Source organism: Canis lupus, chromosome 19 (assembly GCF_048164855.1).
Source record: "Canis lupus baileyi chromosome 19, mCanLup2.hap1, whole genome shotgun sequence".
NCBI lineage: Eukaryota > Metazoa > Chordata > Mammalia > Carnivora > Canidae > Canis > Canis lupus.
The window spans coordinates 1094500-1238678 of record NC_132856.1 but is presented as its reverse complement, the minus strand read 5'-3'; the positions used below and the strand labels follow the sequence as shown (position 1 = coordinate 1238678).

The following is a 144179-nucleotide window of genomic DNA, read 5'->3' as shown; positions in this document are numbered from 1 at the left end:
AATCTGAGCAATCAGATGGGCAGAGAAAAAAGGCTTTGACTGGCTCTTCATCTTTTAAAGATAAAGGAGAGTTTTTCTATGTACAAAGTCAGTTGTCAAGATAGCCTTAGGGAATGAGTCTGCAGCATCAAATCCCGATGCACAGCCGGTATGCCCGCACCCCAGGTCTCCCTGATCCCAAATCCCTGGGCCTGTCCCCCAACAGACCCTGCCAAGCTGAGGTCATTTGCAATTGCTCTCTCAGGAGCTCCGGGGAAGGGGGAAAGAGCTAGATAGGATGGGAGGGGACGCAAGGAGGCCAAGAAAATGAAGGTTTTTCCTCTTTAAGTTCAGGGTTCGAACAGGTCCATCCATCCCAGGCCCCTGTGAAGAAGAGGTAAAATTTACATTACTTCAGTTACAGGAAAAAAACAAAAGTTTGCAGCTTAATGTCCTAGAAAGCCCCACAATAGAATAAGAACTGAGCCCACCCCAAGGGCTGGAAGCGCCTATTAGAATGAGAACAGAGGTCAATGTCCTTGAAGGCCCCATATCAAAATGTAAACACAACTTGAGGAATTACTCCAGCCCTTCTGGAGGTCCCTGAGACAAGTCCTAAAAACTAAGCAAAAACCCACCACGAGGTCCAAGTCCCTGCTCCTCTGTGTCGGGTGAACTTGGACGCAAACTCGAGTTTGGAAATCAACCCTTGTGTGTTTGCATCAGTGTCAGCTCCATAGTGGTTTCTCGGATTCACAATCTTGGGCACAACACCCCCATGTCCCCTCCCACCTGGGCTGAACCCCTATCCCCTCCCACCCAGGCTGACACTCAGTCACCTCCCCGCCCACAACAGCTGGGCACAGGCCCTCACACAGGTGTCACGGGCATGGTGGGCACTCCCGCCATGCCCAGCCTCCCAGAGGAAGGAAGGAGGTTTCAGCAGGACACACTCCCATGGTGGCCCCAGGGCTCCCTGCCCAGCACGGCAGCTCGTGAGAAGTCGGGGTCTGTTTCCCTGACGCCTGCTCCTCCTCCCCAGTTTTCCCACAGGAAATGAAGGAGGAGGCCCTGGTCTCCTCCAGGGACATCACGCAGGTAGACTTGGACTTCAACAGGACGTTCGGCAGCCACACCATATTTTGGGATGGCTAGGGGGTCAGGTGAGGCTGCTGGGCCAGGGGGATTCGGGGCCCTGAGGGAGGCCCGGGTCCTTCCGGGTAGGGAAAATGGGGCTTCTGAGGCCGGGGGAGCAATAGAAGCCAAAAACACACTGCTCCATGGTAGGATGTTGGGGATGACTCCCGTGCCCACACTCCCGATGCCTCGGGGATGAGGAAGCCAGTAGGATGGGGACTTCAGGTGTTGCCATGGGAGCTGAACACCAAAGGGGAGAGGGATGGCCTCCTGAGAAGCAGGGGATGGGGTGTGGGACGTGGGGGGAGGAACCGAACCTGGAGGCCAGGCTGCATGGCCGCTGCTGGAGCAGGACAAACATCAATCCCATGAGGGTCAGACGGGCCAGAGTGACACCCACTCTCGATGCTTTATATTATTCTAAATTCTATGCATTTAATTTGAGACAATTTGCAATTTGAAAACATACATAGTATAATGATCCCCAGATAATGCTGCTGGTCCAGCCAGGGCAGGGGCAGGTGTCACTGCAAACCCCAGACTAGTCGCCTTTAACTGTAGACGTCTCCTTGTGCATCTTAGAGGAAGGAGATGCCCTGTGTCCGTAGGCCCCCCACGACATCCCCCTCATTCCCCACTCCCACACCATCCCCCTACATCATCGTCTCCATTGGCATCCCACCTATACCATCCCCCTCAAACCCACACAGCCCCACACAATCCCCACTCACACTATACCCCAACACCATCACCCCTACACCATCCCCCACACTCCACCACCATCATAACCTTGCTTCCACACCATCCACCACCACACCATCAGCCCTCAGCAAGGACCCGGTGCAGGTGCCCCCTGTGGGACATGCTCAGCCTCCCCAGGTTTCTCTGGATACCCTGCTCCCATCAGAAGCCTGGGTGTCCCATAGAATACCCAGGGGTTACAGGGAGGAGGGAAGACAGGGAACCCCCAACAGGGTGAGTACAGGTGAGTGGTGCAGAAGACCCACTGTGCCCTGCCTCCGCCCACTGTCCCTCATTTAGCATACACACCCCGCAGGACACCAGCCCCTAACCCATGGGGATCTGGGCTGGCCTGGCCCTTGGCTCTGTGAGGGTTGGGGTGATTTGAGCCTCCGCCCCAGGCCCAACACAAAGACTAATGGGACCCAGCCCACATGGCCCTGGCCAGCCCTGGATTCTGGCCCTGGGCTGAGCGAGCCCTCTCACAGCTGAATGTTGACTCCTGGACCCTGGGGTAGGATGGTGGGCCCCACCCACACCGACACCAGGAGGCAGACTCCTCCAGGTGCTGGGGCACCAGGGAGCCTGAGGCCGGGTTCCAGCTGCCCTGTTGGGACCCAGCGCAGAAGCCCATGAGTTGCAGGTCCATGTCAGCTCTGCTGTCCTCAGAACCATCTCTCAGACTGAAACCTCAGGACACACGCCCCCACCCAGAGTCCACACATGCTCCCAGGTGGGGGACTCCAGCACCCACCCCCCAACCCACGTCATTCTTGCCCTCCCCTAAAGGACAGAAAGGTCTCCCTCCCCAGGGGAAGGCTCTGAGCTCTGAGCCCGTTTGCTGTAGAAAGTCAATAAAGTGTTGTGGTGTGAAAATGCACAGCCAGCCCATTTCTGTGTCTCCCAGAACACTGTTCATGGGGCATGGAGAGACCCCCAGAGAGGAGGACGGGGTACCACCTAGGCCCCACCAGCCCCTGCAGGGGCGCCGCCAGCAACACCCAGCTGACATCCCAACGTGCCTTCCACTGGACCAGATGCCGGGGTCAAGACGCAACAGACTTTACTGGGACTCAGGCTACGCCCCGCGGGCCAGGAGGGCCTGGGACAGAGTGACAGCCAGGAAGCCTCAGGTCATCAGGGTCTGTGCAAAGCGACCCGGAGGTCTGTGCTCCCTCTGTACAGGAGGCTGTGGCTGGCTGGGTGTGGGGCACTTCCTCCCCTCACTGCATTCGCTTGACTGTGTGCCTGGGGCAGAGAGGGCCTGCAGGGCGGTCAGCATGGCCCTAGAAGGGATGTCAGGACAGTAGGCCCTTGTGTTGTGCCCAACATTGTGAATCTGAGAAACCACTGAGGAGCCAACACCATTGCAAACTCCCAAGGATTTCTTTACAAGCTGGAGCTTGTGTCCAAGTGCACCCGACACAGCAGAGCAGGGACTTGGACCCCGAGACTAAAAGGCGTAGCAGCTTTATAAGGGCCCATGGGATATGCAGAAAGTTGCACAGTCATGTCAGTTCACACGCATGTGGCCGATTGAATTACACCTTACCCTATAGTATCCACTTGAGCTGGCCTATTACTTTGGTCAGAATCGGCGCACAGATTTGGCGGGCACAAAGCGGGGTTACATTGTTATGAGCTGATTTCTGATTAGGGTGTGTTGAGCAGCGTGACTAGGGTGGGGCAGCGCCTTAAGCAACAATCAGGTCATGTCAGGGTCATAGGGGAAGTGCGGGTGTAGCACAAAATGGAATCAGTCCTGCTCTGTGTGCCCAGGGGTAGGAGATTTTTGTTAAATTTCCTGGGTCCCACACTTGCAGCTCATGTGCCTGGGCCACCCGCACCAGGTGGACTCAGCCTGCACACCTTGTGGTGCTGGATAACTCACACCAGCATATGGAGGGCATCCTCCTCACCCTAGTGAGTAGGGGCTGGGTGAGCATGGGTCTCGGCCTGAAGGCCAGGCAGCACAGCAGACTGAAGAACCCCAGCCCCATCCCCACCCCGACTCCCACACACAGGCAGCCCCAGGGTTCCCGCCATGGGCAACCGGCTCCTCAGGAGCTCCCCCCAGAGCGTCCCGAAGGTCTGGCTCCCTGCTGGCGAGGCATCGGGGAGAATAGAAGCACCCGGCACCTGGTGGGACCCACTGCAGGTCATGAGAATGTGGTTGAGCCGGAATTTCCAGCTCAGCTGACCCTCCAGCTGAAAGTCATTGCACCAGCGAGCACAGGGTCAGCCAGGAGACCCCAGCTAGCTGCCCAGATCCAGCACCAGAAATGATGTTGTGCCAACCATTTCGGCATTTGGGTGACCCAGCCAGAGGATCCGATAGCTGCACGTGATAGCTGCATGTGATAGACACACACACACACGCCAAAACCAACAAAAGTCAGAATCCCCCCAATGTTGTCAAAAAGTAGCCGGATGATTCCATACACGATGCTATGGTCCCCAAAAGGATACATGAAAGATGGTATAGGGGATCCCTGGGTGGCGCAGCGGTTTGGCGCCTGCCTTTGGCTCACGGCGCGATCCTGGAGACCGGGGATCGAATCCCACATCGGGCTCCCGGTGCATGGAGCCAGCTTCTCTCTCTGCCTGTGTCTCTGCCTCTCTCTCTCTCTCTCTGTGACTATCGTAAATAAATAAATAAATAAAATTTAAAACAAAAAAGAAAGATGGTATAAACCACGACTGCAGAGGTGTCAGAGGGACGGAGATGTGCCTGGTGGGTTCCAACAAGAGGCCCAGAGGGGAAAGAAGCATCCTACGGAGGGGGGAGGGGGCCCTCCTTGGAAAGGACACCAGGTCCCTGTGAAGGCTACAGAGGGTGAAATCTGTCCTCCTCCCTTTCAGCTTCTGGTTTTCCTCCTAAATGCCATTTTCCTCAATGAAAATAGCAAAAATTTATTTTATGTTTTTAAATTTCTTTTTACAGGTGTCCAATTCATATGAATTCTTTCTTCAGCAAGGGTGTCATTCAGGAAAGAAGGAGAGATAAAGATTTCCCAGACAGACAAAGTATAAAGGAGTTCATGACCACTAAACCAGTCCAGTAAGGAATTTTAAGAGGGATTCTTCTAGTGGGGGAAAAAAGAGACCAAAAGCAACAAAGACTAGAAAGGACCAGAGAACGTCACCAGAAACACCAACTCTACCAGTAACACAAAGGCAATAAGTTCATATTTTTCAATAATCACTCTGAATGCTGATAGAAAAATTGCTCCAATCAAAAGATATAGGGTATCAGAGTAGCTTAAAAAACAGGATCCGGGATGCCTGGGTGGCTCAGGGGTTGAGCCTCTGCCTTTGACTCAGGCTGTGATCCTGGAGTCTGGGATCCAGTCCCATATTGGGCTCCTGGTGGGGAGCATGCTTTTCTCTCTGCCTAATTTTCTGCCTCTCTCTCTCTCTCACTCCCTCATAAATAAAATCGTTATTAAAAAAACAAGATCCATCTGTATGCTGCCTACAAGATGCTCACGTTAGACCTATAGACACCGGGAGATTGAAAGTCAGGGGATGGAAAACCATCTATCACGGTAATGGATACCATACGAAAGCTGGAGGACCCATACTTATATCAGTCTAACTAGATTTGAAACCAAACCCTGGGGGACACCTGGTGGGTCAGTGGTTGAGCATCTGCCTTCGGCGCAGGGTGTGATCCTAGGATCCCAGGACCGAGTCCCACATCGGCCTCCCTGTGTGGAGCCTGCCTCTCTTTCTGCCTATGTTTCTGCCTCTGCTGCTCTGTGTGTCTCTCATGAATAAATAAATAAAATATTTACATTTCAAAAAAGAAAGAACAAATACTGTAAGAAGAGATGAAGAAGGGCATTATTTCATAATTAAAAAGACTATCAAGATGAAACAACTAAATATTTATGCTGCCAACATGGGGGTACCTAAATATAGAAACCAATTAACAACAAACTTACAGGAACTCACTGATAATAATACAATGACAGAGGATTTTCACACCCACTTATGGCAATGGACCGATCATCTATACAGAAAATCAACAAGGGAACAATAGCCTTGACACACTGGAACACAGGGACTCAACAGATATAGTCTGAACATTTCAACCTAAAGCAGAGTACACATTCCTTTCAAGTGCACATGGGACATTCTCCAGAACAGGTCATATCATGGGCCACAAATCAGCCCTAAACAGGTACAACAGGTACAAGAAGGTTGATATAACACCCTGTACGTTGTCAGACCACGACGCTATGAAATTCGAAGTCGACAGTAAGAAAAAATTTGGACAGACCAAAAATACGTTGAGTTTATGATCATCCTACTAGAGAATGGAGCAACCAGGAAATTAAAGAGGAAATTTAAAACAAACGAAAATGAAAACATGTTTCTCCAAACCTCTTGGATGCAGCAAAGGCAGTCCTAAGAGGGAAGTACATATCAATACAGGCCTACCTCAAGAAACAAGAAGTCTCCAATACACAGCCTAACCCTACACCTTAAGGACCTGGAAAAGAAATAGAACACAAAGCCTAAAGCTTATAGAAGAGGGGAAAAATAGAGATGAGAGCAGAAATAAACAATACAGAATCAACGAAGCAGTAGAATGGAATAACGAAACAAAGAGATGGTTCTTCAAAATAATTAATAAATTGAATCAAGCCCTAGCCAGCCTTATCAACAAGAAAAGAGAAAAGACCTAAATAAATAAAATCACAAATGAGAGAAGAGAGATCACAATCAACACCAGAAAAATAAGACAACTATAAGAGAACACTATGAAAGATTATACGCTAACAAACTGGGAGACCTGGAAGAAATGGACAAATCCCTAGAAATGTCAAACGAGGAAACCTAAATAGGAGGAAATAGAAAATGTGAACAGACATATAAAAGCAAAGGAATTGAATCAGCAAGGCACCTGGGTGCCTCAGTGGTTGAGCATCTGCTTTGGCTCAGGTCATGATCCCAGGGTCCTGGGGGATCATGTCCCACATCAGGCTCCCTGCATGGAGCCTCATTTTCCCTCTGCCTATACCTCTGCCTCTCTGTGTCTCTCATGAATACATAGATAAAATCTTTAAAAAAGAACAAAGATAAAAAAGAGAATGGTCCCAAATAAAATCACAAAGGAAAAGAGAAATAACAACCAACACTAGAGAAATACAAACGATTATAAGAGAACATTATGAAAAATTATATGCCAGCAACAAAGAACCTGGAAGAAATAGATCAATTACTGGAAATATATAACATAGCAAAAATGAAGAAGGAAGAAATAAGAAACTTGAACAGACAGGTAACCAGCAAAGAATTTGAATCAGCATTCAAGGATCTCCCGACCGTAGATGCTTAGATCAATAGAACAGAATGGAAAGCCGAAACAAGATACAAACCTGTAACTCTATGATCCATTAATCGACAACAAGGCAGGAAGGAATATCCAAAGTCACAAAGACAGTCTCTTCAACAAACCCTAACCCTGACCGCAGGATAAGAACAAATGGTGTTGGGAAAACCAGGCAGCCACATGCAGAAGAATGAAACTGGACCACTTTCTTATACGATATATATAAATAATAAATTCAAAATGGATGAAAGACCTAACTGTGAGACCTGAAACCATACAAAGAAGAAAAGATATGCAGCAACATCTATGACATTGGCCATTGGATCCTCTTTCTAGATATGCCTCTGAGGTGAGGGAAACAAAAGCAAAAATACTATTGGGACTTCATCAAATTGAAAAGTTTCTGCAAAGTGAAGGAAACAACCAAAGCTAAAAGGCAACATACAGGAGGAGGGGCAAGATGGCGGAAGAGTAGGGTCCCCAAGTCACCTGTACCCACCAAATTACCTAACTAACCTTCAAATCATCCTGAAAATCTACGAATTCAGCCTGAGATTTAAAAAGACACCAGATCGAATGCTACAGTATGAAAAGTTTGCGCATCTATCAAGGTAGGAAGACGGGGGAAAAGAAATAAAGAAACAAAGGGCATCCAAGGGGAGGAGTCCTGCAAAGATCCAGGCTATGGCCACAGCGAGTGCCCCCCAGTCAGGAGAGCTCTGTCCCAGAGAAGCAGGAGCTGAACCAACCTTCCAGGGTGGAATTGGGCCCGCAGGGAGTCAGCGCAGGACCTTGGAGGGCGGGGATGCCCTCGGGCTCCCTGGGACACTAACAGACACCTGCATTCCCAAGAGAGTCCACTGAGCTCACTAAGGGGTACACGGCACATGCATTGACCCTGGAGCAGCTCCAAGGGGCTCGGGCGGTGGCTCTGTGCCGAAGGGGCTGCACGAACCTGGGAGGGGCTTGGCTGTGGCGCCTAGGGCAGAGGAAAAGGCTCCGGGCAGAGGGGGCTGTGAGGCTCCAGGAGCAGCTCAGTGGGACTGGGGAGGCGGTTTGGTGGAGAGGCGGCTGCACGGCCGGGAGCTCGAATCCAACAGTGCAGGCCCCGGAGGACAAGACTCTGGTACACAGCCCAGGATCTGGCCTCGCCCGAGACAGGCAGAGGCCGGGGGGGCCCAGGACCACAAGGACCCTCCTGCCCAGAGCTGAGCAGATCAGAGGCCCTGCCCCGGAGCCTCCTGAACTGTCAGACGGACTGCTCCGGAGTAACTGGGGGGGCTGAATCCAGGTTTCCAGAGCTGGCCTCTGCCCCTGGGATTGTTCCTCCTGGGGTCTCACGGGGTTAACAACCCCCACTGAGCCCTGCAACAGGCAGGGGGCAGATCAGCTCCCCAAAGGGCTAACACCTGAAAATCAGAATAACAAGCCCATCCCCCAGAAGACCAGCTAGACGGACAAGTTCCAGGGGAATTCAAGGGACTTAAAGTATACAGAATAAGAAGATACTCCCCAATGTTTTTTTTTCATTTCTGATTGCTTCCCCCAACCTTTTCCCCCTTTCTTTCTTTTTCTTTCTCTTTTTATTCTCTTTTTCCTTCTTTCTTCCTTTATTCTTTTTTCTTTCTCTTTTCTTTCCTTCTTTCTCTCCTCTATTTTTCTCCTTTTCCCAATACAACTTGTTTTTGATCACTGTGCACTGAGCAAAATGACTAGAAGGAAAACCTCACCTCAAAAGAAAGAATCAGAAACAGTCCTCTCTCCCACAGAGTTACAAAATCTGGATTACAATTCAATGTCAGAAAGCCAATTCAGAAGCACTATTATACAGCTACTGGTGGCTCTAGAAAAAAGCATAAAGGACTCAATAGACTCATGACTGCAGAATTTAGATCCAATCAGGCAGAAAGTAAAAATAAATTGAATGAGATGCAATCCAAACTAAAAGTCCTAACGACAAGGGTTAACGAGGTGGAAGAACGAGTGAGTGACATAGAAGACAAGTTGATGGCAAAGAGGGAAACTGAGGAAAAAAGAGACAGACAATTAAAAGACCAGAAAGACAGATTAAGGGAAATAAACGACAGCCTGAGGAAGAAAACCCTACGTTTAATTGGGGTTCCAGAGGGCGTCGAAATGGACAGAGGTCCAGAATATGTATTTGAACAAATCCTACCTGAAAACTTTCCTAATCTGGGAAGGGAAACAGGCATTAAGATCCAGGAAATAGAGAGATCCCCTCTAAAATAAATAAAAACCGTCCAACACCTCCACATTTAATAGTGAAGTTTGCAAATTTCAAAGATAAAGAAAAGATCCTTAAAGCAGCAAGAGACAAGAAATCCCTGACCTTTATGGGGAGGAGCATTAGGGTAACAGAAGACCTCTCCACAGCGACCTGGCAGGCAAGAAAGGGCTGGCAGGATATATTCAGGATCCTAAATGAGAAGAACATGCAACCAAGAATACTTTATCCAACAAGGATCTCATTCAAAATGGAAGGAGAGATAAAGAGCTTCCAAGACAGGCAGGAACTGAAAGAATAAGTGACCTCCAAACGAGCTCTGTAAGAAATTTTAAGGGGGACTCTTAAAATTCCCCTTTAAGAAGAAGCTCAGTGGAACAATCCACAAAAACAAGGGCTGAATAGATATCATGATGACACTAAACTCATATCTGTTGATAGTAACTCTGAATGTGAACGGGCTTAATGACCCCATCAAAAGGCACAGGGTTTCAGACTGGATAAAAAAGCAGAACCCATCAATTTGCTGTCTAAAAGAGACTCATTTTAGACAGAAGGACACCTACAGCCTGAAAATAAATGTTTGGAGAACCATTTACCATTCAAATGGTCCTGAAAAGAAAGCAGGGGTAGCCATCCTTATATCAGATAAACTAAAATTTACCCCGAAGACTGTAGTGAGAGATGAAGAGGGACAGTAAATCATACTTAAAGGATCTATCCAACAAGAGGACTTAACAATCCTCAATATATTGCCCCATATGTGAGAGCTGCCAAATATTTAAACCAATTAATAACCAAAGTGAAGAAATACTTAGATAATAATACACTTATACTTGGTGACTTCAATCTAGTTCTTTCTACCCTCGATAGGTCTTCTAAGCACAACATATCCAATGAAACGAGAGCTTTAAATGATACACTGGACCAGATGGATTTCACAGAAATCTACAGAACTTTACATCCAAACTCAACTGAATACACATTCTTCTCAAGTGCACATGGAACTTTCTCCAGAATCGACCACATACTGGGGCACAAATCGGGTCTGAACCGATACCAAAAGATTGGGATTGTCCCCTGCATATACTCAGACCATAATGCCTTGAAAGTAGAACTAAGGTATCCCTGAGTGGTGCAGCAGTTTGGCACCTGCCTTTGGCCCAGGGTGTGAATATGGAGAACCGGGATTGAATCCCACGTCGGGCTTCCGGTGCTAGAAGCCTGCTTCTCCCTCTGCCCGTGTCTCTGCCTCTCTTTCTCTCTCACTGTGTGACTATCATAAATTAAAATTAATAATAAAATAATGAAAAAAGAAATTAGAACTAAATCACAACAAGAAGTTTGGAAGGAGCTCAAACACGTGGAGGTGAAGGATCATCCTGCTAAAAGACGAAACGGTCAACCAGGAAATTAAGGAAGGATTAAAAAGATTCATGGAAACTAATGAGAATGAACATACAACCGTTCAAAATCTTTGGGATGCAGTAAAAGCAGTCCTAAGGGGGAAATACATCACAATACGAACAGGTGCAGCCAATGTGGAAAACACTGTGGAGGATCCTTGAGAAGTTAAAAAAAGGGGATCCCTGGGTGGTGCAGTGGTTTGGCACCTGCCTTTAGCCCATGTCGCGATCCTGGAGACCCGGGATGGAATCCCATGTCGGACTCACAGTGCATGGAGCCTGCTTCTCCCTCTGCCTGTGTCTCTGCCTCTCTCTCTGTGACTATCATAAAAAAAATTTATAAAAGATGTTAAAAATAGAGCTACCCTACGATTCCAAAATTGCAGAGCTAGGTATTTACCCCGAGGATACAAAAGTCGCTTAGTAGTTTCAAAGAGGGACACGCAGCCCAGTGTTTGTAGCAGCATTATCAACAAGAGCCAAACTGTGGATACAGCCCAGATGCCCATCGACTGATAAATGGGCAGAGACGATGTGGTAAATATACCCACTGCGACATCACTGGGTCATCAGAAGGGATGAAATGAAGCCATTTACAATGACGTGGGAGAAGTGGAAAGGACTTATGCTAAATGAACTCAGTCAGTCAGAGAAAGACAGATACCAAATACCATACAATTGCATTCAAATGTGAATTTTAAGAAACCAAACAAACTGGCAAAGGGGCAGAGGGGGGGATGACAGAAGCAAACAAAAAAAAAACACACTCTTTTTTTTTTTAATTTTTATTTATTTATGATAGTCACAGAGAGAGAGAGAGAGAGGCAGAGACACAGGCAGAGGGAGAAGCTGGCTCCATGCACCGGGAGCCCGATGTGGGATTCGATCCCGGGTCTCCAGGATCGCGCCCTGGGCCAAAGGCAGGCGCCAAACCGCTGCGCCACCCAGGGATCCCAAAAAACACACTCTTAACCACAGAGAATAAACTAATAAATACCAGAGATGTGGGGGGGATGGGGAATCAGGGGATGGGGATAGTGGAGGGCACCTGTGACCAGTACCAGGTATTCTATCCAAGGGTTGAATCACTATGTGGTAAGCCTGAAACTATATTATACTGTGTTAGAAACAGTAATTCAAGTTAAACTTTAAAATAATAATTGGTAGTATTGATGAAATATGTGTGCACTAGAGATAAAATCAGAAAGGCAACTGAAAATCCAAATAAAGAGTCTTTAGAGCCTCAAATACCCTCCTTAGCTCAGCTCGGGAGAATCCTGCCATGTCTATTCTGACTCCAACAGAAGCCTGTATTTTGATTCTCTGGGGAGGCCACTGACTTGGTGGAGTCAGGCTATCTTTGAACCCAAAACCTAAATAGAGTGCATAAATCTAAACTGCACAAGAGGGATCCCTGGGTGGTGCAGCAGTTTGGCGCCAGCCTTTGGCCCAGGGCGCGATCCTGGAGACAGGGGATCGAATCCCACATCGGGTTCCCAGTGCATGGAGCCAGCTTCTCCCTCTGCCTATGTCTCTGCCTCTCTCTCTTTCTCTCTCTGTGACTATCATAAATAAATTTAAAAAATTAAAAAAAATTTAAAAAAATAAACTGCACAAGATACTAGGAGTCCCCGTGGAGGCACATGTCAAGATCCAAACTCTAACCATACACAGACATAACCCTAACCCTACACTTAATCATAATGTTAACCTAACCCTTAAACAAGACCCATCACTAATCGAAAACCAAACACAAACCCCAAGACCAAAACACATTCACTGAACCTTCCTGCCAACCCTCACGCTAACTCTTAATCCTATTATGAACTCTTCACCCTGACCTCTAACTTAAATCTAACCCGAACACTAACCTCTAACCCTAACCTTAAAATAAGGTATTCAAATCCTATTCCTAACCTTAACCTGTACCCTAACCTTAACCCTCTAATACTAATCCTATCTCATACCCCAAACTGTACCCTAACCCGTACCCTAAAACCAACCCCTAACCCACTCCCTAACCCTTTTCCAAAACCGTACCATGACCCTGACCTGACCCTAACCCTAACCCCTAACCAAACACTAACCCTAACCCTAGCCCTAACCCCTATCCTAAACGTAACCCTCGCCCTAACCCTAAACCTAGCACTAACTTTAACTCTAACTCTTAACTCTAACCCCTAACTCTAACCCCTAACCCTAACTCACACCCTAACCCCTAACCCTAACTGCAAACCTAAGCCCAACACTAACTCTAACCATAACCCTAACCCAACTCCAAAACTCGTGCCTTAATCCCTAAAGCCTAAACCCTAAACTAACTCTAAATCCTATCCCTACCCCTAACCCACATCCTAACTCCTAGCCACTGACCCTTACCCTTATCCCTCACCCTCACCTCTAATCCATAACCATAAGCATAATCACTAACACCTAACATCTAACCTAAGCCTAACCACCAACTGCCTCCCCTCCCCTGACCCTACCATTCATTCTACTCATTCACTTACCCTGTGGTTCAGAGGAGTCCGTTCTGATATGGACGTGGCCCCCAACGGCGCCTCCAGAGTCCTCCAGGGGGTCCTGAGGAAGCCAGGCTCCTGTGAGTGCGGACATGGCCCCAAGTGTTCCTGTGTTATAGTCAGTGGGTCCAGAAGACGCCAGGTCTCCTGTCACTGTGGACTATGCTTCACATCCTCTGGAAGCCTCACAGCAAGTCCTCAGGAGGCCGGGGGCTCCTGTCAGCCTAGACATGGCCTCACATCCCCCAGAAAACTCACTGTGGGTCCTGATGAAGCTGTGGGCTCCTGTCAGCATAGACCCAGCCCCATATTTCCCGAAGCCAAAGTGCAGGTCCTGAGGAGGACAGGGGTCCTGTCAGTGTTGACGTGGCCCCACATTTTCCTCAAGCCTCACCATAAGACCTGAGGAGGCTGGGGGCTCCTGTCAGCATTGACAGGGCTCCAAATCTTCCCAAAACTTCACAGTGTGTCCTGAGAAGGCCGGAGATTCCTGTCAGTGTGCATGCGGCACTCACATCTTTCTTAAGCCTCACCAGAGGCCCGGACAAGGCTGGGGTCTTCTGTCCGCATGGACGCATACCCATATTTCCCAAAGACTAGACCAGGGGTCCTGAGGAAGTCAGCATCCTGTTGTGTGGACATGACCACACGTACTACCAAAATGTCACTGAGGGTACTGAGGAGGCCGTGGCTCCTGTCACTCTGAATGCGGCCCCCAGCTTCCAGAAGCCTCAACTTATATCCTGAGGGGTCTGGGAGTTTCTGCCAGAGTGGACACGGTGCCACATCTTCCTGAAGCCTCCCCGCGGGTCCTGAGGTAGCTCAGGGTTTCCTATCAGGGTGTATGTGGGCCAACATCTTCCTGAAGCCTCACCGAGGGTCCTGAGAGGACCGGGGCTCCTGTCAGCGTGAACACGGCCCAATATCCCCCTTTAGACTCCCTGCGCGTCCTGAGGAGGCTGTGGCTGATCAGGGTGGACGCGTCCCCATGTCTTCATCAGGCTTCCCCAGCACAGGCTGGCTCCTATTAGTGCAGGCAGATGAGGCCTACTGCACATGCGGGCACCCTGGGTGAGGCCTGGGTTTGGGCGCCCCCTTTGCGATGCTAGGCACTGCAGGAGGCTGTGCAGGAGGCGGCTTGCTGGTGCAGGGGGCCACACCTGCCTCCTTCCAGGCTCCAGCTGTGGCCTGTTAGCATTGGAAACGTCTCACTGAAAAGGAGCCCAACACCCGGCTTCCCCAGAAATACTTAAGGACAAGGAATTGGAGCCCACAGACTGCAAAATGAAATGTGGACCAGACTTTAGCAAGTCTTGCAAAATTCACTCAACTCCCTTCCACTGTGGGTGGGACTGCGGGCTGGTGCAGCCACCCTGGAAACAGTGTGGAGGCTCCTCAGGAAGTTACAAATACAGACGCCCTGCGACCAGCTGGTGCAGGGCCTGGAGCTGACTCCGAAGATACAGATACAGTGAGACTCAGGGCACCTGCACCGCAATGTCCACAACAGCCAGGTCCACAGTAGCCACACTGTGTGAGGTATCTCGGTGCCCTCAGGCAGATGATGAATAAAGAGGATGGGAGATAGATGATGGTCATAGAGAGAGGAATGGTGCTCAGGTATCAAAGAGAAGGAGATCTTGCCATTTGCAATGATGTGGATAGAACTAGAGAAATCATGTTAAGTGAAATAAGTCAGTCGGGAAAGAGAATGACTGTGGGGTGTCATTCATAGGTGGAATTAAAGAAGCAAAGCAGATGAACATCTGTGAAGGGAAGGAAAAACAAATAAGATGAAAACAGATGCAGGAAATACAGACTCTTAATTATAGGAAACAAACTGAGGGTCGCTGGAGGGTAGGGGACGGGTGAGGGGATCACAGGGGACCTGCATGAAGAAGGGCACGTGATGTCACGTGCACTGCTGTTATCTCCAACTGGTGAATCCCTGAATTCTTCCTCTGAAAGTATAATACACTATCCATTAATTAATTGGGTTTAAATTAAATTAAGTTTAAAAAATCAGTTGTATCAGAGCACAATTCCTTCTAGAATCTCTGTTCCGCTCCTTCAGCTTATGCCGGGACCACCTCCCTTGTGTCTGGTTTGTTTAAGTAGGCTCCACGCCTCATCCATGGCCCAGCCCCCGGCTAGAACTCACGACCCCGACCCCGAGATCAGGACGGGAGGTGAGGTCAGGTGTCGAATGCTTAACTGACAGCCAGCCAGGGGCGCGAGAACAACACTGCTATATCCTGTGTCTCTGTGACATCGTTTGAAATAGGAAAGTGCCATGTCCCTCTCTGGCCTGCTCCTCCAATACTGATTTGCTGTCCGGGGTCATTTTGGGGGGCGGATGGATGTTATGGTTTTTTTTTTCCTATTTCTAAGATCTGCGACCATGATTTTGATTGGAATGACATTGAAACTGAGGGTGGCTTCAGGAACTGCGGACATTTTCCAAGATGAAGCTCCCACCCCCGAGCCCAGGAAGGCCTCCCAGAGCCTGGTATGGCTCAGTGCACAAGTCTTGTGTTCCTTTGTTTCTGTCTCATTATTTATTCTCTGTGATGCTCCTGAGAAGGGAGTCACGTCCTTCATTTCCTTCCTGAGTGCTCATTGTCGGGATACAGCAAGGCTATTCTGCTCTGTAGGGTCAGTTTGTGTCCCCTGACTTTACTGAACTCACTCCTTAGTTCTAACAGGCTTGGTGGAGGCTCTCGAGTTTCCTGTTTCTAGTACCACGTCCTCAGCATACAGGGACAGTGTGAGTTCCCCTTCCAGTTGTGGAACCTTTGCTGTTTACAGGTTAATGTCCTAGAAAGCCCGACAATAGAATAAAAATTGAGTCCAGGCAAAGGGCAGGAAGCCCCTATTAGAATGAGAACAGAGCTCAATGCCCTAGAAGGCCCCATATCAAAACGTAAACAGAACTTGAGGAATTGCTCCAGCCCTCCTGGAGATCCGGAGATCAGCACTTAAAACTAAGCTAAAACCCACCTCGGGGTCCAAGTCCCTGCTCCGCTATGTCGGGTGTACTTGGATACAAGCTCGAGCTTGTAAATAAACCCTCGTGTGTTTGCATTGGTGTCGGCTTCTCGGTGGTTTCTCGGATTCGCAATCTTGGGCAAAACAGTCTGAGAAAAAAAAACAAAACCAAAAGAAGCTTGGACGCAGGCAGAGTAAAAGCAGGGTTCTGAGAGAAGCAGTGGAGACTCGGGGTGTTGGCAGGTCTTTTGTGTAGTCCCTTGCAGATGGGGGGTGGGGTGGGGGGGTGGGGGGATGCTCAGCCCCAGAGCCAGAGGACTCAATGTCCCCACCCACATCCCGCCCATCAGGAGAGTCTCAGGGAGCAGCACAGCGCCGCCCACTGGAGGCCAGAGGCGCTGACGCCCACCCTGCCTCTGACCCCACAGTTGCATCTCCCAGGCAGATGTGCACCTAAGAATCAGCGCCATGGCCCATCCCGAGACCCTGCACAGACCACTCACTGCCACCAAGTTGTCGGACCACAGAGGCTGCAGAGCTTGAGCTCTGCCTGGAAAGTAGGGTCTAGCTTCCTTTGTACTTTGTGCTTTATTTTCATTTATTTTCTTTGATTCTTTTTTATTAATTGCCTTATTTTAATTTTTATGTATGTACCTTATATATTTCTTATTTTTACTATTATGGTACTTTAATTGTGTTTCTTATTTTGGAATTTAGAATCTTTAACAAGCAGGCCAAAATAATCTGGTGTTTTTTATTTTGGGAGGGTAGTTGTTATTGTTTTTCTTGGTTTTCCTTTTTCTTCCTTCTTTTATGGAAAAAATAATGATATGGAGAAATTCAACTCCATAAAATAACTGAGGTAGTACTCACAGCCAGGAAGTTCATCAATACACATATATGATATCTAATTACAGTTTAAAACAATGATTATAAAGGTAGCAGCTGGGCTGGAAAAAGAGCACAGAAGAAAACTAGAGAATTCCTACTGTAGAAATAAAAGAACTAAAATCTAGTCAGGCCAATGTTAAAAATGCTATAACTGAGATGCAGTCCCAAGTGGAAGCCTTAAAAACAAGAAAGGTTATGGACCACAGAGGCAGACATAGGGAACTCAGCCACTTATTAAAACAATAACATTTATATCATAGGAGACTCAGATGATGAAGAGAGAGAAAAGGTGGGCCTTGCTCAGCCATTAGAAAATACAAATGGCCACCATTTGCTTCAACGTGGATGGAACAGGAAGGTATCATGCTGAGTGAAGTAAGTCAATCGGAGAAGGACAAACATTGTATGTTCTCATTCACTTGGGGAATATAAATAATAGTGAAAGGGAATATAGGGGAAGGGAGAAGAAATGTGTGGAAAATATCAGAAATGGAGACAGAACATAAAGACTCCTAACTCTGAGAAATGAACTAGGGGTGATGGAAGGGGAGGAGGATGGGGGTGGGGGTGAATGGGTGACGTGTACTGAGGGGGACACTTGACGGGATGAGCACTGGGTGTTATTCTGTATGTGGGCAAATTGAACACCAATAAAAAGTAAATTTATTATTAGAAAGAAAGAAAGAAAAAGTGGCATCTGGGTGGCTCAGTCAGTTAAGCTTCTGCCTTAGGCTCAGATCATGATCCAGGTCCCAAGGCAGGCTCCCTGAAGCAGGGAACCTGCTTCTCCCTCTCCATCTACCCCTCTCACTAATGGTTTTTCTCTCCTCTCTCTCTCAAATAAATAAATAACATCCTGAAAAAGAAACAAACAGAAGGAAGAGAAATCTCCCATGTATTAGAATTTCAAAGAAGTTGTCCAGACATTCCACCCTCAAGTTGATTAGCATAGCCTCCCACTCTTATGTGTGGAATACACATAGTAACTTCCTTCTACAAAATATAATATGAAAATCTTAATATAAAAATAATAATAATAATAATAATAATAAAATCACTTTACTATGGAGAAAGCTGACAAACACTACCTCAGCAAGATGATCAGATCAATACCAAGACTGATAAATCATGTTGATAATATCTATCCTTTATATGATATAATAAAAATGGCAGTATATCTCTGTATATAATCCACAAAAACAGTTCAATGATGAGATAAACAACAGACATGTCCCAACTGAGGTAAATTTTACAAAATACTCTACTTCTCAAAGTGTTCCAGTTCAACGACAACAAGGAAAGGCTGAAAGACTGTCACAATCCAGAGGAGCCTAAGAAAACACGAGTACAAATGGAATGTGATATGAAGGATAGTAACTTAGCAAAATCTAAGGAAATCTGAATAACGTATGGTCTTTGGTTAATGCGACTATTTTAATATTGATTCATTAGCTAATATTTGTACCGGACTAATATAACACCACAATCATATCCCTGCCCCACACCATCCACCACCACACCACCGGCCTCCAGCAAGGACCCAGTGCAGCTGCCCCCCTGTGGGACATGCTCAGCCTCCCCAGGGTTCTCTGGATACCCTGCTCCCATCAGAAGCCCGATTGTCCCATAGAGAACCCAGGGCTTGCAGGGAGGAGGGAAGGCAATGATCCCCGAAATGGTGGGTGCAGGTGAGTGGTGCAGAGGACACATTGGGCCCTGCCTCCGCCCACTGTGCCTCCTGGAGTTCGGCACACCCTGCACAGGACACCAGCCCCTAACCCAAAGGGACCTGGGCTGACCTGGCCCCGCGCTCTGTGGGGGCTGAGGTGATTTGAGCCCCACCCAGGCCCAAAACAAAGACTAATGGGATCCAGGCCCCCATGGTCCTGGCTAGCCCTGGATTCTGGCCCCAGGATGAGTGAGCCCTCTCACAGCTGGACGTGGCCTCTTGGGCCCTGTGTGTGCCACACAGATCCAGGTCACTGACCTAGGGCAGGCTGGGGGATCCCGGGACAACCCAGGGTGGGGAGAGGATGGATAGGCCGGTTGGCCCCACCCGACCCCACACCAGGAGGCAGGCTCCAGGTATTGGGTATTGGGGCCCCAGAGGGCCCAAGGCCGGGGTCCAGCTGCCCTGTGGGTCCCAGTGCAGGAGCCCATGAGCTGCAGGTCCAGGTCATCTCTGCTGTCCTCAAAACAGTCACTCAGGCTGAAAACTCAGGACACACGCCCCCACCCAGAGTCCACACATGCTCCCACAATGTGGACCCTAGCACCCGCCCCCCCCCACACTGTGTGATTCTTGCCCTCCCCTAAAGGACAGAAAGGTCTCCCTCCCCAGGGGAAGGCTCATATTAGGCTCTGAGCCCGTTTGCTGTAAAAAGTCAATAAAGTTTTGTGGTGCGAAAATGCATAGCCAGGCCATTTCTGTGTCTCCTAGAACTCTGCATGGGGCGTGGAGAGATACCCAGAGAGGAGGAGGGGGCACCATCCAGGCCCCAAACAGCCCCTGCAGGGGCGCCACCAGGTACACACAGCTGACGTCCCCACGGGCCTTCCAGGGGTGGCCAGATGCCAGGGTCAGGACCCACAGACTTTCCTGGGACTCAGGCTCTGCCCACTGGGCCAGGAGGGGCTGGGACAGAGTGACAGCCAGGGAGCTTCAGGTCACCAGGATCTGTGCACAGCGACCTGGGAGGTCTGTGCTCCCTCTGTCCTGATGAACGAGGATGGCCGAGTTCCGGAGCACTTATTCCTGTCCCCACATCCCCATGCCTGTGTGCCTGCGGCACAGAGGGCCTGTGGGGCGGTCAGCGTGGCCCTGGAAGGGATGCCAGGACACCAGGCCTTGGTGTTGTGCCCAAGATTATAAATCAGGGAAACCACCAAGGAGCCCACACCGATGGAAACTCCCGAGGGTTTCTTTACAAGCTGGAGCTTGGGTGTAATTGCAACCAACACAGCGGAGCAGGGACATGGATCCCGAGACTAAGAGGCATAGCAGCTTTATAGGGGCCAGTGGCACATGGGATTCACAGATAGTTGCACGATCATGCCGGTCCACAAGCTGGTGGCTGATTAAATTACACCTTACCCTATAGTATCCAATTGAGCTGGCCTATTACTTTGGTCAGAATCGTCGCACAGTTTTGGGGGACACAAAGCAGGGTTACATTGTTATAAGCCGATTTCCGATTAGGGTGTGCCCAGCGGCCTGACTAGGGTGGGGCAGCGCCTTAAGCAATAAGCAGCTCATGTGGGGGTCATAGGGGAGGTGGCAGGTGTAGCACAAAATGGAATCAGTCCTGCCCTGCTTGTCCAGGAGTAGGGGATTTTTGTTAACTTTCCTGGGTCCCACACTTGCAGCTCATGCACCTCGGCTACCCTGACCAGGTGGACTCAGCCTGCACACCTTGTGGTGCTGGATCTCTCACACCAGCGTGTGGAGGGCACCCTCCTTGCCCTAGTGAGTAGGGGCTGGATGAGCATGGAGCTCGCCAGAAGGCCAGGCAGCACAGGGGACCTAGAACCCCAGCCCTCACCCCAACTCGACTCCCACACACAGGCAGCAACAGGGTTCTCCGCCATGGGCAGCTCCTCAGGATCTCCCCCAGGCAGCGCTGAGGTCTGGCTCCCTGATGGAGAGGCATCAGGGAGAAGAGAAGCAGCCTGCGCTCAGCGGGACCCCCTGCTGGACATGGGAATGTGACGGAGTCCGAACTTCAAGCTCAGCTGACCCCCCAGAGGAAAGTCACTGCAGGAGCGAGCCCCGAGTAAGCAAGGAGAACCCAGCTATCTGCCCAGCGCCAGCACCAGAAATGATGTTGTGCCAACCATTTCGGCATTTGGGTGACCCAGCCAGAGGATCAGATAGCTGCATCTGATATCTGCATGTGATAGACACACACACAACCCAAAACCAACAAAAGTCGGAATCCCCCAATGTTGTCAAACAGCAGTCAGATGGTTACATACACGACGCTGTGGTCCCCAATAGGATACATGGAAGACGCTATAAACCATGACTGCAGAGGTACTGGAGGCACGGAGATGTGCCTGCTGGGTTTCAAAAAGGAGCACAGAGAGGTTGGAAGCATCCTACGGAGGGGGTGCCCCTCCTAGGATAGGACACCAGGTCCCTGTGAAGGCTACGGATGGTGAAATCTGTCCTCCTCTCTTTCACCTTCTGGTTTTCCTCCTCTTTTGTTCTTCCTAATTCTAGTTTAGCCTCCACCCTGCATCCAAGACTATGACCAAAGAGGCTTCGTTATGACATCGCGTCCTAAAGGAGGCCGAGCTCTGGCTACCGTGTTCAGAAATGGTCATTGCCTAGGTGTATGCTGATCCCCCGAAGTCGTGGCTTCACGGCTCTTCTCTCCCTGCAGAACGAGGGGAACCACAGGTCTTACAATGAAAGACGCCCACTTACACTGAGGCAGGACTATCCCTTGTGGAGGACGTCATCTGGGCTAAGTAGGACAAGTGGGGCGATCAAGAATAGTTCGCAGGTGAGACATAAGCAAACACTTACCTTTGATGTCATGCTTTATTTGTTCATCCATTTATTATTTGTTAAATATTTTCGTTTCATGTCCTCTCTATACCCAACATGGAGTTCAAACTCACAACCCTGAGATCAAGATCCCCCAACCAGGCCAGCCAGGCACCCCAGTGCCATGTTTCATAACTCTTTGCTTCCTTGCCTATCTCTGCATCGAACTGGAACATTAAGTCCTGGACGGGAAGCTTTAGTTACCTCCGAATCCTAGAATGTTCTCACTGTATCCCAATCCTAGATTGACATTTACCATTGAATAGCACTTTAAATAAATAGTCAGTAAAATAACTACTACAGTAAAGGAAATTATCAACTATTCACGTGTGTGGGCCCTGCTCCCTGGGCTCCCAGGGAAGCTATGGTTTCTTTCACATTGATCAGGTCCAAATGACTCCACCACACCTCAAAGCGTGGGCTCAGTTTCTGCCCTGACACATGCAAGACCCCTGCTTCAATTAACATGTATCAATCAATCAAAGAGAGCCTGACCGGCTCAGTGTGGTTCGTAAGAACATGGGACTCTTGTTCTTGGGGTAGCAAGTTCAAGCCCCATGTTGGCTGTAGAGATTACAGAAAAATAAAATCTTAAAAAAATCAATCAGTTGATCTTGGAGAGACAGAGCCCCGGATCCCACAAGGGCAGAGAGCCAACCTACGAATCTACTCACAATATTATACGCAGCAGTGCACAAAAATTGTACTTTCAGAAGTCTCCTAGAGTGGGGGACACACCAGGCTTAAGGTGTTCAAGTGGAGAAGTGGGGGGCAGTCCCTGGAGCGACAGGGTGGGCTCAGGATCCCAGGGGTCCCAAGGACAGTGGCGCCAACTGTTCCCAGGCACAGGAGCAGGAACCCGGCTGAGAGCAGTGGGGCTCGGGCCAGCTGTCTGCCCTGTGTGGCCATAAGCTGCAAACCCCTGTGCAGTTATGGGGCCCAGTTCCTGGCACAGAGCAGCAAAGGCCAGGAGTGTGCGGACACCCTCCCGGGCAGGAAGAGAACAGGTCTCCACCAGGGCAGCCCCTAAAATTTGGAGTTTTAAACTTCAGTCACTTGTCTGTGGGGAGGCTGAGAAAATTGAGGCCGTTCCACTTTAAGTTCACAGTTACAACAAGTACTGCCATCCCAGGACCCTGTGTATAAGAGCTAAAATTTACATTACTTCAGTTACAGGAAAAAAAGAAAAAAAACTTACAGCTTAAGGTCCCAGAAAGCCCCATATTAGAATGAGAACAAAGCTCAATGCCCTTGAAGGCCTCATATCAAAATGTAAACAGAACTTGAGGAATTGCTCCAGCCCTTCTGGAGGACCCTGAGACCAGCCCTTAAAACTAAGCTAAAACCCACCTCGGGGTCCAAGTCCCTGCTCCGCTGTGTGGGGTATACTTGGACCCAACCTTGAGTTTGTAAATCAACCCTCGTGTGTTTGCATCGGTGTCTGCTTGGACAATCTTGGGCACAACACCCCCAAGTGTTGGGCACTTGCAATCTTGGGCACAACACCCCCAAGTCCCCTCCCCACCTGGGCTGATACCCTGTCCCCTCCCACCCAGGCTGACCCTCAGTCACCTCCCGCCCACAGCGGCTCACCACAGCCCCTCACAGAGGTCCCACAGCCACGGTCGGCACTCTGGCCATCCCCGGCCTCCCAGGAGAAGAAAGGAGATTTCAGCAGGACACACTCCTATGGTGGTCCCAGGGCTCCCTGCCCAGGATGGCAGCTGGTGACTGGCCAGTGTCTGTGTCCCTGACGCCGGCTCCTCCTCCCCGGTTTTCCCGCAGGAAATGAAGGAGGAGGCCTCGACTCCTCCAGGGACATCACGCAGATAGACCTGGACATCAACAAGATGTTTAGCAGCCAAATTAAGTTTTGGGATTGCTAGAGGGTGGGGAGAGGCTGTTGAGTCAGGGGGCTTCTAGGCCCCGGGGGAGTCCCAAGGGCTTCTGGGTAGGGAACACCGGGCTTAAGAGGCCGGGGAAGCAACAGCAGCCAGCAACACACCACTGTATGGTTGGGTGCAGGGGATGACACCCATGCCCCAACCCCCGGGGCTTCGGGGTTGAGGGGGTCACTAGGTCGGTGCCTCTAGGGGTTTCCATGGGAGCTGAACCACACAGGGGCGAGGACGGCCCCTTGAAAAGCAGGGGGCTGCGGTGGGGCCCGTGGAGGGCAGTAACCGGACCTGCGGGCCAGGCGGCATGGCCGTGGCTGGAGCAGGACACACATCATTCCCATGAGGGTCGGACGGGTCAGGGTGACACCCACACTCGGTGTTTTATATATATCTAAATTCTATGCATTTAATTTGAGACAATTTGCAATTTGTAAGCATACATAGTATGATGACCCCCAGATAATGCCCCCGGTCCAGCCAGCGTCCTGCACTGACCACACGGTGCCCCAGGGGCAGGTGTCACAGCAAACCCCAGACTGGGATCGCCTTTATCTGTAGACATATCCATGTGCGTCTGAGAGAAAGTGGATGCCCTGTGTCGGCAGGCCCCCCATGTCATCCCCTCTTTCCCCACCCCCACAGCATCCCCCTTCATCATCATCCCCAATGGCATCCCACCTATATCATCCCCCTCACACTGACACAGCCCCACACAATCCCCACCCACACTATTCCCCCCACCATCCCCCCTGCACCGTCCCCCACACTCCACCACCATCATGCCCCTGCCCCCACAACATCCACCCCCACAGCATCTGTCCCCAGCAAGGACCCTGGGCAGCTGCCCCCTGTGGGACATACTCAGCCTCACCGGGGTTCTCTGGATACCCTGCTCCCATCAGAAGACCGGGTTTCCCATAGAGTACCCAGGGGTTGCAGGAAGGAGGGAAGGCAGGGAGCCCCAGACAGGGTGGGTGCAGGTGAGTGGTGCAGAGGACCCACTGTGCCCTGCCTCCACCCACTGTCCCTCCTGGAGGGCGGCACACCCTGCATAGGACACGCCCCTAACCCAGAGGGACATGGGCTGGCCTGTCCCCAGGCTCTGTGGGGTTGGGGTGATTTGAGCCCCCCCAGGCCCAACACAAAGACTAATGGGATCCAGCCCCCCATGGCCCTGGCTAGCCCTGGATTCTGGCCCCAGGCTGAGCGAGCCCTCCCACAGCTGGATGTGGCCTCTTGGGCCCTGGGTGTGCCCCACAGATCCAGGTCGCTGACCTAGGGCAGCCCTAGGAATCCCGGGACACCCAATGTTGGGAGAGAAGGGGTAGGCCGGTGGGCCACACCCACACCCACACTAGGAGACAGGCTCCACCAGGTTCTGGGGCCCCAGGGCCCCGAGACCGGGGTCCAGCTACACTGCAGGGAACAGTGCAGGAGTCCATGAGCTCAGGTCCAGCTCAGCTCTGCTGCCCTCAGAATCGTCTCTCTTGCTGAAACCTCAAGACACGTCCCCACCCGGAGTCCAAACATGCTCCCAGGTGGGGGACTCCAGCACCCGTCCCCACTCCACATGTGATTCTTGCCCTCCCCTAAAGGACAGAAAGGTCTCCCTCCCCAGGGAAAAGCACATGCCCTCGGCTCTGAGCCCCATTGCTGTAGATCGTCAATAAAGTGTTGTGGTGCGAAAATGCACAGCCAGCCCATTTATGTGTATCCCAGAACTCTGAGCAGAGGGCGTGGAGAGACCCCGAGAGAGGAGGAGGGGCTACATCCATGCCCCAAACAGCCCCTACAGTGGCGCTGCCAGTCACACCCAGCTGACATCCTCACATGCCTTCCAGGGGCTGCCAGACACCAGGGTCAGGCACCATAGACTTTACTGGGACTCAGCCTGTGCCCAGCAGGCCAGGAGGGGCTGGGACAGAGTGACAGCCAGGGAGCCTCAGGGTACCAGTGTCTGTGGAAGAGACCTGGGTGGTCTGTGCTCTCTCTGTCCAGGGGGCCAGGGCTGGCTGGGTTCCGGGGCACTTCCTCCCCTCCCCGTATCCCCGTGCCTGTGTGCCTGGGGCACAGAGGGCCTGCGGGGCGGTAGCGTGGCCCTGGAAGGGATGTCAGGACAACAGGCCCTTGTGTTGTGCCCAAGATTGCTAATCCGAGAAACCACCAAGGAGCCCACACCGATGCAAACTCCCGAGGGTTTCTTTACAAGCTGGAGCTTGGGTCCAAGTGCACCGGACACAGAGGTGTAGGGATTTGGACCCCGAGACTAAGAGATGTAGCAGCTTTATAGGAGCCAGTGGCACATGGGAATGCTGAAAGATGCGTAGTCATGTTTGTCCACACGCAGGTGGCTGGTTGAATTACACTTTACCCTATAGTATCGACTTGAACTGGCCTATTACTTTGGTCAGAATTGGGCGCAGCTTTGTGTGGCACAATGCAGGGTTACAATGTGATGACCCGATTTCAGATTAGGGTGTGCCCAGCGGCTTGAGTCGGGTGGGGCAGCGCCTTAAGCCATAAGCAGGTCACGTGGGGTCATTGGGGAGATGGCTGGTGGAGCACAAAATGGAATCAGTCCTGCTGTGCTTGTCCAGGGGTAAGGGATTTTTGTTAAATTTACTGGGTCCCACACTGCAGCTCACGCACGTGGGCCACCCTCACAAGGTGTACTCGGTGTGCACACCTTGTGGTGCTAGATCTCTCACACCAGCATGTGGAGGGCACCCTCCTCGCCTTAGTGAATAGGGGCTGGGTGAGCATGGGGCTCAGCCTGAAGGCCAGGCAGCACAGGGGACCAAAGAACCCCAGCCCCGTCTCCACCCAGACTCTCAAACACAGGCAGTCCCAGGGCTCCCCACCCATGGGCAGCTGGCTCCTCAGGAGCTCCCACCAGGATGGCCCTGAGGTCTAGCTCCCTGCTGGAGAGGCATCAGGGAGAAGATAAGCAGCCAGCGCATGGCAGGACCCACTTCCGCACATGGGAATATGGCCAAGCCGGACCTTCCAGCTCAGCCTACCCTCCAGCGGAAAATCACTGCACGCGCGAGCCGTTGGTCTGTCATGAGAGCCTAGCTAGCCGCCCAGCGCCAGCACCAGAAATGATGTTGTGCCAACCATTTCGGCATTTGGGTGAGCCAGCCAGAGGATCCAATAGCTGCACGTGATAGCTACATGTGATAGACACACACACACCACACAACCAACAAAAGTTGGAATCCACCCAATGTTGTCTAACAGCAGCCGGATGGTTACATACGCGACGCTGTTGTCCCCAATATGATACATGAAAGACGCAATAAACCATGACTTCAGAGGTGCTGGAGGCACAGAGATGTGCCTGCTGGGTTCCAACAAGGAGCACAGAGGGGCAGGAAGCATCCTACGGAGGGGAGGCCCCTCCTTGGAAAGGACATCATGTCCCTGTGAAGGCTACGGATGGTGAAATCTGTCCTCCGCTCTTTCAGCTTCTGGTTTACCTCCTACATGCCATTTTCCTCAATCATAAGACCAAAAATTTATTTTATGTTTTTAAATTTCTTTTATTGGAGTCCAATTTGTATGAATTCTTGCTTCAGCAAGGGTGTCATTCAGGAGGAGAGGAGAGATAATGATTTTCCCAGACAGGCAAAATATAAAGGAGTTCATGACCATTTAACCAGTCCAGAAAGGAATTTTAAGAGGGACTTTTCTAGTGGGGGAAAAAAAGAGACCAAAAACAACAACTCTAGAAAGGCCCAGAGTACGTCACCAGAAACACCAACTCTTCCGGTAACACAAAATCACAAAGTTCATATCTTTGAATAATCACTCTGAATGCTGATAGACTAAATGCTCCAATCAAAAGATATAGGGTACCAGAGTGGCTTAAAAAACAGGATCTGGGATGCCTGGGTGGCTCAAGGTGTTGAGCATCTGCCTTTGACTCAGGGTGTGATCCTGGAGTCTGGGATCGAGTCCCATATGGGGCTCCTGGTGGGGAGTCTGCTTCTCTTTCTCCCTAATTTTCGGCCTCTCTCTCTCTCTCTCTCTCATAAATAAAATCGTTATTAAAAAAACAAGATCCATCTGTATGCTGCCTACAAGATGCTCACCTTAGACCTAGACACACCAGCAGATTGATAGTCAGGGGAGGGAAAATCATCTACCACGCTAATGGATATCAAACGAAAGCTGGAGGACCCATACTTATATCAGACAAAAGAGATTTGAAACCAAACCCTGGGGGACACCTGGTGGCTCAGTTGTTGAGCATCTGCCTTCGGCTCAGGGTGTGATCCTGGGATCTCAGGATCGAGTCCCACATCGGACTCCCTTAGGGGAGCCTGCCTCTCCCTCTGCCTATGTTTCTGCCTCTGCTTCTCTGTGTATCTCTAATGAAAAAATAAATAAAATATTTAAATCTCAAAAAGGAAGAACAAATACTGTAAGAAGAGATGAAGAACATTATTTCATAATTAAAAAGACAGTCTATCAAGATCAAACAACTAAATATTTATGTTGCCAACATGAGAGTACCTAAATATAGAAACCAATTAACAACAAACATACAGGAAATCACTGGTAATAATACACTGACAGGGGATTTCAACACCCACTTATGGCAATGGACCGATCATCTAGCAGAATCAACAAGTGAACAATAGCCTTGACACACTGGACCACAGGAACTCAACAGATATAGTCAGAATATTCGATCCGAAAGCAGAATACACATTCCTTTCAACTGCACATGGGACATTCTCCAGAACAGATAATATCAAGGCCCACAAAACAGCTCTCAACAGGTACAACAGTTACAAGAAGGTTGATATCACACCCTGTACATTTTTGGACCACAACGCTATGAAACTTGAAGTCGACAGTAAGAAAAAATTTGGACAGACCAAAAATATGTTGAGTTTATGATCATCCTACTAGAGAATGAATGGAGCAACCAGGAAATTAAAGAGGAAATATAAAACAAACGAAAATTAAAACATGTTTCTCCAAACCTCTGGGATGTAGCAAAGGCAGTCCTAAGAGGGAAGTACATAGCAATACAGGCCTACCTCAAGAAACAAGAAGTCTCCAATACACATCGTAACCCTACACCTGAAGGAGCTGAAAAAGAAATAGCAAACATAGCCTAAAGCCTACAGAAGAAGGGAAAAAATAAAAAAGAGAGCAGAAATAAACAATATAGGGACAACAAAACAGTAGAATGGAAAAACAAAACTGAGTGCTAGTTCTTTAAAATAATTAATAAAATGGATCAAGCCCTAGCAAGCCGTATCAACGAGAAAAGAGAAAAGACCTAAATAAATAAAATCACAAATGAGAGAAGAGAGATCACAATCAACACCAGAAAAATAAGACAATTATAAGGTAATACTATGAAAGATTATACGCAAACAAACTGGGAGACCTGAAAGAAATGGACAAATCCCTAGAAATGAGCAAATGAGCAGAAATGAAATAGGAAGAAATAGAAAATGTGAATAGACCCATAACTAGCAAAGGAACTGAATCAGCAAGGTACCTGGGTGCCTCAGTGGTTGAGCATGTGCTTTGGCTCAGGTCATGATTCCGGGGTCCTGGGGGATCAAGTCCCACATCATGCTCCCCACATGGAGCCTCATTTTCCCTCTGCCTATAACTCTGCCTCTCTGTGTCTCGCATGAATACATAAATAAAATCTTTAAAAAAGAGAACAAATACAAAGATGTGAAAGGACCTAAATAAAATCACAAATGAGAAAAGAGAAATAACAACCAACACTAGAGAAATACAAACGATTATAAGAGAACATTATGAAAAATTATATGCCAGGAACCTAGATCCTGGAAGAAATAGATCAATTCCTGGAAATATATAACATAGCAAAAATGAAAAAGGAAGAAATAAGAAACTTGAACAGACAGATAACCAGCAAAGAAATTGAATCTGCAATCAAGAATCTCACAACAGGAGATGCTTAGATCAATAGAACAGAATGGAAAGCCGAAACAAGATACAAACCTGAAACTCTATGATCCATTAATCGACAACAAGGCAGCAAGGAATATCCAATGGCACAAAGACAGTCTCTTCAACAAACCCTAACCCTGACCCCAGGATAAGAACAAATGGTGTTGGGAAAACCAGGCAGCCAAATGCAGAAGAATGAAACTGGACCACTTTCTTACTCCATATATATAAAAAATAAATTCAAAATGGATGAAAGACCTAACTGTGAGACCTGAAACCATACAAAGAAGAAAAGATAGGCAGCAAAGTCTTTGACATGGGCCATTGGATGTTCTTTCTAGATATGCCTCTGAGGTGAGGGAAACAAAAGCAAAAATCCTATTGGGACTTTAAGAAATTGAAAAGCTTCCACAAAGTGAAGGAAACAACCAAAGCTAAAAGGCAACATACAAAATGAAAGGAGATATTGGTAAACAACACATCCACTAAAGAGTTAGTATGCAAAACACATAAAGCAAATATAAATCTCAAGATCCTAAAAACAAATTATGCAACTGGAGATGGGCAGAAAAATGAATGGACTTTCTCTCTGAAAGACTGCCAGATGGCGACCAGACACAAGGAAAGACACTAAGCATCACCCATCATCAAGGAAATGCAAATCAAAACCACAATGATAGTTCACCTGACAGCCGTCATAATGGCTAATATTAACAACACAAGAAAAAACAGGTTTTAGTGAGGCTATGGAGAAGGGGTCGCTCCCTTACACTCCTGGTGGGCATGCGAACAGAAGTAGCCACTGTGGAAAACAGTGTGGAGGGTCCTCTAGTAGTTAAAAATAGGTGATCCCTGGGTGGTGCAGTGGTTTGGTGCCTGTCTTTGGCCCAGGGCATGATCCTGGAGACCGGGGATCGAATCCCACATTGGGCTCCCGGTGCATGGAGCCTGCTTCTCCCTCTGCCTGTGTCTCTGCCTCTCTCTCTGTGACTATCATAAAAAAATTTTTTTAAAAAGTTAAAAATAGAGCTAACCTACGATTCCAAATTTGCAGAGCTAGGTATTTACCCTGAGGACACAAAAGTACTTTAGTAGATTCGAGGGGGACACGCAGCCCAGTGTTTCTAGCAGCGTTATCAACAACAGCCAAACTGTGGATACAGCCCTACGTCCATCGGCAGATGAACGGGCAGAGACAGTGTGGTAAATATACACACTGCGACATCACTCGGTCATCAGAAGGGATGAAATGAAGCCATTTACAATGATGTGGAAGGAGTGGAAAGGATTTATGCTAAATGAACTCAGAGAAAGACAGATACCAAATACAATACAATTGCATTCACAGGTGAATTTTAAGAAACCAAACAAACTGGCAAAGGGGCTCAGGGGGGATGAGAGAAGCAAGCCAAGATACCCACACTTAACCACAGAGAATAAACTAATAAATACCAGAGAAAGGTGGGGGGATGGGGAATCAGGGGATGGGGACAGTGGAGGGCTCCTGTGACCAGTAGCAGGCGTTGTATCCAAGTGTTGAATCACTAAGTGGTAAACCTGAAACTATATCACACCGTGTTCACAAACAGAAATTCAATAAAACTTAAAAATAATAATTGGTAGTATTGATGAAACATGTGCGCACTAGAGAAAAAATCAGAAAGGCAACTGAAAATCCAAATAAAGAGTATTTAGAGCCACAAATCCCCTCCTTAGCTCAGCTTGGAAGAAGTCTGTAATGTCTATTCTGACCCCATCAGAAGCCTGGATTTTGAGTCTCTGGGGAGGCCACTAATTTGGTGGAGTCAGGCTATCTTTGAACCCAAAACCTAAATAGAGTGCATAAAACTCATCGGCCCAAGATACTAGGAGTCCCAGTGCAGGCACATGCCAGGACCCAAACTCTAACCATACACAGACATAACCCTAACCCTACACTTAATCCTAATGTTAAACTAACCTTTAAACAAGACCCATCACTAATCGACAACCAAACACAAACCCCAAGACCAAAACACATTCAGTGAACCTTCCTGCCAACCCTCACCCTAACTCCTAAACCTATTCGAAACCCTTATCCCTGACCCCTGTCTTAAATCTAACCCTAACCTCTAACCCTAACCTTAACTTAATGTACTCAAATCCTATTCCTAACCTTAACCTGTACCCTAACCCTAACCCTCTAATACTAATCCTATCTCATACCCCAAATGGTACTCTAACTTGTACCCTAAAACTAACTCCTAAACCACTCCCTATACCTATCTCTTACCCTTTTAAAAAACCGTAACGTGACCCTGACCTAACCCTAATCCCTAACTAAACACTAACCCTAACCCTAGCCCTAACCCCTATCCTAAATCTAATCCTCGCCCTAACCCTAAACGTAGCCATAACTTTTACCCGAACTCCTAACACTTACCCCTAACCCTAACTCACACCCTAACCCCTAACCCTAAATGCAAACCTAAGCCCAACCCTAACTGTAACCATAACCCTAACCCCACCTCCAAACCTCCTGTCCTAATCCCTGAAGCCTAAACCCTAAGCCTAACTCTAAATCCTGTCACTAACCCTAACCCCGTTCCCTAATCCCTAACCCCCATCTTAACTCCTAACCACTGACTCTTAACCTTATCCCTCACCCTAACCTGTATTCCGTAACTATAAGCTTAATCACAAACACCTAACATCTAACCTAAGCCTAACCACCAACTGCCTCCTCTCCCGACCCTACCATTCATTCTACCCATTCACTTACCCTGTGGTTCTGAGTAGTCCCTTCTGATGTGGACGTGACCCCCAACAGCGCCTCCAGAGTCCTCCAGGGGGTCCTGAGGAAGCAGGGCTCCTGTGAGTATGGACGTGGCCCCAATTGTTCCTGAGTCATAGTCAGAGGGTCCTGAGGACGCTGGATCTCCTGTCACTGTGGACTATGCCTCACATCATCTGGAAGCCTCACAGCAGGTCCTCAGGTGGCCCGGGGCTCCTGTCAGCCTGGACATGGCCACACGTCCCCCAGAAAACTCACCACACGTCCTGAGGAGCTGTGGGCTCCTGTCAGCATAGACGCAGCCCCATATTTCCCGAAGCCAAAGTGCATGTCCTGAGGAGGACGGGGGTCCTGTCAGTGTTGAGGTGGCCCAACATTTTCCTCAAGCCTCACCAGAAGACCTGAGGAGGCTGGGGGCTCCTGTCAGCATAGATGTGGCCCCAAATCTTCTCAAACCTTCACAGTGGGTCCTGAGGAGGCTGGAGACTCTTGTCAGTGTGGATGCGGCACCCACATTTTTCTTAGGCCTCACCACAGGCCCTGACAAGCCTGGGGTCTTCTGTCCGCATGGATGCATCCCATATTTCCCCAAGTCAACACCAGGGGTCCTAAGGATTCAGCATCCTGTTGTGTCGATGTGACACAACGTCCTCCCGAAGCATCACCGAGGGTTCTGAGGAGGCGGGGGCTTCTGCCACCATTAATGCGGCCCGCAGCTTCCAGAAGCCTCAACTTATGTCCTGAGGTGGCCCAGGGGCTCCTGTCAGCGTGGATGCGGGCCCACATCTTCCTGAAGCTGCGGCTCATCAGCGTGGACGCTTCCCCACGTCCTCCTCAGGCCTCCCCAGCACAGGCTGGCTCCTGTTAGTGCAGGCAGAGGAGGCCTACTGCACATTCATGCCCGCTGGGTGGGGCCTGGGCTCGGGCGCCCCCTGCAGGACGCTCAGGCGCTGCAGGAGGCTGTGCAGAAGGCAGCGGGCGCTCCAGGGGCCGCACCTGCCTCCTTTCAGGCTCCTGCTGTGGCCTGTTAGCTTTGGAAACGTCTCACTGAAACGGAGCCCAACACCTGGCTTCCCCAGAAATACTTAAGGACAAGGAATTGGAACCCACAGGACGCAAAATGAAATGTGGACCAGAGTTTTACCACGTCCCGCAAAACCCACTCAACCCTCTTCCACTGTGGGCGGGATTGCGGGCTGGTGCAGCCACCCTGGAAACAGTGTGGAGGCTCTGCAGGGCGACTCTATTTGTAACATCCTGTGAACAGCAGGTGAACGGCCTGATTTCACTCCGAAGATACAGATGCAGTGAGACTTGGGACACCTGCACCCCAATGTATACAGCAGCCGAGTCCACAGTAGCCACACTGTGGGAGGAGCCTCGGTGCTCTGTGGCAGATGATGGATAAAAAGGATGGGAGATAGATGATGGTCATAGAGAGAGGAATGGAACTCAGCTATCAAAGAGAAGGAAATATTGCCATTTGCAATGACGTGGATAGAACTAGAGGGATCATGTTAAATGAAATAAGTCAGTCAGGAAAGAGAATGACCGTGTGGTGTCATTCATAGGTGGAATTAAAAAGCAAAGCATATAACAACTGAAGGGAAGGAAAAACAAGTAAGATGAAAACAGTTGCAGGAAATACAGACTCTTTTTTTTAATTTTTATTTATTTATGATAGTCACAGAGAGAAAGAGAGAGGCAGAGACATAGGCAGAGGGAGAAGCAGGCTCCATGCACCAGGAGCCCGATGTGGGATTCGATCCCGGGTTTCCAGGATCACGCCCTGGGCCAAAGGCAGGCGCCAAACCGCAGCGCCACCCAGGGATCCCCGAAATACAGACTCTTAATGATAGGAAACAAACTGATGGTCGTTGGAGGCAGGGAGGTTAACAGGGGACCTGCATGAAGGAGGTCACGTGATGTCACGAGCATTGCTGTTATCTCCAACTGGTGAATCCCTGATTCTTCCTCTGAAAGTATAATACACTATCCATTAATTAATTGGGTTTAAATTAAATTAAGTTAAAAAAATCCATTGTATCAGAGCACATTTCCTTCTGGACTGTTTTGCTCCTTCAGCTTATGCCCGAACCACCCCCCATGGGACTGGTTTGCCTAAGTAGGCTCCACGCACCGTCCATGGCCCAGCCCAGGGCTAGAACTCAAGACCCCTGAGATCAGTACCGAAGGTGAGGTCAGGAGTCAGATGCTTAACCAACGGAGCCAGCTGGGGGCCCGAGAACCACACTGCTTTATCCTTTGTGTCTGTGACATCGTTTGAAATAGGAAAGTGCTGCGTCCCACTCTCTCCTGCTCCTCCAGTACTGATTTGCTGTCCGGGGTCATTTGTGGGGGCAGATTGATGTTATGGTTTTTTTTTTTGTTTGTTTGTTTGTTTGTTTTGCTATTTCTAAGATATGCCACCATGATTTTGATAGGAATGACTTTGAAACTGAGGGTGGCTTCAGAAACTGTGGACATTTTCACAAGATGAGGCTCCCACCCCTCGAACCCAGGACGGCCTCCCAAAACAGAGCCATGTATGGCTCAGTGAACAAGTCTTGTGCTCCTTTGGTTCAGTCTCATTATTTATTCTCCTTGATGCTCCTGAGAAGGGAGTCACGTCCTTCCTTTCCTTCCTGAGTGCTCATTGTCGGGACAGAGCAAGGCTACTCTGCTCTGTAGGGTCAGTTTGTGTCCCGTTACTTTACTGAACTCACTCCTTAGTTCTAACAGGTTTTGGTGGAGGCTCCCAGGTTTCCTGTTTCCAGTATCGCGTCTTCAGCATATAGGGACAGTGTGACGTCCCCCTTCCAGGTGTGGAACCTTTGCTGTTTACAGCTTAATGTCCTAGAAAGCCCGACAATAGAATCAAAACTGAGCCCAGGCCAAGGGCAGGAAGCCCCTATTAGAATGAGAACAGAGCTCAATGCCCTTGAAGGCCCCATATAAAAATGTACACAGAACTTGAGGAATTGCTATAGCCCTTCTGGAGGTCCCCGAGACAAGCCCTTAAACCTAAGCAAAAACTCACCTCGGGGTCGAAGTCCCTGCTCCTCACTGTCAGGTATACTTGGACACAAGCTCGAGCTTGTAAATAAACCCTCGTGTGTTTGCTTCGGTGTGGGCTTCTCCATGGTTTTTCGGATTCACAATCTTGGGCACAACAGTCTGAGATAAAAAAACAAAACCAAAAGCATTTCGGACGCGGGCAAAGTGAAAGCAGGGTTCTGAGAGATGCGCTTGGGGCTCTTCTGTGGAGGGCTTGCAGACTGGGGGGTGGGATGCTTAGCCCCAGAACCAGAGGACCCAGTGTCCCCTCCCAAATCACTCCAAACAGCTCCAATCTCAGGGAGCACCACTGCGCCACCTGCTGGAGGCCAGAGGCGCTGAAGACCACCCCAACCCTGACCCCGCAGGTGCATCTCCCAGGCAGATGTGCACCTGACAATCAGCACCATGGGCCATCCCCAGACCCCACACAGACCATTCGCTGCCACCAAGTTGTCAGACCCAAAAGGCTGCAGAGCTTCAGCGCTGCCTGGAAAGAAGGGTCTAGCTTCCTTTGTATTTTGTGCTTTATTTTCATTTATTTTTTTTTATTCTATTTTATTAATTGCCTTATTTTATTTTTTATGTATGTACCTTATATATTTCTTATTTTTACTTTCATGGAACATTAATTGTGTTTGTTATTTTGGGATTTAGAATCTTTTTACAAGGAGGCCAAAATAATCTAGTGGTTTTTTGGGGGGAGGGCAGTTGTTATTGTTTTTCCTGGTTTTTCTTTTTTTCCTTTCTTTTCTGGAAAATATAATGAGATCGAGAAATTCACCTCCATAAAATAACATGAGGTAGTATTCACAGCCATGAAGTCCATCAAAACAAATATATGATGTCTAAATACAGTTTAAAACAATGATTATAAAGATAGCAGCTGGGCTGGAAAAAGAGCACAGAAGAAAACTAGAGAATCCCTTACTGTAGAAATAAAGGAACTAAAATTTAGTCAGGCGAATGTTAAAAATAGTATAACTGAGATGCAGTCCCAAGTGGAAGCCTTAAAAACAAAGAAAGTTATGGACCACAGAGGCAGATTTAGGGAACTCAGCCACTTATTAAAACAATAACATTCATATCATAGGAGACTCAGAAGATGAAGAGAGAGAAAAGGTGGGCCTTACTCATCCAATAGAAACCACAAATACCCACCATTGCTTCAATGTGGATGTAACTGGAAGGTATTATGCTGAGTGAAGTAAGTCAATCAGAGAAGGACAAACATTGTATGTTCTCATTCACTTGGAGAATATAAATAATAGTGAAAGGGAATATAGGGGAAGGGAGAAGAAATGTGTGGGAAATATCAGAAAGGGAGACAGAACATAAAGACTCCTAACTCTAGGAAGCTAACTAGGGGTGATGGAAGGGGAGGAGATCAGGATCTGTATGAATGGGTGACGGGCACTGAGGGGGGCACTTGACGGGATGAGCACTGAGTGTTATTCTGTATGTTGTCAAATTGAACACCAATAAAAAGTGAATATATTATTTAAAAAAAAAAGAAAGAGGGAAAGAAAGAAATAGTGGCACCTTGGTGGCTCAGTCAGTTAAGCTTCTGCCTTAAGTCAGATCATGATCCAGGTCCCAAGGAAGGCTCCCTGTTTAGCAGGGAACCTGCTTCTCCCTCTCCCTCTGCCCCTCTCACTCATGGTTTTTCTCTCCTCTCTCTCTCAAATAAATAAAAAACATCTTTGAAAAAGAAACTAAAAAAAACAAAGTCACAAGAAGAGAAATCTCCCATGTAGAAGAATTTCAAACAATTTGTGCAGACATTCCACCCTCAAGTTGATGAGCATAGCTTCCCACTCTTACGTGTGGAATACACATAGTAACTTCCTTCTACAAAATATATTATGAAAAACTTAAAATAATAATGATAATAATAAGAAGAAGAAGAAGGAGGAGGAGGAGGAGGAGGAGGAGGAGGAGGAGGAGGAGGAGGAGAATCACTTAACTACGGAGAAAGATGACAAACACTACCTCAGCAAGATAATCAGATCGATACCAAGACTGATAAATCATGTTGAAAGTATCTATCCTTTATATGATATAATGAAAATGGCAGTATATCTCTGTATATAATCCACAAAAAACAGTTCAATCATGAGATAAACGAAAGACATGTCTCAACTGAGGGAAATTTTCAAAATACTCTCCTTCTCAAAGTATTCCAGTGCAACAACAAGGAAAGGCTGAAAGACTGTCACAATCCAGAGGAGCCTAAGAAAACAGGAGGACAAATGGAATGTGATATGAGGGATGGTAACTTAGCAAAAACTAAGGAAATCTGAATAAAGTATGGTCCTTGGTTAATGCAACTATTTTAATATTGATTCATTAGCTAATATTTGTACCATACTGATATAAGATATCAATAATTGGAGAAATTGAGTGCAAGTGCATGCGAATGCTCTGTACTATCTTCTCAATTTCCCTATAAATCTTTCTTTTTTTTCCTAATAAATAAGATTTATTTTGAAAATTGACTTAAATGAATCAGGCTCCAAGTGTGAAGACATTTTAAGAATAGTTAAATTAACTTTTGCCTTATTCTTAAAGACTTCCTTCGATGGGAACAAAGTAATAATTTTAGATCAGAAGGAAAGAAAAACACTTATGAACACGTATAATGTCTCCTCAACCTGAAAAGCAGGAAAGGATAATAAATAGCAAAAATCAGATAAAAAATACTTCTATTATAATAGACACCATATTGCAAGGGCATTTAAAATTAGCAATGCATAACATTTATTTCCTTGACATTTGTCTTCCAAAGAGTTCAAAGTGTTTCAGTGTCAGTTGAAACAGGGGAAGAATCTCAGGGAAGAATCCTTCACAGAATAATAGGACCACTGGTAATAATATATCTCAGTTCTTTCCAAATCCATAAAGATGCAATTCCTGAGGAGTGACTGAGCTGTGAAGAAAAAGATGAGAAACCCTCATCCCTCTGAATTACTTGTGTCAGAATATTTTAACCATAGTACTACGGATAGTAGTAAATTATCCTTATTAACAGGAAATACGTCTCAGTTTGGAATCTGAGCAATCAGAAGGGCAGAGAAAAAACACTTTGAATCGCTCTTCATCTTATAAAGAGAAAGGACAGCTTTTTTATGTACGAAGTCAGTTGTCAAGATAGCCTTAGGGAATAAGAGTCTGCAGCATGGAATCCCGCTGCACAGCTGGGACGCCCACGCCCCAGGTCTTCCTGATCCCAAATCCCTGGGCCTGTCCCCCACACACGCTGCCAGGCTGAGGTCATTTGCAATTGCTCTCTTAGGAGCTCCGGGGAAGGGGGAAGGAGCTAGATAGGATGGGAAGGGATGCAAGGAGGCCAAGAAAATGAAGGCCTTTCCACTTTAAGTTCAGCGTTCGAACACGTCCAGCCATCCCAGGCCCCCGTGAAGAAGAGATGAAATTTACATTACTTCAGTTACAGGAAAAAAACAAAAGTTTACAGCTTAATGCCCTGGAAAGCCCCACAATAGAATAAGAACAGAGCCCACGCCAAGGGCTGGAAGCACCTATTAGAATGAGAACAGAGCTCAATGCCCTTGAAGGCCCCATATCAAAATGTAAACACAACTTGAGGAATTGCTCCAGCCCTTTTGGAGGTCCCCAAGACAAGCCCTTAAAAGCAAAACACCACCTTGGGGTCCAAGTCCCTGCTCTGCTGTGTCGGGTGTACTTGGATGCAAGCTCGAGTTTGGAAATCAACCCTTGTCTGTTTGCATCAGTGTCAGCTCCATAGTGGTTTCTCGGATTCACAATCTTGGGCACAACACCCTCATGTCCCCTCCCACCTGGGCTGAACCACTATCCCCTCCCATCCAGGCTGACACTCAGTCACCTCCCCGCCCACAACAGCTGGGCACAGGCCCTCACACAGGTGTCACGGGCACGGTGGACACTTTCATCATGCCTGGCCTCCCAGAGGAAGGAAGGAGGTTTCGGCAGGACACACTCCCATGGTGGCCCCAGGGCTCCCTGCCCAGCACAGCAGCTCGTGACAGGTGGGGTCTGTGTCCCTGACGCCTGCTCCTCCTCCCCGGGTTTCCCACAGGAAATGAAGGAGGAGGCCCTGGTCTCCTCCAGGGACATCTTGGAGGTAGACTTGGATGTCACCAGGATGTTCGGCAGCCACACCATATTTTGGGATGGCTAGGGGGTCGGGTGAGGCTGCTGGGCCAGGGGTCTTCGGGACACCAAGGGAGGCCCGGGGCCTTCTGGGTAGGGAAAACGGGGCTACTGAGGCCGGGGGAGCAATAGCAGCCAACAACACACTGCTCCACGGTAGGATGCTGGGGCTGACACCCGTGCCCACACTCCCGGTGCCTCGGGGATGAGGAGGCCACTAGGATGGGGCCTCCAGGGGTAGCCATGGGAGCTGAAGACCAAAGAGGAGAGGGACGGCTCCCTGAGAAGCAGGGGATGGGGTGGGGGATGTGGGGGGCAGGAACCGGACCAGGGGGCCAGGCTGCATAGCCGCAGCTGGAGCATGAGCACATCGATCCCATGAGGGTCGGACGGGTCAGAGTGACGCCCACTCTCGGTGCTTTATATTATTCTAAATTTTATGCATTTAATTTGAGACAATTTGCAATTTGAAAGCATATATAGTAAAATGACCCCCAGATAATGTCCCCGGTCCAGCCAGGGCCCTGCAATGACCACACGGAGCCCCAGGGGCAGGTGTCACTGCAAACCCCAGACTAGTCGCCTTTAACTGTAGATGTCTCCTTAGCATCATAGAGGAAGGAGATTTCCTGTGTCCGCAGGCCCCCCACGACATCCCCCACATTCCCCACTCTCACACCATCCTCCTACATCATCATCCCCAATGGTATCCCACCTACACATCCCCCTCACACCCACACAGCCCCACACAATCCGCACTCACACTATACCCCAACACCATCACCCCTACACAATCCCCCACACTCCACCACCATCATACCCCTGCCCCCACACCATCCACCACCACACCATTGGCCCTCAGCAATGACCCGATGCAGGTGCCCCCTGTGGGACATGCTCAGCCTCCCCGGGGTTCTCTGGATACCCTAATCCCATCAGAAGCCCGGGTGTCCCATAGAGTACTCAGGGGTTGCAGGGAGGAGGGAAGACAGGAAGCCTCCGACAGGGTAGGTGCAGTTGAGTGATGCAGAGGACCCACTGTGCCCTGATTCTGCCCACTGTCCCTCATTTAGGGTGGCAAACACTGCACAGGACACCATTCCTTAACCCATGGGGATCTGGGCTGGCCTGGCCCTGGGCTCTGTGAGGGCTGGGGGTGATTTGAGCCCCCACCACAGGCCCAACACAAAGACTAATGGGATCCAGCACACACAGCCCTGGCTAGCCCTGGATTCTGGCCCCAGGCTGAGCCAGCCCTCTCACAGCTGGATGGTGGGCCCCACCTGAACCCACACCAGGAGGCTGGCTCCTACAGGTGCTGGGGACCCAGGGAGCCTGAGGCCGGGGTCCAGCTGCCCTGCGGAGACCCAGCGCAGAAGCCCATGAGCTGCAGGTCTAGGTCAGGTCAGCTCTGCTGTCCTCAGAACCGTCTCTCAGACTGAAACCTCAGGACACACGCCCCCACCCAGAGTCCACACATGCTTCCAGGTGGGGGACTCCGGCATCCGTCCCCAACCCATGTCATTCTTGCCCTTCCCTAAGGGACAGAAAGTTCTCCATCCCCAGGGGAAGGCGTGCACCCTCGGCTCTGAGCCCGTTTACTGTAGAAAGTCAATAAAGTGTTGTGGTGTGAAAATGCACAGCCAGCCCGCTTCTGTGTCTCCCAGAACACTGTTTATGGGGCATGGAGAGACCCCCAGAGAGGAGGAGGGGGTACCACCTAGGCCCCATAAGCCCCTGCAGGGGCGCCGCCAGGAACACCCGGCTGACGTCCCCACGTGCCTTCCACAGGTGGCCAGATGCCGGGGTCAGGACCCAACAGACTTTACTGGGACTCAGGCTATGCCCCGCGGGCCAGGAGGGCCTGGGACAGAGTGACACCAGGAAGCCTCAGGTCACCAGGGTCTATGCAAAGCGACCCAGAGGTCTGTGCTCCCTCTTTCCAGGAGGCCGTGGCTGGCTGGGTACGGGGCACTTCCTCCCTTCCCCGCATCCCTGTGCCTGTGTGGCTGGGGCAGAGAGGGCCTGCCGGGCGGTCAGCATGGTCCTAGAAGGGATGTTAGGACAGTAGGCCTTTGAGTTGTGCCCAAGATTGTGAATCCAAGAAACCACTGAGGAGCCAACACCAATGCAAACTCCCAAGGGTTCCTTACAATCTGGAGCTTGTGTCCTAGTGCACCCGACACAGCGGAGCAGGGATTTGGACCCTGAGACTAAGAGGTGTAGCAGCTTTATAGGGGCCAGTGGCCCATGGGATACACAGAAAGTTGCACAGTCATGTCAGTCCACATGCAGGTGGACGATTGAATTACACCTTACCCTATAGGATCCACTTGACCTGGCCTATTTCTTTGGTCAGAATCGGCGTGCAGTTTTGGCGGGCACAAAGCAGGGTTACATTGTTATGAGCAGATTTACGATTACGGTGTGCCCAGCGGCTTGACTGGGTTGGGGCAACGCCTTAAGACATAAGCAGGTCATGTGGGGGTCATAGGGGAGGTGGCGGGTGTAGCACAAAATGGAATCAGTCCTGCTCTGCTTGTCCAGGGGTAGGCGATTTTTGATAAATTTCCTGGGCCCCACACTTGCAGATCATGCACCTGGGCCATCCTCACCAGGTGGACTCACTGTGCACACCTTGTGGTGCTGGATCTCTCACACCAGTGTGTAGAGGGCACCCTCCTCACCCTAGTGAGTAGGGGCTGGGTGAGCATGGGGCTTGGCCTGAAGGCCAGGCAGCAGAGGACCGAGGAACACCAGCCCCATCACCACCTCTACTCCCACACACAGGCTGCCCCATGGCTCCCCGTAATGGGCACCCGGCACCTCTGGAGATCCACCTAGGGTGGCCCCGAGGTCCGGCTCCCTGCTGGAGAGGCATTGGGGAGAAGAGAAGCAGGCGGCGCTCGGGGAGACCCACTGCCGGACATTGGATTGTGGCCGAGCCAGACCTTCCACCTCAGCTGACCCTCTGGCTGAAATTCACCTCAGGAGCGAGCGCTGGGTCAGCCAGGAGAGCCCAGCTAGCCACCCAGCATCAGCACCAGAAATGAAGTTGTACCAACCATTTCGGCATTTGGGTGACCCAGCCGGAAGATCTGATAGCTGCATGTGACAGCTTCATGTGATAGACACACACACACCCCACAACCAACAAAAGTCAGAATCCCCCCAATGTTGTCAAACAGCAGCTGGATGGTTACATACACGACGCCGTGGTCCCCAATAGGATACCTGGAAGATGCTATAAACCATGACTGCAGAGGTGCTGGAGGCACGGAGATGTGCCTGCTGTGTTCCAAAAAGGAGCGCAGAGGGGCAGAAAGCATCCTACGGGGGGGGGGGGCCTCCTAGGAAAGGACAACAGGACCCTGTGAAGCCCACGGATGGTGAAATCATTCCTCTTCTCTTTCAGCTTCTGCTTTTCCTACTAAATGCCATTTACCACAATCATAATAGCAAAAATTTATTTTATGTTTTCATATTTCTTTTTATTGGAGTCGAATTTGTATGAATTCTTGCTTCAGCAAGGGTGTCATTCAGGATAGAAAGAGAGAGAAAGATTTTCCCAGACAGGCAAAGTATAAAGGAGTTCATGACCACTAAACCAGTCCAGTAAGGAATTTTCAGAGGGACCATTCTAGTGAGGGAAAAAAGAGACCAAAAGCAACAAAGACTAGAAAGGACCAGAGAACGTCACCAGAAACACCAACTCTTCTGGTAACACAAAGGCACAAAGTTCATATTTTGAATAAGCACTCTGAATGCTGATACTAAATGCTCCAATCAAAAGATATAGGGTATCAGAGTGCCTTAAAAAACAGGATCCGGGATGCCTGGGTGGCTCAGGGTTTGAGCCTCTGCCTTTGAATCAGGATGTTATCCTAGAGTCTGGGATCGAGTCCCATATTGGGCTCCTGGTGGGAAGTCTGCTTCTCTCTGGGCCTAATTTTCTGCCTCTCTCTCTCTCTCTCTCTCTCTCTCTCTCTCTCTCTCATGCTCTCAAAAATAAAATCGTTATTAAAAAAACAAGGTCCATAGGTATGCTGCCTACTAGATGCTCACCTTAGACCTATAGACACCAGCAGATTGAAAGTCAGGGATGGAAAATCATCTATCACGCTAATGGTTATGAAAAGAAAGCTGGAGGACCAATGCTTATATTAGAAAAACTAGATTTGAAACCAAACCCTGGGGGACACCTGGTGGCTCAGTGGTTGAGCATCTGCCTTTGGCTCAGGGTGTGTTCCTGGGATCCCAGGATCGAGTCCCACATCGGCATCCCTTTGGGGAGCCTTTCTCTCCCTCTGCCTATGTTTCTGCCTCTGCTTCTCTGTGTATCTCTCATGAATAAATAAATTAAATATTCAATCTCAAAAGAGAAAGAACAAATACTATAAGAAGTGATGAAGAAGGGCATTATTTCATAGTTAAAAAGACTCTCTATCAGGATCAAACAACTAAATATTTATGCTGCCAACATGGGAGTACCTAAATATGGAAAACAATTACCAACAAATGTACAGGAACTCACTGATAATAATACAATGACGGGATTTTAACACCCAACCACTTATGGCAATGGACCGATTGTCTATGCAGGAAATCAACAGGGGAACAATAGCCTTGACACACTGGACCACAGGGACCCAACAGATATAGTCTGAACATTTCTTCCTAAAGCAGAATACACATTACTTTCTTTTTTTTTAAAGATTTTATTTATTTATTCATGATAGTCACACAGAGAGAGAGAGAGGTAGAGACATAGGCAGAGGGAGAAGCAGGCTCCAAGCAGGAAGCCTGACGTGGGATTTGATCCCGGGTCTCCAGGATTGCGCCCTGGGCCAAAGGCAGGTGCCAAACTGCTGCACCACCCAGTGATCCCAGAATACACATTCCTTTCAAGTGCACATGGGACATTCTCCAGAACAGATCATATCATAGGCCACAAATCAGCCCTCAACAGGTACAACAGGTTCAAGGAGTTTGATATCACACCCTGTATATTTTTTTTAATTTTTAATTATTTATGATAGTCACACAGGGAGAGAGAGAGGCAGAGACATAGGCAGAGGGAGAAGCAGGCTCCATACACCAGGAGCCTGACGTGGGATTTGATCCTGGGTCTCCAGGATCGCGCCCTGGGCCAAAGGCAGGTGCCAAACCGCTGCGCCACCCAGGGATCCCCACCCTGTATATTTTTAACCACGATGCTATGAAACTTGAAGTCGGCAGTAAGAAAAAATTTGGACAGACCAAAAATACGTGGAGATTATGAACATCCTACTAGAGAATGAATGGAGCAACCAGGAAATTAAAGAGGAAATTTAAAACAAATGAAAATGAAAACATGTTTCTCCAAACCTCTGGGATGTAGCAAAGGCAGTCCAAAGAGGGAAGTACATAGCAATACAGGCTTACCTCAGGAAACAAGAAGTCTTGGATCCCTGGATGGTGCAGCGGTTTGGCGCCTGCCTTTGGCCCAGGGCGCGATCCTGGAGACCCGGGAACGAATCCCACATCGGGCTCTTGGTGCATGTAGCCTCCTTCTCCCTCTGCCTATGTCTCTGCCTCTCTCTCTCTCTGAGACTATCATAAATAAATAAAAATTAAATAAAATGTTTAAAAAAAGGAAACAAGAAGTCTCTAATACACAACCTAACCCTACACCTAAAGGAGCTGGAAAAGGCATAGCAAACAAAGCCTAAAGCCTACAGAATAAGGGAAAAAATTAAGATGAGAGCAGAAATAAACAATACAGAAATAAAAAAACAGTAGAATGGAATAACGAAACTAAGAACCGGTTCTTCAAAATAATTAATAAAATGGATCAAGCCCTATCCAGGCTTATGAATGAGAAAAGACCTAAATAAATAAAATCACAAATGAGAGAAGAGTGATCACAATCAACACCAGAAAAATAAAACAATTATAAGGGAATACTATGAAAGAATATAGGTTAACAAACTGGGAGACCTGGAAGAAATGGACAAATCCCTAGAAATGTGCAAATGAGCAAAACTGAAATAGGAGAAATAGAAAATGTGAACATACCCATAACTAGCAAAGGAATTGAATCAGCAAGGCACCTGGGTGCCTCAGTTGTTGAGCATGTGCTTTGGCTCAGGTCATGATCCTGGGGTCCTGGGGAATCAAGTCCCACATCAGGCTCCCCGCATGGAGCCTCATGTTCCCTGTGCCTATACCTCTGCATCTCTGTGTCTTGCATGAATACATAAATAAAATCTTTAAAAAAGAAAAAAGATAAAAAGATTAGAAAGGACACAAATAAAATCAGAAATGAGAAAAGAGAAATAAAAACCAACACTAGAGAAATACAAAAGATTATAAGAGAATATGATGAAAAATTATATGCCAGCAACCTAGAACCTGGAAGAAATAGATCAATTCCTGGAAATATATAACATAGCAAAAATTAAAAATGAAGAAATAAGAAATTTGAACAGACAGTTGACCATCAAAGAAATTGAATCAGCAATCAGGGTTCTACCAATAGGAGATGCTTAGATCAATAGAACAGAATGGAAAGCCAAAACAAGATACAAACATGTATCTATGACCCATAATGGACAACAAGGCAGGAAGGAATATCCAATGGCAGAAAGACAGTCTCTTCAACAAACCCTAACTCTGACTGCAGGATAAGAACAAATGGTGTTGGGAAAACCAGGCAGCCACATGCAGAAGAATGAAACTGGACCACTTTCTTACACCATATATATAAAAAATAAATTCAAAATGGATGAAAGACCTAAATGTGAGACCAAAAAACATATAAAGAAGAAAAGATAGGCAGCAATGACTTTGACATTGGCCATTGGATCTTCTTTCTAGATATGCCTCTGAGGTGAGGGAAACAAAAGCAAATATCCTATTGTGACTTCATCAAATTGAAAAGCTTCTGCAAAGTGAAGGAAAGAACCAAAGCTAAAAGGCAACATACAGGAGCAGAGGCAAGATGGCGGAAGAGTAGGGTCCCCAAGTCACCTGTCCCCTCCAAATTACCTAGATAACCTTCAAATCATTCTGAAAATCTTCGAATTCTGCCTGAGATTTAAAGACAGACCAGCTGGAATGCTACAGTGAGAAAAGTTCGCGCTTCTATCAAGGTAGGATGACGGGGGAAAAAGAAATAAAGAAACAAAAGGCATCCAAATGGAGGGGCACCACGAGGAGCCGGGCTAAGGCCAGGCGGTGTGCCCCCTGGTCAGGAGAGCTTTGTCCCAGAGAAGCAGGATCAGCACCAATCTTCCTGGGCAGAATGGCGCCCACAGGGATTCAGAGCAGGACCCCAGGAGGGCGGGGATACCCTCGTGCTCCCTGGGACACTAAGAGACACCTGCACTCCCAGGAGAGTGCACCAAGCTCCCTAAGTGCTGCAGGGCACGTGCACTGACTTGGGAGCAGCTCAGAGGGGTTCAGGCAGGGCTCTGCGTGGAGCGGGTTGCATGCCCCTGGAGCAGCTTGGTGGCAGTGCCTCAAGCAGAGGAAGTGGCTCCGTGCAGAGGAGGCTGTGCGGCTCTGGAAGCAACTCGGAGGTGCTCAGGCGGTGGCTCCCTGAGGGGGCTGCCCGACCAGGAACAGCTCAGAGGGGCTGGGCGGCAGCTGTGGGGAGAGACGGCTGTGCAGACAGGAGCGTGAATCCAACAGCGCAGGCCCCAGAGCACAAGGCGCCAGGACACAGCCCAGGATTTGGCCTCCCCTGGGACAGGCAGAGGCCCGGATGGCCCAGGACAACAAGGATTCTCCTGCCCAGAGCTGAGCAGATCAGCGGTCCCGGCCCAGACTCCAGGCCCTGCAGATGGACTGCTCTGGAGTTACTGTGGGTGCTGAATACAGGTATCCAGAGCTGGCCGCTGCCACTGGGGTTGTTCCTCCTGAGGCCTCACGGGGTAAACTACGCCCACTGAGCCCTGCACCAGGCAGTGGACAGAGCAGCTCCCCCAAGTGCTAACATCTGAAAATCAGCACAACAGGCCCTGCCCCAGAAGTCCAGCTAGACGGACAAGTTCCAGGGGAAGTCAAGGGACTTAAAGTATACAGAATCAGAAGATACTCCCCCATGTTTTTTTTTTATTTCTGATTGCTTCGCCCTCCCTTTTCCCCCTTCTTTCCTTTTCTTTCTCTTTTTATTCTCTTTTTTCTTCTATCTTCCTTTATTCTTTTTTCTTTTTCTCTTTTCTTTCCTTCTTTCTCTCCTCTATTTTTCTCCTTTTCCCAATAAAATTTGTTTTTGGCCACTGCACTGAGCAAAATGACTAGAAGGAGAAGCTCACCTCAAAAGAAAGAATCAGAAACAGTCCTCTCTCCCACAGAGTTACAAAATCTGGATTAGAATTCAATGTCAGAAAGCCAATTCAGAAGCACTATTATACAGCTACTGGTGGCTCTAGAAAAAAGCATAAAGGATCAAGAGACTTCATGACTGCAGAATTTAAATCCAATCAGGCAGAAAGTAAAAATCAATTGAATGAGATGCAATCCAAACTAGAAGTCCTAACGATGAGGGTTAACAAGGTAGAAGGACGAGGGAATGACATAGAAGACAAGTTGATGGCAAAGAGGGAAACTGAGGAAAAAAGAGACGGACAATTAAAAGACCAGAAAGACAGATTAAGGGAAATAAACGACAGTCTGACGAAGAAAACCTACGTGTAATTGGGGTTCCCGAGGGCACCAAAATGGACAGAGGGCCAGGATAAGTATTTAAACAAATCCTAGCTGAAAAATTTCCTAATCTGGGAAGGGAAACAGGCATTCAGATCCAGGAAATAGAGAGATTCCCCCCTAAAATCAATAAAAACCGTCCAACACCTTGACATTTAATAGTGAAGCTTCCAAATTCCAAAGATAAAGAGAAGATCCTTAAAGCAGCAAGAGACAAGAAATCCCTGACCTTTATGGGGAGGAGCATTAGGGTAACAGCAGATGTCTCCACAGCGACCTGGCAGCCCAGAAAGGGCTGGCAGGATATATTCAGGGTCCTCAATGAGAAGAACATGCAACCAACAATACTTTATCCAGCAAGCTCTCATTGAAAATGGAAGGAGAGATAAAGAGTATCCAAGACAGGCAGGAACTGAAAGAATATGTGACCTCCAAACCAGCTCTGCAAGAAATTTTAAGGGGGACTCTTAAAATTGCCCTTTAAGAAGAAGTTCAGTGGAACAATCCACAAAAACAAGGACTGAATAGATATCATGATGACACTAAACTCATATCTATCGATATTAACTCTGAACATGAACAGGCTTAATGACCACGTCAAAAGGCCCAGGGTTTCAGACTGGATAAAAAAGCAGGACCCATCTATTTGCTGTCTACGAGAGACTCATTTTAGACAGAAGGACACCTACAATCTGAAAATTAAATGTTGGAGAACCATTTACCATTCAAATGGTCCTCAAAAGAAAGCAGGGGTAGCCATCCTTATATCAGATAAACTAAAATTTACCCCGAGGACTGTAGTGAGAGATGAAGAGGAACACTAAATGATACTTAAGGGATCTATCCAACAAGAGGACTTAACAATCCTCAATATATGCCCCGAATATGGGAGCTGGCAAATATTTAAACCAATTAATAACCAAAGTAAAGAAATACTTAGATAATAATTATCTTATACTTGGTGACTTCAATCTAGCTCTTTCTACCCTCGATAGGTCTTCTAAGCACATCTCCAAAGAAACGAGAGCTTTAAATGATACACTGGACCAGATGGATTTCACAGAAATCTACAGAACTTTACATCCAAACTCAACTGAATGCACATTCTTCTCAAGTGCACATGGAGCTTTCTCCAGAATAGACCACATACTGGGTCACAAATAGGGTCTGAACCGATACCAAACGATTGGGATCGTCCCCTGCATATTCTCAGACCATAATGCCTTGGAATTAGAACTAAATCATAACAAGAAGTTTGGAAGGAGCTCAAACACGTGGAGGTGAAGGATCATCCTGCTAAAAGATGAAAGGGCCAACCAGGAAATTAAGGAAGTATTAAAAGATTCATGGAAACTAATGAGAATGAACATACAACCATTAAAATATTTGGCTTGCAGCAAAAGCAGTCCTAAGGGGGAAATACATCACAATATAAGCATCTATTCCAAAACGCGAAACTACTCAAATACAAAAGCTAACCTTACACATAAAGAGGCTAGAGCAAAAAAAAAGTAGATAGATCCTACACCCAACAGAAGAATAGAGTTAATTAACATTCGAGCAGAACTCAAGGAAATCGAGAGCAGAAGAAATGTGGAACAGATCAACGGAAGGAGGAGTTGGTTCGTTGAATGAATTAATAAGATAGATAGACCATTAGCCAACCTTATTAAAAAGAAGAGAGAGAATATTCAAATTAATAAAATCATGAATGAGAAAGGAGAGGTCACTACCAACACCAAGGAAATAAAAAGGATTTTAAAAACATATTATGACCAGCCATACACCAATAAATTAGGCAATCTAGAAGAAATGGACGCATTCCTGGAAAGACAGAAACTGCCAGAACTGGAACAGGAAGAAATACAAAACCTGAACAGGCCAAAAACCAGGGAGGAAATTGAAGCAGTCTTCCAAAACCTCCCAGGACACAAACGTCCAGGGCCAGATGGCTTCCCAGGGGAATTCTATCAAACGTTTAAAGAAGAAACCATACCTATCCTACTAAAGATGTTTGGAAAGTTAGAAAGAGATAGAGTACTTCCAAATTCATTCCATGAGGCCAGCATCACCTTAATTCCAAAACCAGACAAAGACCCCACCAAAAAGGAGAATTACAGACCAATAGCCATGATGAACATGGATGCAAAAATTCTCAACAAGATACTAGCCAATAGGATCCAAAAGTACATTAAGAAAATTATTCACCATGACCAAGTAGGATTTATCCTCGGAACACAGGCTGGTTCAACACTCGTCAAACAATCAATGTGATTCATCATATCAGCAAGAGAAAAACCAAGAACCATATGATCCTCTCATTAGATGCAGAGAAAGCAATTGACAAAATAGAGCATCCATTCCTGATCAAAACACTTCAGAGCATAGGGAGAGAAGGAACATTTCTCGTCATCTTAAAAGCAATCTAGGAAAAGCCCACAGCAAATATCATTCTCAGTGGGGCCGCACTGGAGGCCTTTCCCCAAAGATCAGGAACAAGACAGGGATGTCCGCTCTCCCACTGCTATTCAACATAGTACTGGAAGTCCCAGCCTCAGCAGACAGCAAAAAGACATTAAAGGCATTCAAATTGGCAAAGAAGTAGTCAAACACTCCCTCTTTTCAGATGACATAATACTTTACCTAGAAAACCCAAAGCCTCCACCCCAAGATTGCTAGAACACATACAGCAATTTGGTAGTGTTGCAGGATACAAAATCAATGCCCAGAAATCAATGGCATTTCTATACATTGACAATGAGACTGAAGAAAGAGAAATTAAGGAGTCAATTTCATTTACAATTGCACCAAAAAGCTTAAGATACCTAGGAATAAACCTAACCAAGGAGGTAAAGGATATATCCTAAAAACAATAGAACACTTCTGAAAGAAATTGAGGAAGACACAAAGAGATGGAAAAATATTCCATGCTCATGGATTGGCAGAATTATCATTGTGAAAATGTCAATGGTACCCAGGCAATGAACACGTTTAATGCAAGCCCTATCAAAATACCATGGACTTTCTTCAGAGAGTTAGAGCAAATTATTTAAGATTTGTGTGGAATCAGAAAAGACCCCGAATAGCCAGGGGAATTTAAAAAAGACAACCTTATATGGGGACATCACAATGCCAGATTTCAGGGTGTACTACAAAGCTGTGGTCATCAAGACAGTGTGGTACTGGCACAAAAACAGACACATAGATCAATGGAACAGAATAGAGAACCCAGAAGTGGACCTTGAACTTTATGGTCAACTAATATTCGATAAAGGAGGAAAGACTATCCATTGGAAGAAAGACAGTCTCTTCAATAAATGGGGCTGGGAAAATGGACATCCACATGCAGAAGAATGAAACTAGACCACTCTCTTTCACCATACACAAAGATAAACTCAAAATGGATGAAAGATCTAAATGTGAGACAAGAGTCCATCAAAATCCTAGAGGAGAACACAGGCAACACCCTTTTTGAACTTGGCCACAGTAACTTCTTGCAAGATACATACACGAAGGCAAAAGAAACAAAAGCAAAAATGAACTGTTGTGATTTCATCAAGATAAGAGGCTTTTGCACAGCAAAGGATACAGTCAACAAAACTAAAAGACAACCTACAGAATGGGAGAAGATATTTGCAAATGATGTATCAGATAAAGGGGTAGTTTCAAAGACCTATAAAGAACTTCTTAAAATCAACACTAAAGAGACAAAGAATCCAATCATGAAATGGGCAAAAGACATGAAGAGAAATCTCACAGAGGGAGACACTGACATGGCCAACATGCACATGAGAAAATGCTCTGCATCACTTGCCTCAGGGAAATAGAAATCAAAACTACAATGAGATACCACCTCACACCAGTGAGAATGGGGAAAATTAACAAGGCCGGAAACCACAAATGTTGGAGAGGATGTGGAGAAAAGGGAACCCTCTTACACTGTTGGTGGGAATGTGAACTGGTGCAGCCACTCCGGAAAACTGTGTGGAGGTTCCTCAAAGAGTTAAAAATACACCTGCCCTATGACCCAGCAATTGCACTCTTCCCTATTTACCCAAAATATTCAGATGCAATGAAACGCCAGGACACCTGCACCCCGATGTTTTTACCAGGAATGTCCACAATAGCGACACTGTGGACGGAGCCATGGTGTCCATTGAAAGATGAATGAATAAAGAAGATGTGGTTTATGTATACAATGGAATATTCCTCAGCCATTAGAAACGACAAATACCCACCATTTGCTTCAATGTGGATGGAACTGGAGGGTATTATGCTGAGTGAAGTAAGTCAATTGGAGAAGGACAAATGTATGTTGTCATTCAATGCGTTAATATAAATAATAGTGAAAAGGAATATAAGGGAATGGAGAAGAAATGTGTGGGAAATATGAGAAATGGAGACAGAACATAAAGACTCCTAACTCTGAGAAAGTAACTAGGGATGCTGGGAGGGGAGGAGGGCAGGGGGTGCGGGTGAATTGGTGACGGGCACTGAGGGGGGCACTTGCCAGGATGAGCATGGGTGTTATTCTGTTTGTTGGTAAACTGAACACCAATAAAAAATAAATTTACTAAAAAAAAAGTTCAAACAACTAAACATTTATGCTGCCAACATAGGAGTACCTAAATATAGAAATCAATTAACAACAAACATACAGGAAATCACTGATAATAATACAATGACAGGGGATTTTAACACCCACTTATGGCAATGGACTGATCGTCTATGCAGAAAATCATCAGGGGAACAATAGCCTTGACACACTGGACGAAAGGGACTCAACAGATATAGTCTGAACATTTCTTCCTAAAGCAGAATACACATTCCTTTCAAGTGCACATGGGACATTCTCCAGAAAAGATCATATCATGGGCCACAAATCAGCCCTCAACAGGTACAACAGGTACAAGAAGGTTGATATCACCCCTTGTACATTTTCGGACCACAACGCTATGAAACTCGAAGTCGACAGTAAGAAAAAAAATTGGACAAACCAATAATACATGGAGATTATGAACATCCTACTAGAGAATGAATGGAGCAACCAGGAAATTAAAGAGGAAATTTAAAACAAATGAAAATGAAAACATGTTTCTCCAAACCTCTGGGATGTAGCAAAGGCAGTCCTAAGAGGGAAATACATAGCAATACAGCCCTAAAGAAACAAGAAGTCTCCAATACACAACCTAACCCTACACCTAAAGGAGCTGGTAAAGGAATAGGAAACAAAGCCTAAATCCTACAGAAGAAGGGAAAAAATAAAGATGAGAGAAGAAATAAACAATGCAGAAAAAACAAAACAGTAGAATGGAATAATGAAACTAAGAGCTGGTTCTTCAAAAATTAATTAATAAAATGGATCAAGCCCTAGCCAGCCTTATCAACGAGAAAAGAGAAAACCTAAATAAATAAAATCACAAATGAGAGAAGAGAGATCACAATCAACACCAGAAAAATAAGATGATTATAAGGGAATACTATGAAATATTATACACTAACAAACTGGGAGTCCTGGAAGAAATGGACAAATCCCTAGAAATGTGCAAACGAGCAAAACTGAAATAGGAAGAAATAGAAAATATGAACAGACCCATAACTAACAAAGAAATTGAATCAGTAAGGCACCTGGGTGCCTCAGTGGTTGAGCATCTGCTTTGGCTCAGGTCATGTTCCCGGGGTCCTGGGGGATCACGTCCGACATCAGGCTCCCTGCATGAAGCCTCATTTTCCCTCTGCCTATAACTCTGCCTCTCTGTGTCTCTCATGAATACATAAATAAAGGTGAAGCCACTGTGGAAAACAGTCTGGAGGGTCCTCAAGAAATTAAAAATAGGGGATCCCTGGGTGGCACAGTGGTTTGGTGCCTGCCTTTGGCCCAGGGCGTGATCCCTGAGACCCGGGATCGAATCCCACTTCGGGCTCCCAGTGCATGTAGCCTGCTTCTTTCTCTCCCTGTGTCTCTGCCTCTGTCTCTGTGACTATCATAAAAAAAAATTTAAAAAAGACTTTAAAAATAGAGCTACCCTACGATTCCAAAATTGCACAGCTAGGTATTTACCCCGAGGATACAAAAGTAGTTTAGTAGATTTTAAGAGGAACATGCAGCCCAGTGTTGGTAGCAGCATTATCAACAACAGCGAAACTGTGTATAGAGCCGAGATGTCCATCGACAGATGAATGGGCAGAGACGACGTGTTAGATATACACACTGCAACATCACTGGGTCATCAGAAGGGATGAAATGAAGCCATTTACAATGACGTGGGAGAAGTGGAAGGGACTTATGCTAAATGAACTCAGTCAGAGAATACAGATTCCAAATACCATACAATTGCATTCACATGTAAATTTTAAGAAACCAAACAAACTGGCAAATGGGCAAAGGGTGGGATGAGAGATGCAAACCAAGAAACACACTCTTAACCACAGAGAATAAACTAATAAATACCAGAGGAAGGTGGGGGGTGGGAAATTAGGGGATGGGGATAGTGGAGGGCACCTGTGACCAGTACCAGGCGTTGTATTCAAGGGATGAATCACTATGTGGTAAACCTGAAACTATATCATACTGTGTTTACAAAGAGGAATTCAAGTAAAACTTTAAAATAATAATTGGTAGTATAGAGAAAACAAGTGCACACAAGAGATAAAATCAGAAAGGCAACTGAAAATCCAAACAAAGAGTTTTTAGAGCCACAAATCCCCTCCTTCGCTCAGCTCACGAGAATCCTGCCATGCCTATTCTCACCCCAGAGAAGACTGGATTTTGATTCTCTGGGGAGGCCACTAACTTGGTGGAATCAGGCTATCTTTGAAACCAAAACCTAAATAGAGTGCATAAAACTAAACTGCCCAAGATGCTAGGAGTCCCAGTGCAGGCACATGCCAAGACACAAACTCTAACCATACACAGACATAACCCTTACCCTACACTTAAGCCTAATGTTAACCTAACACTTAAACAAGAACTATCACTAATCAAAAACCAAACACAAACCCCAAGACCAAACCGCATTCACTGAACCTACCTGCCAAGCCACACCCTAACTCCTAAACCTATTCTGAGGTTTCCTTAACCCTGACCCTTACCTTAAATCTAATCGTAACCCTAACCTCTAACCCTAACCTTAACTTAATGTACTCAAATCCGATTCCTAACCTTAATTTGTACCCTAACCCTAACCCTCTAATACTAACCCTATCTCATACCCCAAACTGTACACTACCAATACCCTAAAACTAATCCCTAACCCACTGCCTAACCCTATCTCTTACCCTTTTCCAAAACCATACCCTGACCCTACCCTGACCCTATCCCTAACACCTAACCAAACACTAACCCTAACACTAGCACTAAACCCTATCCTAAGCCTAACCCTCGCCCTAACCCTAAACCTAGGCCTAACTTTAACTCTAACCCTTAACGCTAACCCCTAACCCTAACTCACACCCTAACCCCTAACCCTAACTGCAAACCTAATCACAACCCTAACACTAACCATAACCCTAACCCCAACTCCTAACATCCTGCCCTAATCCCTAAGCCTAAACCCTAACCCTAACTCTAAATCCTGTCCCTAACACTAACCCTAACCCCTTTCCCTAATCCCTAACCCCCAGCCTAACTCCTAACCACTGACCCTTACCCTTATCCCTCACGCTATCCTCTAATCTGTAACCATAAGCATAATCACTAAACCCTAAAATCTAACCTAACTTAACCACCAACTGCCTCCCCTCCCCTGACCCTACCATTCATTCTACCCATTCACTTACCCTGTGGTTCTGAGTAGTCCCTTCTGATGTGGACGTGGCCCCCAACGGCACCTCCAGAGTCCTCCAGGGGGTCCTGAGGAAGCCAGGATCCTGTGAGTGTGGATGTGGCCCCACGTGTTCTTGGGTCATAGTCAGCAGGTCCTGAGGACACGGGTCTCCTGTCACTGTGGACTATGCCTCACATCCTCTGGAAGCCTCACAGCAGGTCCTCAGGAGGCCAAGGGCTCCTGTCAGCCTGGACATGGCCCCATGGCCCCCAGAAAACTCACTGCGGGTCCTGAGGGGGCTGTGGGCTCCTGTCAGCATAGACGCAGCCCCATATGTCCTGAAGCCAAAGTGCTGATCCTAAAGAGGCTGGAGACTCCTGTCAGTTTGGATTCGGCACCCACATTTTTCTTACGCCTCACCACAGGCCCTGACAAGGCTGGGGTCTTCTGTCTGCATGGAAGCATCCCCATATTTCCTGAAGTCTACACCGGGGGTCCTGAGGACGTCAGCGTCCTGTTGTTTGGGCGTGGCCCCCAGTCCTCCCATAGCCTCACTGTGGATTCTGAGGAAGCCAGGGCTCCTGACACCATGGATGCGCCCCCCACCTTCCAGAAGACTCAAATTATGTCCTGAGTGGCCCGGGAGCTCCTGCCAGAGTGGACGCAGCACCACAGCTTCCTGAAGCCTCCCTGCAGGTCCTGAAGCGGCCCAGGTGTTCCTGTCAGGGTGGATGCGGGCCCACATCTATCCTGGGAATCTGAGCAATCAGATGGGCAGAGAAAAAAACACTTTGACTCGCTCTTCATCTTATAAAGAGAAAGGACAGCTTTTCTATGTACAAAGTCAGTTGTCAAGATAGCCTTAGGGAATAAGAGTTGCAGCATCAAATCCCGCTGCACAGCTGGGACGCCTGAGCCCCAGGTCTTCCTGATCCCAAATCCCTGGGCCTGTCCCCCAACACAAGCTGCCAGGCTGAGATCATTAACAATTGCTCTCTTAGGAGCTCTGGGGAAGGGGGAAGGAGCTAGATAGGATGGGAAGGGACACAAGGAGGCCGAGAAAATGAAGGCCTTTCCACTGTAAGTTCAGCATTCCACAAGTCCAGCCATCCCAGGCCCCTGTGAAGAAGAGCTGAAATTTACATTACTTCAGTTACAGGAGAATAACAAAAGTTTACAGCTTAATACCCTGGAAAGCCCCACAATAGAATAAAAACTGAGCCCAGGCCAAGTGCAGGAAGCCCCTATTAGAATGAGAATAGATCTCAATGCCTTTGAAGGCCCCATATCAAAATGTAAACAGAACTTGAGGGGGATCCCTGGGTGGCACAACGGTTTGGCGCCTGCCTTTGGCCCAGGGCGCGATCCTGGAGACCCAGGATCGAATCCCACATAGGTATCCAGGTGCATGGAGCCTGCTTCTCCCTCTGCCTGTGTCTCTGCCTCTCTCTCTCTCTCTGTGACTATCATAAAAAAAATAAAATCTTTAAAAAAAAAAAGTACTTAAAAAAAAAAAGAACTTGAGGAATTGCTCCAGCCCTTCGGGAGTACCCCGAGACCAACTCTTAAAACTAAGCTAAAACCCACCTCAGGGTCCAAGTCCCTGCTCTGCTCTGTCGGGTATACTTGGACACAAGCTCAAGCTTGTAAATAAACTCTCATGTGTTTGCCTTGGTGTCAGCTTCTCGGTGGTTTCTCGGATTAGCAATCTTGGGCATAACAGTCTGAGATAAAAAAACAAAACCAAAAGAAGCTCGGACACAGGTAGAGTGAACTCAGGGTTCTGAGAGAAGCCGCGGAGACCTGGGGGCTTGGCCGCTCTTCTGTGGAGGCCCCAGCAGACTGGGGTGGGGGATGCTCTGCCCCAGAGCCAGAGGACCCAGAGACCCCACCCGCATCCCGCCCATCAGGGCCAGGTCTCAGGAACAGGGCAGCGCAGCCCGCTGAGCCCAGAGGCGCTGACGCCCACCCCGCCTCTGACCCCCGCAGGTGCATCTCCCAGGCAGATGTGCACCTGACAATCAGCGCCATGGCCCATCCCCAGACACCACACAGAGCATTCGTTGCCACCAAGTTGTTGGACCACAGTGGCTGCAGAGCTTAAGCTCTGCCTGGAAAGTAGGGTCTAGATTCCTTTGTACTTTGTGCTCTTTTTTCATTTATTTTCTTTCTTTTTTATTAATTGCCTTATTTTAATTTCTATGTATGTACCTTATATATTTCTTATTTTTGCTTTCATAGTACTTTAATTGTGATTCTTTTTTTAAATTTTTTTCAATTTATTTATGATAGTCACAAACAGAGAGAAAGAGAGAGAGAGAGGCAGAGACACAGGCAGAGGGAGAAGCAGGCTCCATGCACTGGGACCCCGACGTGGGATTTGATCCAGAGTCTACAGGATCATGCCCTGGGCCAAAGGCAGGCACTAAACCGCTGCGTCACCCAGGGATCACTTTAATTGTTTCTATTTTGGGATTTAGAATCTTTTAACAAGCAGGCCAAAATAATCTGGGTTTTATTTTGTTTTGTTTTGTTTTTTGGGGGGGAGGGCAGTTGTTATTGTTTTTCTTGTTTTTTCTTTTTCTTCCTTCTTTCTTTTCTGGAAAATATAATGAGATGGAGAAAATCACCTCCATAAAATAACATGAGGTCTACTCACAGCCAGGAAGTTTATCAATACACATATATGATGTCTAAATACAGTTTAAAACAATGATTATAAAGACAACAGCTGGGCTAGAAAAAGAGCACAGAAGAAAACTAGAGAAACCTTTACTGTAGAAATAAAAGAACTAAAATCTAGTCAGGCCAATGTTAAAAATGGTATAACTGAGATGCAGTCCCAAGTGGAAGCCTTCAAAACAAGAATGGTTATGGACCACAGAGACAGACGTAGGGAAGTCATCCACTTATTAAAACAATAACATTCATACCATAGGAGACTCAGAAGATGAAGAGAGAGAATAGGTGGGCCTTTCTCAGACATTAGAAACAGCAAATACCCACCATTTGCTTCAAAGTGGATGGAACTGGAAGGTATTTCGCTGAGTGAAGTAAGTCAATCGGATAAGGACAAACATTGTATGTTCTCATTCATTTGGGGAATATAGATGATAGTGAAGGGAATATAAGGGAAGTGAGAAGAAATGTGTGGGAAATATCAGAAAGGGAGACAGAACATAAAGACTCCTAACTCTGGGAAATGAACTAGGGGTGATGGAAGGGGAGGAGGGTGGGGGTGGGGGTGAATGTGTGACGTATACTGACGGGCTGAGCACTGGGTGTTATTCCGTATGTGGGCAAATTGAATACCAATAAAAATAAATTTATTACTAAAAAAAGAAAAAGAAAGAAAAAGTGGAATCTGGGTGGCTCAGTCACATAAGCTATTGTATTAGGCTCAGATCATGATCCAATTCCCAAGGCAGGCTCCCTGTTTGCAGGGAACCTGCTTCTCCCTCTACATCTGCCCCTCTCGCTCTTGGTTTTTCTCTCCTCTCTCTTTCAAATAAATAAATGACATCTTTAAAAAGAAACAAACAAACCCAGAAGGAAGAGAAATCTCCCATGTAGAAGAATTTCAAAGAAGTTGTACAGACATTCCACTCTCAAGTTGATTAGCATAGCCTCCCACTCATATGTATGGAATACACATAGTAACTTCCTTCTACAAAATAGAATATGAAAATGTGTATATAAAAATGATAATATAATAATAATAATAATAATAATCACTTTACTACGGAGAAAGCTGACAAACACTACCTCAGCAAGATGATCAGATTGATACCAAGACTGATAAATCATGTTGATAATATCTATCCTTTATATGATATAATTAAAATGGCAGTATATCTCTTTATATAACCCACAAAAAGAGTTTAATCATGAGATAACAGACATTTCCCAACTGAGGTAAATTTTACAAAATACTCTACTTCTCAAAGTGTTCCAGTTCAACGACAATAAGGAAAGGCAGAAAGACTGTCACAATCCAGAGGAGCCTAAGAAAACATGAGGACAAATGGAATGGGATATGAGGGATGGTAACTTAGCAAAAACTAAGGGAATCTGAATAAAGTATGGTCTTTGGTTAATGAGAATATTTTAATATTGATTCAAGGCTAATATTTGTATCTTCCTAATATACCACCAACATCATATCCCTACCCCACAACATCCACCCCCACACCATCCGCCCCCAGCAAGGACCCAGTGCAGCTGCCCCCTGTGGGACATGCTCAGCCTCCCTGGGGTTTTCTGGATACCCTGCTCCCATCAGAAGCCTGATTGTCCCATAGAGAACCCAGAGGTTGCAGGGAGGAGGGAAGGCAGAGATCCCCGAAAGGCTGGGTGTAGGTGAGTGGTGCAGAGGACACATTGGGCCCTGCCTCCGCCCACTGTCTGTCCTGGAGGGCAGCACACCCTGCACAGGACACCAGCCCCTAACCCAGAGGGACCTGGGCTGACCTGGCTCTGTGCTCTGTGGGGACTAGGTTGAATTGAGCCCCTCCCAGGCCCAACACAAAGACTAATGGGATCCAGGCCTCCATGGTCCTGGCCAGCCCTAGATTCTGGCCCCAGGCTGAGCGAGCCCTCTCACAAGTGGATGTGGCCTCCTGGGCCCTGGGCGTGCCCCACAGATCCAGGTCAATAACCTAGGGCAGACTGGGGGATCCCGGGACACCCCAGGGTAGGGAAAGGATGGATAGGCCGGTTGGCCCCACCCAACCCCACACTAGGAGGCAGGCTCTTCCAGGTATTGGGACCCCAGAGGGCCCAAGGCAGGTGTCCAGCTGCCCTGCGGGGCCCCAGTACAGGAGCCCATGAGCTGCAGGTCCAGGTCATCTCTGCTGTCCTCAGAACAGTCACTCAGGATGAAATCTCAGGACACACGCCCCCACCCGGAGTCCACACATGTTCCCACAATGTGGACTCTAGCACCCGCCTCTCCACACCGTGTGATTATTGCCCTCCCCTAAAGGACAGAAAGGTCTCCCTCCCCAGGGGAAGGCGCGCATTAGGCTCTGAGCCGCTTTGCTGTAGAAAGTCAATAAAGTGTTGTGAAAAAATGCACAGCCAGCCCGTTTCTGTGTATCCCAGAACTCTATGCATGGGGCATGAAGAGACACCCAGAGAGGAGGAGGGGGCACCATCCAGGACCCAAACAGCCACTGCAGGGGCGCCACCAGGTACACAGAGCTGACGTCCCCACGTGCCTTCCAGGGGCAGCCAGACGTCAGGACCCCACAGACTTTACTTAGACTCAGGCTGTGTCCCCCGGGCCAGGTGGGGCTGGGACAGAGTGACAGCCAGGGAGCTTCAGGTCACCAGGGTCTGTGCACAGCAACCTGGGAGGTCTGTGCCCCCTCTGTCCTGAGGGCCAAGGATGGCCGAGTTCCGGGGCACTTCCTCCCATCCTCGCATCCCCGTGCCTGTGTGCCTGGGGCACAAAGGGCCTGTGGGGTGGTCAGCGTGGCCCCGGAAGGGATGTCAGGACACCAGGCCCTGGTGTTGTGCCCAAGATTGTAAATCAGGGAAACCACCAAGGAGCCCACACCGATGGAAACTCCCGAGGGTTTCTTTACAAGCTGGAGCTTGGGTGTAATTTCACCAAACACAGCGGAGCAGGGACGTGGATCCCGAGACTAAGAGGCATAGCAGCTTTATAGGGACCAGTGGCCCATGGGATATTCAGAAAGTTGGACAGTCATGATGGTCCACACGCAGGTGGCCGTTTGAATTACACCTTACCCTATAGTATCCACTTGAGCTGGCCTATTACTTTGGTCAGAATCGTCGCACAGTTTTGGGGGGTACAAAGCAGGGTTACATTGTTATGAGCCGATTTCCGATTAGGGTGTGCCTAGCGGCCTGACTAGGGTGGGGCAGCGCCTTAAGCAATAAGCAGCTCATGTGGGGGTCATAGGGGAGGAGGTGGGTGTAGCACAAAATGGAATCAGTCCTGCTCTGCTTGTCCAGGGGTAGGGGATTTTTGTTAACTTTCCTGGGTCCCACACTTGCAGCTCACGAACCTGGGCCACCCTCACCAGGTGGACTCACTGTGCACAGCTTGTGGTGCTGGATCTCTCACACCAGTGTGTAGAGGGCACCCTCCTCACCCTAGTGAGTAGGGGCTGGGTGAGCATGGGGCTCGCCAGAAGGCCAGGCAGCACAGGGGACTGAGAACCCCAGACCAGACCCCAACTCGACTCCCATACACAGGCAGCAACAGGGCTCCCCGCCATGGGCAGCCAGCTCCTCAGGATCTCCCCCCAGGGCGGCGCTGAGGTCTGGCTCCCTGCTGGAGAGGCATCTGGGAGAAGAGAAACAGCAGGTGCTCAGCGGGACCCCCTGAGGACATGGGAATTTGGCCGAGTTGGACCTTCCAGCTCAGCTGATCCTCCAGTGGGAAGTCACTGCAGGAGCGAGCCCCGAGTCGGCAAGGAGAGCCCAGCTATCTGCCCAGCGCCAGCACCAGAAATGATTTTGTGCCAACCATTTCGGCATTTGGGTGACCCAGCCAGAGGATCAGATACCTGCACGTGATAGCTACATGTGATAGACACACACACACCCCAAACCAACAGAAGTCGGAATCCCCCCCAATGTTGTCTAACAGGAGCCAGATGGTTACATACACGACCCTGTTGTCACCAGTAGGATACATGGAAGATGCAATAAACCATGACTGCAGAGGTGCTAGAGATACAGAGATGAGCTTGCTGGTTTCCAACAAGGAGCACAGAGGTGCAGGAAGAATCCTACGGAGGGGAGGCCCCTTCATGGAAAGGACACCATGTCCCTGTGATGGCTACGGATGGTGAAATCTGTCCTCCTCTCTCTTAGCTTCTGGTTTTCCTCCTAAATGCCATTTTCCTCAATCATAAGACCAAAAATTTATTTTATGTTTTTAAATTCCTTTTTATTGGAGTCCAATTTGTATGAATTCTTGCTTCAGCAAGGGTGTCATTCAGGAGAGAAGGAGAGAGAAAGATTTTCTGGACAGTCAACATATCAAGGATTTCATGACCACTTAACCAGTCCAGTAAGGGATTAAGAGGGACTCTTCTAGTGGGGGAAAAAAAGAGACCAAAAGCAATAAAGACTAGAAAGGACAAGAGAACGTCACCAGAAACACCAACTCTTCTGGTAACACAAAGGAACAAAGTTCATATCTGTGAATAATCACTCTTAATGCTGATGGACTAAATTTTCCAATCAAAAGATATAGGGTATCAGAGTGGCTTAAAAAACAGGATCCGGGATACCTGGGTGGTTCAAGGGGTTGAACATCTGCCTTTGCTCAGGCTGTGATCCTGGAGTCTGGGATTATGTCCCATATTGGGCTCCTGGTGGGGAGTCTGCTTCTCTCTCTCCCTAATTTTCGGCCTCTCTCTCTCTCTGTGATAAATAAAATCATTATTAAAAAAACAAGATCCATCTGTATGCTGCCTACAAGATGCTCACCTTAGACCTATAGACACCAACAGATTGATAGTCAGGGGAGGGAAAATCATCTACCACGCTAATGCATATCAAAAGAAAGCTGGAGGACACATACTTATATCAGACAAACGAGATTTGAAACCAAACCTGGGGGACACCTGGTGGCTCAGTTGTTGAGCATCTGCCTTCGGCTCAGGGTGTGATCCTGGGATCCCAGGATCGAGTCCCACATCACCCTCCCTTTGGGGAGCCTGCCTCTCCCTCTGCCTATGTTTCTGCCTCTGCTTCTCTGTGTATCTCTCAAAAATAAATAAATAATATATTTAAATCTCAAAAAGAAACAACAAATATTGTAAGAAGAGATGAAGAAGAGCATTATTTCATAATTAAAAAGACTATCAAGATCAAACAACTAACTATTTATGCTGCCAACATGAGTACCTAAATATAGAAACTGATTAACAACCAACGTACAGGAAATCACTGATAATAATACACTGACAGAGGATTCCAACACCCACTTATGGCAATGGACCAATCGTCTATGCAGAAAAACAACAAGGGAACAATAGCCTTGACACACTGGGCAACAGGGACTCAACAGATATAGTTAGAATATTAGTTCCAAAAGGAGAATAAACATTCTGTTCAATTGCATATGGGACATTCTCCAGAACAGATCATATCAGGGCCCACAAATCAGCCCTCAACAGGTACAACAGGTACAAGAATGTTGATTTCACACCCTGTTCATTTTCAGACCAAGGCGCTATGAAACTGGAAGTCGACAGTAAGAAAAAAATTGGACAGACCAAAAATACGTGGAGTTTATGATCATCCTACTAGAGAATGAATGGAGCAACCAGAAAATTAAAGAGGAAATTTAAAACAAATGAAAATGAAAACATGTTTCTCCAAACCTCTGGGATGTAGCAAAGGCAGTCCTAAGAGGGAAGTACATAGCAATACAATCCTACCTCAAGAAACAAGAAGTCTCCAATACACAACCTAACCCTACACCTGAAGGAGCTGAAAAAGGAATAGCAAACAAAGACTAAAGCCTACAAAAGAAGGGAAAAAATTAAGATCAGAGCAGAAATAAACAATACAGAAACAACAAAACAGTAGAATGGAATAACAGAACTAAGAGCTAGTTCTTTAAAATAAGTAATAAAATGGATCAAGCCCTAGCCAGCCTTATGACGAGAAAAGAGAAAAGACCTAAATAAATAAAATCACAAATGAGAGAAGAGAGATCAGAATCAACACCAGAAAAATAAGATAATTATAAGGGGATACTATGAAAGATTATACACTAACAAACTGGGAGACCTGGAAGAAATGGACAAATCCCTAGAAATGTGCAAATGAGCAAAACTGAAATAGGAAGATATAGAAAATGTGAACAGACCCATTACTAGCAAAGGAATTGAATCAGCAAGGCACCTGGGTGCCTCAGTGGTTGAGCATGTGTTTGGCTCAGGTCATGATCCCGGGGTCCTAGGGGTTCAAGTCCCACATCAGGCTCCCCGCATGGAGCCTCATTTTCCCTCTGCCTATACCTTTGCATTTTGTGTCTCTCATGAATACATAAATAAAATATTTTAAAAAAAAAGATAAAAAGTTGAGAAAGGACCCAAATAAAATCAGATGAGAAAAGAGAAATAAAAAACAACACTAGAGAAATACAAACGATTATAAGAGAATATGATGAAAAATTATATGCCAGCAACCTAGAACCTGGAAGAAATAGATCAATTCCTAGAAATATATAACATAGCAAAAATTAAAAATGAAGAAATAAGAAATTTGAACAGACAGATAACCAGCAAAGAAATTGAATCAGCAATCAGGGTTCTCCCAACAGGAGACGCTTAGATCAATAGAACAGAATGGAAAGCCAAAACAAGATACAAACCTGTATCTATGACCCATAAAGGATAACAAGGCAGGAAGGAATACCAATGGCAGAAAGACAGTCTCTTCAACAAACCCTAACCCTGACCCCAGGATAAGAATAAATGGTGTTGGGAAAACCAGGCAGCCACATGCAGAAGAATGAAACTGGACCACATTCTTACACCATATATATAAAAAATAAATTCAAAATGGATGAAAGACCTAAATGTGAGACCTGAAAGCATAAAAAGAAGAAAAGATAGGCAGCAACGTCTTTGACATTGGCCACTGATTTTTCTTTCTAGATATGCCACTGAGGTGAGGGAACAAAAGCAAAAATGCTACTGGGACTTCATCAAAATGAAAAGCTTCTGCAAAGTGAAGGAAACAACCAAAGCTAAAAGGCAACATACAAAATGAAAGGAGATATTGGTAAACAACACATCTAATAGAGAGTTAGTATGCAAAACACATAAAGGAAATATTAATCTCAAGATCCTAAAAACAAATTATGCAACTAGAGATGGGCAGAAAAATGAATGGACTTTGTCTCTGACAAGACAGCCAGATGGCCACCAGACTCACGGAAAGACACAAAGCGTCACCCATCATCAGGGAAATGCAAACCAAAACCACAATGATATGTCAGCTGAGAGCCGTCATAATGGCTAAAATTAACAACACAAGAAACAACAGGTGTTGGTGAGGCTTTGGAGAAAGGGTAGCCTCCTTACATTCCTGGTGGGCATGCGAACACATTTAGCCACTGTGGAAAACAGTGTGGAGGGTCCTAGAGAAGTTAAAAAAAATTGGATCCCTGGGTGTTGCAGTGGTTTGGTACCTGTCTTTGGCCCAGGGTGCGAACCTGGAGACCCGGGATTGAATCCCACTTTGGGCTCCAGGGCATGGAGCCTGCTTCTCCCTTTGCCTGTGTCTCTGCCTCTCTCTCTGTGACTATCATTAAAAAATTTTAAAAAAGAAGTTAAAAATAGAGCTACCCTACGATTCCAAAATTTCACAGCTAGGTATTTATCCCCAGGATAGAGAAATACTTTAGTAGATTCGAGGAAGGACACGCAGCCCACTGTTTGTAGCAGCGTTATCAACAACAGCCAGACTGTGGATACAGCCCAGATGTCCATCGACTGATGAATGGGCAGAAAGGTGTGGTAAATATACACACTGCGACATCACTCGGTCATCAGAAGGGATGAAATGAATCCATTTACGGTGACGTGGAAGGAGTGGAAAGGATTTATGCTAAATGAACTCAGTCAGAGAAAGACAGATACCAAATACCATACAATTGCATTCACATGTGAATTTTGAGAAACCAAACAAACTGGCAAAGGGGTGGAGGAGGCATGAGAGAAGCAAACCAAGATACACACTCTTAACCACAGAGAATAAACTAATAAATACCAGGGGAAGATGGGGAGGTTGGTGAATCAGGGGATGGGGATAGTGGAGGGCACCTGTGACCAGTACCAGGCGTTGTATCCAGGGGTCTAACCACTATGTGGTAAACCTGAAACTATATCATACTGTGTTTACAAACAGGAATTCAAGTAAAACTTTAAAATAATAATTGGTAGTATAGAGAAAACATGTGCACACAAGAGATAAAATCAGAAAGACAACTGAAAATCCAAATAAAGAGTCTTTAGAGCCACAAATCCCCTCCTTAGCTCAGCTCGGGAGAAACCTGCCATGTCTATTCTCACCCCAGCAGAAGCCAGGATTTTGATTCTCTGGGGAGGCCACTGACTTGGTGGAGTCAGGCTATCTTTGAACCCAAAACCTAAATAGAGTGTATAAAACTAAACTGCCCAAGATGCTAGGAGTCCCAGTGCAGGCACATTCCAAGACCCAAACTCTAACCATACACAGACATAAGTCTAATCCTACACTTAATCTTAATGTTAACCTGACCCTTAAACAAGAACCATCACTAATCGAAAACCAAACACAAACCCCAAGACCAAAACACATTCACGGAACCTTCATGCCAACCCTCACCCTATATCCTAAACCTATTCTAAACCCTTAACCCTGACCCCTACCTTAAATCTAACCCTAACCTCTAACCCTAACCTTAACTTAATGTACTCAAATCCTATTCCTAACCTTAACCTGTACCCTAACCCTAACCCTCTAATACTAATCCTATCTCATACCCCAAACTTTACTCTAACCTGTACCCTAAAACTAACTCCTAAACCACTCCCTATACCTATCTCTTACCCTTTTCCAAAACCGTACCCTGACCCTGACCCTGACCTGACCCTAAACCCTAAATAAATACTAATCCTATCCCTAGCCCTAACCCCTATCCTATACCTAACCCTCGCCCTAACCCTAAACCTAGCCCTAAATTTTACCCTAACCCCTAACCCTTACCCCTAACCCTAACTCACACCCTAACACCTCACCCTAACTGCAAACCTAAGCCCAACCCTAACTGTAACCATAACCCTAAACCCACCTCCTAACCTCCTGCCCTAAACCCTAAAGCATAACCCTAACCCTAACTCTAAATACTGTCACTAACCCTAACCTCATTCCCTAATCCCTAACCCCCATCCTAACTCCTAACCACTGACCCTTACACTTATCCCTCACCCTAACCTCTAATCCGTAACCATAAGTTTAATCACAAACACCTAACATCTAACCTAAGCCTAACCACCAACTGCCTCACCTCCCCTGACCCTACAATCCATTCTACCCATTCACTTACCCTGTGGTTCTGAGGAGTCCCTTCTGATATGGACGAAGTCCCCAATGTCTTGTGCTCTTTTTGTTCAGTCTCCTTATTTATTCTCTGTGATGCACCTGAGAAGGGAGTCACATCCATCATTTCCTTCCTGAATGCTCACTGTCAGGACACAGCAAGCCCCACAATAGAATAAAAACTGAGCCCAGTCCAAGGGCAGGAATCCCCTATTAGAACAGATCTCAATGCCCTTGAAGGCCCCATATCAAAATGTAAACAGAACTTGAGGAATTACTCCACCCTTCAGGAGTTCCCCGAGACCAACTCTTAAAAATAAGCTAAAACCCACCTCGGGGTCCAAGTCCCCGCTCCACTGTGTTGGGTATACTTGGACACAAGCTCGAGCTTGTAAATAAACCCTCATGTGTTTGCATTGGTGTTGGCTTCTCGGTGATTTGTGATTTCTCAGATTCACAGATTCACAATCTTGGGCACAACAGTCTGAGATAAAAAAAGAAAACCAAAAGAAGCTTGGGTGCAGGTAGAGTGAACGCAGGGTTCTGAGAGAAGCCGCGGAGACCCGGGGGCTTTGGGGTTCTTCTGTGGTGGCCCCAGCAGACTGGGGGGTAGGATGCTCAGCCCCAGAGCCAGAGGACCCAGCGTCCCCACCGGCATCCCACCATCAGGGCCAGGAATCAGGGAGCAGCACAGTGCCGCCCGCTGGAGCCCAGAGGCGCTGACGCTCACCCCGACTCTGACCCCCACAGGTGCAACTCCCAGGCAGATGTGCACCTGACAATCAGCGCCAAGGCCCATCCCCAGACCCCACACAGACCATTCGCTGCCACCAAGTTGCCAGACCACAGAGGCTGCAAAGCTTCAGCTCTGCCTGGAAAGTAGGGTCTAGATTCCCTTGTACTTTTTTGTGCTCTATTTTTAATTATTTTCTTTGATTCTTTTTTATTAATTGCCTTATTTTAATTTTATGTATGTACCTTATATATTTCTTATTTTTACTTTTATGGTAGTTTAATTGTGTTTCATATTTTGGGATTTAGAATCTTTTAACAAGCAGGCCAAAATAATCTGGTGGGTTTTTTTGGAGGGCAGTTGTTATTGTTTTTCGTGGTTTTTCTTTTTCTTCCTTCTTTTTTTCTGGAAAAAATAATGAGATGGAGAAATTCTCCTCCATAAAATAACATGAGGTAGTACTCACAGCCAGGAAGTTCATCAATAAACATATATTATGTCTAACTACGGTTTAAAACAATGATTATAAAGATAGCAGCTGGGCTGGAAAATGAGCACAGAAGCAAACTAGAGAATCTCTTACTGTAGAAATAAAAGAGCTAAAATCAAGTCAGTCCAACGTTAAAAATGCTATAACTGAGATGCAGTCCCAACTGGAAGCCTTCAAAACAAGAAAGGTTATGGACCACAGAGGCAGACGTAGGGAAGTCAGCCACTTATTAAAACAATAACATTCATATCATAGGAGACTCAGAAGATGAAGAGAGAGAAAAGGTGGGCCTTACTCAGCCATTAGAAACAACAAATACCCACCATTTGCTTCAAGGTGGATGGAACTGGAAGGTATTATGCTGAGTGAAGTAGGACAATCAGAGAAGGACAAACATTGTATGTTCTCATTCATTTGGGGAATATAGGTAATACTTAAAGGGAATATAAGGGAAGGGAGTAGAAATGTGTGGGAAATATCAGAAAGGGAGGCAGAACATAAAGACTCCTAACTCTTGGAAATGAACTAGTGGTGATTGAGGGGAGGAGGGCAGGGTTGAGGGTGAATGGGTGACGGGCACTGAGGGGTCACTAGATGGGATGAGCACTGGGTGTTATTCTGATTTGGCAAACTGAACACCAATAAAAAATAAATTTATTATTTAAAAAAAAAGAAAGAAAGAAAGAGTGGCACCAGGGTGGCTCAGTCAGTTAAGCTTCTACCTTAAGTCAGATCATGATCCAGGTCGCAAGGAAGGCTCCGTTTTCAGCAGGGAACCTGCTTCTCCCTCTCCCTCTGCTTCTCTCAGTCATGCTTTTTCTCTCTTCTCTCTCTCAAATAAATAAATAACACCTTTGAAAAAGAAACAAAAAAAAAGAAACCCACAAGGAAGAGAAATCTCCCTTGTAGAAGAATTTCAAACAATTTGTGCAGATATTCCACTCTCATGTTGATGAGCATAGCTTCCCACTCTTACGTGTGGAATACACATAGTAACTTCCTTCTACAAAATATATTATGAAAAACAAAATAACATGATGATGATAATAACAATAATTAATAATAATGAAAAGAATCACTTAACTATGGAGAAAGATGACAAACACTACCTCAGCAAGATGATCAGATCGATACCAAAACTGATAAATCATGTTGATAGTATCTATCCTTTATATGATATAATAAAAATGGCAGTATATCTCTGCATAAAATCCACAAAAACAATTCAATCATGAGATAAACAACAGACATGTCCCAACTGAGGGAAATTTTACAAAATACTCTACTTCTCAAAGTGTTCCAGTGCAACAAAAAGGAAAGGCTGAAAGACTGTCACAATCCAGAGGAGCCTAAGAAAACAGGAGGACAAATGGAATGTGATATGAGGGATGGTAACTTAGCAAAAACTAAGGAAATCTGAATAAAGTATGGTCTTTGGTTAATGCGACTATTTTAATATTGATTCATTAGCTAACATTTGTACCGTACTAATAAGATATCATTAATTGGAGAAATTGAGTGCAAGTGCATGCGAATGCTCTGTACAATCTTCTCAATTTCCCTATAAATCTTTCTTTTTTTTCCTAATAAATAAGATTTATTTTGAAAATTGACTTAAATGAATCAGGCTCCAAGTGTGAAGACATTTTAAGAATAGTTTAATTAACTGTTGCCTTATTCTTAAAGAGTTCCTTTGATGGAAACAAAGTAAAAATTTTAGATCAGAAGGAAATAAAAACACTTATGAACACGTATAATGCCTCCCTAACCTCAAAAGCAGGAACGGATAATAAATAGCAAAAATCAGATAAAAATACTTTTAGTATAATAGACACCATATTGCAAGTGCAATTAAAATTAGCAATGCATAACATTTATTTCCTTGACATTTGTCTTCAAAAGAGTTCAGTGTTTCAGTGTCAGTTGAAATAGGGGAAGATTCTCAGGGAAGAATCCTTCACATAATAATAGGACCATTGGTAATAATGTCTCTCAGTTCTTTCCAAATCCATAAAGATGCATTTCCTGAGGAGTGACTGAGCCGGAAAGAAAGAGACGAGAAACCCTCATCCCTCTGAATTACTTGTGTCAGAATATTTTAACCATAGTACTATGGATAGTAAATTATCCTTATTAACAGGAAATACATCTCAGATTGGAATCTGAGCAATCAGATGGGCAGAGAAAAAAGGCTTTGACTCGCTCCTCATCTTTTAAACATAAAGGACAGCTTTTCTATGTAAAAGTCAGTTTTCAAGATAGCCTTAGGGAATAAGAGTCTGCAGCATCGAATCCCGCTGCACAGCCGGGTTGCACGCAACCCAGGTCTTCCTGATCCCAAATCCCTTGTCCTGTCCAACACACGCTGCCACGCTGAGGTCATTTGCAACTGCTCTCTCAGGAGGTCCGGGGAAGGGGAAAGGAGCTAGATAGGATGGGATGGGACGCAAGGAGGCTGAGAAAATGAAGGCCTTTCCGCTTTAAGTTCAGCGTTCGAACACGTCCAGCCATCCCAGGCCCCTGTGAAGAAGAGATGAAATTTACATTACTTCAGTTACAGGAAAAAAACAAAAGTTTACAGCTTCATGTCCTAGAAACCCCACAATAGAATAAGAACTGAGCCCACGCCAAGGGATGGAGGCGCCTATTATAATGGGAACAGAGGTCAATGCCCTTGAAGGCCCCATATCAAAATGTAAACAGAACTTGAGGAATTACTCCAGCCCTTCTGGAGGTCCCCGATACAAGCCCTTAAAACTAAGCAAAAACCCACCTCGTGGTCCAAGTCCCTGCTCCGCTGTGTCGGGTGTACTTGGACGCAGGCTAGAGTTTGGAAATCAACCCTTGTGGGTTTGCATCAGTGTCAGCTCCGTAGTGGTTTCTCGGATTTGCAATCTTGGGCACAACATCCCCATGTCCCCTCCCACCTGGGCTGAACCCTTATCCCCTCCCACCCAGGCTGACCCTCAGTCACCTCCTCGCCCACAACAGCTGGGCACAGGCCCTCACACAGGTCCTACGGGCATGGTGCGAACTCTCACCATGCCGCTCCCAGGGGAAGGAAGGAGGTTTCGGCAGGACACACTCCCATGGTGGCCCCAGTGTTCCCTGGCCAGCATGGCAGCTCGTGACAGGTGGGGGTCTGTGTCCCTGACGCCTGCTCCTCCTCCGCAGTTTTCCCACAGGAAATGAAGGAGGAGGTCCTGGTCTCCACCAGGGACATCACCCAGGTAGACTTGGACAGCAACAGGACATTCGGCAGCCACACCGTATTTTGGGATGGCTAGGGGGTCGGGTGAGGCTGCTGGGCCAGGGGGCTTCGGGGCCCCGAGGGAGGACCGGGGCCTTCTGGGTAGGGAAAACGGGTTTCTGAGGCCGGGGGGAGCAATAGCAGCCAACAACACACTGTTCCATGGTAGGATGCTGGGGATGACTCCAGTGCCCACAATCCCGGTGCCTCGGGGATGAGGAGGCCAGTAGGATGGGGCCTCCAGGGGTTGCCATGGGAGCTGAATGTCAAAGGGGAGAGGGACGGCCCCCTGAGAAGCAGGGGATGGGGTGGGAGACGTGGGGGGCAGGAGGGCCTGGGACAGAGTGACAGCCAAGAAGCCTCAGGTCACCAGGGTCTGTGCAAAGCGACCCGGATGTCTGTGCTCCCTCTGTCCAGGAGGTCGTGGCTGGCCAGGTATGGGGCACTTCCTCCCCTCCCCACATCCCCTTGCCTGTGAGCCTGGGGCAGAGAGGGCCTGCAGGGCCGTTAGCATGGCCCTAGAAGGGATGTCAGGACAGTAGTCCCTTGTGTTGTGCCCAAGATTGTGAAACCGAGAAATCACTGAGGAGCCAACACCGATGCAAACTCCCAAGGCTTTCTTTACAAACTGGAGCTTGTGTCCAAGTGCACCCGACACAGTGGAGCAGGGACTTGGACCCTGAGACTAAGAGGCATATCAGCTTTATACGGGCCAGTGGACCATGGGATATGCAGAAATTTGCACAGTCATGTCAGTTCACATGCAGGTGGCCGATTGAATTGCACCCTACTGTATAGTATCCACTTGAGCTGGTCTATTACTTTGGTCAGAATCGGCGCACAGATTTGGTGGGCACAAAGCGGGGTTCACTGTTATGAGCTGATTTCTGATTAGGGTGTGTCCAGCAATCTGACTAGGGTGGGGCAGTGCCTTAAGCCATAATCAGGTGATGAGGGGGTCATAGGGGAGTTGGAGGGTGTAGCACAAAATGGAATCAGTCCTGCTCTGCTTGCTCAGGGGTAGGAGATTTTTGTTAAATTTCCTGGGTCCCACACTTGCAGCTCATGCACCTGGGCCACCTGCACCAGGTGGACTCAGCATGCACACCTTACGGTGCTGGATCTCTCACACCACCGTGTGCAGGGCACCCTCCTTGCCCGAGTGAGTAGGAGCTCGGTGAGGATGGGACTCAGCCTGAAGGCCAGGCAGCACAGGGTCTGAGGAACCCCACCCCCGTCCCCACCCCGATCCCACACACAGGCAGCCCCAGGGCTCCCCTCCATGTGCACCCGTCTCCTCAGGAGCACCCCCCAGAGCGGCTCTGAGGTCTGCTCCCTGCTGGAGAGACATCAGGGAGAAGAGAAGCACATGGTGCTTGGCAGGACCCACTGCAGGACCTAGGAATGTAGTCAAGCCGGAACTTCCATCTCAGCAGACACTCCAGCGGAAAGTCATTGCATGAGCCAGCACAGGGTCGGTAGGAGACCCCAGTAGCTGCCCAGCTCCAGCACCAGAAATGATGTTATGCCCACCATTTTGGCATTTGGGTAACCCAGCCAGAGGATCCGATAGCTGCATGTGATAGCTGCATGTGATAGACACACACACACCCCAAAACCAACAAAAATCAGAATCCCCCCAATGTCAAACAGCAGCCAGATGATTCCATACACGACGCTGTGGTCCCCAAAAGGATACATGGAAGATGTTATAAACCACGACGACAGAGGTGTCAGAGGTACAGAGATGTGCCTGCTGGGTTCCAACAAGGAGCGCAGAGGAGCAGGAAGCATCCTATGGAGGGGGGACCCTCCTAGGAAAGGACACCAGGTCCCTGTGAAGGCTACGGAGGGTGAAATCTGTCCTCCTCCCTTTCAGCTTCTGGTTTTCCTCCTAAATGCCATTTTCTTCAATCATAACACCAAAAATTTATCTTATGTTTTTAAATTTCTTTTTATAAGAATCTAATTTTTATAAATTCTTTCTTCAGCAAGGGTGTCATTCAGGATAGAAGGAGATATAAAGATTTCCCAGACAGGCAAAATATAAAGGAGTTCATGACCACTTAACCAATCCAATAAGGAATTTTAAGAGGGACTCTTCTAGTGGGGGAAAAAAAGAGACCAAAAGCAACAAAGACTAGAAAGGACCAGAGAACGTCACTGGAATCGCCAACTCTACCGGTAACACAAAGGTAGTAAGTTCATATCTTTCAATAATCACTCTGAATGCTGATAGACTAAATGCTCCAATCAAAAGATAGAGGGTATCAGAGTGCCTTAAAAAACAGGATCTGGGATGCCTGGATGGCTCAGGTGTTGAGCCTCTGCCTTTGACTCCGGGTGTGATCCTGGAGTCTGGGATTGAGTCCCATAGTGTGCTAGTAGTGGGGAGCATGCTTCTCTCTCTGCCTAATTTTCTGCCTCTCTCTCTCTCTCTCTCTCTCTCTCTCTCTCTCATGCTCTCAAATATAAAATCGTTATTAAAACAACAAGATCCATCAGTATGCTGCCTACTAGATGCTCACGTTAGACCTATAGAAACCGGGAGATTGAAAGTCAGGGGATGGAAAACCATCTATCACGCTAATGGTTATGAAAAGAAAGCTGGAGAACCCATACTTATATCAGACTAACTAGATTTGAAACCAAACACTGGGGGACACCTTGTGGCTCAGTGCTTGAGCATCTGCCTTCGGCTCAGGGTGTGATCCTGGGATCCCAGGATCGAGTCCCATATTGGCATCCCTTTGGGGAGCCTGTCTCTCCCTCTGCCTATGTTTCTGCCTCTACTTCTCTTTGTATCTCTCAAAAATAAATAAATAAAATATTTAAATCTCAAAAAAGAAAGAATAAATACTGTAAGAAGAGATGAAGAAGGACATTATTTCATAATTAAAAAGACTCTCTATCAGGATCAAACAACTAAATATTTATGCTGCCAACATGGCAGTACCTAAATATGGAAACCAATTAACAACAAACATACAGGAACACACTGATAATAATACACTGACAGGGGATTTCAACACCCACTTATGGAAATGGACTGATTGTCTATGCAGAAAATCAACAGGGGAAAAATAGCCTTGACACACTGGACCACAGGGACTCAACAGATATAGTCTGGACATTTCTTCCTAAAGCAGAATACACATTCCTTTCAAGTGCACATGGGACATTCTCCAGAACAGATCATATCATGGGCCACAAATCAGCCCTCAACAGGTACAACAGGAACAAGAAGGTTGATATCACACCCTGTACCTTTTCGGACCATGACTCTATGAAACTCGAAGTCAACGGTAAGAAAAAATTTGGACAATCCAAAAATACGTGGAGATTATGAACATCCTACTAGACAATGAATGGAGCAACCAGGAAATTAAAGAGGAAATTTAAAACAAATGAAAATGAAAACATGTTTCTCCAAACCACTGGGATGTAGAAAGGGCAGTCCAAAGAGGGAAGTACATAGCAATACAGGCCTACCTCAAGAAACAAAAAGTCTCTAATACACAACCTATCCCTACACCTAAAGGAGCTGGAAAAGGAATAGCAAACAAAGCCTAAAGCCTACAGAAGAGGGAAAAATAAAGATGAGAGCAGAAATAAACAATACAGAAATTAAAAAAACAGTAGAATGGAATAACGAAACTAAGAGCTGGTTCTTCAAAATAATTAATAAATGGAATCAAGCCTTATCCAGCCTTACGAATGAGAAAAGAGAAAAGACCTAAATAAATAAAATCACAAATGAGAGAAGAGTGATCACAATCAACACCAGAAAAATAAGACAATTATAAGGGAATACTATGAAAGAATATACGCTAACAAACTGGGAGACCTGGAAGAAATGGACAAATCCCTAGAAATGTGCAAATGAGCAAAACTGAAATAGGAAAAAATAGAAAATATAAACAGACCCATAACTAGCAGAGGAGTTGAATCAGCAAGGCACCTGGGTGGCTCAGTGGTTGAGCATCTGCTTTGGCACAGGTCATGATCCCGGGGTCCTGGGGAATCAAGTCCCACATCAGGCTCCCCGCATGGAGCCTCATTTTCCCTCTGCATATACCTCTGCCTCTCTGAGTCTCTCATGAATACATAAATAAAATATTTTAAAAAGAGAAAAGATAAAAAGATGAGAAATTACTGAAATAAAATCACAAATGAGAAAAGAGAAATAACAACCAACACTAGAGAAATACAAACGATAATAAGAGAATATAATGAAAAATTATATGCCAGCAACCTAGAACCTGGAAGAAATAGATCAATTCCTGGAAATATATAACATAGCAAAAATGAAAAATAAATAAATAAGAAACTTGAAAAGACCGATAACCAGCAAAGAAATTGAATCAGCAATCAGGGATCTCCCAACAGGAGATGCTTAGATCAATAGAACAGAATGGAAAGCCAAAACAAGATACAAACCTGTATCTATGATCCATTAATGGACAACAAGGCAGGAAGGAATATCCAATGGCACAAAGACAGTCTCTTCAAGAAACCCTAAACCTGACCCCAGGATAAGAACAAATTGTGTTGGGAAAACCAGGCAGCCACATGCAGAAGAATGAAACTAGACCACTTTCTTACACCATCTATATTAAAAATAAATTCAAAATGGATGAAAGACCTAAATGTGAGACCTGAAACCATACAAAGAAGAAAAGATAGGCAGCAACATCTATGACATAGGCCATTGGATCTTGTTTCTAGATATGCCTCTGAGGTGAGGGAAACAAAAGCAAAAATGCTATTGGGACTTCATCGAATTGAAAAGCTTCTGCACAGTGAAGGAAACAACCAAACCTAAAAGGCAACATACAGGAAGAAGGGCAAGATGGCGGAAGAGAAGGGTCCCCAAGTCACCTGTCCCCACCAAATTACCTAGATAACCTTCAAATCATCCTGAAAATCTAGGAATTCGACCTGAGATTTAAACATATATCAGCTGGAATGCTACAGAGAGAAAAGTTCGTGCTTCTATCAAGGTAGGAAGACCAAAAAAGGAGTAAAGAAACAAAAGGCATCCAAGGGGGAGAGGCCCCCGAGGAGCCGGGCTAAGGCCAGGGCGAGTGCCCCCCGGTCAGGAGAGCTCTGTCCCAGAGATGCAGGAGCTGCACCAATCTTCCAGGGTGGAATGGTGCCCGCAGGGATTCAGAGCAGGACCCCAGGAGGGTGTGGATACCCTCGGGGTCCATGGGAAACTAACAGACACCTGCACTCCCAAGAGAGTGAACCGAGCTCCCTAAGGGCTGCAGGGCACATGCATTGACCCAGGAGCAGCTCTGAGGGGCTCAGGTGGTGGCTGTGTGTGGAGGGGGCTGCGGGTTCCTGGGAGCAGCTAGGTGGCGGCACCTAGGGCAGAGGAAGAGTCTCCATGTGGAGGGGGCTGCGCAGCTCCTACAGCAGCTCAGAGGGGCTAGGGCGGCGGCTCCGTGGAGAGGTGGCTGCACGGCTGGGAGTGAGAATCCAACAGCACAGGCCCCGGAGCACAGGGCGCCATGACACAGCCCAGGATTCGGCCTCCCCCAGGACAGACAGAGGCCCGGAGGGCCCAGGACAGCAATGACGCTCCTGCCAAGAGCTCAGCAGATCAGCAGCCTCACCCTGGAGCCTCCAGGCCCTGCAGATGGACTGTTCTGGAGTTACTGTGGGGGCTGAATACCGGTTTTCAGACCTGGCCACTGCCACTGGGGTTGTTTCTCCTTGGGCTTCATGGGGTAAACTACCCCCATTGAGGGCATCACCTGGCAGGGGGAGAGGAGCTCCCCCAAAGGCTAACACCTGAAGATCAGCACAACAGACCCCTCCCCCAGAAGACCATCTAGGCGGACAAGTTCCAGGGGAAGTCAAGGGACTTAAAGTATACAGAATCAGAAGATACTCCCCCATGTTTTATTTATTTCTGATTGCTTCCCCCACCCTTTTTCTCCCCCTTTCTTTCTTTTTCTTTCTCCTTTTATTCTCTTTTTTGCTTTTTTTAGTCCTTTTTCCTTTTTTCTTTTTCTCTTCTCTTTCCTTTTTTCTATCCTCTCTTTTTCTCTTATTCCCAATACACTTGTTTCTGGCCACTCTGCTTTGAGCACAATGACTACAAAGAAAAGCTCACCCCAAAAGACAGAAACAGTCCTCTCTCCAACAGAGTTACAAATCAGGATTACAATTCAATGTCAGAAAATGAATTCAGAAGCACTATTATACAGCTACTGGTGGCTCTAGAAAAAAACATAAAGGACTCAAGAGACTTCATGACTGCAGAATTTAGATCCAATCAGGCCGAAATTTAAAAGTCAATTGAATGAGATGCAATCGAAACTAGAAGTCCTAAAGATGAGGGTTAACGAGGTGGAAGAACGAGTGAGTGACATAGAAGATGAGTTGATGGCAAAGAGGGAAACTGAGGAAAAAAGAGACAGACAATTAAAAGACCAGGAAGACAGATTAAAGGAAATAAACGACAGTCTCAGGAAGAAAAACCTATGTGTAAATGCGGTTCCCGATGGCGCAAAAAGGGATAGAGGGCCAGAATATGTATTTGAACAAATTCTAGCTGAAAACTTCCCTAATCTGGGAAGGGAAACAGGCATTCAGATCCAGGAAATAGAGAGATCCCCCCCTAAAATCAATAAAAACCGTCCAACACCTCGACATTTAATAGTGAAGCTTGCAAATTCCAAAGATAAAGAGAAAATCCTTAAAGCAGCAAGAGACAAGAAAATCCTGACCTTTATGGGGAGGAGCATTAGGGTAACAGCAGACGTCTCCACAGCAACCTGGCAGGCCAGAAAGGGCTGGCCGGATATATTCAGGGTCCTCCATGAGAAGAACATGCAACCAAGAATACTTTATCCAGCAAGGCTCTCATTCAAAATGGAAGGAGAGATAAAGAGCTTCCAACAGGCAGGAACTGAAAGAATATGTGAACTCCAAACCAGCTCTGCAAGAAATTTTAAGGGGGACTCTTAAAATTTCCTTTTAAAAAGAAGTTCAGTGGAACAATCCACAAAACAAGGACTGAATAGATATCATGATGACACTAAACTCATATCTGTTGATAGTAACTCTGAACGTGAACGGCCTTAATAACCCCCTCAAAGGCGCAGGGTTTCAGACTGGATAAAAAAGCAGGACCCAACTATTTCCTCCCTCAAGAGACTCATATTAGACAGAAGGACACCTACAATCTGAAAATAATGGGTTGGAGAACCATTTACCATTCAAATGGTCCTCAAAAGAAAGCAGGGGTAGCCATCCTTATATCAGAAAAACTAAAATTTACCCCGAAGACTATAGTGAGAGATGAAGATGGACACTAAATCATACTTAAAGGATCTATCCAACAAGAGGACTTAACAATCCTCAATATATACTCCCCGAATATCGGAGCTAACAAATATTTAAACCAATTAATAACGAAAGTGAAGAAATACTGGTGACATCAATCTAGGTCTTTCTACCCTCGATAGGTCTTCTAAGCACAACATCTCCAAAGAAACAAGAGCTTTAAATGATACCCTGGAGCAGATAGATTTCACAGATATCTACAGAACTTTATATCTAAACTGAACTGAATAAACATTCTTCTCAAGTGCACATGGAACTTTCTCCAGAATAGACCACATACTGGGTCACAAATAGGGTCTGAACCGATACCAAAAGATTCAGATCGTCCCCTGCATATTCTCAGACCATAATGCCTTGAAAGTAGAACTAAATCACAACAAGAAGTTTGGAAGGACTTCAAACACATGGAGGTTAAGGACCATCCTGCTAAAAGATGAAAGGGTCAACCAGGAAATTGAGGAAGAATTAAAAAGATTCATGGAAACTAATTGGAATGAAGATACAAACGTTCAAAATCTTTTGCATGCAGCAAAAGCAGTCCTATGGGGGAAATACATCACAATACAAGCATCCATTCAAAAACTGGAAAGAACTCAAATACAAAAGCTAACCTTACTCATAAAGGAGCTAGAGAAAAAAACAGCAGCTAGATCCTACGCTCAAGAGAATAAGAGATTTAATTAAAATTTGAGCAGACCTCAAGGAAATTGAGACCACAAGAAATGTGGAATAGATAAACAAAACCAGGAGTTGGTTCTTTGAAAGAATAACATACATAAACCATTAGCCTGTCTTATTAAAAGAGAGAGAAAACTCAAATTAATAAAATCATGAATGAAAAAAAATAAAATAAAATAATGAATGAGAAAGGAGAGATCACTACCAACACCAAGGAAATCCAAACGATTTTAAAAACATATTATGAACAGCTATATGGAAATAAATTAGGCAATCTAGAAGAAATGGAGGCATTCCTGGAAAGCCACAAACTACCAAAACTGGAACAAGAAGAAATAGAAAACCTAAACAGGCCAATACCCAGGGAGGAAATTGAAGCAGTCATCAAAAAACTCCCAAGTCACAAAAGGCCAGGGCCAGATGGCTTCCCAGGGGAAATCTATCAAACGTTTAAAGAAGAAACCATACCTACTAAAGCTGTTTGGAAATATAGAAAGAGATGGAGTATTTCCAAAAAGCTGTTTGGAAAGATAGAAAGAGATGGAGTACTTCCAAATTCGTTCTATGAAGCCAGCATCACCTTAATTCCAAAACCAGACAAAGACTCCACCAAAAAGGAGAATACAGACCAATATCCCTGATGAACATGGATGCAAAAATTCTCAACAAGATAAAGCCAATAGGATCCAACAATACATTAAGAATATTATTCACCATGACCAAGTAGGATTTATCCCCGGGACACAAGGCTGGAATAACACTCGTAAAACAATCAATGTGATTCATCATATCAGCAAGAGAAAAACCAAGAACCATATGATCCTCTCATTAGATGCAGAGAAAGCATTTGACAAAATAGAGCATCCATTGCTGATCAAAACACTTCAGAGGGTAGGGATAGAGGGAACAATCCTCGACATCTTAAAAGCCATGTAGGAAAAGCCCACAGCAAATATCATTCTCAATTGGGCAGCACTGGGAGCCTTTCCCCTAAGATCAGGAACAAGACAGGGATGTCCACTCTCACCAGTGCTATTCAACATAGTATTGGAAGTCCTAGCCTCAGCAATCAGACAACAAAAAGACATTAAAGGCATTCAAATTGGCAAAGAAGAAGTCAAACTCTCCCTCTTCGACAATGACATGATACTCTACCTAGAAAACCCAAAACCCTCCCCGTGAAGATTGCTATAACTCATACAGCAATTTGGTAGCATGGCAGGATACAAAATCAATGCCCAGAATCAATGGCATTTCTATATACTAACAATGAGACTGAAGAAAGAGAAATTAAGGAGTCAATTTCATTTACAATTGCACCCAAAAGCATAAGATACCTAGGATTTAACCTAACCAAGGAGATAAATGATCTATACCTAAAAACTATAGAAAACTTCTGAAAGAAATTGAGGAAGACACAAGAGATGGAAAATATTACATGCTCATGGATTGGCAGAATTAATATTGTGAAAATGTCAATGTTACCCAGGCAATGTACACGTTTAATGCAATCCCTATCAAAGTACCATGGACTTTCTTCAGAGAGTTAGAACAAATTATTTTAAGATTTGTGTGGAATCAGAAAAGACCCCGAAAAGCCAGGGGAAGTTTATTTTATTTTATTTTTAATTTTTATTTATTTATGATAGTCACACACGGAGAGAGAAGCAAAGACACAGGCAAAGAGAGAAGCAGTCTCCATGCACCGGAAGCCCTATGTGGGACTTGAAACCGGGTCTCCAGGATCGCGCCCTGGGACAAAGGCAGGCGCCAAACTGCTGCGCCACCCAGGGATCCCAATCCAGGGGAATTTTTAAAAAGAAAACCATATCTGGGGGCATCACATGCCAGATTTCAGGTTGTACTACAAAGCTGTGGTCATCAAGACAGTGTGGTACTGGCACAAAAACAGACACATAGATCAATGGAACAGAATAGAGATCCCAGAAGTGGACCTTGAACTTTATGGTCAAGAAATATTCAATAAAGGAGGAAAGACTATCCATTGGAAGAAAGACAGTCTCTTCAATAGATGGTGCTGGAAAATTGGACATCCACCTTCAGAAGAATGAAACTAGACCACTCTCTTTCACCATAAACAAAGATAAACTCAAAATGGATGAAAGATCTAAATGTGAGACAAGAGTCCATCAAAATCATAAAGGAGAACACAGGCAACACCCGTTTTAAACTTGGCCACAGCAACTTCTTGCAAGGTACATCCATGACGGCAAAAGAAACAAAAGCAAAAATGAACTATTGTGACTACATCAAGATAAGAAGCTTTTGCACAGCAAAGGATACAGTCAACAAAACTAAAAGACAACCTACAGCATGGGAGAAGATATATGCAAAAGACGTTTTAGATAAAGGGCTAGTTTCCAAGATCTATAAAGAAATTCTTAAAATCAACACCAAAGAGACAAACAATCCAATCACGAAATGGGCAAAAGACATGAAGAGAAATCTCACAGAGGAAGACATTGACATGGCCAACATGCACATGAAAACATGGTCTGCATCACTTGCCCTTAGGGATATACAAATCAAAACCACAATGAGATACCACCTCACACCGGTGAGAATGGGGAAAATTAACAAGGCAGGAAACCACAAATGTTGGAGAGGATGCGGAGAAAAGGGAAGACTCTTACACTGCTGGTGGGAATGTGAACTGGTGCAGTAACTCTGGAAAACTGTGTGGAGATTCCTCAAAGAGTTAAAAATAGACCTGCCTGACGACTCAGCAATTGCACTGTTGGGGATTTACCCCAAAGATTCAGATGCAATGAAACGCCGGGACACCTGCACCCCGATGTTTATAGCAGAATGTCCACAATAGCCAACTGTGGCAGGAGCCTCGGTGTCCGTCAAAAAATGAATGGATAAAGAAGATGTGACTTATGTATACAATGGAATATTACTGAGACATTAGAAACGACAAATACCCAACATTTGCTTCAACGTGAATGGAACTGGAGGGTATTATGCTGAGTGAAGTAAGTCAGTCGGTGAAGGACAAACAGTGTATGTTCTCATTCCTTTGGAGAATATAAATAATACTGAAAGGGAATATAAGGGAATGGAGAAGAAACGTTTGGGAAATATCAGAAAAGGAGAGAGATCATAAAGACTCCTAACTCTGGGAAAAGAACTAGGGTTGCTGGAAGGGGAGGAGAGAGGGGGGTGGGGGTGAATGGGTGACGGGCACTGAGGGGGCACTTGACAGGATGAGCACTGTGTGTTATTTTGTATGTTGGTCAATTGAACACAAATAAAAAATAAATTTATTTTTTAAAAAAGATCAAACAACTACATATTTATGCTGCCAACATGGGAGTACCGAAATATAGAAACCAATTAACAACAAACATACAGGAACTCACTGATAATAATACAATGACAGGGGATTTTAACACCCACTTATGGCAATGGACCGAACGTCTATGCAGATAATCAACAGGGGAACAATAGCCTTGACACACTGGACCACAGGGACTCAACAGATATAGTCTGAACATTTCTTCCGAAAGCAGAATACACATTCCTTTCAAGTGCACATGGGAAACTCTCCAGAATAGATTATCATGGACCACAAATCAGCCCTCAACAGGTACAAGAAGGATGGTATCACACCAGTACATTTTCGGACCATGAGGCTATGAAACTCGAAGTCGACAGTAAGAAAAAATTTGGACAATCCAAAAATTCATGGAGATTATGATCATCCTACTAGAAAAGGAATAAAGCAACCAGGAAATTAAAGAGGAAATTTAAAACAAATGAAAATGAAAACATGTTTCTTCAAACCTCTAGGATGTAGCAAAGACAGTCCTTAGAGGGAAGTAGATAGCAATACAGACCTACCTCAAGAAACAAGAAGACTCCAATACACAACCCAACACTACACCTAAAGGAGCTGGAAAAGGAATAGGAAACAAAGCCTAAAGCCTACAGAAGAAGGGAAAAATAAAGATGAGAGCAGAAATAAACAATACAGAAACAACAAAACAGTAGAATGGAATAATGAAACTAAGAACTGGTTCTTCAAAATAACTAAGAAAATGGATTAAGCCCTAACCAGCCTTATCAACAAGAAAACAGAAAAGAACTAAATAAATAAAATCTCAAAAGAGAGAAGAGTGATCACAATCAACACCAGAAAATAAGACAATTATAAGGGATACTATGAAAGATTATACGCAAACAAACTGGGAGACCAGGAAGAATTGGAAAGATCCCTAGAAATGTGCAAACGAGCAAAACTGAAACAGGAAGAAATAGAAAATATGAGTAGACCCATTACAAGCAGAGGAATTCAATCAGCAAGGCACCTGGGTGCCTCAGTGGTTGAGCATCTGCTTTGGCTCAGGTCATGATCCCGGGGTCCTGGGGAATCATGTCCCATATCAGGCTCCCTGCATGGAGCCTCATTTTACCCCTGCCTATACCCCTGCCTCTCTGTGTCTCGCATGAATACATAAATAAAATCTTTAAAAAAAGAAAAAAGATAAAAAGATGAGAAAGGGGATCCCTGGGAGGCGCAGTAGTTTGGCGCCTGCCTTTGGCCCAGGGCGCGATCCTGGAGACCCGGGATTGAATCCCACGTCGGGCTCCCGGTGCATGGAGCCTGCTTCTCCCTCTGCCTGTGTCTCTGCCCCTCTCTCTCTCTCTCTCTCTCTCTCTCTGTGACTACCATAAATAAAAAAAAAGAAATCTTAAAAAAAAAAAGATGAGAAAGGACCCAAATAAAATCACAAATGAGATAAGAGAAATAACAACCAAAACTGGAGAAATACAAACGTTTATAAGAGAACATTATGAAAAATTATATGCCAGCAACCTAGAACCTGTAAGAAATAGATCAATTCCTGGAAATATATAACATAGCAAAAATGAAAAAGGAAGAAGTAAGTAACTTGAACAGACAGATAACCAGCAACGAAATTGAATCAGGAATCAAGAATCTCCCAACAAGAGATGCTTAGATCAATAGAATAGAATGGAATGCCGAAGCAAGATACAAACCTGTAACTCTATGATCCATTAATCGACAACAAGGCAGCCAGGAACATCCAATGGCACAAAGACAGTCTCTTCAACAAACCCTAACCCTGACCCCAGGATAAGAACAAATGGTGTTGGGAAAAACAGGCAGCCACATGCAGAAGAATGAAACTGGACCACTTTCTTACACAATATATATAAAAAATAAATTCAAAGTGCATGAAAGACCTAAATGTGAGGCCTGAAACCATACAAAGAAGAAAAGATAGGCAACAACGTCTTTGACATTGGCCATTGGATCTTCTTTCTAGATATGCCTCTGAGTTGAGGGAAACAAAAGCAAAAATACTATTGGGACTTCGTCAAATTCAAAAGCTTCTGCAAAGTGAAACAAACAACCAACGCTAAAAGGCAACATACAAAATGAAAGGAGATATTTGTAAACAACACATCCAATAAACAGTTAGTATGCAAAATACGTAAAGCAAATATATATCTCAGCATCCTAAACACAAATTATCCAACTGCAGATGGGCAGAAGAAATGAATGGACTTTGTCTCTGACAAGACATCCAGATGGCCACCAGACATCGAAAGACACTCAGTGTCACCCATCATCAGGGAAATGGAAATGAAAACCACAATAAGATGTCACCTGAAAGCCATCAGAATGGCTAAAATTAACAACAGAAGAAACAACAGGTGTTGTTGAGGCTATAGAGAAGAGGAAGCCCCCTTACACTCCTGGTGGGCATGCGAACAGGTGCAGCCACTGTGGAAAACACTGTGGGGGGTCCTCGAGAAGTTAAAAATAGGGGATCCCTGGGTGGTACAGGGGTTTGGCACCTGCCTTTGGCCCATGTCACGATCCTGGAGACCCAGGATCGAATCCCATGTCGGACTAACAGTGCACGGAGCCTGCTTCTCCCTCTGCCTGTGTCTCTGCCTCTCTCTGTGTGACTATCATAAAAAAAATTTTAAAAAAGAAGTTAAAAATAGAGCTACCCTACGATTCCAAAATTGCAGAGCTATGTATTTACCCCGAGGATACAAAAGTCGTTTAGTAGATTCCAAGTGGGACAAACAGCCCATTGTTTGTAGCAGCGTTATCAACAACAGCCAAACTGTGGATACAGCCCAGATGTCCATCGACAGATGAATAGGCAGAGACGATGTGACAAATATACCCACTGCGACATCACTGGGTCATCAGAAGGGATGAAATGAAGCCATTTACAATGAAGTGGGAGAAGTGGAAAGGACTTATGCTTAATGAACTCAGTCAGTCAGAGAAAGATACCAAATACCATACAATTGCATTCACATGTAAATTTTAAGAAACCAGACAAACTGGCAAAGGGGCAGAGGGGGGATGAGAGAAGCAAACAAAAAAACACACTCTTAACCACAGAGAATAAACTAATAAATACCAGAGGAAGGTGATGGGGATGGGGAATCAGGGGATGGGGATAGTGGAGGGCACCTGTGGCCAGTACCAGGCGTTGTATCCAAGGGTTGAATCACTATGTGGTAAACCTGAAACTATATCATTCTGTGTATACAAACAGGAATTCAAGTAAAACTAAAATAATAATAGGTAGTATTGATGAAACATGTATGCACTAGAGATAAAATCAGAAAGGCAACTGAAAAATCCAAATAAAGTCTTTAGAGCCACAAATCCCCTCCTTAGCTCAATTCCGGAGAAGCCTGCCATGTCTTTTCAGACCCCAGCAGAAGCCTGGATTTTGATTCTCTGGGGAGGCCACTGACTTGGTGGAGTCAAGCTATCTTTGAACCGAAAACCTAAATAGAGTGCATAAAACTAAACTGCCCAAGATACTAGGAGTCCCAGTGCAGGCACATGTCAAGACCCAAACTCTAACCATTCACAGACATAACCCTAACCCTACACTTAATCCTAATGTTAACCTAACCCTTAAATAAGACCCATCACTAATCGAAACCAAACACAAACCCCAAGACCAAAACACATTCACTGAACCTACCTGCCAAACCTCAACCTAACTCCTAAACCTATTCTAAACCCTTAACCCTGACCCCTACCTTAAATCTAACCCTAACCTCTAAACCTAAACTTAACTTAATGTACTCAAATCCTATTCCTGACCTTAACCTGTACCCTAACCACAACCCTCTAATACTAATCCTATCTCATACCCCAAACTTTACCCTAACCCATACCCTAAAACTAACCCCTAGCCCACTCCCAAAACGTATCTCTTACCCTGTTCCAAAACCGTACCCTGACCCTGACCCGGACCTGTCCCTAACCCTAACCAAGCAATAACCCTAACCCTAGTCCTAACCCCTATCCCAACCCTAACCCTCGCCCTAATTCTAAACCTAGCCCTAACTATAACCCTAACCCCTCACACTAAACCCTGACCCTAACTCACTCCCTAACCCCTAACCCTAACTGCAAACCTAAGCTCAACCCTAACTCTAACCATCACCCTAACCCCAACTCCTAACCTCCTGCCCTAAACCCTAGAGCCTAAACCCTAACCCTAACAGTAAATCCTGTCCCTTACCCTAACCCCCATCCTAACTGTTAAATACTGACCATTACCCTTATGCCTCAGCTAACTTCTAATCTGTAACCATAAGCATAATCACTAACACCTAACATATAACCTAAGGCTAACCACCAACTGCCTCCCCTCCCCTAACCCTACCACTCATTCTATCCTTTCACTTACACTGTGGTTCTGAGGAGTCCCTTCTGATGTAGACGTGGCCCCCAATGGCTCCTCCAAAGTCCTCCAGGGGGTCCAAGCGAGCCGGGCTCCTGTGAGTGTGGACATGGCCCAACGTGTTCCTGAGTCATAGTCAGCAGGTCCTGAGGACGCCGGGTCTCCTGTCACTGTGGACTATGTCTCACATCCTCTGGAAGTCTCACAGCAGGTCCTCAGGACGCCGGGGGCTCCTGTCAGCCTGGACATGGCCCCACGTCCCCTAGAAAACTCACCGCGGGTCCTGAGGGGGCTGTGGGCTCCTGTCAGCATAGACGCAGCCCCATATGTCCTGAAGCCAAAGTGCTGATCCTGAGGAGGATGGGGTTCCTGTCAGGGTTGACGTGGCCCCACATTTTCCTCAAGCCTCACCATAAGACCTGAGGAGGCTCGGGGCTCCTGTCAGCATGGATGTGGCACATAATCTTCCCAAACCTTCACAGTGGGCTCTGAGAAGGCTGGAGAATCCTGTCAGTGTAGATGCAGCACCCACATTTTTCTTAGGCCTCAACACAGGCCCTGACAAGGCTGGGGTCTTCTGTCCCCATGGACGCATCCCCATATTTCCCCAAGTCTACACCGGGGGTCCTGAGGAAGTCACCGTCCTGTTGTGTCGATGTGGCCCCAAGTCCTCCTGAAGTGTCACCAAGGGTTCTGAGGAGGCCAGGGCTCCTGTAACCATGAATGCAGCCCCCAGCTTCCAGAAGCCTCAACTTATGTCCTGAGGGGCCTGGGAGCTCCTGCCAGAGTGGATGTCGCACCACATCTTCCTGAAGCCTCCCCGCAGGTCCCGAGGTGGCTCAGGGGCTCCTGTCAGCGTGGATGCGGGCCCATATCTTCCTGAAGCCTCCCCGTGGGTCTTGAGGCTGCTGAGGGGCTCCTGTCAGCGTGGATGCGGGCCCACAATTTTCTGAAACCTCCCCGTGGGTCCTGAGGTGGCTCAGGGCTCCTGTCAGTGTGGACGTGGACCCACATCTTCTTGAAGACTCCCCGCTGGTCCTGAGGCAGCCCAGGGGCTCCTGTCAGGGTGGATGCGGGCCCACATCTTCCTAAAGCCTCACCGCGGGTCCTGAGGAGACTGGGGCTCCTGTCAGCATGAACGAGACCCAATTTCCCCCTGAAGACTTCCTGAGGGTCCTGTGGAGGCTGCAGCTCATCAGCGTAGATGCGTCCCCACGTCCCCCTCAGGCCTCCCCAGCACAGGCTGGCTCCTGTTAGTGCAGGCAGAGGAGGCCTACTGCACATGCCTGCCCCATGGGAGGGGCCTGGCTCAGGCGCACCCTGTGGGACACTCAGGCGATGCAGGAGGCTGTTCAGGAGGCAGTGCAGGAGGCAGCGGGTGCTACATGGGCCCCACCTGCCTCCTTTCAGGCTCCAGCTGGGGCCTGTTAGTTTCGGAAACATCTCACTGAAAAGGAGCCCAACACCCTGCTTCCCCAGAAATACTTAAGGACAAGGAATTGGAGCCCACGGGTTGCAAAATGAAATGTGGACCAGACTTTTACCACGTCCTGCAAAACTCGCTCAACCCTCTTCCACTGTGGGCGGGACCGTGGGTTCGTGGAGCTGCCCTGGAAACAATGTGGAGGCCCCTCAGGAAGTTACAAATAGAGCCGCCCTGTGACCAGCAGGTGAACGGCCTGGAGATCACTCCGAAGATACAGATGCAGTGAGACTTGGGACACCTGCACCCCAATGTCCACTGCAGCTGGGTCTACAGTAGCCACACTGTGGGAGGAGACTCGGTGCCCTGTGGCAGATGATGGATAAAGAGGATGGGAGGTAGATGATGGTCATAGAGAGAGGAATGGTACTCAGCTATCAAAGAGAAGGAAATCTTGCCATTTGCAATGTTGTGGATAGAACTAAAGGGAAAATGTTAAGTGAAGTAAGTCACTCGGGAAAGAGAATGACCGTGTGTGTCATTCATAGGTAGAATTAAAGAAGCAAAGCAGATGAACATCAGTGAAGGGAAGGAGAAACAAATAAGATCAAAACAGATGCAGGAAATACAGACTCTTAATGATATGAAATGAACTGAGGGTCGCTGGAGGGGTGGGGGCATAACAGGGGAAATAGGAAAGTGCTGCGTCTCACTCTGTCCTGCTTCTCTAATACTGGTTTGTTGTCAGGGGTTATTTGTTGAGGAAGATGGATGTTATGGGTTTTTTTTTTTTCCTATTTCTAAGGTCTGCCACCATGATTTTGATAGGAATGACATTGAAACTGAGGGTGGCTTCAGGAACTGTGGACATTTTCACAAGATGAGGCTCCCACCCCACGAGCCCAGGACGGCCTCCCAGAGCCTGGTATGGCTCAGTGCACAAGTCTTGTGCTCCTTTGGTTCAGTCTCATTATTTATTCTCCTTGATGCTCCTGAGAAGGGAGTCACATCCGTCATTTCCTTCCTGAGTGCTCATTGTCGGTACACAAAAGGCTACTCTGCTCTGTAGGGTCAGTTTGTGTCCCATGACTTTACTGAACTCACTCCTAGTTCTAACAGGTTTATGTGGAGGCTCTGGGGTTGCCTGTTTCTAGTTCTGCATCTTCAGCATATAGGGACAGTGTGACGTCCCCCTTCCAGGTGTGGAACCTTTGCTGTTTACAGCTTAATGTCCTAGAAAGCCCCACAATTGAATCAAAACTGAGCCCAGGCCAAGGGCAAGAAGCCCCTATTAGAATGAAAACAGAGCTCAATGCCCTTGAAGGCCCCATATCAAAATGTAAACAGAACTTGAGGAATTGCTCCAGCCCTTCTGGAGGTTCCCGAGACCAGCCCTTAAAACTAAGCTAAAACCCACCTCAGGGTCCAAGTCCATGCTCCGCTTGTTGGGTACACTTGGACACAAGCTCGAGGTGGTAAATAAACCCTCGTGTGTTTGCATCACTGTTGGCTTCTCGGAGGGTTCTCGGATTCGCAATCTTGGGCACGACAGTCTGAGATAAAAAAAGAAAACCAAAAGAAGCTCGGACGCCTGTAGAGTGAACGCAGGATTCTGAGAGAAGTGGCGGAGACCCGGGGACTTGAGGGATCTTCTGTGGAGGCCCCTGCAAACTGGGGGGCAGTATGCTAAGCCCCAGAGCCAGAGGACCCAGAGACCCCACCCACATCCCGCCCATCTGGACCGGGTCTCTGGGAGGAGCACAGCGCCACCCGCTGGAGGCCAGACACGCTGACGCCCACACCGCCTCAGACCCCGCAGATACATCTCACAGGCAGATGTGCACCTGACAATCAGCGCCATGGCCAATCCCCAGACCCTGCACAGACCACTCGCTGCCACCAAGGTGTCAGACCACAGAGGTTGCAGAGCTTCAGCTCTGCTTGGAAAGTAGGGTCTAGCTTCCTTTGTACTTTGTGCTTTATTTTCATTTATTTTCTTTGATTATTTTTTATAAATTGCCTTATTTTAATTTTTATGTATGTACCTTATATATTTCTTATTTTTATTTTCATGGTACTTTAATTGTGTTTCTTATTTTGGGATTTAGACTCTTTTAACAACCAGACAAAAATAATCTGGTAGTTTTTTTGGGGAGGGCAGTTGTTATTGTTTTTCTTGGTTTTCTTTTTCTTCCGTCTTTCTTTCTGGAAAAAATAATGAGATGGAGAAATTCACCTCCATAAAATAATATGAGGTAATACTCACAACCAGGAAGTCCATCAATACAAATATATGATGTCTAACTACAGTTTCGAACAATGATTATAAAGATAGCATCTGGGCTGGAAAAAGAGCACAGAAGAAAACTAGAGAATCCCTTACTGTAAATAAAAGAATTTAAATCTAGTCAGGCCAACGTTAAAAATGCTATAACTGAGATGCAGTACCAAGTGGAAGCATTAAAAACAAGGAAGGTTATGGACCATAGAGGCAGATTTCGGAACTCAGCCACTTATTAAAACAATAACATTCATATCATGAGAGACTCCCAAGATGAAGACAGAGGAAAGGTGGGCTTGCTCAGCCATTAGAAACGACAAATAACCACCTTTTCCTTCAACATGGTTGGAACTGGAAGGTATTATGCTGAGTGAAGTAAGTGAATCAGAGAAAGACAAATATTGTATGTTCTCATTCACTTGGGGAATATAGGTAATAGTGAAAGGGAATATAGGGGAAGGGAGAAGAAATGTGTGGGAAACATCAGAAAGGGAGACAGAATATAAAGACTCCTAACTCTGGGAAACGAACTAAGGGTGATATAAGGGGAGGAGGGCGGGGGTGGGGGTGAATGTGTGACGGGCACTGAGGGGGGCACTTGACGCGATGAGCACTACTGGGTGTTATTCTGTATGTTGGCAAATTGAACACCAATAAAAAGTAAATTTATTTTTAAGGAAAGAAGAAAGAGAAAGAAAGAAAGAAAGGAAAGAAAGAAAGAAAGAAAGAAAGAAAGAAAGAAAGAAAGAAAGAAAGAAAGAAAGAAAAGAAAGAAAGAAAAGAAAGAAAGAAAGAAAGAAAGAAAGAAAGAAAGAAAGAAAGAAAGAAAGAAAGAAAGAAAGAAAGAAAGAGTGGCACCTGTGTGGCTCAGTTAGTTAAGCTTCTGCCTTAGGGTCAGATCATGATCCAGGTCCCAAGGAAGGCTCCCTCTTCAGCAGGGAACCTGCTTCTCCCTCGCCCTCTGCCCCTCTAGCACATGTTTTTCACTCCTCTCTCTCTGAAATGAATAAAGATCATCTTTCAAAAAGAAACAAACAAACCCAGAGGGAAAAGAAATCTCCCATGTAGAAGATTTTCAAACAATTTGTGCAGACATTCCACCCTCAAGTTCCTGAGCATAGCTTCCCACTCTTAGGTGTGAAATACACATAGTAACTTCTTCTACAAAATATATTATGAAAAACTTAAAATAATAATAATAATAATAATAATAATAATAATAATAATAATAATAAAGAATCATATTACTACGGAGAAACCTGACAAACACTACCTCAGCAAGATGATCAGATCAATACCAGGACTGATAAATCATGTTGATAGTATCTATCCTTTATATGATATAATAAAAATGGCAGTATATCTCTGTATATAATCCACAAAAACAGTTCAATCATGAGATAAACAACAGATATGTCCCAACTGAGGGAAATTTTACAAAATACTCTACTTCTCAACGTGTTCCAGTTCAACAACAACAAGGAAAGGCTGAGAGACTGTCACAATCCAGAGGAGCCTAAGAAAACATGAGGACAAATGGAGTGTGGTATGAGGGATGGTGATTTAGCAAAAACTAAGGAAATCTGAATAAAGTATGGTCTCTTGTTATTGCGAAAATTTTAATATTGATTCATTAGCTAATATTTGTACCGTACTGATATAAGATATCGATTATTGGGGAAATTGAGTGCAAGTGCATGAGAATTCTCTGTACTATCTTCCCAATTTCCTTATAAATCTTTGTTTTCTTTCTAAAAAATAGGATTTAATTTGAAAATTGAACACGTATAATGCCTCCTCAACCTGAAAAGCAGTAAAGGATAATAAATAGCAAAAATCAGATAAAAATACTTCTAGTACAATAGACACCATATTGCAAGTGCATTTAAAATTAGCAATGTATAACATTTATTTCCTTGACCTTTGACTTCCAAAGAGTTCAAAGTGTTTCGTGTCAGTTGAAATAGGGGAAGAATCTCAGGGAAGAATCCTTCACATAATAATAGAAACATTGGTACTAATGTCTCTCAATTATTTCCAAATCCATAAAGATGCATTTCCTGATGAGTGACTGAGCTGTGAAGAAAAAGATGAGAAACACTCATCCCTTTGAATTACTTGTGTCAGAATATTTTAACCATAGTATTATGGATAGTAAATTATCCTTATTAACAGGAAATACGTTTGAGTGGAATCTGAGCAATCAGATGGGCAGAGGAAAAATGCTTTATCTCGCTCCTGCACTTTTAAAGACAAGGGAGAACTTTTCTATGTACAAAGTCAGTTGTCAAGATAGCCTTAGGGAATAAGAGTCTGCAGCATGGAATCCTGTTGCACTGCCGGGATGCCTGTGCCCCAGGTCTTCCTGATCTCAAATCTCTGGGCCTGTCCCACAAAACAGGCTGCCATGCTGAGGTCATTTGCAATTTCTCTCTTAGGAGCTCCAGGGAGGGGGGCATGAGCTAGATAGGAAGTGACGGGATGCTTGGAGGCCGAGAACATTACGGCCATTCTACTTTAAGTTCAGTATTAGCACACGTCCAGCAATCCCAGGACCCTGTGAAGAAAGCTGAAATTTGCATTACTTCAGTTACTGGAAAAAAATAAGTTTACAGCTTAATTTCTTAGAAAGCCCCACAACAGAATAAAAACTGAGCCTAAGCAAAGGGCTGGACACCCCAATTAGAATGAGAGGAGAGCTCAATGCCCTTGAAGGCCCCATATCAAAATGTAAACAGAACTTGAGGAATTGCTCCAGCTCTTCTGGACATCCCCGAGACCAGCCCTTAAAACTAAGCTATCACCTTCCTCGGGGTCCAAATACCTGTTCCACTGTGTGGCCTATACTTGAACACATGCTCGAGTTTGTAAAACAACCCTTGGGTGTTTGCATCAGTGTTGGCTCCTTAGTGGTTTCTCAGATTCGACATCTTGGGCACAACACCCCCATGACCCCTCCCCACCTGGACTGGCCTCCTGTCCCCTCCCACCCAGGCTGAACCTCAGTCACTTCCCCGCCCACTACAGCTGGGCACAGGCCCTCACACAGTTCCACAGGCACGGTGGGCATTCCCGCCGTCCCCAGCCTCCCAGGGGAAGGAAGGAGGTTTCGGCAGGACACACTCCCATGGTGGCCCCAGGGCTCCCTGCCCAGGAGAGCACCTGGTGACAGGTCGGGGTCTGTGTCCCTGAAGCCAGCTCCTCCTCCCCGTTTTTCCCACAGGAAATGAAGGAGGAGGCACTGGTCTCCTCCAGGGACATCACGCAGGTGGACCTGGACGTCAACAGGACGTTCAGCAGTCACATCATACTTTGGGACTACTACGGGATAGGGTGAGGTTGAGGGGCCAGGGGGGATCAAGACCCAGGAGAGTACCGGGGGATTCTGGGTAGGGAAAACGGGGCTTCCGAGTCGGGGGGCAGAACAGCAACCAACAACACACCGCTCCATGGTAGGGTGTTGGGGATTACCTCTGTGCCCCCACCCCCGGGGCCTCAGACATGAGGAGGCCACTAGGATGGGGTCTCCAGGGCTTGCCATGGGAGCTGAACCCCAAAGGGGAGAGGGACGACCCCCTGAGAAGCAGGGGATGGGTGGATGGCATGGGGGACAGGAACCGAACCTGGGTGTCAGGCGGAATGGCCGCAGCGGAGCAGGACACACTTCGATCCCATGAGGGTCAGACGGGTCAGAGTAACACCCACTCTCGGTGCTTTACAGGTTTCTAAATTCTATGCATTTAATTTGAGACAATTTGCAATTTGAAAACACACATAGTATGATGAACCCCAGATAATGCCCCCGGTCCAGCCAGGGTCCTGCACTGACCACACCATGCCCCAGGGGCAGATGTCACAGCAAACCCCAGACTGGAGTCTCCTTTAAGTGTAGACGTCTCCTTGTGCATCTTAGAGGAAGGGGATGCCCTGTGTCAGCAGGCCCACCACGACATCCCCCTCATTCCCCACTCCCACTCCATCTGCCTACATCATCATTCCCCATGGCATCCCACCTACACCATCCCCCTCAAACCCACACAGCCCCACAAAATCCCCACCCACTATACCCCAACACCATCCCCCCTACACCATCCCCCATAATCCACCACCATCATACCCCTGCCCCCACACAATCCACCCCCACAACAATGGCTCCCAGCAAGGACGCGGTGCAGGTGCCCCCTGTGGGACATACTCAGCCTCCCCGGGGTTCTCTGGAAACCCTGCTCCCATCAGAAGCCTGGGTGTCCCATAGAGTACCCAGGGGTTGCAGGGAGGAGGGAAGACAGGGAGCCCCTGAAAGGGTGTGTGCAGGTGAGTGGTGCTGAGTATGCACTGTGCCCTGTCTCCGCCCACTGTCCCTCCCAGAGGGCGGCTTACACTGCACAGAACACCAGCCCCTAACCAGGGGTATCTGGACTGGCCTGGCCCCGGGCTCTGTGAGGGTGGGTGTGATTTGAGCCCCCGCCCCAGTCCCAACAAAAAGACTAATGGGATCCAGCCCCCCATTGCCCTGTCCAGCGCTGGATTCTGGCCCCACGCTGAGCGAGCCCTCTCACAACTGGATGTGGCCTGCTGGGCCCTGGGGGTGCCCCACAGATCTAGGTCGCTGACCTGGGGCAGCCCTGGGGATCCCGGGACACCCAAGGTTGGAGAGAGCAGAGGTGGGCCGGTGGGACCCACCCAAACCCACACCAGGAGGCAGGCTCCTCCAGGTGCTGGGGCCCCAGGGGCCAAGTGGCTGGGGTCCAGCTGCCCTGCGGGGACCCAGCTAGGAACCCATGAGCTGCAGGTCAAGGTCAGCTCTGCTGTCCTCAGAACCATCTCTCAGGCTGAAACCTCAGGACACACGCCCCCACCCGAGGTCCACACGTGCTCCCAGGTTGGGGACTCCAGCACTCACACCCCACCCATGTGATTCTTGCCCTCCCCTAAAGGACAGACATTACCTCCACAGGGAAGGTGCACACCCTCCACTCTAAGCCCGTTTGCTGTAGAATGTCAATAAAGTGTTGTGGTGCGAAAATGCACAGCCAGCCCGTTTCTGTGTCTCCCAGAACTCTGTGAACGGGGCGTGGACAGACCCACAGAGAGGAGGTTGGGGCACCACCCAGTCCCCAAACAGCCCCTGCATGGGCACTGCAAGGCACACAAGCTGACGTCCCCACGTGCCTTCCAGGGGCGGCCAGATGCCAGGGTCAGGACCCCACAAACTATACTGGGACTCAGCCTGTGCCCCCGGGCCAGGAGGGCCTGGGACAGAGTGATGGCCAGGGAGCCTCAGGTCACCAGGGTCTCTGTAAAGGGACCTGGGATGTCTGTGCTCCCTCTGTCAAGGGGGCGGAGGCTGGCTGGTTTCTGGGGTACTTCCTCCTCTCCCCGCATCTCTGTGCCTGTGTGCCTGGGGAACAGAGGGCCTGTGGGGCCATCAGCGTGACCCTGGAAGGGATGTCAGGACAGTAGGCCCTTGTGTTGTGCCCAGGATTGCAAATCCAAGAAACCACCGATGAGCCGACATCGATGCAAACTTCCGAGGATTTCTTTACAAGCTGGAGCTTGAGTCCAAGTGCACCCAACACAGTGGAGCAGGGATTTGGACCCTGAGACTAAGAGGCGTAGCAGCTTTATACGGGCCAGTGGCCCATGGGATACACAGAAAGTTGCACAGTCGTGTCGGTCCACGTGCAGGTGGCCGAATGAATTATACCTTAACCTATAGTATCCACTTGACCTGGCCTATTACTTTGGTCAGAATCGGCGTGCAGTTTTGGCGGGCACAAAGCAGAGTTACATTGTTATGAGCCTATTTCTGATTAGGGTGTGCCCAGCGGCTTGACTGGGTTGGGGCAGCGCCTTAAGACATAAGCAGGACATGAGGGGGTCATAGGGGAGGTGGCGGGTGTAGCACAAAATGGAATCAGTCCTGCTCTACTTGTCCAGGGGTAGGGGATTTTTGTTATATTTCCTGGGTCCCACACTTGCAGATCACGCACCTGGGCCACCCTCAGCAAATGGACTCAGTGTGCACACCTTGTGGTGCTGGATATCTCACACCAGTGTGTAGAGGGCACCCCTCCTCACCCTAGTGAGTAGGGACTGGGTGAACATGGTGCTCGGCCTGAAGGCCAGGCAGCACAGGGCACTGAGGAACCCCAGCCCCATCACCACCCCTACTCCCACACACAGGCTCCCCAAGGCTCCCCATAATGGGTACCCGGTGCCTCTGGAGATCCCCCCAGGGCAGCCCCGAGGTCTGGCTCCCTGCTGAGAGGCATCGGGGAGAAGAGAAGCAGGCGGCGCTTGGGGAGACCCACTGCTGGACATGGGAATGTGGCCCAGCCAGACCTTCCACCTCAGCTGACCCTCCAGCTGAAATTCATGACAGGAGCGAGCCCCGGGTCGGCCAGGAGAGCCCAGCTAGCCACCCAGCATCAGCACCAGAAATGATGTTGTACCAACCATTTCGGCGTTTGGGTGACCCAGCCAGAGGATCCAATAACTGCACGTGATAGCTTCATGTGATAGACACACAAACACCCCAAAACCAACAAAAGTCAGAATCCCCCCAATGTTGTCAAACAGCAGCTGGATGGTTACATACACAACGCTGTGGTCCCCAATAGGATACCTGGAAGACGCTATAAACCATGACTGCAGAGGTGCTGGAGGCACGGAGATGTGCCTCTTGTGTTCCAAAAAGGAGCGCAGAGGGGCAGGAAGCATCCTCCGGAGTGGGGGGCCCTCCTAGGAAAGGACACCAGGTCCCTGTGAAGGCCACAGATGGTGAAATTTTCCTCCTCTCTTTCAGCTTCTGCTTTTCCTACTAAATGCCATTTTCCTCAATCATAATAGCAAAAATTTGTTTTAAGTTTTTAAATTTCTTTTTATTGGAGTCCAATTTGTATGAATTCTTTCTTCAGCAAGGGTATCATTCAGGATAGAGAGAAAGAATTTCCCAGACAGGCAAAGTATAAAGGAGTTCATGACCACTAAACCAGTCCAGTAAGGAATTTTCAGAAGAACTATTCTAGTGGGGGAAAAAAGAGACCAAAAGCAACAAAGACTAGAAAGGACCAGAGAACGTCACCAGAAACACCAACTCTACCGGTAACACAAAGGCACAAAGTTCATATCTTTGAATAAGCACTCTGAATGCTGATGCTAAATGCTCCAATCAAAAGATATAGGGTATCAGAGTGCCTTAAAAAACAGGATCCGGGATGCCTGGGTGGCTCTGGGTTTGAGCCTCTGCCTTTGACTCAGGGTGTGATCCTAGAGTCTGGGATCGAGTCCCATATTGGGCTCCTGGTGGGGAGCCTGCTTCACTCTTGGCCTAATTTTCTGCCTGTCTCTCTCTCTCTCTCTCTCTCTCTCTCATGCTCTCAAAAATAAAATCGTTATTAAAAAAAACAAGTCCGTCGGTATGCTGCCTACTAGATGCTCACCTTAGACCTATAGACAACAGCAGATTGAAAGTCAGGGGATGGAAAATCATCTATCACGCTAATGGTTATGAAAAGAATGCTGGAGGACCAATACTTATATTAGAAAAACTAGATTTGAAACCAAACCCTAGGGGACACCTGGTGGCTCAGTGGTTGAGCATCTGCCTTTGGCTCAGGGTGTATTCCTGGGATCCCAGGATCGAGTCCCACATCGGCATCCCTTTGGGGAGCCTGTCTCTCCATCTGCCTATGTTTCTGCCTCTGCTTCTCTGTGTATCTCTCATGAATAAATAAATAAAATATTTAATCTCAAAAAAGAAAGAACAAATAATGTAAGAAGTGATGAAGAAGGGCATTATTTCATAGTTAAAAAGACTCTCTATATCAATCAAAGAACTAAATATTTATGCTGCCAACATGGGAGTACCTAAATATGGAAGCCAAATACCAACAAACGTACAGGAACTGACTGTATTGAAAATAATACAATGACAGGGGATTTTAAAACCCACCCACTTATGGCAATGGACTGATCGTCTATGCAAAAAATCAACATGGGAACAATAGCCTTGACACACTGGACGACAGGGACTCAACAGATATAGTCTGAACATTTCTTCCTAAAGCAGAATACACATTCCTTTCAAGTGCACATGGGACATTCTCCAGCACAGATCATATCATGGGCCACAAATCAGCCCTCAACAGGTACAACAGGTACAAGAAGTTGATATCACACCCTGTATATTTTTGACTACGACGCTATGAAACTCGAAGTTGACAGTAAGAAAAAATTTGGACAGACCAAAAATATGTGGATATTATGAACATCCTACTAGAGAATGAATGGAGCAACCAGGAAATTAAAGAGGAAATTTAAAACAAATGAAAATGAAAACATGTTTCTCCAAACCTCTGGGATGTAGCAAAGGCAGTCCAAAGGGGGAAATACATAGCAATACAGGCTTACCTCAGGAAACAAGAAGTCTGGGATCCCTGGGTGACGCAGCAGTTTAGCGCCTGCCTTTGGCTCAGGGCGCGATCCTGGAGACCCGGGATTGAATCCCACGTCGGGCTCTCGGTGCATGGAGCCTGCTTCTCCCTCTGCCTATGTCTCTGCCTCTCTCTCTGTGTGACTATGATAAATAAATAAAAAGTAAATAAAATGTTTTTTAAAAAAAGGAAACAAGAAGTCTCTAATACACAATCTAACCCTACAGCTAAAGGAGATGGAAAAGGCATAGCAAACAAAGCCTAAAGCCTACAGAAGATGGGAAAAAATAAAGATGAGAGCAGAAATAAACAATACAGAAATAAAAAAACAGTAGAATGGAATAAAAAAACTAAGAGCTGGTTCTTCAGAATAATTAATAAAATGGATCAAGCCCTAGCCAGCCTTATCAACGAGAAAAGAGAAAAGACCTAAATAAATAAAATCACAAATGAGAGAAGAGAGATCACAATCAACACCAGAAAAATAAGACAGTTATAAGGGAAAACTATGAAAGCTTATACTCTAACATACTGGAAGAAATGGAGGAAATGGACAAATCCCTTGAAATGTGTAAATGAGCAAAACTGAAATAGGAAGAAATAGAAAATGTGAACAGACCCATAAATAGCAAAGGAATTGAATCAGCAAGGCACCTGGCTGCCTCAGTGGTTGAGCATCTGCTTTGGCTCAGGTCATGATCCCGGGGTCCTGGGGGATCACGTCCCACATCAGGCTCCCCACATAGAGACTCATTTTCCCTCTGCCTCTCTGTGTCTCTCATGAATACTTAAGTAAAGGTGCAGCCACTGTGGAAAACAGTCTGGAGGGTCCTCGAGAAGTTAAAAATAAGGGATCCCTGGGTGGTGCAGCGGTTTGGTGCCTGCCTTTGGCCCAGGGCGTGATCCTGGAGACCCAGGATCGAATCCCACATCGGGCTCCCGGTCCATGTAGCCTGCTTCTCCCTCTGCCTGTGTCTCTGCCCCTCTCTCTGTGACTATCATAAAACATTTTTGAAAAAAGAAGTTAAAAATAGAGTTACCCTCTGATTCCAAAATTAAACAGCTAGGTATTTACCCTGAGGATACAAAAGTAGTTTATTAGATTCAAAGAGGGACACGCAGCCCGGTGTTGGTAGCAGCATTATCAACAACAGCCAATCTGTGGATACAGCTAAAATGTCCACCGACAGATGAATGGGCAGAGATGATGTGGTAAATATACACACTGCGACATCACTGGGTTATCAGAAGGGATGAAATGAAGCCATTTCCAATGACGTGGGAGAATTGGAAAGACTTATGCTAAATGAACTCAGTCAGTCAGAGAAAGACAGATACCACATACCATACAATTGCATTAACATGTGAATTTTAGGAAACCAAACAAACTGGCAAACCAAACAAACTGGAGGGATGAGAGAAGCAAACCAAGATACACACTCTTAACCACACAGAATAAACTAATAAATACCAGAGGAAGGTGGGGGGGGAGGGGAATCAGGGGATGGGGATTGTGGAAGTCACCTCTGACCAGTACCAGGCGTTGTATCCAAGGGTTGAATCACTATGTGGTAAACCTGAAACTATATCATACTGTGTTTACAAACAGGAATTCAAGTAAAACTTTAAAATAATAATTGGTAGTATTGATGAAAAATGTGTGCAATAGAGATAAAATCAGAAAGTCAACTGAAAATCCAAATAAAGAGTATTTAGAGACACAAAACCCCTCCTTACCTCAGCTCAGGAGAAGACTGCCATGCCTATTCTCACCCAAGTAAAAGCCTGGATTTTGATTCTCTGGGGAGGCCACTGACTTGGTGGAGTCAGGCTATCTTTGAACCCAAAACCTAAATAGAGAGCATAAAACTAAACTTCCCAAGATGCTAGGAGTCCCAGTGAAGGACATGCCAAGACCCAAACTCTAACCATACACAGACATAAGCCTAACCCTACACTTAAGCCTCATGTTAACCTAAACCTTAAACAAGACCTATCACTAATCGAAAAACAAACACAAACCCCAAGACCGAAATGTGGACCAGACTTTTACCAAGTTCCGCAAAACTCACTCAACCCTCTTCCACTGTGGGCGGGACCGCGGGCTGGTGCAGCCGCCCTGGAAACAGTGTGGAGGCTCCTCAGGAAGTTACAAATAGAGCTGTAGGGTCAGTTTGTGTCCCCTGACTTTACTGAACTCACTCCTTAGTTCTAACAGGTTTTGGTGGAGGCTCTCAGGTTTCCTGTTTCTAGTACCACCTCTTCAGCATATAGGGACAGTGTGAGTTCCCCTTCCAGTTGTGAAACCTTTACTGTTCACATCTTAATGTCCTAGAAAGCCCCACAATAGAATAAAAACTGAGTCCAGGGATCCCTGGGTGGCGCAGTGGTTTGGCGCCTGCCTTTGGCCCAGGGCGCGATCCTGGAGACCCGGGATCGAATCCCGCGTCGGGCTCCCGGTGCATGGAGCCTGCTTCTCCCTCTGCCTGTGTCTCTGCCTCTCTCTCTCTCTGTGACTATCATAAATAAATAAAAATTAAAAAAAAAAACTGAGTCCAGCTCAAGGGCAGGAAGCCCCTATTAGAATGAGAACAGAGCTCAATGCCCTAGAAGGCCCCATATCAAAATGTAAACAGAACTTGAGGAATTGCTCCAGCCCTCCTGGAGGTCCCAAGACCAGCCCTTAAAACTAAGCTAAAACCCACCTCGGGGTCCAAGTCCCTGCTCCGCTCTGTCGGGTATACTTGGACACAAGCTCAAGCTTGTAAATAAACCCTCGTGTGTTTGCATCGGAGTCGACATCTCGGTGGTTTCTCGGATTCGCAATCTTGGGCACAACAGTCTGATATAAAAAAAACAAAACCAAAAGAAGCTCGGACGCAGGCAGACTAAAAGCAGGGTTCTGAGAGAAGCAGCGGAGACCTGGGGGCCTAGCGGCTCTACTGTCGAAGCCCCTGCAGACAGGTGGGGGGCGGAAAACTCAGCCCCAGAGCCAGAGGACCCAGGGTCCCCACCCGCATCCCGCCCATCAGCACAGAGACTCAGGGAGCAGCACAGTGCTGCCCACTGGAGGCCAGAGACGCTGATGCCCACCCCGCCTCTGACCCCACAGGTGCATCTCCCTGGCAGATGTGCACCTGAGAATCAGTGCCAAGACCCATTCCGAGACCCTGCACAGACCATTCGCTGCCAGCAAGTTGTCGGACCACAGAGGCAGCAGAGCTTCAGCTCTGCCTAGAAAGTACGGACTAGATTCCTTTGTACTTTGTGCTTTATTTTCATTTATTTTCTTTGATTCTTTTTTATTAATTGCCTTATTTTAATTTTTCTGTATGTACCGTATATATGTCTTATTTTTACTTTCATGGTACTTTAATTGTTTTTCTTACTTTGGGATTTAGCATCTTTAAAAAGCAGGCAAAAATAATCTGGTGGGGTTTTTTTTGGGGGGGGGAGGGCAGTTGTTATTGTTTTTCTTGGTTTTCTTTTTCTTCCTTCTTTCTTTTCTGGAAAAAATAATGAGATGGAGAAATTCACCTCCATAAAATAACATGAGGTTCTACTCACAGCCAGGAAGTTCATCAATACACATATATGATGTCTAACTACAGTTTAAAACAATGATTATAAAGACAGCAGCTGGGCTAGAAAAAGAGCACAGAAGAGAACTAGAGAAACCTTTACTGTAGAAATAAAAGAACTAAAATCTAGTCAGGCCAATGTTAAAAATGCTATAACTGAGATGCAGTGCCAAGTGGAAGCCTTCAAAACAAGAAAGGTTATGGACCACAAGACAGACGTAGGGAAGTCAGCCACTTATTAAAACAATAATATTCATATCATGGGAGACACAGAAGATGAAGAGATAGAAAAGGTGGGACTTGCTCAGACATTAGAAATGACAAATACCCACCATTTGATTCAACGTGGATGGAACTGGAAGGTATTATGCTGAGTGAAGTAAGTCAATCGGAGAAGGACAAACATTGCATGTTCTCATTCACTTGGGGAATATAAATAAGAGTGAAAGGGAATATAAGGGAATGGAGAAGAAATGTGTGGGAAATATCAGAAAGGGAGACAGAACATAAAGACTCCTAACTCTGGGAAATGAACTAGGGGTGATGGAAGGGGAGGAGGGTGGGTGTGGGTGTGAATGGATGACGGGTACTGACAGACTGAGCACTGTGTGTTGTTCTGTATGTGGGCAATTGAACACCAATAAAAAGTAAATTTATTATTAAAAAAAAGAAAAAGAAAGAAAAAGTGGCATCTGGGTGGCTCAGTCACTTAAGCTTCTGCCTTAGGCTCAGATCATGATCCATGTCCCAAGGCAGGCTCCCTGTTCAGCAGGGAACCTGCTTCTCCCTCTCCATCTGCCCCTCTCGCTCTTGGTTATTCTCTCCTCTCTCTTTCAAATAAATTAATGACACCTTTAAAAAGAAACAAACAAACAAACCCAGAAGGACAAAAATCTCCCATGTAGAAGAATTTCAAAGAAGTTGTGCAGACATTCCACCCTCAAGTTGATTAGCATAGCTTCCCACTCTTATTTCCGGAAGACACATAGTAACTTCCTTCTACAAAATATAATATGAAAATCAGTATACAAAATTGATACAATAATAATAATAATAATAATAAGAAGAAGAAGAAGAAGAAGAAGAAGAAGAATCACTTTACTATGGAGAAAGCTGACAAACACGACCTCAGCAAGATGATCAGATCGATACGAAGACTGATAAATCATGTTGATAATATCTATCCTTTATATGATATAATGAAAATGGCAGTATATCTCTGTATATAATCCACAAAAACAGTTTATTCATGAGATAAAAAACAGACATTTCCCAACTGAGGTAAATTTTACAAAATACTCTACTTCTCAAAGTGTTCCAGTTCAACGATAACAAGGAAAGGCTGAAAGACTGTCACAATCCAGAGGAGCCTAAGAAAACATGAGTACAAATGGAATGGGATATGAGGGATGGTAATTTAGCAAAAACTAAGGAAATCTGAATAAAGTATGGTCTTTGGTTAATGAGAATATTTTAATATTGATTCAAGGCTAATATTGTACCTTCCTAATATACCACCAACATCATATCCCTACCCCACAACATCCACCCCCACACCATCCGCCCCCAGCAAGGACCCAGTGCAGCTGCCCCCTGTGGGACATGCTCAGCCTCCCTGGGGTTTTCTGGATACCCTGCTCCCATCAGAAGCCTGATTGTCCCATAGAGAACCCAGAGGTTGCAGGGAGGAGGGAAGGCAGAGATCCCCGAAAGGCTGGGTGTAGGTGAGTGGTGCAGAGGACACATTGGGCCCTGCCTCCGCCCACTGTCTGTCCTGGAGGGCAGCACACCCTGCACAGGACACCAGCCCCTAACCCAGAGGGACCTGGGCTGACCTGGCTCTGTGCTCTGTGGGGACTAGGTTGAATTGAGCCCCTCCCAGGCCCAACACAAAGACTAATGGGATCCAGGCCTCCATGGTCCTGGCCAGCCCTGGATTCTGGCCCCAGGCTGAGCAAGCCCTCTCACAGGTGGATGTGGCCTCCTTGGCCCTGGGAATGCCCCACAGATCCAGGTCACTAACCTAGGGCAGGCCGGGGGATCCCGGGACACCACAGGGTGGGGAGTGGATGGATAGGCCGGTTGGCCCCACCCAACCCCACATCAGGAGGCAGGCTCTTCTAGGTATTGGGGCCCCAGAGGGCCCAAGGCAGGTGTCCATCTGCCCTGTGGGTCCCAGGACAGGAGCCCATGAGCTGCAGGTCCAGGTCATCTCTGCTGTCCTCAGAACAGTCACTTAGGATGAAATCTCAGGACACATGCCCCCACCTGGAGTCCACACATGTTCCCACAATGTGGACTCTAGCACCCGCCCTCCACACCTTGTGATTATTGCCCTCCCCTAAAGGACAGAAAGGTCTCCCTCCCCAGGGGAAGGCGCGCATTAGGCTCTGAGCCCCTTTGCTGTAGAAAGTCAATAAAGTGTTGTGCGAAAATGCACAGCCAGCCCGTTTCTGTGTCTCCCAGAACTCTGTGCATGGGGCGTGGAGAGACACCCAGAGAGGAGGAAGGGGCACAATCCAGGCCCCAAACAGCCCCTGCAGGGGCGTCACCAGGTACACAGAACTGATGTCCCCACGTGCCATCCAGGGGCAGCCAGACGCCAGGGTCAGGACCCCACAGACTTTGCTTGGACTCAGGCTGTGTCCCCCGGGCCAGGGGGGGCTGGGACAGAGTGACAGCCAGGGAGCTTCAGGTCACCAGGGTCTGTGCACAGCGACCAGGAGGTCTGTGCACCCTCTGTCCTGATGAATGAGGATGGCCGAGTTCCGGGGCACTTATTCCCCTCCCCGCTTCCCCATGCCTGTGTGCCTGGGGCACAGAGGGCCTGTGGGGTGGTCAGCGTGGCCCCGGAAGGGATGTCAGGACACCAGGCCCTGGTGTTGTGCCCAAGATTGTAAATCAGGGAAACCACCAAGGAGCCCACACCGATGGAAACTCCCGAGGGTTTCTTTACAAGCTGAAGCTTGGGTGTAATTGCACCCAACACAGTGGAGCAGGGACGTGGATCCCGAGAATAAGAGGCATAGCAGCTTTATAGGGGCCAGTGGCCCATGGAATACGCAGAAAGTTGCACAGTCATGCCGGTCCACACGCAGGTGGCCAATTGAATTACACCTTACCAAATAGTATCCACTTGAGCTGGCCTATTACTTTGGTCAGAATCGTCGCACAGTTTTGGGGGGCACAAAGCAGGGAGGGTTACATTGTTATGAGCCAATTTCAGAATAGGGTGTGCCCAGCGGCCTGACTAGGGTGTGGCAGCGCCTTAAGCAAAAAGCAGCTCATGTGAGGGTCATAGGGGAGGAGGCGGGTGTAGCACAAAATGGAATCAGTCCTGCTCTGCTTGTCCAGGGGTAGGGGATTTTTGTTAACTTTCCGGGGTCCCACACTTGCAGCTCACGAACCTGGGCCACCCTCACCAGGTGGACTCAGCCTGCACACCTTGTGGTGCTGGATCTCTCATACCAGCATGTGGAGGGCACCCTCCTCTCCCTAGTGAGTAGGGGCTGGGTGAGCATGGGGCTCGCCAGAAGGCCTGGCAGCACAGGGGACCAAGAACCCCAGCCCAGATCCCAACTCGACTCCCACACACAGGCAGCAACAGGGCTCCCCGCCATGGGCAGCTACCTCCTCAGGATCTCCCCCCAGGGCGGCGCTGAGGTCTGGCTCCCTGCTGGAGAGGCATCGGGGAGAAGAGAAACAGCAGGCGCTCAGTGGGACCCCCTGCCGGATATAGGAATTTGGCCAAGTCGGACCTTCCAGCTCAGCTGACTCTCCAGCAGAAAGTCACTGCAGGAGCGAGCCCCCAGTCGGCAAGGAGAGTCCAGCTATCTACCCAGCACCAGCACCAGAAATGATGTTGTGCCAACCATTTCGGCATTTGGGTGACCCAGCCAGAGGATCAGATAGCTGCACGTGATATCTGCATGTGATAGTCACACACACAAGCAAAAACCAACAAAAGGGGATCCCTGGGTGGCGCAGTGGTTTAGCGCCTGCCTTTGACCCAGGGCGCGATCCTGGAGACGCGGGATCGGATCCCATGTCGGGCTCCCGGTGCACGGAGCCTGCTTCTCTCTCTGCCTGTGTCTCTGCCTCTCTCTGTCTCTCTCTATCTCTCTGTGTGACTATCATAAATAAATAAAATAAAAAAAAAAAACCAACAAAAGTCGGAATCCCCACAATGTTGTCAAACAGCAGCCGGATAGTTACATATACGATGCTGTGGTCCCCAATAGGATACATGGAAGATGCAAAAAACCATGACTGCAGAGGTGCTAGAGGCACAGAAATGTGCCTGCTGGTTTCCAACAAGGAGCACAGAGGGGCAGGAAGCATCCTACGGAGGGAGGCCCCTCCTTGGAAAGGACATCATGTCCCTGTGAAGGCTACAGAGGGTGAAATCTGTCCTCCTCTCTCTTAGCTTCTGGTTTTCCTCCTAAATGCCATTTTCCTCAATCATAAGACCAAAAATTTATTTTATGTTTTTAAATTTCTTTTTATTGGAGTCCAATTTGTATGAATTCTTCCTTCAGCAAGGGTGTCATTCAGGAGAGAAGGAGAGATCATGAATTCCCAGACAGGCAAAATATAAAGGAGTTCACTTAACCAGTGACCACTTAACCAGTCCAGTAAGGAATTTTAAGAGGGACACTTCTAGTGGGAGGAAAAAAGAGACCAAAAGCAACAAATTCTAGAAAGGACCAGAGAACGTCACCAGAAACTGCAACTCCTCCTGTAACACAAAGGCACAAGTTCATATCTTTGAATAATCACTCTGAATGCGGATAGACTAAATGTTCCAATCAAAAGATATAGCGTATCAGAGTGGCTTAAACACAGGATCCGGGATGCCTGGGTGGCTCAGGGGTTGAGCATCTGCCTTTGACCCAGGCTGTGATCCTGTAGTCTGGGATTGAGTCCCATATTGGGCTCCTGGTGGGGAGTCTGCTTCTCTCTCTGCCTAATTGTCTGCCTCTCTGTCTCTCTCTCTCTCTCTCATAAATAAAATTGTTATTAAAAAAACAAGATCCATCTGTATGCTGCCTACAAGATGCTCACCTTAGACCTATAGACAACAGCAGATTGATAGTCAGGAGAGGGAAAATCATCTACCACGCTAATGGATATCAAAAGAAAGCTGGAGGACACATACTTATATCAGACAAATGAGATTTGAAACCAAACCCTGGGGGACACATGCGCAGTGGTTGAGCATCTGCCTTCGACTCAGGGTGTGATCCTGGGATCCCAGGATCGAGTCCCACATCGGCCTCCCTTAGGGGAGCCTGCCTCTCCCTCTGCCTATGTTTGTGCCTCTGCTTCTCTGTGTATCTCTCATGAATAAATAAATAAAATATTTAAATCTCAAAAAGAAAGAACAAATACTGTAAGAAGAGATGAAGAAGAACATTATTTCATAATTAAAAAGACTATCAAGATCAAACAACTAAATATTTATGCTGCCAACATGGGAGTACCTAAATATAGAAACCAATTAGCAACAAACGTACAGGAACTCACTGATAATAATATCCTGACAGAGGATTTCAACACCCACTTATGGCAATGGACCGATCGTCTATACAGAAAAACAACAAGGGAACAATAGCCTTGACACACTGGACCACAGGGACTCAACAGATATAGTTAGAATATTAGATCCGAAAGCAGAATACACATTCCGTTCAATTGCATATGGGACATTCTCCAGAACAGATCATATCAGGGCCCACAAATTAGCCCTCAACAGGTACAACTGGTACAAGAAGGTTGATATCACACCATGTACATTTTCGGACCAAGGCGCTATGAAACTGGAAGTCGACAGTAAGAAAAAAATTGGACAGACCAAAAGTACTTGGAGTTTATGATCATCCTACTAGAGAATGAATGGAGCAACCAGAAAATTAAAGAGGAAATTTAAAACAAATGAAAATGAAAACATGTTTCTCCAAACCTCTGGGATGTACCAAAGGCAGTCCTAAGAGGGAAGTACATACCAATACAGGCCTAGCTCAAGAAACAAGAAGTCTCCAATACACAACCTAACCCTACACCTGAAGGAGCTGAAAAAGGAATAGCAAACAAAGCCTAAAGGCTACAGAATAAGGGAAAAATTTAAGATGACAGAAATAAATACAGTAACAACAAAACAGTAGAATGGAAAAACAGAACTAAGAGCTGGTTCTTCAAAATAAATAATAAAATAGATCAAGCCCTATAAAGCCTTATCAACAAGAAAAGAGAAAAGACCTAAATAAATAAAAATCACAAATGAGAGAAGAGAGATCACAATCAACACCAGAAAAATAAGACAATTATAAGGGAATACTATGAAAGATTATACGCTAACAAACTGTAAGACCTGGAAGAAATGGACAAATCCCTAGAAATGTGCAAATGAGCAAAACTGAAATACGAAGAAATAGAAAATATAAACAGACCCATAACTAGCAAAGGAATTGAATCAGCAAGGCACCTGGGTGCCTCAATGGTTGAGGCATCTGATTTGGCTCAGGGCATGATCCCGGGGTCCTGGGGGATCAACTCCCACATCAGGCTCCCCATATGGAGTCTCATTTCCCTCTGCCTATACCTCTGCCTCTCTGTGTCTCGCATGAATACATAAATAAAATCTTTAAAAAAGAGAACAGATACAAAGATGTGAAAGGACCCAAGTAAAATCACAAATGAAAAAAGAGAAATAACAACCAACACTAGAGAAATACAAACGATTATAAGAGAACATTATGAAAAATTATATGCCAGCAACCAAGAACCTGGAAGAAATAGATCAATTCCTGGAAATATATAACATAGCAAAAATGATAAAGGAAGAAATAAGAAACTTGAACACACAGATAACCAGCAACGAAATGAATCAGCAATGAAGAATCTCCCAACAGGAGACGCTTAGATCAATAGAATTGAATGGAAAGCCGAAACAAGATACAAACCTGTAACTCTATGATCCATTAATCGACAACAAGGCAGGAGGGAATATCCAATGGCACAAAGACAAGTCTCTTCAACCAACCCTAACCCTGACCCCAGGATAAGAACAAATGGTGTTGGGAAAACCAGGCAGCCACATGCAGAAGAATCAAACTGGACCACTTTCTTACACCATATATATAAAAAATAAATTCAAAATGGATGAAAGACCTAAATGTGAGACCTGAAACCAATCAAAGAAGAAAAGATAGGCAGCAAAGTCTTCAACATTGGACAATGAATTTTCTTTCTAGATATGCCACTGAGGTGAGGGAACAAAAGCAAAAATGCTATTGGGACTTCATCAAAATGAAAAGCTTCCACAAAGTGAAGGAAACAACCAAAGCTAAAAGGCAACATACAAAATGAAAGGAGATATTGGTAAACAACACATCCAATAAAGAGTTAGTATGCAAAACACATAAAGGAAATATTAATCTCAAGATCCTAAAAACAAATTATGCAACTGGAGATGGGCAGAAAAATGAATGGACTTTGTTTCTGACAAGACAGCCAGATGGCACCAGACACATGGAAAGACACAAAGCGTCACCCATCATCAGGGAAATGCAAACCAAAACCACAATGATATGTCACCTGAGAGCCGTCATAATGGCTAAAACTAACAACACAAGAAACAACAGGTGTTGGTGAGGCAATGGAGAAAGGGTAGCCCCCTTACACTCCTGGTGGGCATGCGAACAGATGTAGTCACTGTGGAAAACAGTGTGGAGGGTCCTCGAGAAGTTAAAAAAAAAAGGGGGATCCCTGGGTGGTGCAGTGGTTTGGTGCCTGTCTTTGGCCCAGGGCGTGATCCTGGAGACCTGGTATCGAATCCCACTTTGGGCTCCCGGTGCATGGAGCCTGCTTCTCCCTCTGCCTGTGTCTCTGCCTCTCTCTCTGTGACTATCATAAAAAAAATTTAAAAAAAAAAGAAGTTAAAAATAGAGCTACCCTATGATTCCAAAATTGCAGAGCTAGATATTTACCCCGAGGATACAAAAGTACTTTAGTAGATTCGAGGAGGGACACACAGCCCAGTGTTTGTAGCAGCATTACAACAACAGCCAAACTGTGGATACAGCCCAGATGTCCATCGACAGATGAATGGGCAGAAAGATGTGGTAAATATACACACTGCGACATCACTGGGTCATCAGAAGGGATGAAATGAAGCCATTTACAATGACGTGGAAGGAGTGGAAAGGATTTATGCTAAATGAACTCAGTCAGTCAGAGAAAGACAGATACCAAATACCATACAGTTGCATTCACATGTGAATTTTTTAGAGTAGCAAACCAAGATACACACTCTTAACCACAGAGAATAAACTAATAAATACCAGGGGAAGGTGGGGGGGATGGTGAGTCAGGGGATAGGGACAGTGGAGGGCACCTGTGACAAGTACCAGGCATTGTATCCAAGGGTCTAACCACTATGTGGTAAACCTGAAACTATATCATACCGTGTTCACAAACAGGAATTCAATAAAACTTAAAAATAATAATTGGTAGTATAGAGGAAACATGTGCGCACAAAAGATAAAATCATAAAGGCAAATGTAACTCCAAATAAAGAGTCTTAGGAGCCACAAATCCCCTCCTTAGCTCAGCTCGGGAGAAGCCTGCCATGTCTATTCTGACCCCAGCAGAAGCCTGGATTTTGATTCTCTGGGGAGGTCACTGACTTGGTGGAGTCAGGCTATCTTTGAACCCAAAACCTAAATAGAGTGCATAAAACTAAACTGCCCAAGATATTAGGAGTCCCAGTGCAGGCACATGCCAAGACAGAAACTCTAACCATATACAGACATAACCGTAACCCTACACTTAAGCCTAATGTTAACCTAACCCTTAAACAAGACCCATCACTAATCGAAAACCAAACACAAACCCCAAGACCAAAACACATTCAGTGAACCTTCCTGCCAACCCTCACCCTAAATCCTAAACCTATTCTAAACCCTTAACCTTGACCCCTACCTTAAATCTAACCCTAACCTCTAACCCTAACCTTAACTTAATGTACTCAAATCCTATCCTAACCTTAACCTGTACCCTAACCCTAACCCTCTAATACTAATCCTATCTCATACCCCAAACTGTACTCTAACCTGTACCCTAAAACTAACTCCTAAACCACTCCCTATACCTATCTCTTACCCTTTTCCAAAACCATACCCTGACCCTGACCTGACCCTAAACCCTAACTAAACACTAATCATAACCCTAGCCCTAACCCCTATCCTAAACCTAACCCTCGCCCTAACCCTAAACCTAGCCCTAAATTTTACCCTAACCCCTAACCCTTACCCCTAACCCTAACTCACACCCTAACACCTCACCCTAACTGCAAACCTAAGCCCAACCCTAACTGCAACCATAACCCTAACCCCACCTCCAAACCTCCTGCCCTATCCATAAAGCCTAAACCCTAATCCTAACTCTAAATACTGTCACTAACCCTAACCTCATTCCCTTATCCCTAACCCCCATCCTAACTCCTAACCACTGACCCTTACCCTTATCCCTCACCCTAACCTCTAATCCGTAACCATAAGTTTAATCACAAATATCTAGGGTTCCCGAGGGCGCCGAAAGGGACAGAGGGCCAGAATATGTATTTGAACAAATTCTAGCTGAAAACTTTCCTAATCTGGGAAGGGAAACAGGCATTCAGATCCAGGAAATAGAGAGATCCCCCCCTAAAATCAATAAAAACCGTTCAACACCTCGACATTTAATTGTGAAGCTTGCAAATTCCAAAGATAAGGAGAAGATCCTTAAAGCAGCAAGAGACAAGAAATCCCTGACTTTTATGGGGAGGAGTATTAGGGTAACAGCAGACCTCTCCACAGAGACCTGGCAGGCCAGAAAGGGCTGGCAGGATATATTCAGGGTCCTAAAGGAGAAGAACATGCAACCAAGAATACTTTATCCAGCAAGGCTCTCATTCAAAATGGAAGGAGAGATAAAGAGCTTCCAAGACAGGCAGCAACTAAAAGAATATGTGACCTCCAAACCAGCTCTGCAAGAAATTTTAAGGGGGACTCTTAAAATTCCCCTTTAAGAAGAAGTTCAGTGGAACAGTCCACAAAAACAAAGACTGAATAGATATCATGATGACACTAAACTCATATCTCTCAATAGTAACTCTGAATGTGAACGGGCTTAATGACCCCATCAAAAGGCGCAGGGTTTCAGACTGGATAAAAAAGCAGGACCCATCTATTTGCTGTCTACAAGAGACTCATTTTAGACAGAAGGACACCTACAGCCTGAAAATAAAAGGTTGGAGAACCATTTACCATTCGAATGGTCCTCAAAAGAAAGCAGGGGTAGCCATCCTTATATCAGATAAACTAAAATTTACCCCAAAGACTGTAGTGAGAGATGAAGAGGGACACTATATCATACTTAAAGGATCTATTCAACAAGAGGACTTAACAATCCTCAATATATATGCTCCGAATGTGGGAGCTGCCAAATATATAAATCAATTATTAACCAAAGTGAAGAAATACTTAGATAATAATACACTTATACTTGGTGACTTCAATCTAGCTCTTTCTATACTCGATAGGTCTTCTAAGCAAAACATCTCCAAAGAAACGAGAGCTTTAAATGATACACTGGACCAGATGGATTTCACAGATATCTACAGAACTTTACATCCAAACTCAACCGAATACACATTCTTCTCAAGCGCACATGGAACTTTCTCCAGAATAGACCACATATTGGGTCACAAATCGGGTCTGAACCGATACCAAAAGATTGGGATTGTCCCCTGCATATTCTCGGACCATAATGCCTTGAAATTAGAACTAAATCACAACAAGAAGTTTGGAAGGACCTCAAACACATGGAGGTTAAGGACCATCCTGCTAAAAGATAAAAGGGTCAACCAGGAAATTAAGGAAGAATTAAAAAGATTCATGGAAACTAATGAGAATGAAGATACAACCGTTCAAAATCTTTGGGATGCAGCAAAAGCAGTCCTAAGGGGGAAATACATCGCAATACAAGCATCCATTCAAAAACTGGAAAGAACTCAAATACAAAAGCTAACCTTACACATAAAGGAGCTAGAGAAAAAACAGCAAATAGATCCTACACCCAAGAGAAGAAGGGAGTTAATAAAGATTCGAGCAGAACTCAACGAAATCGAGACCAGAAGAACTGTGGAACAGATCAACAGAACCAGGAGTTGGTTCTTTGAAAGAATTAATAAGATAGATAAACCATTAGCCAGCCTTATTAAAAAGAAGAGAGAGAAGACTCAAATTAATAAAATCATGAATGAGAAAGGAGAGATCACTACCAACACCAAGGAAATACAAACGATTTTAAAAACATATTATGAACAGCTATACGCCAATAAATTAAGCAATCTAGAAGAAATGGACGCATTCCTGGAAAGCCACAAACTACCAAAACTGGAACAGGAAGAAATAGAAAACCTGAACAGGCCAATAACCAGGGAGGAAATTGAAGCAGTCATCAAAAACCTCCCAAGACACAAGAGTCCAGGGCCAGATGGCTTCCCAGGAGAATTTTATCAAACGTTTAAAGAAGAAATCATACCTATTCTCCTAAAGCTGTTTGGAAAGATAGAAAGAGATGGAGTACTTCCAAATTCGTTCTATGAAGCCAGCATCACCTTAATTCCAAAGCCAGACAAAGACCCCGCCAAAAAGGAGAATTACAGACCAATATCCCTGATGAACATGGATGCAAAAATTCTCAACAAGATACTGGCCAATAGGATCCAACAGTACATTAAGAAAATTATTCACCATGACCAAGTAGGATTTATCCCTGGGACACAAGGCTGGTTCAACACCCGTAAAACAATCAATGTGATTCATCATATCAGCAAGAGAAAAACCAAGAACCATATGATCCTCTCATTGGATGCAGAGAAAGCATTTGACAAAATACAGCATCCATTCCTGATCAAAACTCTTCAGAGTGTAGGGATAGAGGGAACATTCCTCGACATCTTAAAAGCCATCTACGAAAAGCCCACAGCAAATATCATTCTCAATGGGGAAGCACTGGGAGCCTTTCCCCTAAGATCAGGAACAAGACAGGGATGTCCACTCTCACCACTGCTATTCAACATAGTACTGGAAGTCCTAGCCTCAGCAATCAGACAACAAAAAGACATTAAAGGCATTCAAATTGGCAAAGAAGAAGTCAAACTCTCCCTCTTCGCCGATGACATGATACTGTACATAGAAAACCCAAAAGTCTCCACCCCAAGATTGCTAGAACTCATACAGCAATTCGGTAGCGTGGCAGGATACAAAATCAATGCCCAGAAGTCAGTGGCATTTCTATACACTAACAATGAGACTGAAGAAAGAGAAATTAAGGAGTCAATCCCATTTACAATTGCACCCAAAAGCATAAGATACCTAGGAATAAACCTCACCAAAGATGTAAAGGATCTATACCCTCAAAACTATAGAACACTTCTGAAAGAAATTGAGGAAGACACAAAGAGATGGAAAAATATTCCATGCTCATGGATTGGCAGAATTAATATTGTGAAAATGTCAATGTTACCCAGGGCAATATACACGTTTAATGCAATCCCTATCAAAATACCATGGACTTTCTTCAGAGAGTTAGAACAAATTATTTTAAGATTTGTGTGGAATCAGAAAAGACCCCGAATAGCCAGGGGAATTTTAAAAAAGAAAACCATATCTGGGGGCATCACAATGCCAGATTTCAGGTTGTACTACAAAGCTGTGGTCATCAAGACAGTGTGGTACTGGCACAAAAACAGACACATAGATCAGTGGAACAGAATAGAGAATCCAGAAGTGGACCCTGAACTTTATGGGCAACTAATATTCGATAAAGGAGGAAAGACTATCCATTGGAAGAAAGACAGTCTCTTCAATAAATGGTGCTGGGAAAATTGGACATCCACATGCAGAAGAATGAAACTAGACCACTCTCTTTCACCATACACAAAGATAAACTCAAAATGGATGAAAGATCTAAATGTGAGACAAGATTCCATCAAAATCCTAGAGAAGAACACAGGCAACACCCTTTTTGAACTCGGCCATAGTAACTTCTTGCAAGATACATCCACGAAGGCAAAAGAAACAAAAGCAAAAATGAACTATTGGGACTTCATCAAGATAAGAAGCTTTTGCACAGCAAAGGATACAGTCAACAAAACTCAAAGACAACCTACAGAATGGGAGAAGATATTTGCAAATGACATATCAGATAAAGGGCTAGTTTCCAAGATCTATAAAGAACTTATTAAACTCAACACCAAAGAAACAAACAATCCAATCATGAAATGGGCAAAAGACATGAACAGAAATCTCACAGAGGAAGACATAGACATGGCCAACATGCATATGAGAAAATGCTCTGCATCACTTGCCATCAGGGAAATACAAATGAAAACTACAATGAGATACCACCTCACACCAGTGAGAATGGGGAAAATTAACAAGGCAGGAAACAACAAATGTTGGAGAGGATGCGGAGAAAAGGGAACCCTCTTACACTGTTGGTGGGAATGTGAACTGGTGCAGCCACTCTGGAAAACTGTGTGGAGGTTCCTCAAACAGTTACAAATATACCTGCCCTACGACCCAGCAATTGCACTGTTGGGGATTTACCCCAAAGATACAAATGCAATGAAACGCCGGGACACCTGCACCCCGATGTTTCTAGCAGCAATGGCCACGATAGCCAAACTGTGGAAGGAGCCTCGGTGTCCAACGAAAGATGAATGGATAAAGAAGATGTGGTTTATGTATACAATGGAATATTACTCAGCTATTAGAAATGACAAATACCCACCATTTGCTTCAACGTGGATGGAACTGGAGGGTATTATGCTGAGTGAAGTAAGTCAGTCAGAGAAAGACAAACATTATATGTTCTCATTCATTTGGGGAATATAAATAATAGTGAAAGGGAAAATAAGGGAAGGGAGAAGAAATGTGTGGGAAATATCAGAAAGGGAGACAGAACATAAAGACTGCTAACTCTGGGAAACGAACTAGGGGTGGTAGAAGGGGAGGAGGGCGGGGGGTGGGAGTGAATGGGTGACGGGCACTGGGTGTTATTCTGTATGTTAGTAAATTGAACACCAATAAAAAAATAAATTAAAAAAAAAATCACAAATATCTAACATCTAACCTAAGCCTAACCACCAACTGACTCCCCTCCCCTGATCCTATCATTCATTCTATCCATTCACATACCCTGTGGTTCTGAGTAGTCACTTCTGATGTGGACGAGGCCCCCAACAGCACCTCCAAAGTCCTCCAGGGGGTCCTGAGGAAGCAGGGCTCCTGTGAGTGTGGACATGGCCCCACGTGTTCCTGAGTGATAGTCAGTGGGTCCTGAGGATGGCGGGTCTCCTGTCACTGTGGACTATGCCTCACATCCTCTGGAAGACTCACAGAAGGTCCTCAGGTGGCCGGGGGCTCCTGTCAGCCTGGACATGGCCCCACGTCCCCTGAAAACTCACCGCGGATCCTGAGGAGGCTGTGGGCTCCTGTCAGCATAGACGCAGCCCCATATTTCCTGAAGCTTTAGTGCAGGTCCTGAGGAGGACGGGGTTCCTGTCAGTGTTGAGGTGACCCACATTTTCCTCAAGCCTCACCATAAGACCTGAGGAGGCTGGGGCTCCTGTCAGCATACATGTGGCCCCAAATCTTCCCAAACCTTCACAGTGGGTCCTGAGGAGGCTGGAGAATCCTGTCAGTGTGGATGAGGCACCCACATTTTTCTTAGGCTTCACCAAAGGCCCTGACAAGGCGGGGGTCTTCTGTCTGCATGGACGCATCCCATATTTCCCCAAGTCAACACCGGGTATAAGGAAATAAGCATCCTGTTGTGTCGATGTCACCCAACGTCCTCCCAAAGCGTCACCGAGGGTTCTGAGGAGGCAGGGGCTCTTCTCACCGTGAATGCGGCCCCCAGCTTCCAGAAGCCTCAACTTATGTCCTGAGGTTGCCCAGGTGCTCCTGTCAGTGTTGATGCGGGCCCACATCTTCCTGAAGACAACCCCTGGGTCCTGAGGCGGCCCAGGGGCTCCTTTCAGTGTGGATGTGAGCCCACAATTTCCTGAAGCTCGGTTCATCAGCATGGACGCGTCCCCACGTCCTCCTCAGGCCTCCCCGGCACAGGCTGGCTCCTGTCAGTGCAGGCAGAGGAGGCATATTGCACATTCATGCCCCCTGGGTGGGGCCTGGGCTCCGGCGCCCCGTGTGGGATGCTCAGGCGCTGCAGGAGGCAGCGGGCACTCCAGTGGCCACACCTGCCTCCTTCCAGGCTCCAGCTGTGGCCTGTTAGTTTCAGAAACGTCTCACTTAAATAGAGCCCAACACCGGGCTTCCCCAGAAATACTTAAGGACACGGAATTGGAGCCCACAGAATGCGAAATGAGGGATCCCTGGGTGGCGCAGCGGTTTGGCGCCTGCCTTTGGCCCAGGGCGCGATCCTGGAGACCCAGGATCGAATCCCACATTGGGCTTCCGGTGCATGGAGCCTGCTTCTCCCTCTGTCTGTGTCTCTGCCTCTCTCTCTCTCTCTCTCTGTGACTATCATAAATAAATAAACATTAAAAAAAAAAGAATGTGAAATGAAATGTGGACCAGACTTTTACCATGTCCCGCAAAACTCACTCAACCCTCTTCCACTGTCAGCGGGACTGTGGGCTGGTTGGTGCAGCTGCCCTGGAAACAGTGTGGAGGCTCCTCAGGAGTTACAAATAGAGCCTCCTTGCGACCAGCAGGTGAATGGCCTGAGCTCACTCCGAAGATACAGATGCAGTGAGAATCGGGACACCTGCATGTCCCGATGTCCACAGGATCCGGGTCCATAGTAGCCACAGGGTGGGAGGAGCCTCGGTGCCCTCTGGCAGATGATGGATAAAAAATATGGGAGATAGATGATGGTCATAGAGAGAGGAATGGTACTCAACTATCAAAGAGAAGGAAATCTTGCCATTTGCAATGACGTGGATAGAACTAGAGGGATCAGGTTAAGTGAAATGAGTCAGACGGGAAAGAGAATGACCGTGTGGTGTCACTCATAAGTGGAATTAAAGAAGCAAAGCAGATAACAACTGTGAAGGGAAGGAAAAACAAATAAGATGAAAAGAGATGCAGGAAATATAGACTCTTAATGATAGGAAAAAAACTGATGTTCATTGGAAGCAGGGTTGGGAGGTTAACAGGGGACCGGCATGAAGGAGGGCACGTGATGTCATGAGCACTGTGGTTATCTCCAGCTGGTGAATCCCTGAATTCTTCCTCTGAAAGTATAATACTCTATACGTTAATTAATTGGGTTTAAATTAAATTAAGTTAAAAAATCAGTTGTATCAGAGTACGTTTCCTTCTGGACTCTCTGTTCTGCTCCTCCAGCTTATGCTGGGACCAACCCTCGTGGGTCTGGTTTATTTAAGTAGGCGTCAGGCCTCGTTCATGGACCAGCCCAGGGCTAGAACTCACAACCAGGAGATCAGGACCAGAGGTGAGGTCAGGAGTCCAATGCTTAACCGACAGAGCCAGGCAGGGTCCCGAGGACAACACTGCTTTATCCTGTGTCTCTGTGACATCGTTTGAAATAGGAAACTGCTGCATCCGGATCTGTACTGCTTCTCCAATACTGATTTGCTGTCCGGTGTCATATTTCGGGGCAGATGGATGTTATGGGTTTTTTTTCCCTATTTATAGGATCTGCCACCATGATTTGACAGGAATAACATTGTAATTGAGGGTGCTTCAGGAACTGCGGACATTTTTACAAGATGAGGGTTCCAACCCACGAGCCCAGGACGGCCTCCCAGAGCCTGGTATGGCTCAGTGCACAAGTCTTGTGCTCTTTTGGTTCAGTCTCATTATTTATTCTCTGTGATGCTCCTGAGAAGGGAGTCACGTCCATCATTTCTTTCCTGAATGCTCATTGTCAGGACACAGCAAGCCCTACAATAGAATAAAAACTGAGCCCAGGCGAAGGGCAGGAAGCCCCTATTAGAACAGATCTCAATGCCCTTGACGGCCCCATACCAAAATGTAAACAGAACTTGAGGAATTACACCAGCCCTTCGGGAATTCCCCGAGACCAGCCCTTAAAAATAAGCTAATACCCACCTCGGGGTCCAAGTCTCTGCTCCACTCTGTCGGGTATACTTGGACACAAGTTCGAGCTTGTAAATAAACCCTCGTGTGTTTGCATTGGTGTTGGCTTCTCGGTGATTTCTCAGATTCGCAATCTTGGGCACAACAGTCTGAGATAAAAAAAAACAAACAAACAAAAGAAGCTCGGACGCAGGTAGAGTGAACACAGGGTTCTGAGAGAAGCAGCGGAGACCCGGGGGCTTCGGGGCTCTTCTGTGGAGGCCCCAGCAGACTGGGGGGCGGGATGCTCAGCCTCAGAGCCAGAGGACCCAGCGTCCCCACCGGCATCCCGCCCATCAGATTCAGGACTCAGGGAGCTGCACAGCGCCGCCCCCTGGAGCCCAGAGGCACTGACGCCCACCCCGCCTCTGACCCCTGCAGGTGCAACTCCCAGGCAGATGTGCACCTGACATTCAGCGCCAAGGCCCATCCCCAGACCCCACACAGACCATTCGGTGCCACCAGTTGTTAGACCACAGAGGCTTCAGAGCTTCAGCTCTACCTGGAAAGTAGGGTCTATTCCTTTGTAGTTTTTGCTCTAATTTCAATTATTTTCTTTGATTCTTTTTTATTAATTGCCTTATTTTAATTTTATGTATGTACCTTATATATTTCTTATTTTTACTTTTATGGTAGTTTAATTGTGTTTCATATTTTGGTATTTAGAATCTTTTAACAAGCAGGCCAAAATAAATTGGTGTTTTTTTTGGAGGGCAGTTGTTATTGTTTTTCTTGGTTTTCTTTTTCTTCCTTCTTTCTTTTCTGGAAAAAATAATGAGATGGAGAAATTCTCCATCATAAAATAACATGAGGTAGTACTCACAGCCAGGAAGTTCATCAATAAACATATATGGTATCTAAATACAGTTTAAAACAATGATTATAAAGTTAGCAGCTGGGCTGGAAAAAGAGCACAGAAGAAAACTAGAGAATCCCTTACTGTAGTAATAAAAGAACTAAAATCAAGTCAGTCCAAAGTTAAAAATGGTATAACTGAGATGCAGACCCAACTGGAAGCCTTAAAAACAAGAAAGGTTATGGATGACAGAGGCAGATGTAGGGAAGTTAGCCACTTATTAAAACAATAACATTCATATCATAGGAGACTCGGAAGATGAAGAGAGAGAAATGGTGGGCCTTACTCAGCCATCAGAAATGACAAATACCCACCATTTGCTTCAAGGTGGATGGAACTGGAAGGTATTATGCTGAGTGAAGTAGGACAATCGGAGAAGGACAAACATTGTATGTTCTCATTCATTTGGGAATATAGGTAATAGTGAAAGGGAATATAAGAGAAGGGAGTAGAAATATGTTGGAAATATCAGAAAGGGAGGCAGAACATAAAGACTCCTAACTTGGAATTGAACTAGGGGTGACTGAAGGGGAGGAGGGCAGGGTTGAGGGTAAATGGGTGACGGGAACTGAGGGGGGCACTAGACGGGATGAGCACTGGGTGTTATTCTGATTTGGCAAACTGAACACCAATAAAAAATAAATTTATTATTAAAAAAAAGAAAGAAAGAAAGAAAGAAAGAAAGAAAGAAAGAAAGAAAGAAAGAAAGAAAGAAAGAAAGAAAGAAAGAAAGAATGGCACCTGGGTGACTCAGTTATGCTTCTGACTTAGGCACAGATCATGATCCAGGTCCCAAGGCAGGCTCCCTGTTCAGCAGGGAACCTGCTTCTCCCTCTCCCTCTGCCCCTATCACTCATGTTTTTCTCCTCTCTCTCTCCTATAAATAAATAACATCTTTGAAAAAGAAACAAACAAACCCAGAAGGAAGAGAAATCTCCCATGTAGAAGAATTTCAAACAATTTGTGCAGACATTCCACCCACAAGTTCATGAGCATAGCTTCCCACTCTTAAGTGTGCAATACACAAAGTAACTTTCCTCTACAAAATATGTTTAGAAAAACCTAAAATAATAATGATAATATAATAATAATAATAACAATAATGAATCAGTTTACTATGGAGAAAGCTGACAAACACTACCTCAGCAAGATGATCAGATCGATACCAAGACTGATAAATCATGTTGATAGTATCTATCCTTTATAGGATATAATGAAAATGGCAGTATATCTCTGTATATAATCCACAAAAACAGTTCAATCATGAGATAAACAACAGACATGTCCCAACTGAAGGAAATTTTCAAAATACTCTACTTCTCAGAGTGTTCCAGTTCAACAAAAACAAGGAAAGGCTGAAAGACTGTCACAATCCAGAGAAGCCTAAGAAAACAGGAGGATAAACGGAATGTGATATGAGGGTTGGTAACTTAGCAAAACCTAAGGAAATCTGAACATAATATGGTCTTTGGTTAATGCGACTATTTTAATATTGATTCATTAGCTAATCTTTGTACTGTACTAATATAAGATATCAATAATTGGAGAAATTGAGTGCAAGTGCATGAGAATTCTCTGTACTATCTTCTCAATTTCCCTATAAATCTTTGTTTTTTTCCTAATAAATAAGATTTATTTTGAAAATTAACTTAAATGAATCAGGCTCCAAGTGTGAAGACATTTTAAGAATAGTTGAATTAACTTTTGCCTTATTCTTAAAGAGTTCCTTTGATGGAAACAAAGTAAGAATTTTAGATCAGAAGGAAAGAAAAACACTTATGAAGACGTATAATGCCTCCTCAACCTGAAAAGCAGGAACGGATAATAAATAACAAAAATCAGATAAAAATAATTCTAGTATAATAGACACCATATTGCAAGTGCATTTAAATTTAGCAATGCATAACATTTATTTCCTTGACATTTGTCTTCCAAAGAGTTCACAGTGTTTCAGTGTCAGTTGAAATAGGGGAAGAATCTCAGGGATGAATCCTTCACATAATAATAGGACCATTGGTACTAATGTCTCTCAGTTCATTCCAAATCCATAAAGATGCATTTCCTGATGAGTGACTGAACTGTGAAGAAAGAGATGAGAAACCCTCATCCCTCTGAATTACTTGTGTCAGAATATTTTAACCATAGTACTACGGATAGTAGTAAATTATCCTTATTAACAGGAAATACGTCTCAGATTAGAATCTCAGCAATGAGATGCGCTGAGAAAAAATGCTTTAACTCGCTCCTCATCTTTTAAAGACAAAAGAGAGGTTTTCTATGTAGAAAGACAGTTGTCAAGATAGCCTTAGGGAATAAGAGTCTGCAGCATCGAACCCCGCTGCACAGCTAGGACGCTCGTGCTCCAGGTCTTGCTGATCCCAAATCCCTGGGCCTGTCCCCCAACACAGGATGCCATGCTGAGGTCATTTGCAATGGCTCTCTTAGGAGCTCTGGGGAAGGGGGAAGGATCTAGATAGGATGGGACAGGACACATGGAGGCCTAGAAAATTAAGGCCATTCCAATTTAAATTCAGTGTTAGCACACGCCCAGCCATCCCAGGCTCCTGTGAAGAAGAGCTGAATTTTACATTACTTCAGTTACAGGAAAAAAAAACAAAAGTTTATAGCTTAATGACCTAGAAAGCCCCACAATAGAATCAAAACTGAGCCCAGGCCAAGGGCAGGAAGTCCCTATTAGAATGGGAAGAGAGCTCAATCCCTTGAAGGCCCCATATCAAAATGTAAACAGAAATTGAGGAATTACTCCAGCCCCTCTGGAGGTCCAAGAGACCAGCCCTTAAAACTAAGCTAAAACCTACTTCGGGGTCCAACTCCCTGCTCCGCTCTGTCGGGTATAATTGGACACAAGCTCGAGCTTGTAAATAAACCCTCGTGTGTTTTCATCGCTGTCGGCGTCTCGGTGGTTTCTCGGATTCGCAATCTTGGGCACAACAGTCTGAGATAAAAAAACAAAAACAAAAGATGCTCAGACGCAGGTAGAGTGAACACAGGGTTCTGAGAGAAGCAGCGGAGACCCGGGAGCTTGGGGGCTCTTCTGTGGAGGCCCCTGCAGACTGGGGGGCAGTATGCTCACCCCCAGAGCCAGAGGACCCAGAGACCCCTCCCGCATCCCGCCCATCAGGGTCAGGTCTCAGGGAGCAGCAGAGCGCCTCCTGCTAGACTCCAGAGGCGCTGACGCCCAACCCGCCTCTCACCCCTCAGTTCCATCTACCAGGCAGATGTGCACCTGATAATCAGCGCCACAGCCCATCCCCAGACCTGGCACAGACCACTCACTGCCACCAAGTTGTTGGACCACTGAGGCTGCAGAGCTTCAGCTCTGCCTGGAAAGTAGGGTCTAGCTTCCTTTGTACTTTGTGCTTTATTTTCATTGATTCTTTTTTATTAATTGCCTTATTTAATTTTTATGTATGTACCTTATATATTTCTTATTTTTACTTTCATGTTACTTTAATTGTGTTTCATATTTTGGGATTTAGAATCTTTTAACAAGCAGGCCAAAATAATTTGGTGGTTTTTTTTAGAGGGCAGTTGTTATTGTTTTTCTTGGTTTTCTTTTTCTTCCCATTTTCTTTTCTGGAAAAAGTAATGAGATGGAGAAATTCACCTCCATAAAATAACATGAGGTAGTACTCACACCAGGAAGTCCATCAATACACATATATGATGTCTAACTACAGTTTAAAACAATGATTATAAAGATAGCAGCTGGACTGGAAAAAGAACACAGAAGAAAACTAGAGAATCCCTTACTGTAGAAATAAAAGAAGTAAAATCTAGTCAGGCCATTGTTAAAAATGCTATAACTGAGATGCAGTCCCAAGTGGAAGCCTTAAAAACAAGAAAGGCTATGGACCACAGAGGCAGACGTAGGGAAGTCAGCCACTTATTAAAACAATAACATACATATCATAGGAGACTCAGAAGATGAAGAGAGAGAAAAGGTGGGCCTTGCTCAGCCATCAGAAATGACAAATACCCACCATTTGCTTCAACGTGGATGGAACTGGAAGGTATTATGCTAAGTGAAGTAAGTCAATTGGAGAAGGACAAATATTGTATGTTCTCATTCGTTTGGGGAATATAGGTAGTAGTGAAAGGAAATATAAGGGAAGGGAGTAGAAATGTGTGAGAAATATCAGAAAGGGAGACAGAACATAGACTCCTAACTCAGGGAAATGAACTAGGGGTAATGGAAGGGGAGGAGGGCAGGCGGTGGGGGTGAATGGGTGATGAGCACTTGGTGTTCTTCTGTATGATGGCAAACTGAACACCAATAAAAAAATAAATTTATTATTAAAAAAGAAAGAAAAAAAGAAAGAGTGGCACCTGGGTGGCTCAGTCAGTTAAGCTCCTGCCTTAGGCTCAGATCATGATCCAGGTCCCAAGGCAGGCTACCTGTTTAGCAGGGATCCTGCTTCTCCCTCTCCCACTGCTCCTCTCGCTCATGCTTTTTCTCTCCTCTCTCTCTCAAATAAATAGAAAACATCTTTGAAAAAGAAACAAACAAAAAACCCAGAAGGAAGAAAAATATCCCATGTAGAAGAATTTCAAACAATTTGTGCATACATTTCACTGTCAAGTTCATGAGCATACCTTCCCACTCTTATTTCCGTAATACACATAGTAACTTCCTCCTAGAAAATATAATATGAAAAACTTAAAATAATATTGATAATATAATAATAATAATTAATTAATAACAATAATAATAAAGAATCAGTTTACTACGGAGAAAGCTGAGAAACACTACCTCAGCAAGATGATCAGATCGATACCAAGACTGATAAATCATGTTGATAGTATCTATCCTTTATATGATATAATGAAAATGGCAGTATATCTCTGTATATAATCCACAAAAACAGTTCAGTCATGAGATAAACGAAAGACATATCCCAACTGAGGGAAATTTTACAAAATACTCTACTTCTCAAAGTGTTCCAGTTCAAGAACAACAAGGAAAGCCTGAAAGACTGTCACAATCCAGAGAAGCCTAAGAAAACAGGAGGACAACTGGAATGTGATATGAGGGATGGTAACTTAGCAAAAACTAAGGAAATCTGAATAAAGTATGGTCTTTGGTTAATGCGAATTTTTTACTCTTGATTCATTAGCTAATATTTGTACTGTACTAATATAAGATATCAATAATTGGAGAAACTGAGTGCAAGTGAATGCGAATGCTCTGTACTATATTCTCAATTTCACTATAAATCTTTGTTATTTTCCTAATAAATAAGATTTATTTTGAAAATTGACTTAAATGAATCAGTCTCCAAGTGTGATGACATTTTAAGAATTGTTGAATTATCTTTTGCCTTATTCTTATAGAGTTCCTTCAGTGGGAACAAAGTAATAATTTTATATCAGAAGGAAATAACAACACTTGTGAAGACGTATAATGCCTCCTCAACCTGAAAAGCAAGAAAGGATAATAAATGCAAAAATCAGATAAAATACTTCTAATATAATAGGCACCATATTGCAACTGCATTTAAATTAGCAATGCATAACATTTATTTCCCTGACATTTGTCTTCCAAAGAGTTCACAGTGTTTCAGTGTCAGTTGAAACAGGGGAAGAATCTCAGGGAAGAATCCTTCACATAATAATAGGACCATTGGTACTAATGTCTCTCAATTATTTCCAAATCCATACAGATGCATTTCCTGATGAGTGACTGAGCTGTGAAGAAATAGATGAGAAACCCTCATCCCTCTGAATTACTTGTGTCAGAATATTTTAACCATAGTACTACGGATAGTAAATTATCCTTATTAACAGGAAATATGTCTCAGATTGGAATCTGAGCAATCAGATGGGCATTGTAAAAACACTTTGACTCGCTCCTCATCTTTTAAAGATAAAGGAGAGCTTTTCTATGTACAAAGTCAGTTGTCAAGATAGCCTTAGGGAATAAGAGTCTGCAGCATGGAATCCCGGTGCACAGCTGGGACGCCCACGAGCCAGTTCTTCCTGATCCCAAATCCCTGGTCCTGTCCCCCAACACACGCTGCCAAGCTGAGGTCATTTGCAATTGCTCTCTTAGGAGCTCCGGGGAAGGGGGAAAGAGCTAGATAGGATGGGACAAAATGCAAAGAGGCCTTTGAAATGAAGGCCTTTCTACTTTAAGTTCAGTGTTCGAACAAGTCCAGCCATCCCAGGCCCCTGTGAAGAAGAGCTGAAATTTACATTATTTCAGTTACAGGAAAAAAAACAAAGTTTACAGCTTAATGTCCTAGAAAGCCCCACAATAGAATCAAACTGAGCCCATGCCATGGGCTGGAAGCACCTATTAGAATGAGAGCAGAGCTCAATACCCTTGAAGGCCCCAAATCAAAATGTAAACATAAATTGAGGAATTGATGAAGCCCTTCTGGAGGACCCTGAGACAAGCCCTTAAAATTAAGCTAAAACACACCTCGGGGTCCAAGTCCCTGCTCCGCTGTGTTGGGTGTACTTGGACACAAGCTCGAGTTTGGAAATCAACCCTTGTGTGTTTGCATTGGTATCAGTTCCTTAGTGGTTTCTCGGATTCACAATCTTGGGCACAACACCGCCATGTCCTCTCCCACCTTGGCTGAACCCCTATCCCCTCCCACCCAGGGTGACACTCAGTCACCTCCCCGCCTACAACAGCTGGGCACAGGCCGTCACACAGGTCCCATGGGCATGGTGGGCACTCCCACCTTCCCTGCCCTCCCAGAGGAAGGAAGGAGTTTCGGCAGGACACACTCCCATGGTGGCCCCAGGGCTCCCTGCCCAGCATGGCACCTCGTGACAGGTCGGGTCTGTGTCCCTCACACCTGCTCCTCCTCCCCGGTTTTCCCACAGGAAATGAAGGAGGACCCCCTGGTCTCCTCCAGGGACATAACGCAGATAGACCTGGACATCATCAGGAAGTTCAGCAGCCACATCATGTTTTAGGACTGCTAGGGGGTCGGATGAGGCTGCTGGGCCAGGGGGCTTTGGGGCCCTGGAGGCTTCTGGGTAAGGAAAATGGGGTCTCTGAGGCCAGGGAGAGCAATAGCAACCAACAACACACCGCTCCATGGTAGGGTGATGAGGATGACCACACCCCCGGGGCCTCAGGGATGAGGAGGCCACAAGGATGGGGCCTCCAGGGGTTGCCATGGGACCTGAACACCAAAGGGGAGAGGGACGGCCCCCTGAGAAGCAGGGGATGGGGTGGAGGACGTGAGGGGCATGAACCGGACCTGGGTCCAGGCGGCATGTCCGCGGCTGGAGCAAGACACACATCGATCCCAAGAGAGTCAGACGGTTCAGAGTGACACCCACTCTCAGTGCATTATATATTTCTAAATTCTGTGCATTTAATTTGAGACAATTTGCAATTTTAAACATACATATTATGATGACCCCCAGATAATGGCCCCGGTCCAGCCAGGGCCCTGCACTCACCACATGGGGCCCCAGGGGCAGGTGTCACAACAAACGCCAGAATGGGGTCGCCTTTATCTGTAGATGTCTCTGTGTGCATCTTAGAGAACGGGGATGCCCTGTGTCCGCCGGCCCCCCACGCCATCCCCCCATTCCCCAGACCCACACCATCCCCCTACATCATCATCCCCCATGGCATCACCACTACTCCATCCGCCTCACACACACACAGCCTCACATAATCCCCACCCACAGTATACCCCATCACCATCCCCCCTATACCATCCCCCACACTCCACCACCATCATACCCATGCCCCCACACCATCGACCCCGAGCAAGGACCCGGTGCAGCTGCCCCCTGTGGGACATGATCAGCCTCCCTGGGGTTCTCTGGATACCCTGCTCCCATCAGAAGCCCAGGTATCCCATAGAGTACCCAGGGGTTGCAGGGAGGAGGGACGGCAGGGAGCCCCCAACAGTGTGTGAGCAGGTGAGTGAATCAGAGGACCCACTGTGCCCTGCCTCCACCCACTGTCACTCCTGGAGGGTGGGAAACCCTGCACAGGACACCAGGCCCTAACCCAGAGGTACCTGGGCTGATTGGGCCCAGGCTCTGTGGGGGCTGGGTTTATTTGAGCCCCCACCAGTCCCAACACAAAGACTAATGGAATCAGGCCCACATGGCCGGCCAGCCCTGGATTCTGGCCCTGGGCTGAGCAAGCCCTCTCACAGCTGGATATGGCCTGCTGGGCCCTGGTCGTGCCCCACAGATCCAGGTCGCTGATCTAGGGCAGCCCTGGGGATCCTGGGACACCCCAGTGTGGGGAGAGGAGGGGCAAGCCAGTGGGCTCCACCGGCACCCACACCAGGAGACAGGTTCCTCCAGGTGCTGGTGCCCCCAGAGGGCCCAAGGCCGGGGTCCAGCTGCCCTGCGGGAACCCAGTGCAGAAGCCCATGAGCTGCAGGTCCAGTTCAGCTTTGCTGTCCTCAGAACCGTCTCTCAGGCTGAAACCTCAGGACACACGCCTCCACCCGGAGTCCACAAATGCTCCCTGGTGGGGGACTCCAGCACTCGACCCCCAACCCATGTGATTCTTGTCCTCCTGTAAAGGACAGAAAGGTCTCCCTCCCCAGGTGAAGGCACGCACCCACAGCTCTGAGCCCGTTTGCTGTAGAAAGTCAATAAAATGTTGTGCAAAAATGCACACCCAGCCCATTTCTGTGTCTCCCAGAACTCTGTGCACAGGGCATGTAGAGACCCCCAGAGAGGAGGAGGGGGAACCACCTAGGCCCCAACTAGCCTGTGCAGGGGCACCACAAGGCACACACAGCTGACGTTCCCACGTGCCTTCCAGGAGTGGCCAGACCCACTGCTGGACATGGGAATGTGGCCGAGCCAGAACTTCAAGCTCAGCTGACCCTCCAGCTGAAAGTCACTGCATGAGCGAGCCCCAGCGCTGCCAGGAGAGCCCAGCTAACTGCCCAGCGCCAGCACCAGAAATGATGTTGTGCCAACCATTTCGGGTTTTTTTGGTGACCCAGCCAGAGGATCTGATTGCTGCACTTGATAGCTGCATGGGATAGACACACACACACACACCTCAAAAGCAACAAAAACAACAAAAATGCAACAAAAGACGGAATCCCCCCAATACTGTCAAACAGCAGCCAGATGGTTACTTACACAATGCTGTGGTCCCCAATAGGATACAGGGAAAACGCTATAAGCCACGACTGCAGAGGTGCTAGAGATGTGCCTGCTGTGTTCCAACAAGGAGGCAGAGGGTCAGGAAGCATCCTCCGGAGGGGGGGCCCCTCCTAGGAAAGGACACCAGGTCCCTGTAAAGGCTATGGAGGGTGAAATATGTCCTCCTCTCTTTCTGCTTCTGGTTTTCCTCCTAAATGCCATTTTCCTCAATCATATTAGCAAGAATTTATTTTATGTTTTTAAATTTCTTTTTATTGCAGTCCAATTTGTATGAATTCTTTCTTCAGCAAGGGTGTCATTCAGGAGAGATAAAGATTTTCCCAGACAGGCAACATATAAAGGAGTTCAGGACCACTTAACCAGTCCAGTAAGGAATTTTAAGAGGGACTCTTCTAGTGGGGGGAAAAAAAGAGACCAAATGCAACAAAGACTAGAAAGGACCAGAGAATGTCACCAGAAACACCAACTCTTCCGGTAACACAGAGGCACAAAGTTCATATCTTTAAATAGTCACTCTGAATGATGATAGACTAAATGCTCCAATCAAAAGATATAGGGTAACAAAGTAGATAAAAATCAGGATCCGGGATGCCTGGGTGGCTCAGGGGTTGAGCCTCTGCCTTTAACTCAGGGTGTGATCCTGGAGTCTGGGATCGAGTCCCATACTGGGCTCCTGGTAGGGAGACTGCTCCTCTCTCTGCATAATTTCCTGCCTGTCTCTCTCTGTCTCTCTGATAAATAAAATTATTATTAAAAAAACAACATCCATCTGTACGCTGCCAACAAGATGCTCACCTTAGACCTATAGACACCAACATATTGAAAGTCAGGGGATGGAAAATCGTCTATCACGCTAATGGATATCAAAAGAAAGCTGGAGGACACATACTTATATCAGACAAACGAGATTTGAGACCAAACCCAGGGGGACACCTGGTGGCTCAGTGTTTGAGAATCTGCCTTCAGATCAGGGGTGATCCTGGGATCCCAGGATCGAGTCCCACATCTGCCTCCCCTTAGGGAGCCTGCCTCTCACTCTGCTATGTTTCTTCCTCTGCTCCTCTGTGTATCTCTCATGAATAAATAAATAAAATATTTAAATTTCAAACAAGAAAGAACAAATACTGTAAGAAGAGATGAAGAAGGGCATTATTTCATAATTAAAAAGACTCTCTATCAAGATCAAACAACTAAATATTTATGCTGCCTACATGGCAGTACCTAAATATAGAAACCAATTAACAACAAACGTACAGGAACTCACTGATAATAATACAATGACAGGGGATTTTAACACCCACTTATGGCAATGGACTGATCATCTATGAAGAAAATCAACCGGGGAACAATAGCCTTGACACACTGGACCACAGGGACTCAACAGATATAGTATGAACATTTCATCCTAAAGCAGAATACACACTCCTTTCAAGTGCACATGGGACATTCTCCAGATCAGATCATATCATAGGCCACAAATCAGCCCTCAACAGGTACAACAGGTACAAGAAGGTTGATATCACACCCTGTACATTTTTGGAACACGATGCTATGAAACTTGAAGTCGACAGTAAGAAAAAAAATTGGACAGACCAAAAATACGTGGAGATTATGAACATCCTACTAGAGAATGAATGGAGCAACCAGGAGATTAACGAGGAAATTTAAAACAAATGAAAATGAAAACATGTTTCTCCAAACCTCTGGGATGTAGCAAAGGCAGTCCTAAGAGGGAAATACAAAGCAATACAGGCCTAGCTCAAGAAACAAGACGTCTCCAATACACAACCTAACCCTACACCTAAAGGAGCTGGAAAAGGAATAGCAAACAAATCCTAAAGCCTACAGAAAGGAAAAAATAAAGATGAGAGCGGAAATAAACAATGCAGAAACAACAAAACAGTAGAATGGAATAACGAAACTAAGAGCTGGTTCTTCAAAATAAATAATAAAATGGATCAAGCCCTAGCCAGCCTTATCACTGAGAAAAGAGAAATGACCTAAATAAATAAAATCACAAATGAGAGAAGAGAGATCAAATAAACACCAGAAGGGGGTTATTCTGTATGTTAGTAAATTGAACACCAATAAAAAATTAAACAAACAAACAAACAAATAAACACCAAAAAAAATTAGACAATTATAAGGGAATACTAAGTAATTATACGCTAACAAACTGGGAGACATGGAAGAAATGGACAAATCTCCAGAAATGTGCAAGCGAGCAAAACTGAAATAGGAAGAAATAGAAAATGTGAACAGACCCATAACTAGCAAAGGAATTGAATCAGCAAGGCACCTGGGTGCCTCAGTGGTTGAGCATCTGCTTTGGCTCAGTTCATGATCCCGCAGACCTGGGGCTCAAGTCCCACATCAGGCTCCCCGAATGGAGCCTCATTTTCCCTCTGCCTATACCTCTGCCTCTCTGTGTCTCTCATGAATACATAAATAAAATCTTTAAAAAAGAAAAAGATAAGAAGATGAGAAAGGAACCAAATAAAATCACAAATGAGAAAAGAAAATAACAACCAACACTAGAGAAATACAAACGATTATAAGAGAACATTATGAAAAATTATATGCCAGCAACCAAGAACCTGGAAGAAATCGATAAATTCCTGGAAATATATAACATTGCAAAAATGAAAAAGGAAGAAATAAGAAACCTGAACAGACAGATAACCAGCACAGAAACTGAATCAGCAATCAAGAATCTCCCAACAGGAGACGCTTAGATCAATAGAACAGAATGGAAATCTGAAACAAGATACAAACCTGTAACTCTATGATCCATTAATCGACAACAAGGCAGGAAGGAATATCCAATGGCACAGACAGTCTCTTCAACAAACCCTAACCTTGACCCCAGGATAAGAACAAATGGTGTTGGGAAAACCAGGCAGCCAAATGCAGAAGAATCAAACTGGGCCACTTTCTGACACCATATATATAAAACATAAATAAAATGGATGAAAGACCTAAAGGTGAGACCTGAAAACATACAAAGAAGAAAAGATAGGCAGCAATGACTTTGACATTGGCCATTGGATGTTCTTTCAGATATGCCTCTGAGGTGAGGGAAACAAAAGCAAAAATACTATTGGGGCTTCATCAAATTGAAAAGCTTCCACAAAGTGAAGGAAACAACCAAAGGTAAATGGCAACATACAAGAGGAGGGGCAAGATGGCAGAAGTGTAGTGTCCCCAAATCACCTGTCCCCACGAAATTACCTAGATAACCTTCAAATCATCCAGAAAATCTACGAATTTGGCCTGAGATTTAAACAGAGACCAGATTGAATGCTACAGTGAGAAAAGTTCATGAAGACGGGAAAAAGAAATAAAGAAACAAAAGGCATCCAAGTGTGAGGGGTCCTGCGAGGAGCCCGGCTAAGGCCGGGGCGAGTTCCCCCAGGACAGAAGAGCTCTGTGCTGAGAGAAGGAGGAGCTGCACCAATCTTCCAGGGCGGAATGGCGCCTTCAAGGAGTCAGAGCAGGACCCCAGGAGGGCGGGGATGCCCTAGGGCTCCCTGGGACTCTAACAGACACCTGCACTCCCAGGAGAGTGCACCGAGCTCCCTGAGGGCTGCAGGGCACATGCATTGACCTGGGAGGAGCTCTGTGGGCTTGGGTGGTGGCTTTGTGAGGAGGGGTTTGCATGGACCCAGGAGCAGCTTGGCAGCGGCTCCTCCTGCAGAGGAAGAGGCTCCGTGCAGAGGGTGCTGTGGGGCTCCGGGAGCAACTCGGAGGGGCTTGGGCGGTGGCTCTGCAGTGAGGAGGCTTTGCGGCCGGAAGCAAGAATCCAACAGCGCAGGCCCCGGAGTACAGGGCTTCGGGATACAGCCCAGGATTTGGCCTCCCCCAGGACAGGCAGAGGCCCAGAGGGCCCAGGACAGCAAGGACGCTCCTGCCCAGAGCTGAGCAGATCAGTGCCCCCGCCCCAGAGCCTCCAGGCCCTTCAGATGGACTACTCCCGAGTTACTGCGGGGGCTGAATACAGGTTTCCAGAGCTGGCCGCTGACACTGGGGTTGTTCCTCCTGAGGCCTCACAGGGTAAAGTACCCCACTGAGCCCTGCACCAGGCAGGGGACAGAGCAGCTCCCCCAAGTGCTAACACTTGACAATCAGCACAACAGGCCCCTCCCCCAGAAGACCAGCTAGACGGACAAGTTCCAGGGGAAGTCAAGGGACTTAAAGTATACAGAATCAGAAGATACTCCCCCATATTTTTTTTCATTTCTGATTGCTTCCCCCAACCTTTTCCCCCTTTCTTTCTTTTTCTTTCTCTTTTATTCTCTTTTTTCCTTCTTTCTTCCTTTATCCTTTTTTCTTTTTCTCTTTTCTTTCCTTCTTTCTCTCCTCTCTTTTTCTCCTTTTCCCAATAAAATTTGTTTTTGGCCACACTGCACTCAGCAAAATGACTAGATGGAAAAGCTCTCCTCAAAAGAAAGAATCAGAAACAGTCCTCTCTCACAGAGTTACAAAATCTGGATTACAATTCAATGTCAGAAAGCCAATTCAGAAGCACTATTATACAGCTACTGGTGGCTCTAGAAAAAAGCATAAAGACTCAAGAGACTTCATGACTGCAGAATTTAGATCCAATCAGGCAGAAAGTAAAAATCAATTGAATGAGATGCAATCCAAACTAGAAGTCCTAACGATGAGGGTTAACAAGGTGGAAGAACGAGTGAGTGACATTGAAGACAAGTTGATGGCAAAGAGGGAAACTGAGGAAAAAAGAGACAGACAATTAAAAGACCAGGAAGACAGATTAAGGGAAATAAACAACAACCTGAGGAAGAAAAACCTATGTGTAATTGGGGTTCCCGAGGGTGCCAAAATGGACAGAGGGCCAGAGTAGTTATTTGAACAAATCATAGCTGAAAACTTTCCTAATCTGGGAAGGGAAACAGGCATTCAGATCCAGGAAATAGATCCCCCCTAAAATCAATAAAAACCTTCCAACACCTTGACATTTAATAGTGAAGCTTGCAAATTCCAAGGATAAAGAGAAGATCCTTAAAGCAGCAAGAGACAAGAAATCCCTGACCTTTATGGGGAGGAGCATTACAGTAACAGCAGATGTCTCCAAAGCGACCTGGCAGCCCAGAAAGGGCTGGCAGGATATATTCAGGGTCCTCAATGAGAAGAACATGCAACCAAAAATACTTTATCCAACAAGGATCTCATTCAAAATGGAAGGAGAGATAAAGAGCTTCCAAGACAGGAAGGAAATGAAAGAATATGTGATCTCAAAACGAGGTCTGCAAGAAATTTTAAGGGGACTCTTAAAATTCCCCTTTCAGAAGAAGTTCAGTGGAACAATCGACAAAAACAAAGACTGAATAGATATCATGATGACACTAAACTCATATCTTTCAATAGTAACTCTGAACGTGAACAGGTTTAATGACCCCATCAAAAGGCGCAGGGTTTCAGACTGGATAAAAAAGCAGGACCCATCTATTTGCTGTCTACAAGAGACTCATTTTAGACAGAAGGACACCTACAATCTGAAAATAAAATATTGGAGAACCATTTACCATTCAAATGGTCCTCAAAAGAAAGCAGGGGTAGCCATCCTTATATCAGATAAACTAAAATTTACCCCGAAGACTGTAGTGAGAGATGAAGAGGGACACTAAATCACACTTAAGGGTTCTATCCAACAAGAGGACTTAACAATCCTCAATATATGCCCCGAATGTAGGAGCTGCCAAATATTTAAACCAATTAATAACCTAAGTGAAGAAAATTTAGATAATAATACACTTACACTTGGTGACATCAATCCAGCTCTTTCTACCCTCGATAGGTCTTCTAAGCACAACATCTCCAAAGAAACGAGAGCTTTAAATGATACACTGGACCAGTTGGATTTCACAGATATCTACAGAACTTTACATCCAAACTCAACTGAATACACATTCTTCTCAGGTGCACATGGAACTTTCTCCAGAATAGACCACATACTGGGTCACAAATAGGGTGTGAACTGATATCAAAGGATTGGGATCACCCCATGCATATACTGAGACCATAATGCCTTGAAATTAGAACTAAATCACAACAAGAAGTCTGGAAGGACCTCAAACATGTGGAGGTGAAGGATCATCCTGCTACAAGACGAAAGGGTCAACCAGGAAATTAAGGAAGAATTAAAAAGATTCATGGAGGGATCCCTGGGTGGCGCAGCGGTTTGGCGCCTGCCTTTGGCCCAGGGCGCGATCCTGGAGACCCGGGATCGAATCCCACGTCGGGCTCCCGGTGCATGGAGCCTGCTTCTCCCTCTGCCTGTGTCTCTGCCTCTCTCTCTCTTTCTCTCTGTATGACTATCATAAATAAAAAAAAAAGATTCATGGAAACTAATGAGAATGAACATACAACTGTTCAAAATCCTTGAGATGCAGCAAAAGCAGTCCTAAGGGGAAATACATCACAATACAAGCATCCATTCAAAAACCGGAAACTACTCAAATACAAAAGCTAAACTTACACATAAAGAGGCTAGAGAAAAAACAGCAGATAGATCCTACACCCAACAGAAGAATAGAGTTAATTAGAATTCGAGCAGAATTCAAGGAAATCGAGACCAGAAGAATGGTGGAACAGATCAATGGAACGAGGAGTTGGTTCTTAGAACGAATTAATAAGATAGATAAACCATTAGCCAAACTTATTAAAAGAAGAGAGAATATTTAAATTAATAAAATCATGAATGAGAAAGGAGAGGTCACTACCAACACCAAGGAAATACAAACAATTTTAAAAACATATTATGAACAGCCATACACCAATAAATTAGGAAATGTAGAAGAAATGGACGCATTCCTGGAAAGCCAGAAACTACCAAAACTGGAACAGGAAGAAATAGAAAACCCGAACAGGCCAATAACCAGGGAGGATATTGAAGCAGTCATCCAAAACCTCCCAAGACACAAAACTCCAGGGCCTGATTGCTTCCCAGGGGAATTCTATCAAACGTTTCATGAAGAAACCATACCTATCCTACTAAAGCTGTTTGGAAAGATAGAAAGAGATGGAGTACTTCCAAATTCGTTCTAGGAGGCCAGCATCACCTTAATTCCAAAACCAGACAACGACCCCACCTAAAAGGAGAATTATAGATCAATATCCCTGATGAACATGGATGCAAAAATTCTCAACAAGATACTAGCCAATAGGATCCAACAGTACATTAAGAAAATTATTCACCATGAACAAGTAGGACTTATCCCAGGGACACAAGGCTGGTTCAACACTCATCAAACAAACAATGTGATTCATCATATCAGCAAGAGTAAAACCAAGAACCATATGATCCTCTCATTAGATGCAGAGAAAGCATTTGACAAAATAGAGCATCCATTCCTGATCAAAACATTTCAGAGAGTAGGGATAGAGGGAACATGTCTCGACATCTTAAAAGCCATCTACAAAAGCCAACAGCAAATATCATTCTCAATGGGGAAGCACTGGGAGCCTTTCCCCTAAGATCAGGAACAAGACAGGGATATCCACTCTCACCAGTGCTATTCAACATAGTACTGGAAATCCTAGCCTCAGCAATCAGACAACAAAAAGACATTAAAGGCATTCAAATTGGCAAAGAAGTAGTCAAACTCTCCCTCTTCACCGATGACATGATACTCTACCTAGAAAAACCAAAAGCCTCCACCCCAAGATTGCTAGAACTCATACAGCAAATGGTAGCGCTGCCAGATACAAAATCAATGCCCAGAAATCAATGGCATTTCTATACACTAACAATGAGACTGAAGAAAGAGAAATTAAGGAGGCAATCTCATTTACAATTGCACCCAAAAGCATAAGATACCTAGTAATAAACCTAACCAAGGAGGCAAAGGATCTATACCCTAAAAACTATAGAACACTTCTGAAAGAAATTGAGGAAGACACAAAGAAATGGAAAAATATTCCATGCTCATGGATTGGCAGAATTAACATTGTGAAAATGTCAATGTTACCAAGGCAATGTACAGGTTTAATCCAAACCCTATCAAAATATCATGAACTTTCTTCAGAGAGTTAGAACAAATTATTTTAAAATTTGTGTGGAATCGGGGCCCTGGGTGGTACAGCAGTTTGGCGCCTGCCTTTGGCTGAGGGCACGATCCTGGAGACCCGGAATCGAATCCCATTTCAGGACCCTGGTTCATGAAGCCTGCTTCTCCCTCTGCCTGTCTCTCTGCCTCTCTCTCTCTCTCTGTCTCTCTCTGTGTGTGTGTGTGTGTGTGTGTGTGTGTATGACTATCATAAAAAATAGACTTTTGTGGAATCAGAAAATACCCTGAATAGCCAGGGGAGTTTTTAAAAAAAACAACGATATCTAAGGGCATCAGAATACCAGATTTCAGGTTTTACTACAAAGCTGTGGTTCAATACAGTGTGGTACTGGCACAAAAACAGACAAATAGATCAATGGAACAGAATAGAGAACCCAGAAGTGGACCCTGAACTTCATGGTCAACAAATATTCGATAAAGGTGGAAAGACTATCCATTGGAAGAAAGACAGTCTCTTCAATAAATGGTGCTGGCATAATGGACATCCACATGCAGAAGAATGAAACTAGACCACTCTCTTTCATGATACACAAAGATAAACTCAAAATGGATGGAACATCTAAATGTGAGACAAGAGTCCATCAAAATCGTAGAGGAGAACACAGGCAACATACTTTTTGAACTTGGCCACAGTAACTACTTGCAAGATACATCCACGAAGGCAAAAGAAACAAAAGCAAAAATGAACTGTTGTGATTTCATCAAGATAAGAAGCTTTTGCACAGCAAAGGATACAGTCAACCAAACTAAAAGACAACCTACAGAATGGGAGAAGATATTTGCAAATGACGTATCAGATAAAAGGCCAGTTTCAAAGATCTATACAGAACTTCTTAAAATCAACACCAAAGAGACATAGAATCCAATCATGAAATGGGCAAAAGACATGAAGAGAAATCTCACAGAGGAAGACATTGACATGGCCAACATGAACATGAAAAAACGTTCTGCATCACTACCATCAGGGAAATACAACTCAAAACCACAATGAGATACCGCCTCACACCACTGAATGGGGATAATTAACAAGCAAGGAAGAACAAATTTTGGAGAGGATGCAGAGAAAAGGGAAGACTCTTACACTGTTGGAGGGAGTGTGAACTGGTGCAGCCACTCTGGAAAACTGTGTGGAGGTTCCTCAAAGAGTTAAAAATAGACCTGCCCTATGACCCAGCAATTGCACTGTTGGGGATTTACCTCAAAGATTCAGATGCAATGAAACACTGGGACACCTGCATCCCGCTGTTTATAGCACCAAAGTCCACAATAGCCAAAATGTGGAAGGAGGCTTGGAGTCCATTGAAAAATGGATGGATAAGGAATATGTGGTTTATGTATACAATGGAATATTACTCAGCCATTAGAAACGACAAATACCCACGATTTGCTTCAACAGGGATGGAACTGGAGGGTATTACGCTGAGTAAAGTATGTCAATCGGAGAAGGACAAACAGTGTATGTTCTCATACATTTGGGGAATATAAATAATAGTGAAAGGGAATATAACGGAATGGAGAAGAATTGTGTGGGAAATATCAGAAATGGAGACAGAATATAAAGACTCCTAAATCTGGGAAACGAACTAGGGGTGGTAGAAGGGCAGGAGGGAGGGGGATGGGGGTGAATGGGTGATGGGCACTGAGGGGGACACTGGACGGGATGAGCACTGGGTGTTATTATGTATGTTGGTAAATTGAACAAAAGTAAAAAATTACTTTATTAAAAAGAAGATTCATAGAAACTAATACGAATGAAGATATTACCATACAAAATCCTTGTAATGCAGCCAAAGCATTCTAAGGGGGGAATACATCACAGTACAAGCATCCATTCAAAAACTGGAATGAACTCAAATACAAAAGCTAACCTTACTCATAAAGGAGCTAGATAAAAAGCAGCAGATAGATCCCACAACCAACAGAAGAAAATTAATTAAAATTCGAGCAGAACTCAAGGAAATCAATACCAGAAGAACTGTGGAACAGATAAACAAAACCAGGAGTTTGTTCTTTGAAAGAATTAATAAGATACAGAAACCATTAGCCAGCCTTATTAAGAAGAAAAGAGAGAAGACTCTAATAAAATCATGAATGAGAAAGGAGAGATCACTACCAACACCAAGGAAATACAAACGATTTTAAAAACATATTATGAGGGGATCCCTGGGTGGCGCAGCGGTTTGGCGCCTGCCTTTGGCCCAGGGCGCGATCCTGGAGACCCGGGATCGAATCCCATGTCAGGCTCCTGGTGCATGGAGCCTGCTTCTCCCTCTGCCTGTGTCTCTGCCTCTCTCTCTCTCTCTGTGTGACTATCATAAAAATAATTAAAAAAAACATATTATGAACAGCCATACGCCAATAAATTAGGAAATCTAGAAGAAATGGACGCATTCCTGGAAAGCCAGAACTACCAAAACTGGAACAGGAAGAAATAGAAAACCTGAACGGGCCATAACCAGGGAGGAAATTGAAGCAGTCATTCAAAACATCCCAAGAAACAAAAGTCCAAAGCCAGATGTCTTCCCACGGGAACTCTATCAAACGTTTAAAGAAGAAACCATACATATCCTACTAAAGCTGTTTGGAAAGATAGTAAGAGATGGAGTACTTCCAAATTCGTTCTATGAGGCCTGCATCACCTTAATTCCAAAACCAGACAAAGACCCCACCAAAAAGGAGAATTATAGACCAATATCCCTGATGAACATGGATGCAAAAATTCTCAACAAGATACTAGCCAATAGGATCCAACAGTACATTAAGAAAATTAATCACCATGAACAAGTAGGATTTATCCTCGGGACACAAGGCTGGTTCAACACTTGTCAATCAATGTGATTCATTATATCAGCAAGAGAAAAACCAAGAACCATATGATCCTCTCATTAGATGCAGAGAAAGCATTTGACAAAATAAAGCATCCATTCCTGATCAAAACACTTCAGAGTGCAGGGATAGAGGGAATATTCCTCATCATCTTAAAAGCCATCACTGAAAAGCTCACAGCAAATATCATTCTCAATGGGGAAGCACTGAGAGCCTTTCCCTAAGATCAGGAACAAGACAGGGATGCCACTCTCACCACAGCTATTCAACATAGTACTGGAAGTCCTAGCCTCAGCAATCAGACAACAAAAAGACATTAAAGGCATTCAAATTGGGAAAGAAGAAGTCAAACTCTCCCTCTTCGCCAATGACATGATACTCTACCTAGAAAAACCAAAAGCCTCCACCCCACGATTGCTAGAGCTCATACAGCAATTTGGTAGCATTGCAGGATATAAAATCAATGCCCAGAAATCAATGGCATTTCTATACACTAACAATGAGACTGAAGAAAGAGAAATTAAGGAGTCAATGCCATTTACCGTTGCACCCAGAAGCATAAGATACCTAGGAATAAACCTAACCAAAGTGGTGAAGCATCTATACCCTAAACATTATAGAACACTTCTGAAAGAAATTGAGGAAGACAAAAAGAGATGGAAAAATATTCCATGCTCATGGATTGGCAGAATTAATATTATGAAAATGTCAATGTTACCAAGGACAATGTACATGTTTAATGTAATCCCTATAAAAATACCATAGACTTTATTCAGAGAGTTAGAAAAAATTATTTTTTAAGATTTGTGTGGAATCAGGAAAGATCCCGAATAGCCAGGGGAATTTTAAAAAAGACAACCATATCTAGAGGCATCACAATGCCAGATTTCAGGTTGTAATACAAAGCTGTGGTCATCAAGATAGTGTGGAACTGGCACAAAAACAGACACATAGATCAATGGAACAGAATAGAGACCCTGAACTTTATGGTCAACTAATAATCGATAAAGGGGGAAAGACTATCCATTGGAAGAAAGACAGTCTGTTCAATAGATGGTGGTGGGAAAATTGGACAACCAAATGCAGAAGAATGAAACTAGACCACTCTCTTTCACCATACACAAAGATAAACTCAAAATGGATGAAAGATCTAAATGTGAGACAGGACCATCAAAATCCTAGAGGAGAACACAGGCAACACCCTTTCTGAACTCGGCCACAGTAAATTCTTGCAAGATTCATCCACGAAGGCAAAAGAAACAAAAGCAAAAATGAACTATTATGACTTCATCAAGATAAGAAGCTTTTTCACAGCAAAGAATACAGTCAACAAAACTAAAAGACAAACTACAGAATGGGAGAAGATATTTGCAAATGTCGTATCAGATAAACGGCTAGTTTCCAAGATCTATAAAGAACTTCTTAAACTCAACAGCAAAGAAACAAACAATCCATCATGAAATGGGCAAAAGACATGAACAGAAATCTCACAGACGAAGACATAGACATGGCCAACATGTACATGAGAAAATGCTCAGCATCACTTGCATCAGGGAAATACAAATCAAAACCACAATGAGATACCACCTCACACCGGTGAGCATGGGGAAAATTACCAAGGCAGGAAACCACAAATTTTGGAGAGGATGCAGAGAAAAGGGAAGACTCTTACACTGTTGGTGGGAATGTGAACTGGTGCAGCCACTCTGGAAAACTGTGTGGAGGTTCCTCAAAGAGTTAAAAATACACCTGCCCTATGACCCAGCAATTGCACTCTTGGGGATTTACCCCAAATATTCAGATGCACTGAAACACCGGGACACCTGCACCCTGATGCTTTTAGCAGGAATGTCCACAAAGGCAAAACTGTGGATGGAGCCATGGTGTCCATTGAAAGATGAATGGATAAAGAAGATGTGGTTTATGTATACAATGGAATATTACTCAGCCATTAGAAACGACAAATACC

At 45.9% G+C, this 144179-nt stretch overlaps 2 long non-coding RNA genes across 2 annotated transcripts; both read right to left on the bottom strand.

Annotated features, from left to right (window-relative positions):
- Positions 1-56113: 56113 nt before the first annotated feature.
- On the bottom strand, positions 56114-70232 carry LOC140611245 (uncharacterized). Its single transcript, XR_012012527.1, has 4 exons — positions 70115-70232; positions 68502-68653; positions 68177-68271; positions 56114-56846 (listed from the first exon to the last, which is right to left on the bottom strand). It is a non-coding gene; the product is annotated as an uncharacterized lncRNA (long non-coding RNA).
- A 1011-nt stretch (positions 70233-71243) lies between these two features.
- LOC140611244 (uncharacterized) lies at positions 71244-88781 on the bottom strand. Its single transcript, XR_012012526.1, has 2 exons — positions 88410-88781; positions 71244-71912 (listed from the first exon to the last, which is right to left on the bottom strand). It is a non-coding gene; the product is annotated as an uncharacterized lncRNA (long non-coding RNA).
- Between the last annotated feature and the right edge of the window lie 55398 nt (positions 88782-144179).